The following is a 144,179-nucleotide window of genomic DNA, read 5'->3' as shown; positions in this document are numbered from 1 at the left end:
CCTGCATTTCACATATTCATCTGTCCTCCAAGTGTCCTGGGTGGAAAGAGGCTTATCTTGGAATTAAGTTATATCAGTCAATAAATTTCTCCACCTGCAATGTGTGATTCATATTCAGTCAGCACACAAGTGATCTCTCTGCTTAGAGGACTTGAGTGAATTGCTGAGGATTACAGACATCACAGAGGATGTAGACCACTGCACATAAATATTTTTAAGATGAAAAGATGATTAAAGTGACAAAACATCCTGGAGAGGAAGTGGAGAAAGAGGAGCACTTCTCCATTGTTGGTGGGATTGCAAGCTGGTACAACCACTCTGGAAATCAACCTGGTGGTTCCTTAGAAAATTGGAAATAGTACAACCTGTGGACCCAGCTATACCACTCCTGGGTATATACCCAAAAGATGATCCAACATATAACAAGGACACATCCTCCACTATGTTCATAGTGGCCTTCTTTGTAATGGTCAGAAGCTGAAAACAATCCAGATGTCCCTTGACTGAAGAATGAATACAGAAAATGGGCTAATTTACACAACAGAATACAATACTATACAGCTATTAAAATGATGACATCATGGATTTTGCAGGCAAATGCTTGGAACTGGAAAATATTATCTTGAGCGAGACAACCCAGTTCCAAAAGGACATGTATGGTATGCACTTATTGATAATTGAATATTATCTACACAGAACAGAATACCCAGGATACAGCTCACAGACTGTATAGAGTTTAACAAGAAGGAAGACCCAAGTGTGGATACTTCAATTCCACTTATAAGGGGAACAAAATAATTATGAGAAGAAGAGGGAGGAAGGGCACATGGGTGGGAGAAGGGAGGGGAAGGAAAGAGGGGGAGCAGGATTAGGTATGTGTATGGTGGGAGGCAAGAGAGAAGCCCAGTGGACCAGGAGAATGAATAGAAATATGCAGCTGTGAGAGATGGGGGCAGGGAAACACTTTAGAAAGTCTCAGAGACCCGGGATTTAAGAGATTCACTGGGCTCAATGGGGGATACCTTAGCTGAAATGCCAACAGTGGGGAGATGGAACCTGAGGAGACCAACTGCAGTAGACAGGACCCCCAATGGAGGGATGGGGGACATTAACCTACCTTCAATTTGCAGGGACAAAAATGGAAGAGAAATTGAAGAAAATGCCATCCATTGACAAGCTCAACTCGGAATCCATCCCATAGGCAGGCACCAAACCCTGACACTATTACTGACGCCGTGTTGTGCTTGCAGACAGTAGCCTGACATGACTGTCCTCTGAAAGGCTCTACCAGCAGTTGACAGAGACAGATGGAGATACAGCCAACCATTGGACTGAGGTTTGGGACCGCTACAGAACAGTTTGGAGAAGGATTAAAGGAACTGAAGGGGATAGCAACCTCATAGGAGGAAGAACAGTATCCACTAATCTGGACCCTTCAGAGATACCAGAGACTAAGCCATCAATGAAAAGGTATACATGGGCTAGTCTGTGACCCCTAGCACATAGCACATATATAGCAGAGGAATGCCTTGCCTGGCTTCAGTGGGAGAGGATGCACCTAATCCCGTAGAGACTTGATACTCCATGGAAAGAGGATGCTAGAGAAGGTGAGGAGGGGGTGGGTGGGACCACCCTTTTACAGGTAAAGGGGAGGAGGGATGGGATGAAGAACTCTGGGAGGATCTGGAAGAAGGGCAACATCTGGAGTATAAATAAATAAAATAAATTTGATGATAATAATAAAAAGATCAAAGATTAGCAAGGCTACTGTTTTCGTGTGTTCAACAGTTGCCATGGAGAAGAGAGGCTACGTATGAGCTACTTCAAACCACTGTACATGATAGGCCACGACCTAGCTCTGGTGCTGAGAGTGGGAGAGCCTGAAGATGTTTATCTTCCACATAGTGACAGAGGGCTTAAAAAAATCATTCGATCACTACAATAAAGTGACACAGAACAATCTGCAGGATAATGAAGGGGTGAGTGACCCACTTTGTCTGGGTCTCGGGTAATGGATTTGAAGACCTCACAGAACTTTTCCAGGTTAAAGGAGACTAGAGGAGTTCCAGCAAAACCAGAATCACACAGGAGTCAAGGTCATGCAAAACAGGTAAATATAAAGGGTGGAGAGGAGGGAGAAAAGGCCTCCGAAGTGTTAAGTTCCACGGTAACACACTTAAAGAATCTGTGCTCAAGTTTCATTGGCCTCAGTCCTTCCCGTGTCTCAATATGGAGCTGTGACTGATAATGCATGGAGGTCAGAACTGCCTAAGGAGAATATGTCCATCACAGAGAGACTTGCTTGCCCTTTGTGTGAGACAGACCCAAAGGAGACAACTTCTCTGCAAGCATGTATTAGCATGTTTTGATTATTCACACACTTAAGTCATGATCTCAGACTCCATCCTACCTGAAGGAGTTGAAAGTATTTTTTCCAATGAAATAAACAGCGGAGTTTCTATGGAGTGCTGATGTCCAGGTTTTATCCCTTTTTTTCATTAATAAAATTTGTCCATAGACCATTTTGCACATGGACTCAGTACATGCTAACCCATGTGCACACACCCCACTTCCCTCGAATTTCTCTCAAGTTCATTCCTATTATTTGGTGACCCACTGATATTATTAGCTAGGGCCATCTGTGTGCGATCGTGGGCTTGGTTACCTGTGTACCTACTGGAACTTGATGGCTACTTAACTACAGATAGTATTTTATCTATTGATAGCCAATAGTTCGGAGGGGAAGGGTTGGTGGGGGGGGGGGCTCCACCTTTCTCTACTGATTGTTAAGCAGGCCACTCCCGAGTGCTACAAATGCAAGTATCTACAGTTGTTGTGAGTTAGTGATTGCAGTGGTTGTACCCAGTAAGACAATGGTGCATTCATTACCTCCCTGTCTTCCTGATCTTGTATTTCCTACCCCTCTTCTAAAACGTTTCCTGAGTTGTCATACATTGTAGAAGGAGCAATGGAGTTCTTTGGGATCTGCTTTATAAGGCACTAATTCCACTCAGAATATTTGTGCTCTTATGACCTAATCATTCCTGAGGGGCAGCCCCTCCAAATGCCAACTCACATAGGAATGTGGTCTGTACATACACACTTTTGAGGGAGAAGTAGCCAACCCCAAACTGAGTCTAGAGCACAAAGGATCCTATTGACTTGGAACTGTATATCAAGCTTGTAGAGTAGGTGAGGCTCCAAGGGAATATGACAGGGACTCCAGCCAGAGACAAACTGTGTCGGAGCAGTTTAGTTTGAGAGCCTAAGGGGGCTTTCTAGTAGTAAAAATGGGAGAGAACAAGGGTCCTCACAGGGAGGACCAGGAAGATGGCTGAGACTCCCTTAGTGGGAAAGTTCAAGCCATTGTGTTGTCTCTGGTGAAGCAGAATTGTGAGGGGATTGGTTAAGACCAAAATAACGTAGTCCCTGGATCTTCCAGCACCTGGAGATGCGCTGCTGTGATTAGTAATGAATCGGGTAACTGCTATAAATTGTCTGCTCCCCACCCCACCCGCACCTCCCCCACAGCGTATGTATGGAAATGTCAATTCCCATGTGATGGCATCTGGTCAAGAGTGTTCAGAAGGTCACTGAAGGTGACCTTCAGAAGGAAAAACCAGGTATTTTTCTTTCCATTGTGCGAAGACGTAAGACTAAGCCTTGTCTGGACGCTGAGAAGAGCTGCCTTCCTCAGACACCCCATCTTCTGGGGTTTTACTTTCAGATTCCTAGCTTCCAGACCTGGGAAGAAATGAATAGTGCTTCAGAACCTCAGGCTTAATAGCGTAGGACTGCCTACATAGTGACAGCCAGAAAGGTTCACACAGGGTACACACTCTCAGTCTGGAGTCGTGGTAATTATTCTTTTTCTAGATCCTCATAAGTACTACACTGGACCGCTTAGTCACCCATGTGGGATGTCCATATGTGAGTGCAGACTTTGAGGAAGGGCTGGGTTTCCTGTCCCAGTGGTACCAGGCTGGGATCAGTTTGTGAAATCATTAGGTTTCTATCTCTTAGGGAGACTTTGGACCTCTAGAGTGTGATCTTTGAAGGGGCATACAGTGAATGGTTTGGGCCTTTCAAGCTGGACTTGAAAGTTCAGGGAGTGACCCCAGAACGACACTCGATTGCTTGTGCACCTCCAACAAGATGCCGCTGACAAGCTTACTCTCTTGGTGAAGAAGTTGACTTTCGAATCAGGGAACATTTACACAGGAGCACTTGAAGACGGCTATTACACAAGCAAACTGAGATTCTTATCTCTGGAATCCAGAAGGGAATAGTTTATTTATGCCCTTATCATCTGGAATGTATTTTTATACACTGTAAATTAGATAAGCTGGCTAGAGTGTCATGTATGGTATGGAAGGAGAAATATGTGCCCTGGGTTTAAGACCCATCTCTCATGCTGAGTTTCTGTTTGAATTTGGTTGCATCCTGACTCTTTTAGATGCTGTTGCTTAATGTAAGCCTGTTAAACAGGACAGAGGGACAGCTCAATTGCAGAATATTTTCCTAGTAAGTATGAGTTTGATTCCTAGAGCCACATACAAGGGTGGGTGTATTAAACAGAGATGACTTCCAGCATCTAAAGTGATTAAGGCTAACTTAGGTCCATGAAACAGTGACTTACATAGTGTAGGAATGTCTTTGCTTGGGTAGAACTCCAGGAAGACAGCAAGTGTCTCTAAGAAACTTAGGAGCCTTCCATGATTTTTCAAAAGGCAAGAAGACATGAAGAGCCAAGGAAAACATACCATCCCTAGTGGTTAAATATGCAGCCTACACAGCCCTCCATTCACAACCCACCAAAAGTTGTCACTTGGCCTCGTCTAAGCAACAGTTGGGAAATAGGGCCATTGTTCTTAGTGGCACTCAAGTCCCATCACCCTTATGGGGTAGGGGTATTTTGGTGATTATAAAGAAGCCTGCAACCGGGATCTTTCTATGGACTGGTAATCCTGGATCTAGGCAGGGTCGGTAGTTTGGAGAAGCAGATGGAAAATCATTTTCACTCTGTAAGATCCTGCTCACTGAGAGATGGCCAGGTAGCCAAGCCCTAGATGAGATGCTGATAAAAACATGCTTGGACCCACAGAGCAATGTAAAATTGTCCAGTTGCCATAATAAAGGCAGCAAAGAACAAGCCTGAGAAATTATGTGTTCCCTACTAATTAATTCCCTTTACTGGACTCAGTCATATCCTTAGTGTAAACATTATTAATTGAGATATTTTATAAAGTCAGTGCTTGAAGCCGACACTCATGGTACATCTCAGTTTGAATTAGCGGTGGCGGCAGCGTTTAACAGTCATGAGTGGCCTTGTGGCTATCCTGTGGGACATCAGTGCTTTGGGCTGGGTCTGCTGGAGTACCAGCACTTTTTTGTGCATATCATTAACTATTTTAAAGGGCCTATGACCAAGTTAAATTGAGCTAATATAAAAGATAATGTTGTTTTTCTCTTTGGGGCTTTCTATGAATAAGAAGTCTAAGACTACTAATTTTCTGGCTTGTTGAATATTAACTAGATGCTCCTAATGGCCAGCCAAGTCACACAGACCTGTGGGCACCAGTTCTGCAACTTTGCTCCCTGCGTCCAATTTCCTTGTCTGTTGACAGGTCACATGCTCAATTTGTTCTCTAATCTTCGTTTTGTCTGATAACATAGTGCAGGGTAAAGGATTTGGATCCTAGCTTCAACGTTCCCCAGACTCCTTATGGTTTCCCCCCTGACCGTCACTTTTCCCATTTTAACCAGTGGGGGCATGGGAGCCCATGCACTAATTCATCCTGAGTGCAAAGACATTTGAAATGACATTTTAAAAAAGACGTGTTTATGTCATGTGTATGAGTCCACTGGGGCTCTCTTCAGACACGCCAGAAGAGGGAACTGGATCCCATTACAAATGATTGTGAGCCACCATGTGGTTGCTGGGTCTTGAACACAGGACCTCTGGAAGAGTAGTTAGTGCTCTTAACCACTGAGCCATCTATCCAGTCCAAGCAGCCATATTTTAAAGGAATCACTGGAGACACAATTATTTTCTCCTTTTTCAGCTCCATCCATCTTCACTAGGAGGCTGTCTGGAATCTGGAAGGATGGGGTTCCCAGAGTGGAAGAATGATTTTGAGCAGACATTACCTTTGTAAAAAGGGTCATAGGGATGATGAAGAAGACAATTTCTTGGGTTTTTGGACCGATTCTATTAAGTTTGATGTCTTCATCTCTGCTGGTGGAAGTGTGTATCGAGGAATCTTTCTGAAAGCCAATTTTGCAACATATTCTGAACACTTGCAATATGCACTTCCTGTCTGTTACTGTGCTCTTTTGTGCCTGAAAATTTAAATGAACAATCTGGTGTTCATGTAGTTCTAATTTTACAGCTTTTTTTATTGCTGATGATATGAGAAAATTAAAAATGGTCTGCCTGTGGGAAAAAAAAACGGGGAATTAGTTAAAACTATGGGGATATCAAACAGCAATGCAAATCTATGTCCATATAACATACTTAATGCTGCAGGCAAATGCTTTGCCTCATTGCCAAACCATTGAGATTATTACTAGCACACACAATATGGCTGGTTCCCAGACCTCTTTATCAAATAGGTTGGATATTCTCTGTCTTCCTGTCTTTCCTTTTCTTCTCCGGGTATGAATTTTCATTTTCTTATACATCAGAAGTTTTTAGTTTGGTACTATTTGTACTTACGGCTGAACATTCTTTGCTGCCAGGAGAGTGGGGACTGCCTTGAACTTTGTCACATTTTGAACATCATCTTAACTCAACCTACTAGATGCTAGTAGCACCAACTTCCAGTTGAGACCACCAAAATGCCAGCAAGTATTGACAAACGTCTCCTTAGGGGTTGTCAAGGTCTACTCCTCCAGTCTGGTGATTAGCAAGTTTGGTGTGTGTGTGTGTGTGTGTGTGTGTGTGTGTGTGTGTGTCCATGTCCCCTGTAAAAGTAGGGTATGTATGAGAGTGTCTTCCTGCTTCCACCTCTCCCTTCCTTCTCTCTATCACACACAAATACATCTACACAAAGACCCTCACACTGCCATATTAGCAAAAATGGTACATCTCTTCCTTCTTGATATACACATACGGTGGTCATTTCCCTCCAAGGAGGATTCATAGATCTCATGTTCTCTTTAGTATGTCGAGAAATCATCTGCATTTGGGTTCTTGTTTTGGGCTCAGCATGAATGGTAACAACACTTTTCATGTTTAGTGGTCAGGATTAGAAACCTAGGCCCACTGTGGTGATGTGTATGTGTGTGTGTGTGTGTGTGTGTGTGTGTGTGTGTGTGTGTGTGTGCAAAAATAACTAACATAAAACACTTCATAGAATCCTATGTATTTTGCTTAGAAAGACTGGATGCTCAGCTCAGTGTGTATAATCCTTGAGTAGATTGCTCAGCAGGGAACTCTTCTTTCTTATCAAATATAAATATTAACTGAACAAATCCTTAGACTCCAGTCTCCTGGTCTCTAGCAGTCTTAAAATATTAGAACATAGACACTTAAATCTAGACCAGCAACCCTATAAACATCATGGTGACCTCGCCTTTCCTACACACACTGAGTATCAAGGAGTTGTTTTATCTGTCTGTTAAAACTGGATTTCCCCTGTAGGAAGAGGGGTTTTTTGGTCCTGCTGGTAGCCCACAGGCCCTGTCTACTTTTGAAAAAGAGGTCACCACCATCATCAAGTCATGTACCCACTGAGGCTCACATAAAGGACAGGAAGAAAAATTGAAATCAAATTTTCTTAGTGCAAATAAAATTCCCAGGCACAATACCCTCATACTTCATTGTCTAAGGAGAAGGAGTTTATCATCATCAACCTGGGCAGGGAATGTGAGTATGAACAGACAGTAGGCTTTTTACCAGTCTCACAATCACAGAAAAGAAGAAACCCCAGAATTACACACAACTACATGAATATAAATGAATAAAGGTGTACATACACACACACACACACACACACATGCACACACACACACCTGTACCTATACTTACATGTGTAAACATATGGAGAGTGGAATTATGAGTAATTCTATTTTATACTTGGGCACATTTAAATTATTTTCTCTCAGTGAGCATCTATTTCTGTTTATTAACATCATTAGGTGAAATCATATGTTTGTAAACGTTGACACTAAGACACACCAGATCTAGAGGGTTAGCTTCAAAGACTTTCCAGAGAAGTGAAAGACAGCCCCAGGAAGCATCTGCTTCCTGCACAGTTCAAGCAAGCTCTAGAAAAAGTCCTGAAGAGTTGGGTGCATATTCTCTGTACCGAGTGTTGATTGGAAATGTGAGCGATTCAAATGACCCTTAACCTTTTTATAAAGTCAAATTGTCTTCAATAATCTCATCATTACTAACATATAACCCAGGAATAAGATAAGATGGGTGAACTGTCATACCATGGCTCAGTATACATGACAGGAAGCACTATTTAGGCATTAAAATAAGTTGTGCTGTTGGGTACTCTGGGACATGGAAGACTATCTGAACTGACTGTCCTTGATTCCGTAGGCTAACTGCATGATAAATCCTCTGGACTTGGCTCCTACTCTATGCACTATTTTTGTGATCATGAACAAAATGTTTCCCTTCTTAATTGATGTTTCTTCACCTGTGAAGGTGAGGCACTTGCCGTTGAAGAGTAAACCTCCTGTATTTGTTCTAAGAACAAAAGGGACAATAGCTATATGCATGCTTGGAAAACAGCTGGAACGCATGGCATCATGGGAGCAGAAGAAAATTAACATAGATTAGGAGAACTAACCCACATCCAAGGCAGGCTGTTACACTCTTTGAGATGGGATTGCTTCAGGTGGAGACATCGGTATTTGGGGATCTCCGTCTTGTGTTGGCCTGGCCCAGCACCAGGCACCTAGCTGGAGGCTCTCAACTTGCGTTATGGTGTCCCCAGGCTTGTGTGGGTGAGAAGATATGTTTCCTGAGCACATACTTAGGAGAAATGTTTAGGAGAGATTGCCACAGCTGCCCACTAGCTGTAGCACGTGATCCCTAAGTTGTGTCTTTAGGGTGGTGTGGGGAAAATGAAAGGAATGAGAGGAGTAAACAGACAAACACATCCTTGACCTTTGCATCAGGCATTTGTTTATGCTACGAATGCCATTTCTAGTGAGTTCCCATCCCACTCAGAGAGGCACTGGTGTAAATGAGCTAGTGTCCATTCACAAGTCCCATGAGCTGAGATCATTTGACCTAGGGACTGGGGCTCAGTAACAGAGCAAGAATCCACAATCTCTGCCCAAGTTCCCTTTTGCCTCACTGTGTGGATTTACAGATTCATCACAGAGCTGCAGAACAACACTGGTGTTTGGTTTTCCTACTGCCCTTTTTCATTTATGCACTGCAGATAGCAGAAGGCTGGGGAGCAAGAAGGAAAGAAGGCAAGTACAGAAAAGACAAGAATGATATGATATTTGCTTGAAAATGAGTGTAGCTATTTACTATCTTGTTAAGGCAAACAAGGTATGAAAATTGTATATATATGGTTGTGTATATATTTCATATATATCATAAATATATCACATATATAAAATATGACATGAAAGTAGAAGGGAGACTTTGGAGGAGGAGAAGGGGTCCATCAGGACAATGCAAGAACAAGTGACAGTATGTATTTATATGATGAAATACATCAAAGTTCAAGCTAGCTTTGCTTGGATGAAAGTGTAATTAAGCTCATAATTTTATACACAAATATACATCAAGAAGGACTAAGCAAGCAAACAAAATAATATACCTTCTGTGAGAAAGGGGGAGAAGGTATGGGTGCTTTACCATATTGTATTAAGTGTTCCCCATAAAAAGAGCCCATTCATTTTCAACTGCACAGGATGCTTAATTATACAGAAGTGCACGGAAGTGAGTGGCTTCTGGGTCAGGAAGTTTCCATATAAATATTTTGTTTTCTCTGTACCGCTTATATGTTGATGTTCCAGAGTGTCATCATCCAGTGCTAACTTAATGACTTAATGCTCGGTGCATGAAAACTTACCAAAACAAACAAGCATACCTTTTATTCCTTATTTAAAGTAGGCTGTCTCTTGGGGAACTGCTTCGTAGGTCATCGGTCTCTGGATTGTTGGTCTGAAGGCAATAAAGTAAGATGCTGCTTCTGGTTCCTTTAGTCCTGCTGAAGCGTCATTTGTGTTTATGTAATGCAAGGAGCTCACTGGAATGCATGATACAGGTAATATATTGTTTTTAAGTCGAAATAGAATTCTGGCTGGCATGTCTACCTCCTCAACAAAGACTTCACAAGGGTCATATTGGCAATGTGCTATATGACATTATTGCTGAAAGCTGGGTGCTTGCAATCAGGACAACTTGGGCCTTAGGACCCAGCTTCCAGCCACTATTCATGTGTCCAGACTAGTTTTATCTCCACCCATACTTTCTCTCTGCCTTCTTTCTTCTCCACATATCCAACCTGTGCACTGCAGCCCAAGTGACTGTTCTGCGCCATAACTAGCCTTTGAAAACCAATTCCTGTTTTTGTCAGCCACCAGTTTTCTGTGTTTCATCATGCATTGCTTTTTTTACTCTAGAAAAACATTAAAGCACAGGGGTGAATGAGTAAAACATGATAGCATTCTTTACAGCAGTGAATCAGAATGAACTGCACCTATTGGCATAGGTGGCAATGAAGATAAATCTGTAGCTCGTCCCCACGAGAAAGATGAGCAAGGTGCACATACATGCTAATGCCTCTACTCATGCTCACTCTGGGGACTAGAGAGAGGAAAATGAGTTGACATTTATCTGTTAAAATGGGGCTTTACTATGAGCCCAGGATAGCCTTCATCTCCGGATCCTCTTGCCTCAGGATTCCAAGTCCTGGATTTACAGTGCATGCCCCCATGCCCAGCAGCAGGCTGCAACTGGGGTCCAGTAGACATTGGCATCGTCTTATTTGTTCAAGTCATAAATCATCACACACTAGAGACATAGATAAAGTTCTGTGTGTCACTTCCTGAGGGCCTTTCATATAGATAGAATTGAGGAAATGTCATATCCTCTCACTACCCAGTAAGAGCAAGAAGGAGGTAAACCAAACCAAACCAAACCAAACCAAACCAAACCAAACCAAACCAAACCAAACTAAACCAAACCAAACCAAATCAAACCAACCACCCACCCACCCAACCAGTCAGCCAGCCAGCCAGCCAGCCAGCCAGCAAGCCAACCCACCAACCAACCAACCAACCAAATAAACAATCAAACAACAACAATAACAACAAAACCCCCAAACAAAAACAATAACAACAACAACAACAACAACAAAATACCAGGTGCAAATTCTGTCTCAGGGGAGTCCCTGTGTCCTTTACCTTTTCATCCTCTGGAGGAATGACATGGAAGATGGTTAAACTGGTGGATGGTTACTAGGGCTATGCTGGTCCACTGTTCCCTAGACTTGTCTAGGGTCCTACGTTTTAGAATATATAGATGGGATGAGTTTTGCTTTGCTCCTGGTTTTGGTTCTCCGCAAACTCACAAATAGGAAGCAAAACAGTAAAGTTTTCACATATCTGGACCCAAGGGTTTCAACCAGTTAGGGCCTCTTCTTACCCTTTATGTTGTACTTCTGGGCCTAGTGCTTGCAAGGCCAGTCTCCTAGATTTTAGAGTTTCATTCCAAGTTGTCATTGTCTTCTAAGTAATTTTTTCCACAAATGTCTCTGACAAGCCAAGTTTGTCACAGGACCGGCTTTCCTGAATCATGTTCTTTGCCTGTCAACACTGAGACCTTGATCACCTTTGTGTATGATGATATTTCTTTCTCTAGTGAACACACACTCACCTGAAGACCAGAATGCCATAGCTGGTTGCCAATCTACCTTGTTTATCCCAATCACTGGCTTCTTTCTTAAGCACTTCTGACCCATTTTCTACTCTAACAGGAAATGGATGGAGTTAAGCAAGTGTCTCTTCCCACTGGTTGGGAAGATAGGAAGGAAAATGTCTGTTCTTTTCATTCTGTTTTGATACGTGGATAACAGTATGCTACTGTTCTGTAAACATCCATGGGCCTCATGACCTATAATCCTTCTCCCTTCTTTCTGAGTCTTTCCTACTCTAAGGCTTTGTATTCTTCAAGGATTTGAGAAAAGTGTCTACACCGGTGTTCAGATGAACACTGATGGCTGGTGTTTTTATCTTTGCCTTCTTGGATTCCTGGACCACAGATGGAAACGCAACTTTCTTTAGTTAACCCTTCATTTTTGCCTCTCAACCACAGATCTACCACTCATATCTATGAATGTATAAGTATCTATGGCTACTTACTTACTGTGCCTTTTGCTTGATTCAAACCATCTCCTTTCCTCCCTTCCTGCTCTGCCTCTCTATTCTGTCTTTCCTCCAAGGTGTATGACAAACCAAGAGTTTACAGTAAAAGCGCAGGAAGAACCAAGTGATGCATTCTCTTTAGGAAAGTACCTGGTCCCCTTGGGGAGCAGGAGGCAGTGCTGGGAGCCTCTTCCTCCCCTCCTGAGCTGTGGCTCCTGAGGACTTTCAGTATAGACCTAGCAACTTACCCTCAGTCTTTGATGTGGCTTAGTGAACACTTTATGCACAGTGGCCCAAATTTTGAGCCATGAAAACCCTTTCTCCTTCCTGAAGGGGACTCTTGGACTCAGAGGGCTTTGCATAAAACTCAGCATTGTCCAGAACTGGCTCTCCGGACTGTTCCTAGTTGCAGGACCTCAACTTGTGGTAAGATTGCAAGCATTTAATTAGAGCAATCTGGGTGGTTAACTGCTGTCTTCTCAGACTGTAGCTGAAGGCCCATTTTCTTTATAGTCCTTTTCTTCTCCGTTTCATCCTATTTTCCCCTTCTCTTTTGGCTATTTGCCTAAATTTTCCTTTTGAAAGGAAGCTTGCTTCTAGTGGAACTTCCCGATGCCTGACATTTCCAAGATTAAAAGATGAACTTTCAGGACTATTCTTAGCAGAAGAAAGAATAGGCAGGACAGTAAGGAGACAGTCATTCCATGGCTTGGTCTAAATGATGCTATTTCCTGCTACAGATACCTTGATTTAGGGCTTTATTTTGGCTTGTGTTTTGAGCTTGCTTTCAGTTTCCTAGATCCAAAGCATCTGTCCCTTTCTTCTAGGTGTCACTGGCAGAAGTGCTCCTTTTCTCTGAGGACCAAGGTAAAAGCTCATTTAGAATAGAGGTCAGTTGTTTGATCTAGAATAGAGGTCAGTTGTCTTTTTTCTTTTAGATAGTCTAAAAGTGTTCCTCTTCCCACTCTCCTGTAACCCATTCCGAGGAAATACATGGTTCTAATTCATGTCCAGATCTTTGAGAGCACTTGGTATGGTGGTAGCAATGGGTTTCTCAATATCTTACTAGTACTGATTTAGATAGGCTCAACGTAGGACAGACAAGGAAGAAGAACAAGGGCCTTGTCTTGGAAGGGCTTTCTGACCATGTCTTTGGAGCTTCTGTTTGAGCGCTCTGGGTGGATGTGGTGACCTCTTAGTCTTCAGTAAACCCCAATTCCCAGAGTCATCCTCTTCTTTATAACACAGCCGATGGTCTTCCTTTTGGAAGCTTTCCTCTCCTTTGCCAGTACCATCTCTTCTTTCTTCCCCCATCTATCTCCTTCTTCATGTTCCTCCTTTTCCTATCACCCTTCCTCTCTCCCTCCTTTGTTGTCATTATAACCGTTGTGTCATTGTCATGTTTATCTCTTTCCTCATTTCTGCCATAATTCAGTTTCACAGAACAGAGCATGAACCACTTTCTGGGCTATTCTAAGCACCATCTAAGAGGATCAACCTCGATATCGTAGTTAACTCCTGTCAAGATTAGGACTCAACCTTAAACCAGTTTGACCTCTGAACGATGTTGGTGACTCATCCCTTTCACAACTCTGTGGAGCTTGAAGACCTGCTAGTGTTACTTGCACAGCAGCTGGAGCTTCCCTGTATTGCAGTGCCTGCTGAGTCTTTTATCAGCTCTATAAAAGCAAAAATGGCATGTGCTTTGGGAGTTGGGGTAATTCTTATAGGGATGGTGTTTGTTCCGGCCTATACCTGGTACCACCTTTGTTACTCAGCCTCCTCCTGTCCCCTACCCTATGAGGACCCTATGAGGACCCTAAGATTCTAGGCAGCCCCTGGCTTGACCTTTTGCCTCTGAGCTTTCAAGTAAGAACACATCTTTAGCAATAGGCATGCCTGGAATAACATAATGGGATGTTTTTGTTTTTACTCTGTCAGTAGAGAAACACCTTGCCTTCATAGCAATTTCCAGGCCTTCAATAACCCCATCCCCTTGTGCCTGCCAGATAGTGCTATAGATGCAAATATCCGTCCCATCAAAGGCAGAAACTCTCAGTGCTACTTGGTGTTGATTCAGTTGTCAAGTCAAATGAGGCGCCTTATTGTCTGTGGTGGGTAGGGGGGAGAATGTAGACACACACAGAGAAGGAAAACAGCCTGGTTCTAGTTATGGAGTTGCATGTCTCCACTGGGTCTCAGTGCCTTGGACCCCATGGCTGTACAGCCCATCTGTATAATGGGTCTGCATGACAGTTCCGCCCTAGGGTCCGTGAATTAGTTTCAGGAAGGTCTTTTAGGTTTCCAGTGATTTAGGGTGTGGGTGACATGAGATACTTGTGGAGGGGAGAAGGGAAAAGAGAGTGGTATTATTCCAAGGGAGGCCACTGGGAATTCAGTGCTTGGGACTTTGAAAGACACCTGAGTCAGCTTTTCATACTTTCTGAGAAGCAAACATTTGTCATTACTGAGTACCTATTATCTGACCCTTGAAAGTATTCTGAGAAGTTTATGCTTGTATTTCTATTTTCTGTGACTAAATAGTTGTGTTATTCATATACCCCATAACAGAACAGTGTTATTATTGGTCCAAATAGCCAGATTTTCATTTTCGTTTTTAAAGTACTATTTCTTCTCTAAACCTTTGGTCTTGTCTCTCAATCATAACAATATATATATATATATATATATATATATATATATATATATATATATATATATATATATTAATCAATGTGCATGGTCCATGGATAAGCTTTCTATTGGCCTAGATTACTAGATGATGAATTGATGTATACTACGTTTATTTTCTTATTCCCTAGCCAGTTTTTTATTTTTATTTTTAAAGTACTATTTTTTCCCTAAACCTTTGGCCTTTGGTCTTGTCTCTCAATCATAACAATATATATATATATATATATATATATATATATATATATATATATATATATATATATATATATAAATGTGCATGGTCCATGGATAAGCTTTCTATTGGCCTAGATTACTAGAGGATGAATTGATATATACTATGTTTATTTTCTTATTCCCTCACTCAGCTTCCTAAGACTCTGCTCACATTCTAACTGCTGCCTAACCTGTCTCTGGGTGAAGTCACCTTACCCTACTTTTATCTTCTCCTAGGGGTGGTCTGTGTTTTGTCTTCCATGCTCTACGCTGGAAACAGAGATCAGCAAATTCCCTGTGATTGTTCCCCGTTGACCTTTCCCCATGGTTTAAAATAAGTCACTTTCCAGGGACACAGAAGGTTCAAGGCGCTTCACAGGCACCATGGCTAGTATCCTACAGTTCTTTAGTGCTTGTATCCACATGCAACTCTTGGCTTGCTACTCATAAACTACCACAACCTGTTTTGCTAGCTGAATTTTTTTTTTTTTTTGCATTAGCTAAAAATGCCCCCCCCCCCCCCGCGAGCTAAACTCTTTGCAGGCAGCACACTCTTGGTAAAATTTAATTATGCTGAAAATTCAATTAAAATATAATTTAACAAAAGGTACTTGCTCAAATGGTGCCTTCTATTATTAATAAGCAAAGATGTTTTTTTTCCCCTATTTTAAAGACACGGCATTCCATGTTTAATAGAATCTAAAATGTCACTGATTACAAAAACATCATGATTACATATTCCATTAAGAAAGATAAATAATTATACCTAATTAAGCCATCATGCACCGTTGATTGTAAGAAGCATGCTGCTTTTAAAAATGTGAAGATCGAAGACATGTTTATCTTCGCCTGTTTCCTTCAACAAATACGAAGAAAGGAACTGATTTAATTGGGATGGTTAAGAAGTGACATTTCTTCTTGAAGTGAAATGGGCAGAATAGAAGGAACTGGTATCAGCATGACAGGATAAGGAAACAGCGCCGTGGTCTGTGTGGTCCCTACATCCGTATATCCTTGTGCGGAAGTCCTACTCATCACGTAAACGTAGCTTTAGACAAGGAGTAGCCAGGGCAGATTTTCCCACATCTAGTCTTCAGAAGCCCACGGAGCTTTTGGCTTGCTTCCAGGATGGGCTATCCTCAGCCTCTCCTCCTGAGCCCTTCACAGGGGCCATTTGCTTTCTCAGCAGCAGGTCTGCTGCTTTGCACACAGCAGCCCTGTGAAGTTAAATGTACCCTCGTTCCCCCTCCCCCATTGGGGAAATTTGCTAAGGGACTGGGGAAGACACTAGAACATTAGTTATAGGAATAGTTGGATTTCCTTGTTAACATTGCGTCATTTTCATTTTTCTTGGCTCCTATTATAACTGTGGGAATCGGGGTATTCCTGATTTACAGAACTGACTGCGTTGACACACCCCCAGGACGACAGAGCTGAATCAGTCATGCAAGGCTCATAGGGGATCACAAAGACTGAAGCAGCCATTACCACGGATCCTGTGTGGGTCTGCTCTAGAACCTCTGCACACATGGTGTAGTTACTTAGGTTGGTGTTCTTGTGGGACTCCTAAGAGTGGGAGCAGGGATGTCTCTAACTCTTTTGCCTACTCCTGGGATCCTTTTCTTCTTACTTGGTTGCCTAGTCCCGTCCTGATATAAGGGTTTGTGCCCGACCTTATTGCATCTTATTATGTGTTGTTTTGTTGAAGTACCTGGGAGACCTGTTCTCTTTGGAGGGAGGCACAGTGAATCTGGAGAAGAAGGGGAGGCAGGGTAGGGGACTGGAAGGAGTGGAGGGAAAGGAGGATGTAGTTGAGATGTACTGTATGAGGAAAAATAAGGAAGAAAGATGGAGCCATTCATAGTCAAAAATATACTATTGTTCTCTCTGCCAAAACTAACATTTATTTGTTTGTTTCTTTGTTTCTGTAAAGCTGGGAAGTGTAGGTGGACCATGGAGGTCAGATAAGTGTAATGAGGAAAACAAGTCACACATTGGTTCCTGGGAATAAGGCTTCTCTGAACAAGGACAAAAAGGTTTCTGTACAGCCAGAAGTATGGAATTCTCAGGGCCCAGAACAATTGCTACATCGGATAGCTGTTGTACATTTTGATTTTTTAAAAAATGTTCAGATAAACTATTCTGTATGGTAGCTGTGCTATTTTTCACCTTTGCCAGCAATGTGCAAATGACCCTGCTTTTCTGTGCCCTACCACCATTTGCCTTTCTTTTTCATTAACTTTTACTTTAGCTGTTTTGATTGATGTGTAATTATACTTAACTGCTGATAAGCTTGAATTTCCTATGGCTAACGATGTTGAACGTATTTTCATGTGCTTAGGGTCATTGGTCTATCTTCTCCCGTGAAAAATGATTTAGTTTTCTTTTCCCTGGATGCCCTTCTACTTCAAGTGTTTCAAAATAATGTTATAATTCAAATTAAAGTATTCACTGAGATCAATTTGGGCTCACATATAATTATAAAAAATAATAGATATTAACCAAAAGGACAGATAATACAAGCAAAAAGTGGAAGAGGATTATTTGGATATTTCTCCCACAAATAAAAAAATGAGCCACAAGCATAGGAAAAGATGCCCAACTTTATTAGCTATCTGGGAACTGCACATTAAAATCACTTGGCATTCACTCAAATAGTTATAATAAAAAGGCAGATAAAATTAACTGCTCATGATGATGTGAACAAATAAAAATATACTACTGTTGAGATATAAAATGGTAAAGATGTCTAGAAAACATTATGGCACTTTTCAAGGGTTAAACAGTTATTATCAAGAACTCAGAATTTCTATTCCCAAGAGCATTGGAACTTCTCTCTCTCTTTCTCTCTCTCTCTCTCTCTCTCTCTCTCTCTCTCTCTCTCTCTCTCATCTCTGTCTTTCTGTCTCTGTCTTTATCTGTATCTATTTTTCTTTGTCTCTCTCTAACACACACTCACACATGCACACACACACATACACATACTGTCCATGACTGTTCACAGTGGCATAATTTAGCATATACCCCAAAGAGAAAAAAAATATGAATGCCCACCAACGGTGAACAGATGAACAAAATATGGTTTACTCTTACAATAAACAACTGCATAGTGATGTTCAGAAATGAAGAGTTTGGTGTATTCTGTCATGGCTATCAGGTAAAAGGAGGCAGTCATAAAGGATTGTGCATTTGATGATCTAGCTTTTGTGATTGTATGAAATCTTCAACATGGGTACATATGTAGAGACAGAAAATTTAATGACCAGTTGTCCAAGGCCCAAGGGCTGAGAAGACTGGGCTGTAATGGCTGAGGGACATGGGCATTCCTATGGGGCTGATATTTGTATATGGATGGTAATAAGTGCATAGCTCCCTGAATATGCTAGTAGCCATCAGATGGGTGATAGACAGCAAATGAATAAACTACTTTCACCAAATGGAAAAACAGAGAGAATAAATTACCTTTGCCTAGTTCCTCATGCAGTGCTGTTTCACCATGTGTACATTTTCATGACCATAACACTGAAGAGCTCACGGTGTGCTTTAATGATCAGTAGCCACTTGATTTTCTGCAGAACACAACCCCAGACAGCTTTCCTCTTTCTCCTGTCTCCTGATAAGAGACAAGCTCCATGACTGCCCACTCTCTTGTTGCTCAAGGGCACAAGTCATAGAGAAACAAGACTACCCGACCCACCAAGTACGAGACGTAGTGATAGAATCGTAGGCACAGCTCAGCCAAGCTTTAGAACTACCCACACTGCTGAAGAGTGACCCATTTCTCACCAAAGGCAACAATCCCGACTTTCCACACTCCAATTTCTCCTTTCCCCAATTTCAGAAGCAATTTCTAGAACAGTTGTCAGCATTTTTTTTTTTTTTTTTGAGCTGGTATTTATTGTGTTACCACTAGCGAAGGCTCTCTCAGGAGAGGACTGGCAATGATTCATTTGTGCGAATCCCTGTTTTCACCGACTTGTGTCTGTGTGAGGGGACAGCCCCACGCAGCCTTCCACATCATCATCACTTTGGTTTCTCTCAAAATATTTGCTCAGAAAAAAGCCCAGTGTTTGGCTTCTGTTCACTTTGGGCTTCCAGGGGAATTTCCCCATCCTCCCCGGAGTCCAAGGGTGAGGTTGCTTTACATTTCGTTCACTCCTTACACAGCAGAGCAGACAGTGAGGCAGACTCCAGACAGACCCTTCTTGGATCAAAGACACACTTAGGTGGAATCACTGCATTTAGGGTACCAGACAGACAAAGGAGCAGTGGTTATTGTTTTGTATCTTATTATGATCTCTATGAACTGTTCTGTCCCAGGGAACTGCATGTTACTTCCAAACTCACCCTGACTTAGCTCTTAAAACTCATCTGAGATTAGTTCATTTGTAATTTATCTTGTACATATAGATTCCCTATGATCCTAACTATGGCTACTGAACTTGTGCTACACCACTCCTGTTGAACACACTGGGATTGCAAATGAATTTGGCATTGTGATTGTTGCATGGCAAAATCTCCAAATGCTAGTAATTCTTCCTGTGATTAACTCAGTATTCAGTATGCATCAGGCTGCCCTTTGCATTCAGAGTTCACTAAATTCTGATTCATATAGCTCAGAGATTTGAGAAGACTGTCCGAGATCATGAACATAACCATGGTACCAGCTCATGGTAGATTCACACATCTCCCCTTCATTCATGGTTTCCCAGGGGTCTCCTGTCTCCTTCGAGTTCACCATCTTGAGTCTAGGTCCTTGACCTCTGTCATAGTTTCTGTGACCAAAGGTGGAGAAAGGGATTTTGTTTGTCTGTTTGTCTGTTGTTTTGGCTCACAGTTCAGGGTTTGTCATGATGAAGACATCCATCAAGGCAACAGGAGCTTGAAGCAGCTGGTCCCCAACATCCACAATCGGAAAATAGAGAGTGATGAGGCAGATTAATACTTTGCTTTTATTTCATTTTATATTGCTCAGGATCTGCTGCCCACAATTACAATGGCTTTGCCTGTTTCACTTAATATAACCAAGGTAATCATCCATAGGTATGCTCAGGGTCCTGTGTTTAAGGCAATTCAAGATTTATCAAATTAGTAAATTACCTTAACCATGAAAATCTCCTTAGGGAGATTTGAACCCTGGATCATATACAGCAGGGCTGCTCAGGGGAGAGAATATTTTCACCTTCCATTTATCACATTGAAAGCTTGGGTACATACCTCTGTACAAGACCATCAAATTGGCTTAAATTGTATTAAGTGTTCTCCAGAGACACAGAACCATCAGTTACTAGGTAGAACAAACTGAAATATGGGTTGGGGGAGATGTCTAAGTTGGTAAAGTGCCCATCTCACAACATGAGGATCCAAATTCTGGTCCCCCCTCACTCATATAAAAGTGAAAATGGTGGTATTTGTTTTTAACCCTCTGCTGATGAGCAGAGGCAAGAGAATGCCCAAAGTTTGTTGGGCAGTCAGTGTAAACAGTTAGTGATCTAGTGAGCCCAGGGTTGAGTAAGATAGCCTGTTTCAAACAAATGATGTGACAAGTGAGAAAGAAAGATTCCTAATGTTGATATCTGGCCTCCTCATGTGTACACACACACACACACACACACACACACACACATGCCCACATACATACTAAACAAAAACAGAAAAATAAACCAGTAAGATACTGTGTGTGAGAGGGGGAGGGAGATAGATAGACAGACAGACCAACCTTAGAGAGAGAGAGAGAGGAGGCTGTCATGCTCTAAGTTGTAGAATAAGCTGGAAGACTAGAGGGCCTAGAAGAGTTAATGGAACACTTTGGGCTTGAAATCCATCTGCTGGTAGAATTCCTTCTGCTGTGGAGAGGGTCCACCTTCTCCTTAGTGCCCTGAACTTTCATTAGACCACCTACTCTATGATAGTTAATGTGCTTTACCCAGTTAACTGGCTTACGTGTTAACCCATACTGAAGGTTTATACCTTCAAAGCAACATCCAGACAGGTTTAACTAAGGACCTTTTGGTACTATGATCTAGCCAAGTTGATCCACAAGGATGAATCTACCAGCGTAATGTTTTTGGGGAAGGTGAAGAAACGCTGAACAGGGAAGGTTGAAAATTGAACTATCGCCCCTTTAAGTTCTTCACTGCTTGGGCATTTGAGCAAGAAAGGGAGCTTTAGATAAACAAAGGTGGCATTCAGAATAATAGGTGGTGGGTCTTGTTTGCCATGGTACAAGATGTTCTACAAACATTAGCAGCACTTCCAAGCCAACATCACAGTGAATGGCCTGGAGGTTCGTCAGTCTCAAAGTGTCTTCTCAAACCTGTGCACTGTGGGTAGGGCTAGCAGCTGGGTGCTGAGGCAGGAGCATGGCTTGAATGGCTCTGTGGAGAAATCTGCAAAGACTCCAAGTCCTCAGTCGCACCTGCAATGGGTCTACAACAGTGGGGTAGAGTTAGGCAGGGAGTTAGCTTTGTCAGATGACAGAAGGAACACAAGGCAGACGGTGCCAGGCTTCACCTGTCACTAACTTCCATCGCAAACACCGCAGGAAAGTCTGCAATGAAGTAGATCATGGTGGTAAGGATCCAGCAGGCTTTGTGCCCCAGTGTCCTGATGTGTCCAGGATGCCAGGTGGCACTGTGGGACAGGAGAATCAGAGTTTTAGTTTGCTTTCTATCATCTTCTTGTTCCTCCTCCTCCTTCTCCTCTTTAACAATTATAAAGAATTCTAGGGCTTTTTTTTAAGTCAATTAACTCAGATAAGTGCTGGGTTGCTGAACCAAACAGTAGAGCCATCAGAGGTGAAGAAAGATTGTATTTGCGAATTGTCTCCCCATAAGTATGTGGTGAAGCCACAAGTTTGAAACTCTTAGTCTCCACGGCTTCATAACAAACGTTGGTGTTGCCTCCCAGACCTTGTCAGCCCACTTACCCATGGACCCATTATTCCCCGACATTCTGGTCCCATTACCACCCTTCATCTTTGCCCTGCCCTACAACATGGCTTAGAACGTCTTCCCTGGTCAACCGAGGCTAATAACTAAAGAGCACCTGCCATCCCTTTAAGTGTGGGGATGCTAAAAAACACATAAAAATGCAGACAATAGGTGCAACATGTCACACCACCACTCAGACCAACAGAGGTTGGTCTGGTTCTCTATTACCCTTTGCCAGCCTCACTTGAACACTGTAGATAACATTCCCCCTTTTCTTTGTCCAGACCCTCTGGAGCCATTTTTCTTCCCCTCTCAGATGCTACAGGTTCATGAACCTGACATGGAGTTTTCTAGTCCATGAGAGAGGGGGGGGAAGGGAGGGAGGGAGGGAAGGAAGGAGGGAGGGAGAGAGAGAGAGAAGAAGAAGGAGGAGGAGGAGGAGGAGGAAGGGAAGGAGGGAGGGAGGGAGGGAGGGAGGGAGGGAGAGAGAGAGAGAGAGGATCTCTTTATGTGTTCAAATGCATATATCCATGTAAATCACAAGTAAAGTTGTGATACCTCATTGTACATATATCTGATTGCTGAATATCCCCCATAGTGTAGTCTTAGCTCTGAGACGACCCATGAATAACATTAGATAGTCAAATGCTATGTTTAATTTATTCTCTTCTAGAGCTTTCTCTATTTTTTAATTTATTCAGAAGTGCAGGAGGCATCCTGGTGTTTGTGTTCATAGATGGCTGTGTGTGCAGACATGAAGATGCTTCTCGGATGGCAGAGCTGAGCTGCCTGGTTCTCACACAAGGGGATCAGTAAGTTGTACACATGCTGGTCGCTAAGCCTAGATACCTAGTTCCTGGAGGTTAAAGGCTGCATTCTATTCATCTCTGGATAGTCAGTGTCTGGCACATGATGCTGAGATAAAATGATCAAATGAGGCACCACTGTCTCTCACCTTGATTTTCCCGACTCACTTCATCCCTCGGTCTAACGTGATAAGAACCAGGGGATCCCCTGCATGGCTGGATGACTCTGCCATGCATGCATGTCACCTATGGCTTCTCTGTCACTTACTTGTCTTACAAGTGCTGTCACTGAATCCTCCCATTACACAGCCAGAGGCGACTTGAAAATAGACGTGCCCAAATCCTCATTCTTCTGCTTTTCTGACACTCTGATCCACGGGACTGGGCCGATTGTTGCCTAAATGAACATGACATCAGCTCCAGCACCACCCCACACCCCCGTTAGCAAGCCATTTTCCCCATCTGAATCTGGGGAAATCACCCCAGCTGATGATCCCACAGCTTCAGGGACTTGACGCACATCCTCTGTCTCGTACTCTGGGCCTACCTGTCAGAGTTCTAAAATGCTAACAGGGATCCTTTGATGCTAGTGAGGGCCAAAGTCTTAATTTCAGAGGAGCAGGGGAAATGCTCTCAGAATGATGTCACCTAAGAGAAAGCCATGCTGAAGGTCAGTACCAGGTTTCCCGTTGGACACTGGGTTTTCTGATAGGGTCAAGTTCTTTAGTAAGATAGAACACTGGGTTGTGTGTGCCTTGTCCTTTCATCTTGGGAGGAAGGAGGGAACACTTGGGCAAAGGCTGGAAACTGAAAGCATACAGAAAGCAAATTACTTGCTGATAATTAAACTCTAGCTTAGAAAGCGCCAGACGGAAGGTCTAAATGATGTTGGACTCGGTTGACCAGCAGACCGAAAAGAGGACTGTACCAGACAGAGCAGGTGAGCTGCTGAAAGCAACAGCTCTACACACACAGTGATGAGTGCCAGGACACCGCAGACGTTGCTCCTTCATCCCATGGCCCAGCACTGCTGCTGGGTTCCGTCTCTGCTCTGGGCAGTCCGTCAGAGAGACAAGCCTCCTCCCTTCCCTTCCTGTTCAAATTAAGTACTTCAGGAAGAACAGGGGCCCAAGGCAATCAAGATGGTAACAGAACACCACTGGCATGGTTATTTCTGGCTGTATTTCCAGTGGCCATTGTTTCTACCACTTGGCCCAGGATCTCAACATCCCTGGTCCTCAGTTTTGCAACACTGGAAAATGGGAATCGCCCAGACTGTCCTCCCGCCACTCAGGATCATGACTGAGGGCACTAGGACGTGTTTTGTAAATGGGTGTGTGCCTGCGAACAGAAGGATAGCGGGGGTTTCTAGTCTATATTACCGGGAGCTGAGCATCTGGGCTTCCTCTTGTGAAAGTGGGTGACAGATGAGACAAACCTGAGCAATATTCCTTGTGAGCAGGACAACTATAAAATGGCTGATCAGCCGTCACCTGCTGTGAAAATCTCCACTACGGTGAAGACACTCAGTTCTGTGTTGTGTCCTGCCTCTGCCAAGTCCGTCCTTTCTTTTACGGTAATGCTTACAAATTCAGTCACTCCTTGACCTTAAATGGGGACCACAACCTTCAGATCCTGCCAGGTTGTTGATATTCAGAGGCTGGCCCTTGGAATCCAGTAACTTTCTAAGACTTCCCGGCCTCAGCCTTTCCATCCATAAAATGGGGAGAATAACCACATAGGGCTGTTTTGAGGTCTACATGAGCTCATTGTGAAAACTGCTTAGTGTGCTGACTGTAAGCAGGCAGAACTCAGGAAAGTTGTGGTTATTCTCACAGCAATCCAGCGAGCTAGAGTTCTGGGCACTTGCATAACAATTGAGTCAGACCCTCATTCTGTGGCTTCCCTGCTGGCCCTGTTTGTTTGAGTAGTCTGAAGCTCAGGGTCTAGTCCCTATTGTTCCTGATTCTTTGACCTGACCCTTGATCAGCTTATCTGAGGTCTAAACTCCATCTATCCCCAGTGGTGCTGACAAATTCTCTTTCCTTTCTTGCCACCATCCCATCTAAGGTCCTGTCTGCTGAGTCCATGGAAGACCCTTCCATGGCCACCCAAATGCTGAGGTCTGAAGTGTCAAGCTTTTTCAGGGGCCGCTTACTGCTTAGCTCTTAATGGCCTCTCTGATTTGATCTTGAGTCTCATATGTTCCGACCACAAGGTGCTTCCTTCTGAGCTCATTAGGCCTTAAGACAGAGCCTGAGACCTGGGCATGGGAGACAGTCCCAAGATCAGGGCGAATGAGTAGGTAGAGTGAGACAGGGAAGGAAAACGGGGTTACACAACTAATGGCTTCCTGTTCTGGGTAGCCTTGACCCCTTTCTCCCAAGAGCAGATGGACAGTGCCTCCCAACTGTCCTGCTACGCTTTGACACTCCTCCACTGTTTGTCCCCCAAACTGGACTAGAGTCTCCATTAATTTTACACTTTGAAAATGACTCTGGCTTAGGTCTCAGGCAGAGAAGTGGAGAGACACTTGCTCAGAGGGAGAGCATGCTCACACCGGATGCGGGGGAAAATATGAAAACGTGCCTGCAGACTCTAGCCTGTTACCACGCTGTTCCCCACTCCAGGTCTCTTGGAAGAACTGTGCCTTGAGTCACACATGTTTAGATCCAATGTCGCAGCTTTAGAGAGAGCCCTCTTGGCATTCTGTCTGAAGGAGGCTACCATGGTTCCTCTATCCAATGCCACTTTCTCCCCATGACCCTTTTCCAGTATCTGGGTCAGAGTGGTTTAAAACCTATGAGCTCACAGTATGTCCAGGTCAAGGCAGAGGTTCAAGACTGATGCCTGACTTGGCTTGGGTAATTATGTAAAGAGAGAGATCAGATTCCAGGGTAAAAAGCGGGTTTAATAAGGCCTGCTGAGGCTCAGATGGTTATTCTGTGTGGGGAGGAGGACAGCAGGAGTTGGGGATAAGGAATTATACAAAGCTGAACATAAAAAGCACAGAGATTCAGTGGGAGGTGGGAATAGAGGGGTCACCTAGAGACTGGACGGGCCCAGGTTTAATGCACAGGCGGAGGTGGGCAGGCATGAAGGTTCTTAGAGCAGACTGATCGTGTCTTTCTGTATCTGGCTCTCCTTCCTTAGCATAGCCATGTTCATGATGTCATTGGAGACTGGGGAAGGTAATTACTTCCTTATAGCCTTAATGCAGATTCCTATGTGTGCGGTTAACAGTCTTTCCTCCAAACCTAAACGTAATGGCAATCCAGGACCTGGCACAAGACTCTTTGAATGTCATCTCTACAGTCTCTGCAGGCACATTTATGCAGCCTGAAATCGTTCCTGGTGTTCGGGAGAGTCTGGAGTGGAGCGCCATGTGAAAGCAACTTCTACCAGCATGGACGGTCTAGGCTGTAGGTAGACAGCCACGCCTCTACAGCACGGCCAGCTTCTTTGAATACAGTGCCTCTTGTTCCCAGAGCTGAGGATGCAGGTGCCACTTCCTAGTGATCTCATGGTCTTGTCTCAATTCTCTGCCCCATGGAAGACCATCTTCACTCCACAGAGTACCGTGTCTACCCTGCAGGCAGAGAGCTCACTAAAGCATCTGTCTTTTTGCCTTAAGGATTGTTTTTTTTTCCTTCCAAATAGACTTAAAAGAAGAAGTAAAGTCCTGGTTTCCATCACTGTTGCATTGAGAGTCTGTACTCCCTCGTGTTCGAGGGAAGGGGGTCAGGGTATCTTGTCACCATCTCAGATGCACAGACTAAAACTATTCTCACCCTTGGAGGTGTGTTAATCATGTTCACAGCCATTGCCACTACTTGGGTAGTAGCGTGCTAAGGCAGCGAGCGTGTTTAATTCCCGTTATATGAACGCAGACCACCACCTCAGTGACACTGGCCTAGCCTGCCTCAGTTTCCAGCTCCGAAGGGTGGTGCTGAAGGCAAAATGAACTTTGATGTGGAAAGCAGCTGTAACAGAAACTGCTGTCAACCAGGCCTTGTTTGATTTCTAGCTCCATCTTCCTTGTCAGGATGGAGAAACCAAACAAGAAACAAGAAGGAGATTCCATATAATGTCACACCTTAAAAATTCTCCTTCGGATCAAACAGAGGGGACACTGTATTGTTGGCATGAAAAGGAGGGGACCGGTGGAAGGAACTAGTATAAAGAGGCCACGGCACAGACTTCAGCCATAGTGGCTAAAAGGCATGGCTAGTGACTCTGTCCCTGCTTCCTTGTAGCAAAGGAACCTGGGAAATACCAGCTAATAGACAGTTGACATCTTGGGCAGCACGGAATGCATATTTATCTGCAGGAATATAGCTGTGGAGGGTCAGATGTAGGAACTGGATGCTGTAGGAATATTTCTTGTGACTCCCTTAAGGACATATGACTTGGAGTATAGTTTTTCATAATCGGATTTATTATGACCAGCCCTTAGAGGTGGGCATCTCATGTGGTCCCCTGGAGGATCTGGGACTTTGCTTTATGAGACTAGAATACCAAATCAGAAGTCATGACGGAAGTGACATATAATTTTGCCTGCTTCTCACACTTAGCTGGGTATATTTAGAGTAAATATTTGTTTTTCTTTGCCTGCTTCATGCTCCTCTGTAGAGCAGCCTAAAGGCCGGAGGCACTTGACTTGGCCTGTCCAGGCTTCTGCTTAAATTAACCTAAAGCATTCACATTAGCTCCACCTACTGACCAGCCAGTCAAATGGGTAGTGATTATGTAGTCTGTGTGGAGGATGGCTGTGAGGAGTATAGCCAAATTACTGTTAGTCATTTACTACAGCCCAACTGTATGGACAAGTGCACAGGGGATATTGTAGGTATAGTGGGGCATTTATTGTAGTCATAGGAGACAGTTATTATTTCTGTTTTAAAAAAGAAAACATTTGACACCCCCAAAAGTTATGGACTTTGATCAAATGTATATGGCTAGTTCTGTTGTAGAACCAGGATTTGAAATGAACAGAGGGGCCACCTCATTTAAGAGAACTGCTACTTTTTTCACCATTGATGGGTGCCACGAAGACTGTAAAGAAGAATTTCTCCTGCCAACACACTCACTGTCTGGCAGGACAGGCAGTTTCATGACTCCATGGTCAGGGGTCCTACTTTACCCAAACTCTCGTCTTCCCATTGAAAGCTTCTCTTACAAGATGCACATCAAGCGACTTAAGTCTCACTTGAGTATGCTGTGGATTAGTTGGGGGAAGGAGAAAAGGGTTATGTGGTGAGTGAGGCAAAGAGACAGGGATAGGATCTCTTTGTGGTAAAGACCTCCTTTAGAGGCACAAGCCTCTGACTGCCTTCTAAGTTGCTTGCAGCTTCCTAGGTGAGGTTTGGAAAAGCTCATGTAACAGAAATTTGCCCAAGAATAATTTCTTGGAGAAGTGATTCCAACCCAGGTGGTGGAGACCTATCTGGGGATGACATTTATTTGTTTGTCTGTCTATCTATCTATCTATCTATCTATCTATCTATCTATCTATCTATCTATCTATCTATCTTTCAGTAAGAAGCATATTTGTGGCTCCCAGGGATGTGGTCCCTGATGGAAGTGCTCTTTTGGACTTCTTTGTTGTCCAAAGAAGAACACTTGCATTTCCCAGTGTCTTAAATCTTTATGTTTGCCTCTCAGTCCATTGCACTTGGGACGCAAGCTAGAGACTGAAAACCTGGAGAGGAAACATCTTCAACACCTTGTAAGCAAGGAGCCAAGTCAGAGGCCCAGAAGGGGTATACTATAGGGCTGGGATTGAGGGGGGATTGTGGTTCACCTGTTCTGCTCTCTCTGAGTCACTTACGTACCTAAGTACCTAAGTCCTACCTTAGTGAGAAGGAAATCCACAACCAAGGGGACAACCTTTGGTCCTTTTGAGCAACTCTTGAGCACACAAGAGAGGGAAGCCACGTTGGCGCTGTCCCACCATGCCTGGGAAATCCTCCTCTCCATTTCCTCATGCTCAGATGGACCTTGAGTGTCAGTTTTGCTTTGAGGGGTCAGTGAATGTGCTTTCTCTCCCTCCGATTCTTGGGAAATGTTTCTTCCCTGATCTGAAACTGGGAGGGAGCTCCCGGGGAACCCCGTGGATGCAGAGTCCTGGGAGAAGTGCCCTTACTTTGGTTAGGTGTGTAATGTACTCTGTCCTTAAAAACACTGAAATCCATAGTATTTCCCCCCCCCCATGTCACCACCAGATTTTTGCTAAATCTGTCCATTGGAGGACAATCTAGTTCTCTGCTGGACAGGCTATTTCTACAGAGAGCAATTCTGTGACTGTTTCTCCAAACCACACTCTTCCATTCCATTTTGTTAAACTCATGGCAAGGGCAAGCATGGTCTGAATTCAGATCTATGCTGATTATAGTTGGCATCAAGATCACTTTCTGTTTGTTTCATCTGTACAGGAATGAACGGGAGATACGGGTATACAGTCGGCACTCTGTAGGAACCCAGGGAGCTCCTAAGAGAGATGATTGGTGTTTTTGGGGTTTATGCAAGTGAAGCACAAATCCCATTAGCAAGTAGAGCTAATGGGACTGCTGAGCCCTCCTCCCCGGTCTGCTCATGTGTTGAGTGAACAACCAAGTAATGCGGAGGAAATGCTAGGACAGCTCTGTTCTTGAGACAAGGTAAAAAGGTAAAGGAAACTTGGTCAGAAACTGATTTCCAGAGACAATATGAATAATCAAAAGGGTGGAAGTACATGCCACTGGGGAAAACGGGAAAAAGGAGTGTTGGGGATGGTGTGTGTGTGTGTGTGTGTGTGTGTGTGTGTGTGTGTTTGTGAGAGAGAGAGAGACAGACAGACAGAGACAGAGAGACAAAGAGACAGAGAGAGAGAGAGAGAGAGAGAGAGAGAGAGAGAGAGAGAGAGAGAGAGAGAGAGAGAGAGAAAGATAGAGAAGCTTGCTCTGTAGACCAGGCTAGTCTCAAAATCTCAGATATTCACTTGCTTCTGCCTCCCAAGTGCTGGGTTAAAGGCCACCCCTCTCTGTCTGGGAAAAGCATTCTTGATAAAGTGCTTCTGGTGTCTGTGCCTGCTGAGGAGCTTAGTGGGAGGCCAGTATCCCAGATCACCACAGGATAGAAAAGTGTGTGTCTTCTGGGCCACGGTTACGCTGTTTTCCTTTTCTTTTTTTCCTTTTTAAAAATTGGCTATTCTCTGTATTTACATTTCAGATGTCATCCCCTTTCCTCCAATATCATTCTCCTCCCCTCCCATTGCCTCCATGAAGGTGCTACCTCTCCCAACCTCCCTCTCCACTTCAGTGCCTTGGCATTCCCCTACACTGGGAAAACGAGTCTTCACTGGACCAAAGGCCTCTCCTCCCACTGATGCCAGCGAATTCTATCCTCTGCTGCATATGCAACTGGAGCCATGGGTCTCTCCATGTGTGCTCATTGGTTGGTGTTTTATCTCTGGGAACTATGCAGGGTTTGTTCAGTTGATAATTTTGTTCTTCCCATGGGGTTGTAGACCCTTTCAGCTCATTCAGTCTCTTCTCTAGCTCCTTCACTGGGGTCGCCATGTTCAGTCCGATGGTTAGCTGCAAGCATCCTCCTCTATAGCTGTTCTTCTTTGAAACAGAAGACAAGTGTCAGAAGATGTGAGCCACACATTAGCACACGACAGAAGAAAACACTTTTCGGTGCTTTCGGATGGAGACTGGCATCAGGAAGTAGGTTCTAAGGACCCAGGGCTCTTGACATTATGCTGATCGCTGCTCATGTTTTTCAAGATGAGGCGCAGGAACTAACATCTAAACAGGGTTTTATAGACGGAGAGAAAGCCAACAGCAGTAGGCATAGGAAGAGCCTCGGGGAGAAGTCAGACCCACGTTTCCCCATCTGTCTCCATGCGGGAAATCAAAGCTAGTTAAGGGGGCTAGAAGTATCGCTGGTAAGACATTAGAGACAGACCAGGACAAGGGGGGATAGATGGTACAGGCTGTCTTTGTAACCAACAAGAGGGGACTAGAAACAGAAGGAAACCAGAAATGGGTTTGGGGTACGGCGGCATCAGTTGCTCAGCATGTTGTAGAGGGTAGTGATTCTTGCCAGGGTCTATGTTGAATCCGAATGGGAACTGGTCACTAGGACAGAAATACCCCTTTGCTTGCAATACTCCTGTCCCTACCCTAGGGTGCATCTGCTTCTAAGAAACCCGGAAGACATTAGCCAAGAATTGGTGATTGGTCAGGCTTCTTATAAGTTGCTGGGACTCCTGTGGAGAAGGTTAATGGGAAGGGGAAGAAATTGTTTTCCCAGAGGTGTTGGCAAATCGCCAGCCTAGTTCCCTTTCCATAAACCCCAGTAACATCAATCACCTCTATCAGGGATGCACAGGGTCATTGCCCTCCTAAGACGGGACGAGGCTGCCACCTGCTGGTTATGTAAAGTACTTACTCACGGTGCTTGCCCCCGTCTTTCGATTTGAGGGCAAGAAGCCTGTGTGGAGAGTTTCCTCTCTGTCTTTCACTTATTCACCACCCCACCCCGGCCACTAAGATAGACGTTCTTAATTCTCATTATATGAGATATTCAGAAATACTAGGTGGGCATTCAAAAACGACTTGGTAGTAGGAGAGCCTGAGATGCAAACCAGGATGTCTGTACAAATTAGAGATGATGATCAGCACTTTGCAGAGGGCGCCATAGCAACAGCACCCTGTGAAATGAGATGAGGGGATAGGTACATGGCAGGTGTTCTGAGCATCCAGAAGAGCACAGTGGATAAAGGAAGAAATGGCTACAGGCATTCTTCAAGGTACCTAAGGCAAAGGGGTCTGTAAGCATTCATGGACTCTGACACTTAGGGGCTACGTGAACTTGGAAGAAGTCATTTTGCTGTTGGGAAACTCCTCTTTCCAATCTGTAGTTGCAAATGTGGCATGTGCATATGGGGGTCACTTAGTTTGGGCCTCCCCCCAACCCTGTTATTGTTTACTGTAAATTATTAAGCTTTGCCTCCTGGTCCTGGTGGGATTGGGGCAAATCCCAAATGAGCCTCACTCTTCCTTTGTAGAGACTGAATTCATCTGTGGGCTTCTTGGGGCCATAGGAGGACCAGAAAAGTGAGTCCTCTGCTGGATGCTGGTTCCAGACACTGACACAAACCCTGGCATCCCCGATGCTCCTGAGCTGGAAGGTTATAAATGGGTAGGACACGCACTGTCCTAGTGAAGAACTGCCCTTCTTAGGGAAGGAACAAGATTAACTATGTCAGGCCTGGGCTCAACATCCTCAGTAAGTCTCAACCATCATCTGTGGACATTATGTCTTTGAATCAAGGTCCTACCAACACCTTCACCACTATTCCGTGTCACCTTTACTCCTGTTGTTCAGCACAGGCCTCACCTTGACTTCATTAGTAGGCCTCTCGTAAGCACACTCACCAAGAGGGGGTTTTTTACCTACCCTAGAAGCAAAGACTCTGGTACTTGAGGATCCTGTTGACACTCTGTTCCCGAGTGGATAAAGCCTCTGCTCAGCTTCTCACATCCCTAATTGGGCTGCCCCAATAGAAACTAACAGCCTGGTTCAGAAAAATGAGTCCCAGATCGTTATTATGAGCACCTTGGAATAAGGGTAAGGAATAGAGAAGCTCTCTGTGGCTCCAAACCTATGAGTGTTGACTGTGAACCGCACAGAACCCCACGTGGAATCTGCAAACTCAGCCAGAGCTAATTTTCCTTGGACTCCTGGAAGCAACCTGTATGCTGTCCTCTGTCCTACCTTCAACCCACTTCCACGCGGCATCAAACATGGTTTTAAGGGAAAAGCTTTGAGTTTAATACTTCGAGCCATTCTATGCTGAAGTCAGGAAACCAGACCAGTGGGGGCTGGGTGGTGGGTCCTTGCTGCTCCGTGTACCCTCATCTGCTCCGCGTCTATGGTTGCTCATTTCCATTGTCTGCTTGGCTGGGTTAAGAAATCTATCAGGGATTAATGAGGCACACCCTTAGATGTGTCTGTGCGGGTGTTTCCAGAGAGGATCAGTGGAAGGAGTGGAAGGTATCCAGACAGCATGCAGCTCCTCCTCACGGGCTGGGATCCTGGATCGGATCAAGTGAAAACAAGGAGAAAACAAACCGAGTACCAACCTCTCTGTCTCCCTGCTCTCACGTGGGTGCTCTAGGATCTGCCGATTTCTAGCTGTGGTTGCTAGGGTACCGTAGGTTCTCCAGCCACCGTGGAGGACCATAATCTCGATCTGTGAGCCAAAATAACCCTCCCTTTCCTTAAGCCTTTTCAAAAGCCTATGGCATTTCCTCAAAGCCATGCAAAGGTAGCTAAGGTTTGCCTCATCTTGCCCTGGTGCCTCTGACATCTATCTCTCTGTGCAGCTGGGCAGCCCTGGGTCTGCAAACTCTGCTCTTCCTGTGCTCCCTTCAGTTGGTGAATACCTACTATCTTTGATCTCAGATCACATTTCTTCCTTAGGTGTGATCAGCACCGTAATGCAACCCGAAGGAAACACTTCCCAGGTGGAAAGATGTATTTGGTCTCACTGCCTCAAGGGTCTCCATTGGTAATCGTTTCCTTTCTCTCTTTCGTAGATGAAACAACATGCCTGGCAAGAAGCTGCTTCAGAAAAGAAAGGTTTATTTATATGCTTGCTTACAGTTTCAGGGGACACATTCCATCATGAAGTGGAAAGGCTTGGTGACAAAAGGAGGAGGCCACCTGGCCACACGGTTATCTGTAGTCACTAATCACTAATCAAAGAGTCACCAATCACAAGAGGGATATGGTATAAAAGTACAAGGCCTTCCCTCCAGGGTACTGCTGCCTCCAGTGAGCTTTTACTTCCTAGGGTACAGATAACTGGGGACCAAGTGCCCCAACTCACAAGCCTATGGTGACCATTTCATATTCAAGCACTATCCGTGGGCTGCTGGACCCATTGTTTCAGGGTCTGTGTGTAGGGACAATGTTTTGGTGCACTGTGTAGAGTTTATCCTTGCGTTATGCAAATGTTGATTTCTCTGCCCTCACATACCGTTTCAACCCAGGCATGGCACTGTAATGCTGTCTCGAGAATCTCCTGTCTCAGGTTCGTGTAAACAATTTTTATCGTTGAGTCTCTGCCTTGTTAACAAATCTTCATCACCCAATGGCTGTGCAGGAGAGAGAATAGGGCAGAAGCTTCCACCAGCCTGGACGAGGGGAGGGAGAGGACCAGGAAAGCTTCAGAAAGATCACCATGAGGAGAGGGTCTTAGAACACACCATGAGGGGAAAAAAAATCTGAAGCCCAAAGAGCAAGATCAACAGTAATACACGGGTATCATGGGTTCGTGGGAGGGAAATCAGATTCGTTTAGAACTTAAGAAAGATCATTTTACTGCCCAGCTGTGGGGGTGTAGCCTGAAATAAATTTTGTTTTCTCTAAGTGGTTATTGGGGGTAACCCACTCCAAAGGCAAAGAAATACAGCCGCTGGACTAATACATCATTTGCATTTATATTAAAAGGAATTCATTTTACATCTGTGATAAGGAAGAACATCATGATGGACGTGAAGAAGAAGGGGTCAGAGCTATGATCGATCCTTCAAAGGCCTACCTGGTGGCTGAACTTTCCCAGACACACCTTACCTTCCTCCGTTGGACTACCTCCTGGTAGTCTGTTCAAGGTCTGAATACATCAGTGGGTCGAATTATTGATGACCCCCTAGTATCTAGTCTTGCATAAAATGTCTTCAGAAACAATTGTCTTATGTCTTACTTATTTTCTAGGTTTCGTCAAACCAGTCATGCTTGTCAGGGCTGAGTATAGAGAGGTTCATGGGAGTTTTCTCCTTCAGATCTTCCAAAGCACTGCTTCAGAAAATACAAAGGCAGACAGTACCTTGTCTGCCTCAAACAGTGATGGCTTCTACCCTCCAAATGTAAGAAGCTATTGGGCCTCAGCTTGGTCTCAGTAAACTGGACTGGGCATTTGTGTCCCTAGCAATGGAATAGCCAGTCATGGATGGTGGTCACAGACACCCCTCAGCTAAACACTATGGGGAATCCAATTTCAGAAACCCTTTCATTTATTAATATAGTTCTTGGTCAATAATAAAGCTCACTTTATGAGTATCCAGTTGACAATCAGGAGGAAAAAGAAGTATTTTCCTCCTGGCCTTCATGATGGACTATAGGGTGCTTATCGACTGAAAAGTCTTCTAGATATAGACAGGAATGTGGATGCTGGGAATTTTTTTTTAAATGACCAATGGTAGCTAGAGTAAAGGAAAAGAGACAAGAATGAGGACCTATAGGAGAGACATAGGTTTAACTATGGCGTCAAGCATCCAGGCAGTTCTAAGAGTGAGCCACCTGTTAGGGGCTAGGAGAAGTCCGAGCAAGGGACTGTCTTCAGAGGTTCCTGCCAATGAAGCAGGACCACAGGGTCGGTACAGCTCCCCAAGTCTGTGTCTGTGGGGCAGCCACTCTGTAGGTCTGAAGGGGTAAGTGTGAAGGTTAGCTATCTGAACCTCAAGGAGGTCAACTGGCTGTTGCTGAAACTTAGGAGACAATATGCCACCTTAATCCTACACTGATGACACAGAAATAAGAGTTGAAAGATGGTCCCTTGATTCACCACCCACTCTCCACCTCCTTCAGTGCTGGTACCTCTGTTTATCATACTCTACCTGATACTGGGAGGCTTTGGTGTAATTTACACCAATAACCTTGGAGTGGACCCAGAACTGGGAGAAAGAAGACTGGATGACCAAAGGATCTTAGGGGCCACCGAAAACCTTGGATATTAATCTCAGGGGTGACTTGGCTTGCCTCGTGTTAGCGGACAAACTTGTGTGTGTCGAAGAGCTTGAAGAGACTTTCCCAGTTGGAAGCAACTGCTTGAAAAAGCCACAGGGTTGGAGACTGAAGGGTATGTTGAGCTTTGAACATTGTAGTCTCAGACGCTTTGTTACCCAGCCTCCATTAAGGCAATGGTTCTCAACCTTCCTAATGCTGCAATCCTTCGGTACAGTTCCTTGTGTTGTGGTGACCCCCAACATAAGAGTATTTCATAGCTGTAATTTTGCTCCTGTTGTCAATCATAATGTAAGTAACTGATATGTGACCCCAAAAGGGTCATGACACATAGGTTAAGAACCACTGCTTTAAGGGCATCTAAAGTCTTCGAAAAGCTCTAAGTAAGGACACTTGTCTGAGACAGCCCTTTTTCTAATGAGGATTTCATTCTTGTGTGGGTTCTAGGAGGTGTCTTAGCAGCTAGGCCTATCTACAGCCCTAAAGAGAGGAGAAATTTGGGCTTTGGCACTTCCAAGTCAGTGGTCAGTGGAGTGGAGAATTAAGCCTGACTCTTAAGGCCTAGTTGTTACAGAGAGCCATTTGTTTGGATCCGCACAGCCAGGAAAACGTTGCTATGGCTGAGTCGCAGGTTACGGATCTTATGATCTGGGACAGCAAATTGTGTATATAATGTGACAGTATTTAATACAGCAAGATAAACTCAGCAGCAGAGGATCTGGCTCGAGCCATGAGTTCCTCTCATCCTGGCTTCTTAACCACTACATTCCATTTGAATGAAGTCCCAGAGGTCCAAGCACTTTCATTAAATAAGTCAATTTGCTGAGAGTCTTTAAGATTATGAGCTAAGGATTGCCTCGTGCTTGTTTTGTAGGCAAAGGCCAAAGCCTATGATTCTGACTCACTGCGTTGCTGAACAGGCTCAGACCTGCTGGGCTGGGTGGGGAGCCTAAGTGTACATGGTACCACTAAGTATCTGGGCTAAGTTTGGAGTTCTGCTTAGGTCCTTTGATGGAGGGGGAGAAGGAGACAATTCTGGCATACTTTCTAGATTTAATCATTTAAGAGTGCCCCCTCCTCGTCCCCAAAACCAGACAGGTGAATTTCCCCAACTTTAGTTTGAAACTAGAACCCTGTCACTGTGTTGCATCAGAAACCAAGAGGGAGAGATTTTCATGGGGGGGGGGGGGCTGGCTAGAGAGGGAACAGAGACATTTGGGGCCAAAGGTGCACGATTGAACAGTTGTGTTTACTAACTGGGGAAGCAGCCATAGCCCAGCCTGAGAGTCACTCCATAGCCACTGATAGTAGAGATAGCTAAACCCACTGCCTTCATGATGCCAAGCATAGTGCTGGAGTGCTCTTCTGGCTGCATAGCTTACTCTTCGTGGAAATGCTACAAGTAAGAAGTGGGCGTTTCCTTTACAGAACGGGAAACTGAGGCCCATAGCAGTTAGGTGATTTGGTGGATGGTAGAGTTTGGGAAGTCTGCCTATGTCACCAATTGTTTTCTCACGGTAGAACCTTCCAGGCTGCACCAGCAAACAGACGCTGAAGCATCTTTACAACATGAAATCATAAAGAAAGAAAAATAGCAATCATCACAATGACAGGCACGGAAGCTCGACCTTAGGGCGTAGGTTCTTTCAACCTTGTAAAACTTTTCGTTTATTTCTGCCTCTGCCTCCTGTCTTCTCTCTTCTTCCCTGGAACTGAGCCCCGTGACCCCTTCCCTGTCCTTTCTGGCACCCCTCCCTTTGTTCTGATATACTGTTTTTGGTGAAATTCGGGCTTGACAATGAAAATCAAAATGACAGACAGACTGAAAAGTACTGTGCTTTTATTAAAAAACAACAACAACAACAACAACAACAAAAATACAATCAGGTACTGTCTGGAAGAATTTGGGAAGGGAATGTCTCTTTAAAAGTCCTCAGTGTTCATCCTCACCATCACCATTATTATATTAATAATATTAATGTCCTTGAAATTTAAACAATATTATCTTTCAGGCTTCAGTTGTAGGAAATGTACAAAACATCGGTGGAGTTAGGGGGGGGGCAGGACAAGGGGTAACTTCCAATGACACGTTTTATCTTTGCGACCCCAACCAATAACAATTGTCCAGCTCTGTGTAAAGTACAGCTGGTTCTGGAAATGACTATGTCCACCGGATAGCCAGCTTGCCCCTCTCCCATTCCCCAAACCACCCAAGAGAAGTAAAAATCACGGTGTTGCTGTCGCTAGGAGATTTTGCTCAATCAAACAAGAAAACAGAAACTGGTTGGAGACAGTTGTCTTTGGTGCAAAGGAAGTAATCGCAGAGGGGCCTAGGTCAGTGCCTCAGTGATCCAAGGTCTGCTTGGATGCCCACCAAATGCCCAAGGATAGCTTCACCGTTGGACTGGTTGTGTTGATGCTTTGGTAAAAATCCTTTCTTTGCTCTGGGCCCCATTCCTCTCTCACCAAATTGTCCCTGAATTTATGCCCGCTTACGCCTGCCTTCCAGATTTCGGAAGTTGCTGGGTCTCAGTTTCATCTCAGCAAACTGGATTGAGTACTCGTGGCCCTTCCAGTGGAACCAGTTAACACCCTGTGAAAAGAACCAGAGCCCTCTGGGTTAGTTTCCATCTGGTCACATGTTCATGGGTCATCACCATTTGGTCAACAAAACACAAAGGGGGCCTGTTCAATTATAACCACTTGGCATTTCGCTGTCGACTGTCTCTTGACTTTGTCTTTGCTGGCCCGTGTGTGAAAACTTTCAAAAGGGCCAGCTGAATCTAAACTAACTCTTTACCCATCATTAGGAGTCATCATGGGTTGTGCAGAACCTTGGACAGCCATCTTGAAATAAAATGGTGGCTGACATTAACTTCCGTTTCTAAGAAAAAAAGGTGTAAACATTCAGGTCATGATGAGGTGATAGAATTGAGCAACTGGACGTAGTGTGTGTGTGTGTGTGTGTGTGTATGTGTGTGTGTGTGTGTGTGTGTGTGTGTGTGTGTGTGCTCATGCACACGTGCTCTCTCTCTTGAATTCACAGGATTCTCATGGGGCTGTTTTACTAAGGGTTTGGCCAATAAGAATGCAGCTAGAACACAAGCTTTGCAACCTGACATTCGGGGTTAGGATTGGGCATCAGCATTTCTATGTGAGGGCTGAGGGGACACTCAATGAGGAAAGAAGTTTGCTTCTCAAGCCTGGAGACCTGAGTTACATTCTGAGAACCCACAAAAAGGAGAGAGGCAGGATCAGACTTCATAGCTGTCTATGTGTGTCTCCATTACATATACCACACACACACACACACACACACAGAGCAAAAAAAAAAAAAAAAAAAACAAAAAAAAAAAAACTCCTATGGTCTCAGTTTTGCTCCATGTAATTTATATTTTCTTGAGCTCAGAAATCTGCTATGGTGGGAGTTTACTAGACTTGTATGGGGTTCATGGGAAAAGCAGATGGGGCGCTAGGCATATGAAGGTCTGAGCAGGCTTTCAAAATCATTCTGGGACCTCAGAACAGTCAGCTCTCACAGGGTGTGAGTACCTTTGTGAAACAAAGGGGATTTGAAGTTCATGCCTTCTGCCCAGGTCCTTCTTGGGACTATGAGGATGTGTATGCACCTCTGCTCTGCCAGGGTCTATATCACCCCTGTATCTCTTGGAGAGCATCCACTTACATTATCCTTACAAAGTTCTAACAATAATTTTATCTGTGGGGAAAATTCTAAGTTTATGACCTATTTGGACAGTGGTTCCCCTTTGGCTCTTTAAGAGTTACTATGTGCTGTTTTTTATCTTCGCTCATCTGCCAAGGCATTGAAATTTCTCACTGTGCTGGAAGAGAACACATTTTCTAGTTGAAGTGTCATCTTTCCCCATGCACGCCTTGCTTCCCCAGCCCCGTCAGACTACTCACCTGACTGTGGTTATTGTCCCCATATCTGCCCATCAGGTTGACACGATGACAGTTCTTATACCAGAAAGCTCCTTTGTAGGACAAGGCACAGTTGGTGATGGCTGAGTCTGTGTCCTTGTCATAGGTGGAGAAGGATCTACCGTTGTGATAGTTCATGGAGTCACCTGATTGAGGGAAATAAGAGAGAAAGAGAAGAGAGAATAAAGACTCCCCCCAAATTAAAGTCTCCCAAGGTTGGAAAGGGCGGAATCAAAGGCTAGAACTGAAAGATCCTTGAGAATAGTGGCCTTGAACTTCAGACTGGACTGAGGATCAAAGCGTGGAACATGAATGCCACCCCTTAGGCTTGCGTCTGACAGAAGCGCTGTTCCATGTTAAGAAAGAAGGCTGCAGGAGGTTCTGGAAGGTTCCATCCAAATCCATCCCTTTGCTTTTCTAATCATGACCTGGCACAGGCTGGGCTTTCTCTAAACCTTCACGTCCTTATCTAAGAAATGCAGATATGCAGTGGATTCTGTCTACCTCACAGCGCTGCTCTAATACCAGATGTAAATTTTATTTTTCTGGACAGGGAGAAGTGGCCAGGGTTGTTGTTTATGATTTGTCTATATTTGCTTTGCCTAAAGGGCCTATGAGGATAAGGTGAGAAGTTTGCATTTAATAGTGATGTGTGAGTCAGGCATGATGGTGAACATCTGTAATCCCAGCTTGGAACAGGATGGGCTAAGGCAGGGAGTACACACGTTGGAGTCCAACATAGGTTTCATAATGAGACCCTGTAAGCTTCCAAACAAAACAAAAATAACAGTGGGCATGTCTTTCACAAACAAAGGTATCTATAGTCATTATCACCTTCATTCACTTAATATTGTCAGATAGCTTGGGTATCTTGTAATAATTTTAAAAGAGTGTTTACCAGGCTGGTGTTGTCTGATTCTTATTTAAGAACCTGGTTTTCATCTTTTTTTTCCCTTGAGAATCTTGTCTGGGTCCTTCTTACTCCCAAGCCATCTAAGACATCCAGGTATTTGATGCTGAGATCTTGGAGAAAGCCATCCAAGGTCCTCCAGAGTGTTTTAAACTAACCTTGATACTCATGACTTACAGGAGAGCAGGCACATATTGATGAAGCTTTCCTGTGAAGCACTACCACCAAGGCATGCAGGAAACTATAACCTAAAGAGGTCACTCTGAGTGAAGGGAAAGACCACAGGCTCTCTTTCACAAGAGATATAAAGTGAATGTTAAACAACATCCCAGTTGGTTGGTGGAGTTTCTTGCCATGTAGTAAGATCCTTCCTTCTTGACATGACCTCAGCCAAAGAGGTATTCATTATCAGGTGATAAGGTGTCAGATTTTTTTTTTGAGGCATATAAATGCTAAAATAATTTCCACCCCTGGCTCTCCCTCTCCTCCATCACACCAAATGCCTCTCAAAGGAGCTCTGTGTCTTTTTCACTGCACCCGGGCTTTGGCACCTATTAGTCCAAAGTGAAGGCTTTTTCCTTTCTGGAGGGGCTCCCATAGGGGTCACAAATCTGTCTCCTGTATAAATAGTCATAAAATAAGGCCACCCAAAGAGGCTGTAGCTTACACGAGGTGGTCTGCATTCTCGACCCAGTCCCTCCTTGTTTCCATTGCTCTCCAGACACATGCATGCACGCACACATACTCATGCTCCTTCTGTGAGCCGAAACTTTCTGAATTTTCCCAAGTCCCTTTTCTCATCCTTATATCACTTTCTAAAAGACATTCGTGAAGGTTCAGTAGTTGAAAATACTTACAGAGAAGGATACCCCTCATAGACTTGATAAAAATGGCTTTGTTATTAGTTTATTTTTTAATGTGGAGCCAGAAAGCTGCACAAAGGCCACTTTAAATCCTCTCCCAAATAACACAAGTGGGCATGTCCCTCATATACAAAGGTATCTGGCTACAGTCATAAGTAAGACCTCTAGTCACTAAATATTGTCAGGTTGCCTGGGTATCACATAATTCTAACCTAGCACATTAGGGATATAATTTAGGTGAAGAATAAAAGGTCACTTGACAGTCAAGAGACTAACCATGCCAGGAGCATCACCAGAGAACTTAGAAGAGACACATCACAGCCTTTTTCTGTAATATCCCTATATATCAGAATTCACACATTAGCAGATTCTCAGAGACATCATATACCCATACAAGGAAGCATCTGGTGAAGGTGGATGCCTTTGGAAGACCATTTTCCTACCACCACTCTACAACTATTAACAACCAAAGAACAAGAAACACATTTCTGAATGAGAGTCATTATAATTCAACCATAGTTGGCCTAATTGTTGACCTACTCTACATCTCAGAGACCAGATGTTACAGATATTGGTCCAGACCCTTTCAATGATAGTCCTTCTGGATTAGCATCCAGAAGACATTCAAATATCTGTTGACTCAGTAACAGGAGTGGTGAGTGAGGGAATCCATAAGGAGTTCATGACTCCAAACTCTAAGTGTAGCTACCCCATACCTGCTGTTCCACTGTATCCTTCCACCTTCAGCTTGTAGCGACTCTTGGCATCTCCAACACTGAACCTGTCATACACAGCATAGGCCGACTCCCCATGGTCTTGTAGGTCCACTCGGAGCTCATACTGCCCTTGGGTTGTGATTTTGTTCAGGTTATCCAGTCCTGTGAATGACAGGCAATGTCTGGTAAGCAGACACAGGAAATGGGGGTAGCAGGGGAACACTGGACAGTGGGACATGTCATGAAAACTTGGGCTTGAAACATTTTCTGTTTGCTGGTATAATGGCAGACAAAACAAATATCATATTTCTGAGCCTCAGAAGACAACATTAAATACCTTTGCATATAAGCTTCCTGCTATACTGTGAAGATCAAGCTGATAAGCCCAGGCACATGACTTGTCTATTCTAAAATTCCTAGTTAACGTGATGCAATGAATAACTTTGGGATGGGATGACTCAGGCTCAGACAGTGGTACAGAGAACAATGCTCTGTCCATGTGGATTGTTTTAAAGTGTCTCTGATGGATGATGGCCCTGTAATACTAACTTTGGAAATTTTGGATGACAGTGTATTTATCCATTGGCTAGATTACCATAGATTAAACCATACATCATCCTTGAGGGTCTGTTTTTTTCCTCTTTGCAGAGATGTTCTGGATGAAAGATTATGACCATGAGACTATATCAGTGTTGGAGCTCAAAAGGAAAGCAGTCTACAACAGGACTAAGATTGGTTCCATAATTGGCCTAGTGTCTAATTGAAAGGTTGGTCCACAGGCCTGGCTTGATAATGCTTAATTTTTTTGACCTGGAACATTTAATTATTCCAACATTCCATGGCTCCTACCAAACTTCTTTTCTTCCAGTCCTTTCCTCTTCCCATTGTTCACTACAGGAAGACAAATGACCAGGGAGACAGCAGTAGGCATATCTGCCACAAACTTTCAGAGCTACATTACCAAGCCAGAATTCTTCTCTGCGGTCTCCAAACCCAGCAGCATAGGCCCTCCAGTTTCTATAGAAGTCCTCACGTCCATTTTTGCGTCTCAGGAAAACCTACAACGACATGGCTACTTAAGTAATAGAAGGAAAGAGAAGATTTTGGAATGAGGAACTCCAAACTGAGGGATGAATACCCATCCATCTCCAGCTTTCTCCATTGCTTATATATTTGCCTTGCGACGTTGGGCACATCATGTCCCTCCCCTCCTTGAGTCTAGGTGTTCTGAAAACTAGAAAAATGTTTCTTAATTCTGGTGACATGGATGAATCTCTGGATTTTGGTCTCATTGGTCTTCATGATGCATCGACACTGAAGCTGACAGTGGGAGGGAAGTTGGTGGGGCGGGGGGGGGACCAGGGAAGACCTACAAACAAATTTTATTGATAAAACAAAATCCTATACAGTCTATACAGCCATGGTATTGAAATAAGTCCCAAGATTCTTAACACATGTCTGGTAAAGAGTAGCTACTCAGCCAGTGCTAGTTACTATAACCAGTAGGTTTGATTGTCACTGCCATTCATATCAGAGTTTCCCCCTTACTACTTTTCTGTTATCCCAGAATGGCTTAAAACTGCTATTTTAGGGTAACCTTGAACTCCCAACCCTTTTGCCTCCACCTTTTGAGTGCAAGTAGACGTTTACCAACTTTATTCTTGGTTTTTTTCAGTGCTAGGGATTGAACTTAAAACCTTGTATATTCCAAGCAAGTGCTCTACTAACTGAACTACATCTTCAGTCTTAGCTTTCTACCTTCTATTTAAATAGACAATTGTGAAGGGCTTCCACATGACAAGGATTACCTTATGCACATGTATTTAAGAGTGAACATTTCCCATCATCCAAGCCCCTGTCCCAGAGCTCTAAAATCCATGGTGGTACTCACAATCCATCCACCTCCATCAGAGGTCATATCACAGTAGACTTCCAGTGCTTGGGTCTTGTCACCATTTATATAGATTGTGTAGAGGCCAGAGGTGGTGTCACCATTCAACATTGCTTGAGAGCAGTCTCTGGGGAATGGGTACAGGAGTCCAACTGCAGGGGGAAGAGAAAGAGTGTCTCTTAGAGTGGAGGGAGAAGGTGGGTACTTTCAGAACAGACTTTAGCTCATCAGTGCAGTGGCTAGGTCATTATAGGCAAACAGCCCTTCCTTCTCCAAGTCTGTGTTCATCAGCTTATATTATTAAACTTAACAGTATAAAAGCCACAGACTGAGCCAGGAATTCAAATATAATATCTTAGCTTCTCACATGAGATACCTGTGAAGGAGATGTGTCTTTTTTTTTTAATCACATTGTAAAAATGAAGAAGCTATAGCCCATGGAGTGTAGATGACTCCCAAGCTGTATCCAATAGGATACGGAGGTGGGGACTGGGTCTACATGATCTCTCATTAGCCCTGTGTTCCTTTCACTAGGATGCCTATAGCTACATCCCCAAGGCTTCCAAGCACTAATAGGGAATTGATTGGCTTTTTGAGATTTTTGTTTGAAAAATGTAAACTGGAAGTTGAAGGGGGAAGTAGAGGGTTGATTTGCTTTCATAGGGCCAGATCTTCCCTGAACCCCTTACTTGTAGTGAAGATGGTTTGGATCAGCTTGCTCCTCAGGGACCCACTCAGTGCCTGGATCTTTGCTGTGTAGTGGGTGGAGGGGCTCAGGTCTGCCAGGCTGTAGGAGGTGGTGTCAGGCCCCACGATGACCTCCTGTGGGCAGGAAAAAGAATCAGTTTAATGCCAGATGGTCTCATGGTAGAGATGCTCCCTTTTACTGGCTCAAGCGATCATTTATTCACTTAACAAAAACCCTCCCAGTACCTCCTGCCTGTCAGACTCCAGGGTACATCTGGGATGTCTGAGATAGCAAGAGTGCTGCATGAACAGAAGTTCTGGGATCAGGAAGGCAGGGGAGGTTAAAACAACACAGAAGCACTGCTTTGCCTCAATGGTATCTAACTTTAGGTGGGGGTGGGTAATGGAAACGGGCAAAGGGAGATTACAAAAACACCTTTAATGAGATGTTATGCAGTTGGGGTTTATCAACAACAAGAAGTTGGGAGGTCTGAGGGATTTTGAACAGGTTTCAGCTGTTGAGGCTTAAGAAGCTTAAGCCGATGGAAAGGGGAATTGCACAAGAGGCATTGAGACCATTCATGTCAGACATTCTGAAACAGGGCTTAGCCTTTATCACGACGTTTAAAACAGTCTGATAACCTGGGCCTTGGCGTAGACTAACTGAATTACCACATGATGGGGGAGACAGGCTTCTATCTAAAGAAACTAGAACTCAGGCTGAGGAACTCTTGAGTCAAAAGATGATAATAGCCCAGTTGATGGGGTAGGAGAATGGCTTGAGTTGACCCAGGAGAGACAGATGTGTGATCCACAGTAACTGTGCTTATGGCTGGTCCTTGGGTTCTAGACTGGTGTTTGGGCTCAGTTTCTAGAAGATCCACATTGTCTCCGATCCTCACTAGGTTCCAATTCTTATTAGTAGATGACTTTGGTATTTGAGACTGGAGTTCCTTCTTCGTCACGGCAACCCAAACACAACAAACTACACTCATCGGGCAAAGTTGATTTGGTTTAGTCAATATTAAGTCAGTGTGGAGGCCACTAGAAGGTTCTTTCACTTCCTAGGAACATTTTGGAGTGGGGGTATGGTATGCATATTTTTATATCGTGGGAATTGAATTTCCCAGAAACTGAGATACTTGCTCCCAATTTATAATTTGTTGATGGCAGAGGATGGTGTCACATCCTCCTAGTCTCCCACCACCTTTTCCATAATTTATATGTGTTCACTTAACGCCAGTGACATAGTAATTTTTGTGTGGCCATCAGCTCTGGTTGCTGGGGAAGGATCAACTCAAAGCAAGGTTTATCTAATTGTCTGAGCATAGCCTTGCCTTCAGCTCTATGTTTCTGTGTTCAGTTGTCTAAGCATGAATAGTCTAAAATGAGGCTCATGATCCAGGGAAGCACAATTCTAGAACCCAAACCTGCAGAAGACTTTGGGGGTCTAGATGTGCAATGTACTTCTCTTAGAGGGCACTGACACCATAAAGATAAATAATCAAGTTCAGTTCATACAGTGAATTTATTCACTGTATCTCCACCCCAGAAAGGCTAGAAATGTGTCTCTACTTGTGGTTAAACACGGAAATACCAATATTCCTCTATGTGGTTTTTCATACCTTATAAAATAAGGAGTCAAGTGTAAGTAATGATACTACAAGAGTAAATGGAAGAAAGGAAGAGAAAGAAACAGGTAGATCCTATGCGCCTTGCTGGGTAGGAAGTGGATCATAGAGGAAGCAGTTCCTGAAGTACCACAGCAGAGAGTGCTAGGAACCAACTGGAGCAGGCAGACCCACCCCAGGCTAGACTTACAGGGAAGCATTCATCCAGAGCAGGCAGATCCACCCCAGGCTAGACTTACAGGGAAGCATCCATCCAGAGTGGGCAGACCCACCCCAGGCTACACTTACAGGGAAGCATCCATCCAGAGCGGGCAGACCCACCCCAGGCTGGCTGACTTACAGGGATGCATCCAGCAAGTTCCTGGTGCATGTGTATAACAGCAAAGCTGCCTTTGCGGGCAACATAGTACGTGATGCAAGAGAGGTCCAGTTACTTTAGAAGCTTTGTATGAGGAATAGATGGATCCCCCATTTTCCTTGTCTCCTCCAAGAACAGATGCTGGGGTGAGGTTTGCTCTCTAGAGCATCTGAGTTAGAGAGGAGGCTCTGGATTCACATCCACCAGGATCAGCTGGGGAGGAGGTCAAGGTACCACACTGGAAGTGTAAGAGAAAGCAAGCCTTGCACACAGTAAGGGCACACTATGGGGTTCCCCCACAAATTGCCAGTACACAGCAGTTGATCTCTACACTGAACCCTAGCATCAACAAACCCTTATTTGCAGCTGAACTCCTAATCAGATTCCTTGTTCTTGGTTTAAGTATGAAAGGATGAGCTAGGACCAGGAGATGCTGGGAAGAAGTTTCTATCATGAACAGGGGAGACCAGACCAAATCACATCAACAAAACGAATGAATTCCAGAAGAAACCTAATCTGAGCTATAGACTACAATCGCGGTGACACGCGTTTCTCAGCTAAAGTGAAGCAGGCTATAAGGGAGATGCTACAACTAGCTAAGGGTGAGGAAAATAAGTAACCTAGCTTAGAAATACAGAAAAGCTCATGGAGGAGAGAACATGGGTAGTATTAATGTTACCAACAGATGCAGCTGGTCTTATCAAGTGACATTGCAAGGATGTGGTGAGATACGTCACAGTAGGTCAGGTGGTGACGCTGTATGTGGCAAAGATGGAGCAGAGGCTGTTGGTACTTTCACCGTGAAACATTAGATGACCGTAAGCCCGACTCCTAAAATGTCAAGTCTTATAAAACACTGCTGTTGATCTTGGCTGTCTCTCAGATAGCTTGAGACTGGTTAATGGGTGAAAGGCAGGCATGAGGTATGTGACTCACAAGGTCTGGTACCACTAATTTTTTATGTATGTATGTATGTATGTATGTATGTATGTATGTATGTATGTATTCATTTTAGGTCTTTAGTTGTATGGGAGTGAAGAAACAGTATCAGCTAACCCTTTCCCGCTTTGATGCTTATGTAGATGTTTTGCACAGCAAAGTGTGATTTACAGGTACCTTGACTGTACCGTCCACAGATTCATAGACCAGGAGGTATCCAGTGATCGATGCCCGGGGTGGTCTCCAGGTGAGAAGGGCGGTTTCCGACTGAACCTCAGTAGCAGTCAATTCTCTTGGGGAATCCAGGTCTGGAGAAGACAGTATGTAGCAAGTGAGCTAGTAGGTGTAGAGAAGAGAGCAAGAAAAGAACTGGCCTCAAGTCTGTTCCCTAACATTGACCATGGCCTTGAACAAGAAGCCTTTCTGATTATAAATGAGGCAGTTGAACCCTCAACATCCAAAGTCAAAGATTATATAAGTCCTACTGCCTCAAGGGTCCAAAAGACCCACACATTTCTGGATGGTTTCAGTTTGATTTGAGAAGAAATACAGGGCTGTGAAGGTCATCACTGACTCATTGTTTCTCACCATGAGGGCTGAGGAGTGCTAATATCGGTCCTCAACCCAACAGCAGGGACAATCCTTTACATCCCCAAGTGTCGAACTTTGTAAAAAGATCTCAATACATAAAACCCCAATGAAGTCTAAAAAAACTACCCTAAAAAAGTCTGAAAAACCATTTCCCGGCCTGGAGCACGGATCATTAAATGCTGGGTTTAGAGCCAGTAAGGAGTGTTTTTCCACTTATGAAACCTTCCTTCAGATATCTGATTCTCATCCATTGGGTCATTCCAGTTCAAGGGGAAATGGTATGCTTCTTTGGGTCTTGATTGAGTGGGCACTGGTGAATTTAACTCATGCTAATGTCATTATACTGCAAGGGCCATTTGGGGAGGAAGAGCAAGGGAGGGGATGTGCTTTAAGATGCAAGCTGTGGGTGGGCCATTCAGAAAGGACTTCCACTCTGGGTATTGTGGTACCTGTGGTAAACTTGGTAGCGATGGTAGAGCTCTTCTGGTCTCCTTTCTCTGCAAAGACACTCAGTGTGTACTCTGTGGCAGGCTCTAGGTCATGTAGCTTGTACTCCACTGTATTCCCAGACACTGTGCGTGTAACTGCTGGCACTAAGTATGAAACACACATGTGTGGCAGTTACCCCTTGACAAACAGCACATACCCCCCCTTCTAAGACACAACCTTTTCAGTGACCCCCCCCCCCACAACCAAGAAGGCTGGAGGTCTGAGGTGACTTATACACCTTCCTCTCTCTTGAGCACTCACATGGTTAAAGGTGGACTGTACAGAGAATGGCAACAGATTAAAAAGATGGGAAGATGCTTTCCCACGTAGGACGGTAAACTGGCTGGAAAAGTGTGCTTGAGGCACTAGGATGAGCTCCAGGAGAGTTGTAGGAAGCATCTCTAAGTCTTGGGTATTCAGGCTCAAATCAGTAAAAGCCACTTCTAGCCCCGCCCCTTTTCTTATCATTCCTCTTACAAAGTACCAAATGCTGTCCAATCAAGGATTACCAAATCATCGAGGCTAAGGGGTGTCAGTAATGGGGAACAGAGCCCATCAATGGCTTTAAGGCCTAATAGATCCATTGCCTTGGAAAAAGACAAATATCCATCTTATAATCATAGGAGGCTCCTGTTCTGCTTTGTTAAGACTGGTGTTTTGCAGACAGAGAATTTTACATGTAAAAGCAGGAGGAATCCCTGGCAAACTACAAGTTGGGCCACTTTGCCTTCTTCTCAACAAGCCCCGCCCTCTTTAGCCGGGTCTCCATTAGCCCTGATCTAAAAGTTCCACCATTCCCTACCACCATAAGCTGTTGTTCAGAGGGAGATAGCACCATTCTCTGGGTCTCTGAAGAATTTCCTTACAGGGAATAACAAAGAGGAGAGTGAATGAGCTAAACTTTCGCCTCCTGCCCCACCAATTCTCTTTTCTCATGAAACTCAAGAGTATTGTCGGGCTAAACTAAGACCACCCCCTGACACTCACACACAACCCCACCATAGGTATGGTGTCCTGTAATATTGTCAGTGAAAGCCAGTCTTGAGCCATAAAATGTGAAACTTGGAAAATGAAATAACAGAATCCTTTCTAGACTAGCTCATCATAAATATATGGTCAAAATTAGAGACAGGGGGTCTTTTGCCTCCTTTGATTTGCATTTGATTGCACTTGATTTACTTCACGGTGCTTGTGTTTGGTTGATGGTCTCAGCAAGAGTTTAATTTGCCCGCTGGGTAAGTTGGTACAGATGGTTGCAGATTCTTTCAATCGAATTTGTTTCCGTTAGGCCCTCCCGTGGCCTCTGCAAAGGCTAGGCAACCCAGGACCTCCTGATGCCATTTGGTTAAGCCCTGAGATTCTGGAAACCTTCTTTGTAAAGATTAAGGGCTGCATTTGCTAGAGCCTGTTTCTTTTTGATGTGCTTTGAATATGAAATGCCCCCAAAGGCTCATGTGTTTGAAAACTTTGTTTCTAGTTGGTGGCCTCATTTGTCAAGGTTTCGGTAGAGTGAGGAGGTGGAGCCTACTCAAGGAAGTGAGCTACCTGAGGTAGGCTTTAAGGTTTTATCTCGGGCCCCATTTCCTGTTTCCTGACTGTGGATACCTTGTGACCAGCAGCTTCCTGTTACTGCTGCCAGTACTTTCTAGACTGCTGGAGTTATCTTCTTGAATTAGAATCCAGAGTAAACCCTTTCTCTCTTATATTGGTTGTCAGGTTTGGTTTCAGCAACGAGAAAAGTAACTCAAGAGTCTAGCAAGGTGGGATGGGTCAGCAAAGCATGCAAAACTCCAAATGAGCTTGGTTTTCATTTTTCTATTCACTTGAATGGCTTACCCAGGCCTCTTGAGGATACAGTGAAGATTACAGTTTACCACTGGGTTTTGCCATCTCGTGGCTCATTGAAGGGGAAATGGGAGAAGGCTGCAGCAAGACAAACCCTCGTCCGAGTGTAGAGAATATGGGATAGAATCTTACCTCTGTCCCCTGTGTAGGAGATGACGTAACTGTCCACGGTGGCTATGGATGGCTGCCATATGGCCAAGGCTTCTGAGTCTGTGATGTTGGCTGTCAAAAGACCAGATGGACCATCCAGAGCTGGAAAGAAATATGGGAGAAGAATCCATCATGTTAGAGGATGACATTAGAGGACACTTGCTTGTATGGGCTCAGAGTCGGGCTCATGGAACAGGCTAACGTGGCTTATATCATGACCCCTTTCCTTGTTGTTGTGTTATTTTCGGTCTCTATTTCCCTCACCTGTAAAATGGGCATGATAATACTGGCTGGCTCTTTCTTTTTGACTTGTTTGTGATGTTATGGGTAGGCAGTTCCTAAGCAGTGTTTAATGTGGGACAAGGGTTATCATCATGATTTGTGTTCCCTTTTCCAGGAAAGGAACATAAATAAACATACACAGAGGAGACTTGTATGGTCACAACTGCCTGGGGCTTTTCTAGACTTTGGGTGATATCTTTTTTTTTTTTTTTTTTTTTTTTTTTTTTTTTTTTTTTTTTTTTTTTTTAGGGGATCTCATAGCTAATCTGGAAGTCACTCAGTTCAAATTCTATTATGGCTAAATTTCCTGTCCTCCATGTCTTCAGAAAGGCCACTTCACTGAAGAATGAAACATGGCTCAGCATTTGCTATCAGTGATATACTTGTTCAAAGTTTTAGCCTGTTATTTCAGTCCTTGGGAAGACGAGGCCAGAGGATGGCGAGCTGATGGCCATCCAAAGTGACACAGTGACAGTGTCTCAGACAACAATGACAAATGTGTGCTAAAACAACAGATATTATATATCTGTATGGGATGTGTCCATGTAAGTGCAGCTGTTCTAGATGTTGGTTATGGAGTCTTGGAATTAAATTCAAGGACTCAAAAGAAGGGCAGTATATGCTCTTAAAAGCTAAGCCACTGCTCTGGCTCTTGGGGGTTACTTTCAAATGACCCGTATTGTCAAAGGATATTCCAGGGGTTTTAGTCTCTGGCTCCTTTTAAAGGAACATGTTGCCTGCTCAGTTTCTTCCTAAAATGTTGAGCTGAATGTGGAATCTTTCTGTTATTTGTTAAAACAATAACTTGAGTACTCCCTCAAGAGTCTAAGAGACAGGATGGCCAACACCAGCAGCTCAGCTCACAAACTGGTACCTGAGCCTCAGGGAACTGGCCAAAGAGCCAGGAAGTGACAAACCAGTGTCAGGGAGTCAATACTATTCCCTCCAAAGTGTCTTCCTGATTCTCTCATGTGCATACAGACCCTTCTTTAACTGGACCTGACAATGAGGCCTTGGGAGGAGACACACCCAGCTTTTGTGTCCTTTGCTGTGGAGAATTATCAATGCAAGATTTCTTAGGGAAAACAGAAGCCCAAGTGGAGAGCAGACAGGACTTTGAGTCCAGATAGGATGTTTTAATTGTACATTACCATCTCTTGCATGGAAGTAATATATTTTTGAAATTTCCTGGGAGGCCTATTCTTTGGGTCCCTGAATAAACTGGGTTGGACCATTTGTCATATCTCAAAGAATAAATTGTTCAGTGACAGAGACCTCTGAAGCAAAGATTTCCACTTCATTCTCCCACAATAACATCCATTATTCTTAAATTAGATGTTAACAGGAAAACAACCTTTATTTTGAATGGTTGATAGGGTTGGTCCGAGTGACCCTTGTTTGTTTCCCCATGTCTAGTCATCTTGCTTTGTAATGCCCTCATGTGTCAGGTGCCTCTCCTACAAGCTGGGGATGAATACAGCAGCGAGGAGACACTGCATCAGGCTTGTCAACAGTGTCTTCATTGCAGCAGCTGCCCAACAGAGGACAGCGTGGCCACAGTTCTCACCATCCCATATCTTCAGAAGCACATGCTCTGAGGGGTGTTCACAATGCTTCCAGGCAACAGGGGGAAGGAGTGAGGTGACAGGTAAAGTTGTCCTTATACTTACTGACCCCTTGCAACACTGAAGTGGGAAGCAGAATTGTGCCCATTTTGCAGAGAAGTTCATCGGGCCTCAGAGAAATTAACGGAGAGCTCGTGTGGTTAACACATGGAAGTTTCAGGGTCTCAGTATGGTTCCTATACTTCACTCCTTTCCACAGTAGCACAGGGAATGGAGTCCAGAGGACATTCAGGACATCTCTGGGGCAACTCAGTTTATTAAAGGCTAAGGATGAACCACAGGGAGCTGCTGGATGCTCTGATTCCAGCTCATTTTCCACTGGGATTCCAGGAGCAAGGTTTTGGAATTCTGTCATAGTCATCATGCTGAGGACAAGGAGGAAACACTGGTCAGGGGGTACACACCTGTGATTAGAATTCCTGAGACTGGATCGCTTTCTTCGAATCCTTTCATGGCAATCACGCTGACGTGATATTCCACCCCAGGGCTAAGCTTCACCAGTCGGGTCTCAGTGTCTGTTCCATCCACAGTCACCATAGATGGGGCACCTAGAGATGATCGAAAGCAAGATCAGGGGAGCCTCTTCCACACTTCCTTAGGGAAGTTATGGCCTCCAAACTGGGTGGATCCAACTTGGGAATGAAATTATATCTTTATTCAATTTCATTTTCTTGAGTTCATCTCCTTTCATCCCACCCTCTGGCATGAAGGAAAAGACCTTCCTTTTTGTATAACGCTTTTTTCCACTGGTACAGATGCCAAAACCCCAGTCAGGAAAGGAAAAAATCATGAAGTCACAGCATACTAAAAATGGCAAGTTTTCTTTTGGGAAGGAGCTGGCATGTTGCTCAAGTTTTATTTAATTTTTTTCTTTTCCCTCCATAAACTATATGGGGAGCTCACAATATAACATAGATCCAAGCTACTAAACTCAGTGGATTCACTGAAGATGCTACAGATCCATTACTTAGAGAGATTTTAGTCATGATAAAAAAAGGATGGTCCCAGTTAAATTTGTACTCTTAAATTTATTAGGAAGTCTGGAATTTATATTTCCCAGAATTTTAGGATGGGTGAAAAGTTTGCAGTCCAGTTGGCCAAATGCCCAGTGGAGATACTACAACATCACTGTTACCAACCAGTCTGTCTTTACAAACCTCCACCAAGAGGTAGCTCACTACCTGCTAGGTTGTGTTCGGACTATACTTCCCTGAGGTCTTCATTACAGTCTGTGTGTTCCAAGTTCTGACGTTGCTAAGACTCAGTTCTCCACCCTGTATCGAGACAGGAGGATATGGCCTCTAAGGGTAAAACCTCACACATATCTCAGACTAGCTTTCCAGATGACTGTGATCAAAAAGAAGAAAAGATTGTTTATATAAATCCCCTTGGGTTCAAAAATACTAGGGGATCATTTTCTCAGAGTTTTTTTTCTTTTTACAATTTTAAGTCCACATAGAGTGTTAATAAGGTGACATTTCCCAAGATAGTTTCTTCCAAAATATCTTTACAAAGTGTATTTTTCTAGATGACCTCAGAAAGAGGGAAGTCGCTTTCATTAGCCATGATGTTTGGAGGGGGTGTGATAAGAGCAACCAGGGTCTCATTTGCCATTTAACCCCTATTTTGCAAGTTCTCCCCATTCTCTTTCATTTCTAGGTCCCCTACCTCCTGTCATAGGCACATAGGTGATCCGGAAGCTCTCCACTTGAGCGGTAGGTGCCCTCCAGCTGACGGTGGCAGCATTTTCAGTGATGTCTGAGAACATGATTTCCTTCGGAGAACCCATAGCTGTCAAGGAGAAAACAAAACAAAAACCCTGAAACATTGCCTATGCTGTTCATTAGTAGTTTTTTTCTGGATTCCTTGCCCAGGAGCCTTTGGTATCTAGAGTTGATGACTGAACCAAGCCTCAGGAATAGAGAGTACATGGTCATCCATGGGTGCCACTGTGACATGAAAGAAACTCACAGCAGATAAAGTGACCATGTAGACCAGGTGACTGTGGGCTTCATTGTCATTTGGCTTCACCCAACATGGATGTTAGCTCTTGGCCAGTTTTCACAGAGGAGAGAATGGCTTCCCAGATCTCAACAACTTACTCTGATCTTATTTTTAGCATTTTTCTGATCTTTTGTTTTTTGTTTCTTTTTCTAGGTAAGACATAAAAGCTTATGGTTCTTTCCAGATCGTAAGGATTATTCCTGATATAGACACCCATGAAATAAAAATTCAGTTGTAGCCTTTATATAAAGGACTAAAGTCAGTCTCTCTTCTCTAACATTCTGCTGATGGTCTTTCTGGATCACTGCACTGGGCAGCCTAGCATACGGAAATTAAGCTTACTTGGTAACTGATTTTGACAGCCCACTCATGTATCTTTAAGGAGATCCAAAGCCAATAAGCAAGGTCAGGTCATTACTAAACTTGTACCAATGGATACTGAGTCTACCAGTGAGAAGCCCATGACCAGAGGGAAGTTCTTCTGCCTTCATTTCTCCTCCCCAAATCTGATTTCCTTTGCCTTCTCTCTGTGTATTTTGCCTGCATGCTTCTAACTCAGGAAACAATCTGGAGTCTCTAGGGAGCCTGTGTCTTTGTCACTGCCCTGTTTCAGCCCATGTTAGGTCATTAATCTTGGAAATAGGTAGAGTTTTTCTGAACCTTGCTCCCTATCCATATTTGTCTTTTTATTTCTTATCTAAGACATTTGCTCCTATAGCTTTTTATTCTGTGACCAAGAAACTAACCGGATCTCTGTGGCTACCTCTCCTTTTTAAAATTCTCCCTGTCCAGGCAAATCTTTTCTTTTTTTAAGCCACAGAGTCTGAGGAACATACAAGATCTTAATTGTTCAAATACCCCTGAGAGGCTGGGCAGCCTGGAACAAGTCTCTTCCCTTCTATGAGCTTCAGTTGCTACATTCCTCCAATGATGAAAGTGGTACCCACAGGAATGTTTTGAGGATTAGTAGAGATAATGGGTGAAAACCCTTAGTAAAGACTCAGCATGTAGAGAATTCACTAGATGCAATTGTTCTCTTGGTTTTCTTCATGTGAACTTTCCCTACAAGGCTACCCAGACGTCACCTCCCAGGAAAGATCTAGATGAGTCTAGCTGAGAGCAGGACCCTACGGATGTACATAAACCCTGCCTTGGAGGATTTCCCATGGCTTACTCAATTCACTGACTCGTTCTAACTGGAGACCGTGCTGACTGATGTAGGTTATGCTCTATTTTACAATCCGTGTCTTATAAGCAAAGCTTTCTTCTTTGGATCTCAGTTTTCTCATCTAGTCAATGGCAACAATACCTACACTGTCTTAGATTCTGGAAGGACGCAAGGCATTATCCATTACTCACTCAGGGGCATGTGTTTGGTAAGAGGTAGAAGGAAAGCCACAGTACATTATCTATAGCAATATACAATAGTGGTGGAATTCCAGGAGCAGTGGGCATGCTATTTTTATACTAAAGAGCTTCCTAGGTGTTTGTTACTTCAGTGTGTTTTTCTGCTATGGGGTCCTGAAGTTCTGAGCCCTACCACAGATAGCTAAGCGCAGTCACAGCTGGTACAAGTTGGAGAGGAGCTGGGGCTGTAGCATAACAGGCAAAAGTCTAATTGCACAAATACGAAGGTCTGAGTTTCAATGTCTAGCATCCACATACAAGCTGGGTAGATACAATGGCTTGTCTGTAACCCCAGTTCTCAGGAAACAGAGGAAAGAGATCTCCTCCCCTTCTGTGAGCTTCAGGTAGCTAGACCCACTGAATTGGCAAACTGTGGGTTTTAGTGAGAGATCTTGCCTCAGTATATAATGTGGAAGGTGACGGAAGAAGACCTACAACCTCTACCTCTGTAATCATGACCACACGTGCATTTGCAATCTCTCAGACAGGTGTGAACACACATGCATGTCATACATACATGCAAGAGACCTATGTAATAATGGTTTCTTTATAATTAGACTCAATTAAAAAAAACTTCCAGTAGCTAAATACATGGACTTAAAAAAATAACCCTTAAAGTGATTTTTGCTTGCTCTTCATATAAAACCTTGCCTCTCAAAAATCTCTAATGAATGTCTTTTGTTATTGGCGATTGCCAACCATCTAAAACTTAGTTTTCTTCTTATAAATTTGCATTGGTCATATAATATGTATTTGGCTTATGCTCAGTAAGGAGATAGCTGGTGGATTTATGGGCAAGAACTAATCTTGGTATGAATTCCACCTTGGGTTTATCTCCTACAAATACCTTAGCACACTAGGACTTAATACTTACATCTGTAAAATGGAGCTGAACATGGTACTCCTTTGGTCTACCAGTGTACTGAACATTTAGTAAAGTGCCTGGCTGTGTGTGGCATGCATTGTGTGTTTCTCATTTGATGGCTTCCCCCTTTGTGTTTCCTAGAAAAGGTGTGATTCTGAATCAGGGGTGTTGAACATGAAGAGCCTGTGTCATATGGAAGGGGGATGTGCTGAGTACATCCTGTGAGTGTACGGGCCAGCTTCCAGAAACGTTGGAATTGTAGCTGTGTGGTGTGGCTTCAAGTCTATCTTGATTGAAATGGGGTTGGAGAGTTTAGAGGAAAAGTGGGCAGGTTAGAGTAGAGACTATTCTGGAGTTTGAGAAAAGTGGTGTCAACTTCACATTGGCCTCATGCTTGGAAGAGGGCCCTAGGAACAATGAGCGTATTGACAGAGACTGGGACAAGCCATGGAAATACTTTCAGGTCCTTACTCTGAACTCCTTTGGTGGGCTGCAAGGTTCTCCAGAAGAGAACAGATGTTAACAGGACTGCTTGCCTGTTTAGCAGGAACCCTCAGGATCATGTACGGGACCCTGGCAATGTTTCTCTCTCTAGAGGAAGAAGCTTCTGCTCAAAGAACTCAATTCATGTTGAAATATGTCTATTTGTATATTTCTGGAGAGACAAGAGAGTGGTATTATTTATTACCTCTGCATAGAGCCACTGTGCAGCTGTATAGGCAGAATCTAATGTTCTATACTTCTAAGTGTTTGTTTTCTGTTGTCCATTAAAAACAAAATTGACCGGTCACCAAGCATATAATAGCTTATGTTGTTGCAACAGGCAAAGGAAGAGTTAAACACTCGTTATTCATGGCCTGTTTAAATCTTATGTCTACCTTTGGGTTAAATTTTGGTTTCCAGATGAGGGTCTTGAGATTTGCCGAAGGTCAAGGTCACACAGCTGCTAACCGGGAGAAACATGGCTAGGCTCCAAGAGTTTGCCCAGGGACTACTGGATAACTACTAGATTGCACTGCCTTCCTTGATGTTCTGGTTACTCAAGAGTAGACAGCTGATAGCCAGAGAGAAATATCTTATGAGGGGGAATCACAGGAAACCATTATCAGGAGGTAAGAGGGACAGGTTGCTGCTGAGGGGGGCTCACAGTGGTTTGAGGGAAGAGAGAGAAGAGAAGGAGGGGGCTGACGCCATGTCTTCTGGCCTCTCCTGGTCCTGGAGCATGGGTGTGCAAGCATACACAAACCCATTGCTTACGCACAGTGCAATATACACATGTGCTTTTCTCTTTGGCTGTGAATTTAAGACCCCCCCCAAAGGGGGTCTTCCTAACAAAGCAGGCTTTGGTGTTTCTTTTGTTCTTAACAATGCAAATCAACTCATGATTATTCTATTTGTTTTTCTTTAGAACTACAAGGCTTATAAAAAAATTAGCAAAACAAAAGCAGTGATCAGGGCTTTGAAGAGCAGTGTTTATAAACCAAGATCAGTCCCTGCTTCTGATCTGGAGCCATTCTGTGTCAGTCACAGGGAGATGGCGATGAACATTGGGGTGGGTTACTCTAACCACATACGCTAACCACTGTGCCACCAGTGTATGATCTGGGGCTACTGTCCACAGAAAGAGCAATGTTTTCCTCTTGCTACATTAATGCACTGTCTCCTGTCTACAGGCACTGGCTGTAGTTTCTTTGGGCAGATGCTTGCATACTGTCTCTTGTTACAACACTGTACTGTGCCGTGGTGCAGAGATGATGGTTCAGTCTGTAGCATGCTTACCACATAAGCAGGCTGATCTGACCACAACCCCAGCAGTCACACAAAATACTAGACATAGTGTCATACTTGCGATCCAATCATTGGGGGAGACAGTGACAGGATCCCCGGAACTTGCTGGCCTGTCACTCTAGCTGGATGGGTAAGCCGTGGGTCTCAGTCAGAAGTACAGTATTAAAAAACGTAAGGTGGGCTGGGGAGATAGCTCGGTGGGAAGTGTGAGGTGCTGGGTGGGAGTCTCTTGCACCTGCATAAGAAGCCAGGCATGGTGGCCATGTGTGTTAACTCGAGTGCTATGTGCTCATATGGGTAGAGAAATCTCTCGAGCTTGGTGGCCAAAAGCCCAGCTCCGTGGTCAGTGACATACCTTGTCTCAATAGAGCAACGTAGACAGTGATACAGAAGGACACCCTGCTTTCTTCCCTGGCCTCTGTGCACACACAGGCATGAGCAGCTGCATATTCCGACTTTTGCACACACATAGATACTATATATATATATATATATATATATATATATATATATATGACACACATAATATATCTCAGTCTGTATCTTTGTCTCTGTAACATGTACACTCACACACACAGAGACACATACAGACACACACAAACACAGACACAGACACACACACACACACACACACACACACACACACCACAAACCATCTTCTGCATATTCATACAACAAAACATTTCTTAACATAGGGAGCTGGGTCTAATATACCCTGTCTATCAGATGTAGACAGTGTATGTATTCACTGCTTACCTGTCATTTTGGTTGCTCACTGAAACAATCACAGTCATACCGCCTCAATAAACTCACTATAGTAGCATGACCTTGGGCAGAGCACTTGGGCTTTCTGGGTCTCAGGTCAATAGACAAGGTGGAGATCCTTTGTGTATAGTCCATACTTCCCGGTGATTATCCTTTTCTTGGCATTTTCTGATTCCTTCCTCAGGCTCCTGTGCTGGAGCTGTCTCTATGCAACGCCATCCCGACTGCTCCTCGGTTTTCTAAAAGTACCATATTCCAGGTCTTTGTTCTTCCCTCTAAAGAGTCACATGCTTTTATGTCCATAGTAAGGATGTATCTGGGAACCTTTTCCTTTCTCCTTAGCTGATAGGAAAAGGGGTCTTATTTCCCCCATAGAGAGCTCTTACACGCAGAGTCTGTTCATACTCTGGGAAGACTGTCCTGCCAGCCTTACCAGTTCCAACCTTCCATTTGTTAACCACAGTATTGATGGCTTAGGTGGCACATTTTATAAAATGTTATAATCCTTGCAGGCCTTGCTTCCGTATCTCCACCACCCCTCCCTTATCCAGTGTGACTGGAACATCTGACCAGAGAACAAGGGACTGCATTCTTGGATACTATGAGACATAAGAAAGTTTTGGGGATTTAAAACGTTCAATGATTGTCAAGATGCAGATATAGGAGGAACACTATGACGTCCTTTACACATCACAAGTCCCATGTTGTGGATTGTACATGAATTAACTCACTAAATCCTCTCCACCCTGATAAGTAACAAATCATACACTTTTTTTTTTTTTTTGGCACAGCAAATTTGTCCATACAGTCTAGGAGAACACAGTTAAAGGAATTAGGATCTAACAGGTTCAGCCCTACAGGAAGAAGAGTCCTAGTCTTGAATTTCCTCTTTCCTCTCCTGTTTGTTTATAGACCCCACTGTTGCCATGGCACCTGCTTGTTTACAGTACCTGTTGTTGCTATGGCACTGACTGGCTGGGATCGCCTTCCACGGCTTATTCCATAGAGTTCAATTTCGTACTCAGTGGCCTCTCTGAGACCTGTTATGTCCCTGGTACGTTCGGGGGAAGGGAGGGTTATTTCTTGTGGTTCGGATTGCTTTTTGGTATCTCTGATCCTGATAACAAAACTGTCAAATATCCCTTCATCAGCAGTCCAAGACAGACGGAAACCGTCCGGAGTGGCATCTGAAACTAGAAGGTGGTCAACTTCCGGTTCAGCTTCTAGGGGGAGAGAAGGTGGTGGAAGAAAAGGAGGAGACAGAGCATTAATTAGCTATCCATGCAGTCTTCCCTCTGGTGGAGTATGAGAATGCAGTGCTGCCTCCGTTTTCAGAGACAGAGTGTCCTGAGATACCGGGAAAGAAAATCATTCCACATTAGGAAGTCTAGTAAGGGGAGGAAAAGGAAAACACCGAGTTGACACATTCAATACAAGCCAAGCATACGCTTGCATCTGTGAGTTTTGTCTAAGAGTAACTGTATCAGTCTACATCTGGACCCATATTGGTCCCTCCCATGCATTATTAAACAAGTTCAAAGCCATAACTTGTTTACATCTGCTTTTTGTCTTCCAGTGGCTGAGTGCCCATCCGCTGTGAGCTCCCTGTTTCTTTTCCTTTTGAAAAGACAAATAAACCAACTTTAATGATCTGTGGAGCTGTCCATGATGATTCTGATGATTATATTTCCCTCAAGCCCTAGTTAAATGCCTTAAAATGTTATGGTCTTTTGGCTTTGTTCTACAGAGCTGCTCTCCAGAAAAAGGCCCCTCTTATTTCCTGTTTGATTTTATTTCCTTGCTAGTTTACCATTCAGATGGTAGGATGAGGCTTAGAACCTCTTGAGATGTAATTATATAGACGTTGTACCCAGAGTTTCATTTTGCTAACTAGACAAAACTCGATGTCAAAATAAATGTGAAGCTGAGTTTCCCAAAGCATGCTCAAAGCAAACTATGCCTGTTCTAACCCCATCCTTTACAAAGCATTCCTTGTCAGACAAGTTTGGGAAATACTGCCCTCTGCAAGACACACAATAGGAGATTCTGAAAAGCCTGTGTGGTCAAAGATCCTATTTCCAAACTTAACTGAACACGAAATGTCATCAAATGAGATCTTTAAAGCTTGTTTTCTCTAGAGATACTTTGGGAAACACAGTTTTTTGACTGTTAGAATTATTAATGTGGTATTTCTGTAGGAGGTATTAGCCTTGAGAACATTATGGATTTAGTCTGTGTTGAAGAAGCTCTGGTATTAGTTTTGTTTTTTTAAGAGTCCAGTATAATTAATTTCATTTAGTTACCAATGATAAGACCACTGTGTAAGTTGGTTAAGATCACAGGTTGAGACTTTGGAATAGTAAAGATTTTTAAAAATATACTCACTGGCATTTTTTTTTTTTTTTTTTTTTTTGTGAAGGCTGAAATGCAGCTGGGAACCAGCCAGGATGAACACAAATAAAAGTCATTGTAAGAAGCATGTGAGAGCTACAGGCAAGACATGGACTAAAGACTTTGGAACATTGAAGGGAAACATTTCGACCTTCTCCTTTCTAGGATGTGGGGGAGGGGTGTCAGTACGCAATAGATTTTTTTTTTAAAGGGGAAAGCATGTGGATAACACGAGAGAACAAGCTACATCTGTGGATTAAGTAGAGAACACAGACAATGTTAAAATCACAGGGATCTGTAGACAGACTACACAGAAAGGAACCAGGAAGAGGAGCGGTTGGCTCTCTTGAATTGAAATACCTGTAATGGTCTCAGCCCTCAAGGGCTTTGTTTGGTGCCCTTGGGTGAAGCCAGAGACCAGGACCTCATAGCCAATGCCAGTTATGAGGCCTCTAAGCTCCAGCTTCCTCTGGGCTCCCGAAAGTGTGAATTCCTGGGGGTCCAGCAGCTTCCCAGAATCGACCACGGTTACTAGAAAGCTGTCAAAGGCATTCTCCGATGCCGTCCAAGAAACTGTGAACCCGTAGGGGTTAGTGTCGGAAATGGTTAAGTTTTCCAGAAGGGGCAAGGCCTCTGAAAGAAGGGAGGAGTGAAAATGACTCAGGTTAGCAGCACTGATCTGGCTGGGGCAGTGTGCAGCCCCAAGAACACAGATAGATTCCCAGTCAACCATCCAGCGAGATAAATACCCATGACTCCAAGAACACAGATAGAGTCCCTGTGAATTACCTCGTGAGTTAAATGTTCATGACTCCAAGAACACAGATAGATTTCCTGTCAATCATCTAATGAGTTAAAGGTTCATGACTTTAAGAACACAGATAGATTTCCCATCAATCACCCCATGAGTTAAATGCTCATGATTCCAAGAACACAGATAGATTCTCTGTCAGTCACCTCATGAGTTAAAGGTTCATGACTCCAAGAACACAGATAGATTTCCCATCAATCACCCCATGAGTTAAATGCTCATGATTCCAAGAACACAGATAGATTCTCTGTCAGTCACCTCATGAGTTAAAGGTTCATGACTCCAAGAACACAGATAGATTCCTCATCAATCACCCCATGAGTTAAATGCCCATGACTCCAAGAACACAGATAGATTCCCCATCAATCACCCCATGAGTTAAATGTCCATGACTCCAAGATTACTTTCACATTCTAGTCAAGTATCCCTTCAGTTAAATGCACAGGAAAGAAACATTTAGTAATAATGTCTTGGGTGCCTTGGTTTCTAAATGGCTGACTGAGTTGGCCCACATCTCACCTCAGCAAGATATGATAGAGCAAGGCCTTCAGCTGAGCCTAACTTGGGCCATCCATATCTCACTATACAAATAGGACACCTGTGTCACTTTGAAACCTTTATCTTCTTGTTTCTTGTTTTAAAGCATTTCAGACTTTTAAAAAATTGGTTATACTTTGTAAAGTATATTCCATATCTTAATCTGGTTCATATTTTGAATATAATCATTTGGGCCAACTACAGAGTGATACTGTTTTCATAAACTGGGATCACAGAAGCAATAAAATTTGTCGTGTTTTATTTGTCCAAATTAATGGCTTATGTTCACAAACCAGGAGGGGATTCTAAAGTTCAGCAATTCTTACATTGTTCATTTTTTTTCTGGATTAAGTTAGAAAGCAAGAGCATATTTTGCTCTCTTGGTTTCAGGCTTTAACTATTCACCTAACATTTGTGTCCTAAACACACTTACTTCCTAGTGGCTGAGGGGCCTTTTCACATACTTGGGGTTTCTAAAGAGTGACCTTATGGCAGTCAAGTTTCTGAAAACAAGTCTCAGTTGAGGAGGCTACAGATCATTGATCCAGTCTAACAATACAGCAATGCTGTAAGGTACGTGTTGCTAACTGTCTGCTGGCCTTCAGGACATCAGTGGGAACAGACACTCTCTGAGTTTTCTAAGGCCTTCTTGCTCCAAGCTTTGTGTTCTGCACATCGAAACCAATGCTTAAATCAGTAAATGCCGTCCAGTGTTCTGGTATATCAGTGTGTCACAGCTCTGATAGGAAAGATGAGAAAAGACCAGTGTACCCTCATCCAGTGCATAGCAATGCTGAATGTACTTAATTTATATCAAAGGGGAGAGGGGCGGAAATTCCATGCCCAAGTCTACTTTAGTAGCATGTAATTTAGAATCTGTCTTTTCTTTTATTTTCTTCCTTCCTTCCTTCCTTCCTTCCTTCCTTCCTTCCTTTCTTTTCTTTCTTTTTCTTTCTTTCCTCCTTTCTTCCTTTCTTCCTTCCTTTCCTTTCCCCTTCCTTCCTTCCTTCCTTCCCCCTTCCTTCCTTCCTTCCTTCCTTCCTTCCTTCCTTCCTTCCTTCCTTCCTTCCTTCCTTCCTCTCTCTCTCATGTTGTTGCAGCTAACTGAGAAGTTTCAAAGTTATAAATGCCCTCACACTAATGCCTATGGTCAAATCCCTTTAGGATATGAAGACACTGTTTAAATAGAAGTGGTTGACATCTCAATGAATACGTGAGTGAATGCCTTCATCCATGAGCAGAGACTTAAACTTTGCTGTGGCTTGGACTTCCTGTGCTGATTTTGAAACAGTTGATGTTTATTTTGAGAGAGTTTTTTTTTTTTTTTTTTTTTCTCATAAGATTTCCCAAGAGCTGTAACTCTATCAAAGCAAATATGAAATTGTTTTTACCGTGCAAACAGTCTTGGTTTGTTAAACAAGGATCTCAAATATTGCTTTTGTTTAGATAAGTGGTACCTTTCTTTGATAGCTGGCCCCCGTAACTCCATGCCATCAAAGTAGTGAATTCCAGTGAAAACAGGTACTTTCAGGTCAACTAGTCAATCAAGGATTTGTTTACCCGCCTTTCCTGTTCATTTTCATTTCTTTTTGGTAAGCCTCTTTCAAAATGTAGTGCCTTTTCAGATTCTGGATTAACAGAAACAATGCTGTAACTGGATCTATGTTTCCTTCCTGAGGGCTGTTCTTTCAGCCTCCCTGGCTTCTCTCTGTTCTGTGGGAGGTCCTTTAGAAGGTGACATGTAAGGGCCTGATAGGGTCTGCGTGCTTAGGGTAGAAAGAGTCCTCTCACTCTATTATTTCTGCTGTAAAAAACAAATAAAACCAGCTTAAATTCACATTTGATCATTGAAAAGAAAAAAAATTATTTAAAATCCTATGCTACACAATACCCAGCATTCTACTAAGAGGAAGTTGTAAGGCATGTTTCTACTGTTTCATCTGGGATTGTTGGTTAGGTACAGGGATGAGGAACAAATCTAAGGCCTTATTCATGCTAGACAAGCACATTTAACTTTGATCCACACCCCAGCCTTGTTACTTACTTTTAACAAGCCCACTCTCCTATTACTGTTGGGAATCAACAGGGGGACATAACATTGAAAGAGGACCGAGTGGAGGCTTCTAGATCCCTAATGTAGATGGCCAGCACCATCAGTGGGTAGCCTCTTTCTTAACATAAGGAACTCAGGTTCCAAATAAACTTGCAACTTGACAGGGCTATATGTAAGTAAGATGATGTGGCAGAGGTTTAGAAACCAACCAGACTTGACCTCAGCTACCATGGCTAGTTACCTGTATTTATCAACACCAGCTCATTTATAGTCATTTAGACTCTGGGAGGGACTAGCTTAGTTTAAGAGTCGAATGCCGATGACATCTGTCTCCTGAAAGTTTAGCAGAAGAGAATTTCTAAGCATTTTTTTTTTTAAGTTTGGCAAGCTAGAGATTTAATTTTCTGAAACCAGGTCTTTATCATCTACATAAGATCAGGACAGAAGCATCACTTTATGATACATAGAAGCATCATAGTTCAAATTTAATAAGTGTGTAAAATTTAGCATTTATCTATCTTCCTAGGTTGAATTTGTCAGTTTCTATTCTTGACTGTTTTACAAGTAAGTTTATTTGTTTTGGGGGGTGGTGGCTTGGAGTTTGTTTTTCATTTCATTTTATTTTTTAATTTTTAATTATCTTATGTGCGTGTGTACACTATAGTTCTTTACAAACACACCAGAAGAGGGCACCAGATCCCATAACAGATGGTTGTGAGCTGCCATGTGGTTACTGGGAATTGAACTCAGGACCTCTGGAAAAGCAGTCAAGTGCTCTTATCCACTGAGCCATCTCTTCAGTTCCGGGGCTCGTCTTTTAAATGGCAAGTTAGAGGATTTGAGGAACTTCTGGGACACTAGGTACTTTACATTGTATATAGCACAATTTATGAATATCATTTCTTCTCTAGGTCTGTGCTAACTTGGAGTTAATGCTTTCTCCAGACTCTCTGAACCATGAATGAAGCATTCTATAAAATGGGCAAAACGACTCCCAAAGCCCTATACAAGTGTGAAGAGCTTCCAAAAGGGGCTGTAACAGTCCACTTCTTAAGAGTGACATTGCTTTCAGTGGTTATCAATTTACATTTGGTGTCTCTTGCTACTGTGAATAACATTGCATAGCTTCTGTCAGTGGTTACATTAGTAAGAATATTTTGTAAGTACACACAGGAGAATAGTATATAGCCATGAAAGGAGGGAATTCTGTCATTTTTGACTTCACAGGTCACAGCCTGGAGAACAGTAAGTGAAATAAGCCAAGCACGGGGAGAGAAATCACTTTTATGGAGAATCTTGGAAAATTGAACTGATAGAAGTAGACAGGAGAATACCGGTTACTAGAGGTGAGGTTGGTCAAAAGGCACAAAGTTCAACTGGCCAATAGGAATGAACTTCAGTGAGCTATTGTACAGAATTATTGCTTCAGTTAATAATAACAGATGATCCAAACCACTGAAAGATTATATCTAATATCATCAAAAAAAGATAGATGACATGATGGATACAATAATTAATTTGATTTGGTAATTCTTCAATGAATGCATGTGTTAAAATATAACTTTGTACCATATATATTCTAATGACTATGTATGTCGTATATACAACATAAATACATCTGTATTAATTTCCTGTAGGTTAAAAATAAAGACCTTTACATAAGTCAAGACTATGTTTGGGCTTGGATTTTTTTTCTTTCAAATGCCTCTCTCTCTCTCTCTCTCTCTCTCTCTCTCTCTCTCTCTCTCTCTCTCTCAGAATCCTGAACTGACAAGGAGAACCTTTGAATACCTGTGATGACAAAGGCAGTGAGGGACCTGGTGGCATAACCAGCCCAGGTGGTCCCCGTCACACTGACATCATAGGCAGTGTTCTCTACCGAGCCAGTGACGTGATCCTGCTGCACGTCTCCCTGGACTGTGAGTTGCAGATACTCGTGCAGTAAATGAGCATCGCTCACATGGATAACAATCTCTGCAGAAAGCTCAGCTTGTGTGGTCCATGACACAGTGAGGCTGTCAAGAGTAATATTGCTAAAGATCACCATGCCCAACTGTGGTTCTGGCTCTGAAGTGAAGGAACATGGGGAGAAACAGAGAGAGAGAGAGGCAGGGGATTGGAGGAAATAGTAGATTTTGTCAGCACTTTCCATAGAGTTTGAATGTCTGTATTTAACCAAATACTTGCAGGAAAAAAAAAAAAAATAGAATGTCAGTGTCAGGCAGTATTTATACCTGCATTTACTATATGACAAAGAAGTTAGATTTTTTTCTGCACTCATTGATTTGTATTCTTTTAAAGTATAAAAGCTTTTAGAGCCATTTGTAAAAGGAAAGTTAACTAGCCATCTGAAGTATGGATAGGACTCATATAAAAGATATTGTGGTTACATTTTCCAAAATATCTGCGGTCAAGATGTCCTAAGGAATGGCAGCTTCATATTGAAACATCCATCATAAACAGCAACCATTTTCTTTTACCAATAAGATTCACAGAGCACACTTCCCTTCAATGGCTTTGAAAGACTTGCTCTGTAAATAAATCTATGCAGTCTTGCCCTCCCGCACATTGCTAAGATATGGGTTCATATCTTATCAATGTCTCTAAATGCCTCAGTGAGATGGTATTCTACCCAACATTCTTTAGAAAGTACTTCTTAGGGCTTTTCTTAGTGTTCATTTGACCTATATGGATGTGTAGTTAAAAGCTAACATGCACATCTATGTGGAGTTTCTTCAAGGACATCGGAAACTTAAATACATGCGTAATAGAAAATCTATGACTCACCCATGAAGGTGGATTACATTAATAAACATCTAGTAGATGCAAACGCTGTAGAAAAACTTGAAGTTAAACACCAAATCCTTTGATTAGGGAGTTTGCTTAATGGAGCCTTTGTAAAGAGAAAATCCTGTTGAAGTAGAACTTTTCTTGTTTCTTAAATAGTCAGTAATTTGAGAGACTAATTTAACACAATAGGCCTCCCTGGCTATTATCAACTGAGAAGTATGTGGGGCCAGGATGCTAGTCACTTATTAAATAATATGAATGTGAAGCAAATCAACCCATGTTGATTTTAAAGAGAACAAGTAGCCCTAAAGACTGAGCTAGTCATAGGATTTAGGGTTGGGAAGAGGCAAAGCATTTTTCCACCCTGAGGGTTGTTTTGTTTCAGCTCCAATATGTAGAGATAAAAATAGGACCATTTGAGTAAAACCGAACTGCAAAACTCCATGGCATAGATGCTCGAAAGTCTCTAAGGATTCAACCAGTTTGGCTCAAGAGCCGCTTACAGTTATAGAAATGGCATGCTTCCCCCACCTGTCATTCCGGGGTGCTGATAAGGCTGTAGTTTGTGCTACCACTTTGGCAGTGTTTTTGCAACCACAAAGAAGATAAAGTTCTCCAGATAGAGCTCAGCTCTTCAGTCTTCTGCTGTAGAAGGCATCTCTTGAATTAAAGATGCTGTCTATAATAATGCTCATGCTACAGTAAGAAGGCTGGCAGTGCCAACACATTCATCATGCAGATGGAGTGAGGGAGGTAGGAAGGCCTTGGTTTCTGAGGTTAGCATTACCTTCAGTCACTCTCAGAGGATGCAACCACAGTGATTTGTGAGATCTAAGACACATCTCAGAAAGAACATGCTAGTTAGGGTTTGGTCAGTGTTCCATGCAGGGACATTTTTTTCTCCCACCACGTCTCTTACTCACACTTCCTTGACATGCTGTCTTCTTCCAAGAAAGATAGACATGTTTACAGATTTAATGCTCTGAGTATTCACCACATGCGTTGCAATTTTGACAAGATGAGGGATGGGAAGAAAGTTTTGATGCTTTGAAACAGACAGCAGCAGGTGACCGTGGCAGCTTGACAGAGTAGATGTCAAAAGAGAGCAGCCTATCTGTCAGGAACCCAGACAAATGAAAATCTCAAGAGCAAGATGGGCACTTCTGGGTTTTCTCATGAAAAATTTTTGGTTGCAATGTAAGGTCCCATCTTAGCATTCTAAGTGCAGCATCTAATATGCAACATCCAGGCAAATGAAAAGAGACCATAGATCATTTTGACCTGAAACAGCATGCAGACATTCCTTTGAATGGGACACAGGTAGGCTTTGATTAGAGGTACCACAGGCAGATGAGAATGGGTGGTATGAGAAAAGACTGTTGACGAGTGGAGGAAAAGATGGTTTAGGAATCCACACAAAAGCAAGTCTTGTTAACTCAACACAGAGCAACTTCAGATCGAAATGGGCAGATGGGGAAGAGCATTTAGACTGTGAAGGTCTTTTCTTTGGGATGGAGTGTACTTTAAAGCTTCAAAGCTGTGATTAGATAGCTATATCAAATTGAGAAGGATCTGGTAGACGCAGGAGGATGAAAAATGGGCACTAGCTGATTTTTAAAATATTGCTCAAAGGGAGCTAAATTGGAGAAAAAGAACATAATGAAAAGTATTTGTGGCTGCCTGGACCATCTATCTGCCTATCAGCCTGAGTGGGTAAGTGCTGTAATTAGAAGAGGCCTTGTTTGAGGCTGGAGCTGGCAGAGTTTCAGGATGACTGGGGATAGAGTATGCCACGGTTGTTTGGTGATGATCAAACAATTAACTTCTATAAGAAAGCTATTAAAGACAAGTTCCTGAGATCATATTTGAGGCAGAGATGTGTCTACGAAGAGAGTTGTCTATATAAGAAGATTACATATGAAATCAAATTCACCATTGTAAGTCAAAATTAAAACATAGGAGACTAAGTCCATAAGGTTTTAGAGTCTGCCTTTCAGGCCAGAAAATATACTTTGTTGAAAACCAATTCAAACTATACACATGGTCAACCTATTTTTGTCCCCTCTGTGTTATTAAACTTAATGTGAATGGATTAGGAACCAAGTATCCCTGGCTCCCATTTTTGAGAGACTACCCCGATAACAGCATATAAATGGGGTCTCCATCTACCACTGGTGATCTAAGCTGACATAAAATTTGATGCTATCATATCAATTTTTTTTTTTTTTTTTGGTTTCCCCAGAACATGGACCTTCTAATGTGAACTATAAGGAAAAACTACACCCCTTACACATTTTTCTAGTGTGAAGCATGCCAATTTATCTGTAAAGAGAAGACATTGTCTCGGATGTGCATGAGTGGACAAAGCTCCCCTCCCTAAAGCCCTTCTCAGGGTACAACAGAAACCACATGGCACAGAACACATGCCACAGGAATACATATGTATAGTGAGACAAGTTTGCTCCCTTAGGAATTATGTTTCTTATCTGAAGAGACATATTGCCTCCTTTGTGCGATGTGTCTCTTGGTATTCTATACTCGGGGCATCTTTTCCTCTATAGCCAGTGTTGGTGTTGGGGTAATGTGAATGGTGTAGGTACCTCTTGCTTATCTGATGCGTTAACTAGCTTGGCTCTTTCTTTTGATTTTCCTAGCTGGAGCAAAGTGACAAAGCAAAACAGGGTGCTGTTGACAATTTTCTTAAACTGCTAGGATATTTGGGTATGAGGACGTTCGGGATTCTACTGAGAGACGGATATTAGGAGAACTGAAAACGTAAATTTGGTTGGAAGAGACATCTTTGCAAGCCCAGGATAATTATCATGATGATTTTGAAGTTACCAAAGGAGGGAGTTTCTTTCTCCAAACTATTTATTACAACCTAGGTAAAATTTCATGTGATATTTAGAATGGTCTGTTTATGGATACAAATAAATGTACCGTTTAGGTGGCTATTGGAAAAAAAATTGTTAGATAATACCGCAGCCCAGCAACCTAGGAAAGATGGCATTTGATGGCTTATACCACTGAAATCAAGTGGCTTTATCCTGTTAAGAGAGACTGTGGAGAGATTGTGAGAAAGTAGATAATGTTCATGTACCTGTGGTGGCTGTGGTACTGATGGTTTTGGTACGGATGCTGGGAGCAATTCCAGAGAGGTAGACAATGAAATCAGTACTGGGTGGAAGCCCTGAGATGTGGGCAGTTCGTTCAGCACCAGATATATTATGTTCTGCTGCCTGCAGCAACCTATTAGAATCAATAATTTCGATAGTAAACATGTCGAAGATCCCATCGGTAGCTGTCCAGGAGAGATTGAAGCTCTCAGGAGTTACGGCAGAAACATTTAAGTTTCCAATTTCAGGTTCTTTGGCTGAAAGATGAAAGGGAGGGAGAGAACAAAAATCAAATGATTTAGTTATTTGGCCATGTTTCAAGGTGGAGGCGGTTAATAGAACCATGCTTAGGGAGCAAGATCTGATAGTTACAGTGAGTCAAAGCAACTACCCTAACTATTAGTTGCTACTACCAACTGATGCCAAGGGAAGAGACAAAGGTTTTTGTTAAGAGAGAAATGAACAAAGGGAAGGTATGGCTGTTAGATTTTTCTGCACTGCATTTGCCACTCCTGATCAGGCCTGGCAAGATACCTCAGGACAGCACACTGGCTGGCTGGTCTCAGTGGAACTGGCTTCATCTTAGCTGGATCTGCCTCTGAGAGCCCTTCCTCGGGGTCATTGGCAATCAGTCAAAAGATAGGAGGGCTGACAGCTTTCAGGCTCTTGAGCTGCACTCAGGGACCAAGATTCTGTGGATTCCTGCATTTGCTTTGAGAGAGTGCCCATCTATCCAAATGAGTGCTAAATAATTCTGACAGAATGGGCCTCCCTGGGTGGGACCTCAAGGCTTCTGATTTTGTCACTTGAAAGGATCCACCCACCTCTGAGTGTAACTCTTGATTATTTTTTTCCCTATACTTTAGATAAGGAGGAGACAGCTGTGGTCATCATCTGTTAAAATAGCATGCCCTCATTTACTTATGTGTACGTGGGCCAAGAAGGCTAGTTCTGCATTGGCAGCCGAGACAGCCAAGCCACACAGTTCAGACAACCCGATTTAGGGAAGAAAGAATATTTTGCCTGAGAGATGTCCTGTCAGTGCTTTTGCGTTTCTGAGATGTAGTGATATAGCACGCAGTGTGTGCATGTGGGAGGGGTTTGTGAAGCTGGTACAATCTATGTATCAAGGAGAAAGACCCCCCTGATTCAAAGATGAATTATAGCCTTTCCCCTCAAATGGGCCAACTCATCAGAGACAAGAATGTTGCTCCCATAAAAAAGAATACATATGACATCTAAGCCATGAGATCTGCAGGAAAGATCAGAAGTGCTGGGTGACTGATTGCTCTACCTTCTGGGATGGAATAGTTTGTGGATGTCAGACAAGAACCCTGAGGAAATGGGAGCAGGAGAGATGGCTCAGTGGTAAAGGGCACTGACTGCTCTTCCAGAGGTGCTGAGTTCAAGTCCCAGCAACCACTTGGTGGCTCACACGCATCTGTAATGAAATCTGGTGTCCTCTTCTGGTGTGTCTGAAGACAGCTACAGTGTATTTAAATATAAATAAATAAATCTTTAAAAAAAAGAACCCTGAGGAATATTTAGGAGAGCCTCAACTGTAATCTCTGGGCAGCCTGAAGTCACTGTCCACACTGTGGTTGCCTATGTTTTATATGTGAATCAGTGACCATTCCTGTAACAGTGAGGTAACACTGAAGAGTTGTCCTTTTGAATCAACAAAGATGTAATGGTTTGCTATCAGAGTTTAGTCATAGTGACTATATAAAAAGGGGAGGCAGTTTCATGAGAAAGAACTCATCGGGGTTCACTGTAAAGGTGAGCCACAGGAATAAAAGAACTAAGGAAGGCTGGTTACACAGGCAAACTCCCACTGAATGCCTTATAGCTGTAATAGTATAATGAATAAATCAGAATGCATCCCTGGTGTTGGGAATCAGAGCTTGCTTCAGGGAATAACTCAAAACACAGAGAAAAGGGGGGTATCAACTCTGTTACATTTATAGCCTGGGATACTTCTTGCTCTGAGGGCTCCTGAGTGTCCTTTTAAAGAACAACACTATCTTTGGTGTATTATCCAATCAGAATTGTATGATGTTTCCTCTCTTTGAGAGACAGTTTGATAGTTTGATGTTCTAACAATGGCTCTGCATCCCAGAGAACTACCTACAGGAGGGTAATTCATTCTCTGTTTGTGCTCACTTCATTTAAAAACAAATCACCGGTTAAGCCTAAGCACTGTAGGATACATCTCCACAAGAAATTTTGAAATAGTGCAGCATCATTCTCAAACAGCAAAAGAGTCTCAAAAAAAAAAAAAAAAAAAAAAAAAAAAAAAAAAAAAAAAAAAGGCCTGTGCTCCATCAAAACTTGCAATGTGAGGAGGATGGGCTTTTGATTCTCTGCCAGGCTTAGGGATGGAAGTCAAAACCAACAGGCTGGTTCTCCAAAGAGAGGCCATCAGGCAAAGATGTCATTGTGAGACAGAATCAGGAGAGTGGGTGTTGGAGGTAAGAACTGTCAGTATCTTCCATAGCTCATCACTGCTGTGGCCAAGGCATTGGAGTGATGGAACCTCTCACAGAGAGGGCTCTGCGCATGCGTCATGCATAGAAAGGAATCAGCCATGAAGAAAGGCTAATTTTCTTGCTACGTCGGGAGCGGGGGAGGAGAAAGTGAGGGAGGGAGAGAGTGTGTTTATATGGGTGCCGGAGATGATACCTGTGGAGACTTCAGCAGAGAGCATCTGTGTTCTATAGCCCTGGATCACCCCATAGATGGAGATTCTATAAGGGGTACCAGCCTTGAGGCCTGGGATGTCCACAGCTCTGAGGCTGCCGGGCACCGTGAGGTTCTGAGCGGCCTCCACATTGTTGGCCTCCTGCACCTGAATGACAAAGTGCTCATAGGCCAGATCATCTGTAGTCCAGTTGAGTGTAAGGCCGTCCCAGCTGAGGCCCGTCACAGACAAGCCTCCCAGCTGAGGAATCTCCTCTGAGGAAGGCAGAGAATTTTCCGTTAGTGCTGCAAACCAAGGAAGACAGTCAAACGCCCCACAACCCTCTGCCAGAGAAGCAAAAGGGGAGAGAAAGAATGTTTGGTTTTGGTTTTGGTAGCTCCACTCCAGATCTTAGGGATATATATATATATATTTGTATTCAGATTTTTGCTACTCTTTAAAAGTGTAGAAGAGTTAAAACAGTAAGGAAAGGAAAATTTGCATCATGCCTACTTGAAAGGCAGAAGCACAGAGATCTTTGGGAATGCACAGCCAGTGGCTAAAGGCAACCAGGAAAATGTGGGGTTGTAGAAGAGCGTAAGGAAGTAGGAGTCGTTAGAAAGCACAGGATTTGGAGGTCCACAGACCTGGGTTAGAATTCTGCCACAGATACTGGCAAGCTGTATCATTTTGGGCATCTTGCTTTCTCTCTGAGCCTCAGTTTTCAACAGAACTGACAGTACCATCTTGTTAGGTTCTGTGATTACTAGATATTTATCAACATCTACATATCATAAGCAAGGCACAGTCGCTGCCCAATAAATGATAACAAGAAAGACAAGAGCCTGTTGTGTTTTGGAACATCCTTGTCATGTGGGGAGCCATGCCTCATTTCATCACTTGAGGTTAAGGATCATCTTGTGGCAGGCTACTTGCTCTGTATTTGGGCTTCTGAAGAATTCACATTCCCAAGTTCTGACAGGTGGTCTGGTTAATCTCTGAGCTTTTGTCAACTTTCAAGGACACGGTGTTACACAATAGATTCCTGGCTTGGCTCTTAGTCTTCTACTGCCTTAACCCTTAGCATGAAGCATGGCTGCACCACAAAACAAGGCTATGTGAAATCAACACGCTTTCTTTGAGTTAAGAGTGACTCTGTGTTGCTTGGTAAATAATGCAAAGCAGGTCCCACTATCAGTCTTGTGTTAATGTGTAAGAAGGGTCTTGGGTGTGCTTTGTGGCACTGAACAATTCATTGTTTGGGATTCAATACAGTCTTGGCTCTAAGTGTGTGTGTGTGTGTGTGTGTGTGTGTGTGTGTGTGTGTGTGTGTGTGTGAGAGAGAGAGAGAGAGAGAGAGAGAGAGAGAGAGAGAGAGAGAGAGAGAATATATATGCAGTTGTGTGCAGGAGGTCAGAGGTTGGCATCAAATATCTTTCTCAATCACTCCCAACCTTAATTTCAGACAGGGTCTCTCACTGCATCTGGATCACACCAAATCAGCTAGATTGACTCTCCAATAATCCTCTTGTTTCAATTTCCTCAGCTGAGATTATAAATATACCTCTGTACCCTTATGAGGATCTAAGGCTCGAACTCTGGGCCTCAAGCATGAGAGGCAAGCCTTTTACAAACTGAAGTATACCCTTATCCATCTTCCTAAAGCAGAAGTGGTCATGAGTTAGAAGCTGTAGAAATCCTAGCTTCTTTAAGTGTATAATTCTTGTTCCTCAGTGTCCTGGGATCCTTTGAGGAAGATGTCCCAACACTGACCTGGGTTTTCTGGAAGGGAAGGTCTGGGGACACAGGTGCACTTGCTGAGAACTGTTTATCTGCTGCATAAGACTTCACTAGAAAATTCCATTTACTAAAGGAGCTGGGCAGCTGCGGCAAGGCTTACAGACTATAAATGTTCAATCAGCATCCCTAACCTAGACCACACACCCCAGACAACCTTTGTTTTATCTAGCCCAGTCCAGGAATAAGGCAAAATGATAACTTGGCCAACTTAGGTAAATGATCATAATCATCTTCTTTATATTTGGCACGTGTGTACCTCACAGTAATGGGCAAGTTCACTTGGTCTATGAAATCAGAAAAAAACTGATCATTTGAATTATGTAATTTTATGGCATTATCAAAATACAAGGCACCTGGAGAGAGGCTCTGCATCAAAACTTTATCATTTCATTCTCCTTGGAAACTGTTCTTGACCCCTTAAGAATAGCATAAAGCTTTCTGTGATAGATGGAACAGCATATTTCAAGTGTGTTTCAGAGACTGAGATGAATTTTTTCCTATTTATCTTAAATGAAAAACATGGAATTTAAATGTACTGTCCTTTCTTGGAAAGGTTCTTACTCAGAAATGGGCCTAGATGAGTTTGGCATAAGATGTCTAGATCCGTTTCCAGATCTGAATAGACCTGACTAGGAATTGGAAATGACTTCATGTGTCTGAGGGCAGTCATGAAAAGATTTCTCCAGAAAGCTCTGTTCTTCTGCACCACAAACCTGCTGCCTGTGCTTTGTCTTACTGAGGTTGGGTTTACAACTCTGAAGCCTATTCTTGGTCATCAGCTTGACTACACTTGGGATTAACTAAAACCCAAGAAGCTGGTCATGCCTATGGGATTTTTTTTCTTAATTAAATTATTTGAAGTGGGAAGAGCCACTTGTAATCCACATCTTTTGCAACAGGAAGATCCATTTTTAATCCAGCTTTTTTGAGGTAGGAAGAACTGCTTTTCAGCTGGGCCACACACCTTCTGCTGGTAGCCTTTGTGAAATTGGCAGCCTTTCCAAAACACGAAGAAGAATGAGGCTCCCTCTCTGCCTGCGTGCTCTCACTCTTGCTAGTAACTCCATTCTTTTTGTCACATGAGGGCCTGCTTATTCAGGACAGCTGTGCATACTAAAGACCACGTGAGACATCTAGCCTCATGAACTAACATGGATTCTTGGACTTTCTGCTGGTAGAAAGCCATTTTTGGATTAGCCTGTAAGCCATTTTAATAAACCACACATATATATTATCATAATAAGTCCCATATGTATTTCATAATACATCTCATAGTTATTTATTCTATAATTTCTGTCTCTCTATAGGATCCTGAATAATACAGCTACTCACTTAGCTAGATGATGGAGCTATTGTCAAGGGCTATCATTTCTTAGTCCAGCCATTGCTCATGGAAGCGTTTTAAAGCAGGGGTATTATTTTTAATTCAATGGCAAGTAAAAAAGGCTCAGAGCTGCAAAGCAATTTATCCAGCCAGTCATACAGAATTCTAGCCCAGGCCTGCTAAGCCACAGATTGATGTTGCCTGCAAACCATCAGGTAAGACCTACCTATGAGAGATTTTTGCTATTCTAGAACAACCAGACTAACATCTATCACATCTCTGGTCCAGAATGGTCATGTACCTGAGATGACCTCTACAGCAAGTGATTTAGTGTGGAGGCCTCTGACTTTGCCATGCAGGGTGACTGTGTAGGGAGTACCGGCCCTGAGGCCTAGGATTTCCATGGAGCACAGGCAATCTAGAATAGGCCCATTCCACCTGGCTAGTCTACTGGATTCAAGTGGATAAACTGGTCCTAAGTCCTGTCTGGTGTGGTCCAATCCAGTTTGAGAACATCCCGTCTAAGCCCAATTACTGTAAAGCTTCCCAGATTTAGAACCATCTCTGCATGAGAATACTCAGGGATGAAGTTACTATGAAGGGAACTGAGCTCTGGGGTTCAGGTAGGATGGGGTTTGGCTGAAGTCAGAATGAGCTCTTCAGTTTGTGTTGACTATGGATGCATGACTTACTTCAGCACTGAGCACATTCCAATTGTTAGAATGGAAGCCAAGTTTTTCTTTCAGCCTTTTGGAATGGAAGGTAGTTTTTGGAATTGCTCAAAGCTCCTATTCTTAATATACCACCAGGTTTCTGGGAAGCTCTTGAGCATTCTTAAAATGAGCTCAGGGTGGTTTTATTTTTCACTTACACCTGGCCAAATAAGGGATAAGATATTTGGAAAGAAGCAGAAGCGATTCACTAGTATGTCCCCAACATGGAAGAGTCTATGTCCCATTTAGAGATGGGATTCCTCTTAAGCAGAGACTTGAGAAAAGGAGTGAATGGGTCTAAAATACCTGTCAAGACCTCAACAGAGAGAGGGGCCGTGCTGGAGTCCTGGGTGACCCCCCGAAGGGTGATGTAATAGCGGGTGGCTGCTTTGAGCCCAGGCAGGTCCACTGACCTCAGTCCCCCTGGGACTGTGAGGTTCTGGACTATCTGGGTCGTGTCAGCCTCTAGCACCTGAATGAAAAAGTTCTTATAGGCTCCTTCTGGAGCTGTCCAGTTGAGCTTGAGGGCTTCCCAGCCCACCTCGGCCACAGTGACCTCTCCCAAATCGGGCGTTTTCCCTAGAGAAGGACAAAGAATGCATTTAAAAGTCATTGTGAGATAAACAAAGTCCTGAACACAAGGGCAGGTTTTACATCCCCTGAAAACATGACATTTGTTAGATAAACATGCTTCGTGCAACATTTTTTAAACCTTGGAAACAGCAGAAGAGGGGGGGGTGTAGGGAAATATTTGCTTTCTTAGTTTATCAAATTCAAAGAATTCAGGAATTTATTCTGTGGCTGATTTCCTTTTGACTCTAGCACATAATCAGGCCTTAGTGTGGGGGGGTCACCATCCTTGGTTTATTTGGACTGTTCCAGATGATGGGTTCCACACAGCAGCAATGTGTTGTTTATGTGAACTGTTAACACAGCCTGGGAACTATTTCACTCGATGGCCTGGCTATCCACCATCAGACGCCATGACACTATAGCTGGTAGCTGAACAAAGCCATTCTAAAATCAATGAAGACTGATTATCCTTGATCAGTTTCCTGTTGGGAAAACCAGAAGCTTTAATATGAAGGAAGCAAGTACCTGTGGAGGTCTCTGCAGAGAGCACTGGTGTTTTATAGCCCTGGGCTACCCCATAGATGGAAACTCTATAAGGAGTGGCTGCCTTGAGGCCTGGGATGTCTGCAGTCCGGAGGTTACCACGTACTGTGAAGTTGTGAACAGTCTCCACCTTGTTGGCTTCCTGTACCTGAATGACAAAGTACTCATAGGCCAGGTCATCTGCAGTCCAGTTGAGTCTGAGGCCATCCCAGCCGGCCACGGTCACAGTGAGATTTTCCAGGGAAGGGACTTCTGAACAATGATAGAGACAAGGTCAGTTTTACTATTCATCAAACACTTGCCTTTTAAGAACCCAACACATCTATTGGCCAAAGTCTATAGGATCTGTACCAAGATGCTGTCACTGTACATCCAGCGGAGTGTCCCCACAAAATGTAATAAGTAAGTTAGTATAGCACTGATCTTGCCTTTGTCCAGTGAGATTTTCTTTTGGTAATATGTTTTTTTTTTTTTTTGTTTACATGTGTTAGAGAAAACTGGACTCATCTGGTAAAACTGGACTCGTGTTCCGGTTTGCAAGGTGGTTTTCGCTACAAGGAATTAGCCTAAGCTGTTCTGGGTCTTTTTCCAGCACTCTGTACTTTGCAGCCCCATAGATCTGCTGAGATTTCTTTTCTCTTTGTGCTGCCTTGGCCTCTCCTAGAAGGACATGGTAGTTCAATGTGGACTTTTCAGTTCCTGAGTTTCCGGATAAGTAAGGGATAATAGGATTGCCTATTACTGGTAAGGCTGAGTTGAGACAGGTGGCAAGCTTTCGAAATGCCATTCCTTGAGAACTGGAAAGCAGCTAATTGGAACCTGAGAGAAGCAGTTTATTAGGCTTTATTATAATAGGATGGATCATCTTTGTCTCCAGGACACAGGAACACGGGACAGTCTCCCTTGTCTGAACCTGCTTCAAGGGGGTCATTTGCCTGGGCTTAGTTTAGATGGTCTCTACATGACCTACAAAGGATCTTTCTGGAAACTGTTCCTGAAAACGGGAAGGCACAGACTGCCTTTTCTCTTTTGAAAAAAAAAAAAAAAAAAAAAAAAAAAAAAACTGAAAACATCATTTTTCTGTTTACTTGGCTGTCGATTTCAAATGATCCCTATATGACTGTGAAAACATTATTATAACTTGAAAAGGTTGGCTTGCACGTTGTCTGAGCATTGCTTTTATAAATCTGTTTCATCCAGGTTTTCCACATTACCTCACATGCACAAAGTTATAATGCGTCAACATTTTAAAATGTATTTTGACCAAGAATATGGGTACATAAGCTGGGGCAAATTAGTGGGGCCACATCTAAGAGTAAGAAGGCTGATACAGTTTCTACACTTGGAAGTCAGTTAAAAGAAATCCAAAAAATGACATTTTATGACTTACAGAAACCAAATGAAATTCATATTTGTTTGCTTTAGAAATGAAATTTTAGTGGAACAGAGTCACACCTTCCCATTTCTACATGGTTGATGACTGCTTTTAAATTGAGATAACATGGCTGGCTAATTAACTGTCAGAAAGGTTGGGCCTGGTCTCCAAAGTCTAGAGGCTTTATCATCTGTCTTTGTATAGAAAACATTAATTCATAACACCTGATCCTGAACTACAGCCATTGATTCTTCTTTTAACCCAAATTGATGTTATTGGAGCACATCTCTAAGTTCTTAAGTATCCATGCATGAAGAAGATTTTAAACTCAAGTGTACAGATTTGGGAGACACTGAGAGGTAAGTTACCCTTAACACTGTGGGCCCCTGTGAGGCCAGAAGCAGGGCTTCCAAACATGACCAAATCATTAATGTTGGGATTTAAGTAAGCTCAGCCCTCAGTCTGTCTCCCTTTCTCAAGTATTCTAAAAGTCCTTATGTGTAAAGAAATGTAAGAGAAATTGATATCTAAGCAAGCAAATAGACAAACAAAAACATAAACAAAACTAAAAAATCAAACAAAAAAAGTTATTTCCTTCTCCTGTCTAAAACCACTAATCAGAAACTTCAATGGACTTGAGAATTTGTACCGTTGGTGAGGAGGAAGTAACTATTTTTCCTCTCCGGGAATTGAATTAAGCCTTATCTCTAATTGTGACTGTAATCATGTTGTTTCCCTTGAAAAGGATCTCAGATGAGAGGCTGCATAGAGTGTAGGGACAATGTAGGGACAATGGCCTGATGTGGAGGAGGAGGAGATCATCACAGGCGAAGCTGTTAAGGTGCTCACAGATGCACAGACAGTAGGGAGAACACACCACACTCTTCATTAGGCTCATTTCATCTCTGCACTTCAACGTTTGTCTGTGTCCCTGAGGCTCCTATTTCATGACGCCCACACCTCTTCCCACAGTATGGAGAACTATCCCACAATGCTGTTTCCATTGATGCTCAGCTTCCATCCTCTTTGGGTATCGATTCCTCCACCCTTCCCTCTTCTTTTACACAGGCAGATCAAGAAAGATAGAGCTAGGGCTTTGCTCCGTGTGAGTGGTGTGTGTTCATATCGACAATGAATGCTATTGGCACACCATGCCAAGCTGACCCCAGACGCATGCTTAGGAATGTGGAAGGTGATGCTTTCATCAATAAACTTAGAAGAGTGGAGAGGTGCTCTGAATAAAGACAGGAGCAGGGGACTTTTGAAGCGGGGACCAGGAAGCTGTGCGTTAAGTGCTGACTTCATTTTGGGGGTGAATGACATTCTTGTGGACTCACTCCATCAGCAGCCAAGGGTTCCCATTGTCTGATTGCACCCTTGTTTTCCTACAGGCTGAGATGAAAGGGTCATTGTCATTCTCTCCCAGCTGTGCTTTGGATTCTACCCTCTGAGTAATGTCAGTGGGCCCAGGAAATCAGAATGTCTAAAACCTCCAGTCATCTGTGCTCCTGGTGGGCTGAGCAGCTGCAGGAAGGAATTTCTGGCCAGGCACTCAGCCCTTCGGATTCCCACCATTGTGTAGAGATGGTGGTTACAACTGGCTGGCAGAATGCAGAGCTCAAACTTCCTTGTAAGCTTTGTATGTGAGAGTGAATCTCTCATAGCAAGGGGAAGATGCAATCAAGTCTGAATACTGTAACAATGCTTCAAATGGCACCAAACTCATTTTCTAGGAATAAAATACTCGAAATATTAAGTCTTGGCTGCCTTGAAGCTTTCTGGTGGTTCTTAGTAGCTACCAAGAATAAAGCTAAAGCCCATGAACATCTGTGCTTTGCAGCTGTTTCATAAGTCCCAAAGCCTTAGAAAAGCTGTTCTTCCACTTGGACACAGAGCAGGGCTAAGCTTGTTTGATGTCTACAGAACATCCCTTGACTGTTAGTCTCTCAGATGCTGTTCCCCCCTGCTGGAAAGGACACTGTACTGTCCCCAGCTTCGAACTTCTCCTTTTTTGCTCTTCAAGGACACATGTAAGTAGCTCCTCTTCTGAGACTCCTCTGAACTCTTCGTCCCCTTTATCAGATATATGATGGAGATCAGCCTCTGTCCTGCTGTGGCTCCTCATGCCTCTGTAACAGCAGAACTACATTCTTTGCATGTTAGTTCCTTCTTTCCCACGGCAGCACACTGTTTCTAGTTTCTCTTTGTCCTGACTATCCCCCTATTCTGTCTGACTCATAGCATATAATTATGCTATATCAAATAAATGTACATTGAAAGGAGAAATATTTGAATAAACTTTAGTTTGCTCCATGGAAAATCAAAATGGTAAATTGGGGCAAAATGTTCTCAATTCCTGAAGCTGTGGTAAGAAACAAAACCTGATTTTTTTTCCTGCCTCCCAAATTCATATGAGACACTTAATAGAGTTCTTGGGTTGCTGTGAAAATATGCCTCATGGTCCTTGGCTCCTTCCTATTGTCCTCCTCTTCTTGCTCACAATGTATTCATAATCTTGGCTTTAGGCAGAGGTTAGTTAAAGGGGATGTAAAAACAGAAAGAGAAGAACATAGAGAGGACAGTATGGAAGAGTTGGGAGTAGGAGGCAGGAGAAGAGAATAAGGCTGAACCACACTGCTTTCCTTTCGTTCTGGAAGGGAACATACCCCTTTATTTATCCTCCATCCCTTTTATGTGTCTCCCTCTCTTTTTCTCCTCTTTCCTACTCTCTTTTTCTCATCCCCATTACACTACCTTAAAGATTTCCCAGGGAATAACTACTCTGTCCCTTACTCCTGAAGAATGCTAACCAGCTGCTAAAAGCAGAGAATGACAAAAAGGATAAGACACAATGTGGTAATAGTGGCCCCGGAGAAGCTGGCTCTCTGCAGATGTTCATAATGCTTGCCCTGACTTTGGCTGTGTTCCAAGTACTGCAGGCAGCAGGAAACAGAGGGAATTGTCTCTATAATCTACTCATTGGTGGGAGGAGGTCAGGGACAATAAGGTGGTTACTGCCCATCCTCAAGTCAGTAAGTGGTCATAGAACCTTAGAGTGGCATCAGGGGTGGACCAGGGGGTACATTTCACAGTTTGCTCAGAGAATGCCCTTGGTCTGAATAACACTTAAAATGGATGAGACTAGAAAGAAGGATGAGTGGAAAACGGGGTAGAATAGGAACATAACAAAAGCAACACTGGCCTGGTGGTGGAGGCAGTTTTTCGGAAAACATACAAAGGGACAGCCACGTGATGGCCAAAGAGTGGAAGCAAGGCAAGAGAAGCCAGACTGATGGGCCACCCAGTCCATGCAAAGGTGCTGTTTTGTACAAGTTTGATTTTTTTGTAGAGCACAGGTTAAGGTATGAAGGGTAGGAAGATCAACTATACTTTCAATATGGTGCCACTTCATAGAGGACATCTAGACTTGGACCACTACTGTGGAATGGGGATTCCTTGAAGAAATTGCACGAGGACCACCAGTTCTCTACTTTCCTGTAACATCCTCAGATAAGATGCTAATCTTGTAACATCTGCCTTTGACTCTAGAGATGTAAGGGTGGGGGAGTTCCCTCCTCCTGAGGGTTTAACTAATGACTTTGTGAAAGAGGAAAGGGTAGAAGAGGGAGAGAAGGAGCAAGGAGAGAATTTGGTCTTTTCTTACATGTCTGGTTCCTCATGAAAGGGTGGATGATTGAAGTTGGGCTATAAGAGCTGACTCCCTTTGATTCTATTTCCCTATCTTTGTTGAACTTTTCCTTACAAACATCCCGACAACCTCAGCATCCCACAGCTCATTGGGAAACAACCTACACTGTTCCCAGAATTAACCATAGTTCTCATTTTCTACTTGATTAAAGACTGTCCTTTTGTCTCACAAATTTTTCTATGTTCCTTAAAAATGCCTGTGACTTCACAGTGGCATGTTCTGGTAGGAGACTAGCTTTCTCATGTTATTTAAAAACAGCCAATGACATGTAGAGAGAAACGACTGATAAAATCTTTAGAAAGAGCCATGGTTTGGAGCTGTGACTCTACCTCCATTCTATTGTCTAGAATAGAGATCTCATGGTAGGATTGTAGCAGCCATGTTGTGATTGACCTCATTTTGAGAATAGGAGCTAAACCCTAAAAAAAAAAAAAAAAAAAAAAAAAAAAAAAAAAATAGAGTAAGCAGCCTGGATCCTCAACAATTTGAAACAATTATGCTTTCTCTTGTACTACTTGGCGGCAGATCAATTTCATGGAGGAGACTGACATTTGAAAATTATCTTGTATTTAGTTGAAGATATTAATAGATATCTCGGGCCCTGCAAGACTTTTCTAAATTGCCTCATTGTCATTCTCTTTCAGATTACCGAGGGCCAGCTGGGTGACATGTGTTATGTGAGCAGCGCTAGTGATCCCTGAACATCCTGATATCTGATATTCCCAGCTTCTAGTTTTCTCCAGAGACTCTGAGAAGGAATCAGCCAGGCTATGATGATCATGTTGATGCACTTTTCTTCAAACACCAGCACAGTGTAGTGCATGCGGTAGTTGCATACATGCATGCTAATGAAATTGGAAGCCAAGACCATCAGTTGCGAAAACCCAAACGATCTGAAAACTTGGTGGCTAAAATTGAATGTGTCATTTTTCATATAGGAAGAACCGTTTCTATCCCCAGATCCTCTCTTCAGTTCAGTCCCTGAATTAAAGTGACAGGAAAGAAGATTGGTGGATGAGCAGGCTAAGAGGGCTGGAAGGGACCTGGGATCAACCAGGGGGAACCAGGAGACTCTTCATGACTAGAAATAAAGGAAAGTGAGAAGGCGCTGAGGTAGGTAGGCTCTGGACCAAATGCAGTTCTCCTGGGTGATGCTGAGGAGGGCAAGAGAGCTGGAATAAAAACATTTCAAGGCAGATGCTTAAGCAATAACATCCAACATCCTGGGCATCTTTAAAACAATGAAAAGTAAGCTGTCATTAGATTAAAAATGAGAAATAAGAAATGTAAAGAATACATGGAGCACAAATTAAACAGCAACAAGAGACGGGACAAACACAGCTCCCAATTTACATTCTCCTAGTTAGAATCGCTTAGAAAGCAGCATTTCTCCACGAGGAAACTTGCTTCAATCAGTTGACTGACAGGAGCAAACATCAATCTTCATGATTGACAAGGAAGCTGCCATTTCAGTGTAGCAGAGAAAACTACATGAGGAGAGAAAGGAGCCTGTTTCTCGTCTGGGCATCACACTCCTGACAAGCTTAGCTGACTCAGAGCTACCACCCAGAGTTAGCAGAGGGCCTGGGGAGCTCAGGGTGACTCACCTGTGGATGCCTTCACACGTGCAGGCTTGCTCTTGTGTCTGCCCTTCTCAGCAGTGAGAAGGACAGTGTATTCTTGCCCTGGCTCCAGGTCTGTCAGGACATGGGAGGTGGCATCCTTTGGCAGCTGAACCTCCACTGGCTGGCCGGTGGGCAGGCTGTAGTTGAGGTGGTAACGATCAAACTTGGCCAGGGGTGTCTTCCAGAATAAAGTCAGGCTGTCTTGTGTGGTTTCAGACACCTGTAAGTCCCTGGGTGCATCGATTTCTGGAGAGAGAAGGATGAGACATCTTTAGGCTGCTAGCACTAGGACTCCTGGAGGAATCCTGTACCTGCAGGACAGTCACCTTGCTGACCTCACTTATTATAGACAGGTGATGTTATACACGACCTTTTGGGATTTGGGAAAAATTAAAAATAATATGCAGTGGTTCATCCAAACTATGAAATGCTACTTAACAAAGCACTTCCAAGAGACAGACTGTTGGTCTCCATATTGCTAAAGAACAAAAGCCACTTTCAAAACATGATATGTTATTTAGCTATAGACTGTACACTGTATCCACTTAAAACCAATAATATGTTGAATCCTAATGCCCCAAAGTATGCCTTTTAGATGTGGGGCTTATCAGCAGGCCCTGTAGTTAGGTTCAGTGCCTAACAACAGAGATCCCAGAAAGACCCCAGTCCCGCATGTCACCTGAAGACCTGGCAAAGACAGAAGAAGTCTCAATGGACAAAATAGAATGTACTCAATAGTCACTGTATTTTCTGACCCTTTAAACCTTGTTCTCTGCCCTAAGACTGTGAGTAAGAGATTCTTTTTCTTCGTAAAGTTACCCAACCTAATGCATTTTGTTGTAGAAGCTGATACATTTTACTTAGTTAATATCTGTAAAATGGGAAAATTACAGCGTGATGAAGGATGCTAAGTAAATGTCCAGGGCTCTATATAAAGGGCAAGGTTATTGTGGGATATTCCAATGTGGTTCTCAGGATGCAGTGAAATGATTCTGAGTCTCTGTTATTCATGCTCTTACAAACCTACGTGTGATGAAATGTCCAGAACACACACACACACACACACACACACACACACACACACAGACATATACATATACACAGACACATACACACAGACATATACACAGACATATTCATACACACCCAGACACATACGTACACACAGAGAGACATATACACATACACAGGCATTCATACATATACACATACATGCACATGGAGAGAAATATACAGGACACACACATACACACAGACACACAGACACACACACACAGAGAGAGAGAGAGAGAGACAGATATATATATATACAGATACACATACATATGCAGATATATTTACAGACACATACACACAGAGACACATATGCACACACACACACAGACTTATCCATACACACAGAGACATATACACAACACATACACATTCACACAGTCCCCCCCACACACACACACATGTAACACTCCTGAAATCTAAAGCTGAGAGACTGTATCCAGTAGTGAATTTTCTGTATTCATGCAATCGTTACTTGGAAGGAAACGAAGTGAAGGGGGCAGCACTGCCTCTGACTGCTCTCCCGTGAACTGCATGTGAATCTACACTTATCTCAAAGTCACAGTGTGTCCTTTTGCATCCCAAGGAACCCCCATTAAGTCTGACCTCCGTCTCACACACAGCCTGCCTCTCCTCTCCTCACAGTGCGGAGAGATCCAGGGGAAGCTTCAGGGAGCCATAGGGGACGTTTTCTTTGTGAAATATGTGTCTTTCAGAAAAAGGCATTAGGAAGGAAGCAACAGCCCCCAGTCCTTCAGCCCTAGGTAGTCTTCACCCAAGACTGGCACTACAGGATGCCATGATAGCCATGGGGCTGTGGTATCTATACGTTTATTTAACTACCTGCCCTATGGACGTGTTTTCTCAAGTGCTAAGGGGAAAACTGTCATATATGTACCAACTAAATGGGCTCACTTTAAAGGACTAGGTTGACAAAATAAAACAACAGGCATACTCTAAAGTCCGTTTCTGATTTTTCCTTCAAATTCCTCCATTGTCTTTCCTCTGCAGAGAGTTGTGCTAGGGTAGTCCCCTTAGAAGTCAGTGTATGCTTTCTGCTTTTGTTCTTTTAAATGTAGACATCTGGGCCCCACCAGAGGCCCATTTCTCCTCTGATGTAAGCAAACCTTTCTCATCATCCTGTCTGCCCCGTTCAGTGTACGTCAGCCATCCTAGAATTACCGTGCCCCTCACCTGTGGCCGCATTGATGGTCGCTGGATCGCTCTCCTTGTGTCCCTTCACAGCAGAAACACCGACCCCGTATTCAGTCCCCGGCCTTAGACCTGAAAGGGAGAATGCGGGTTGGGATCAGCCTAGTGGAAGGCAGGCTCTCAGAAGACTTTAAAAATGACCACAGACTGGCCCCTGGTCACTGTAAATCTTGTGTGACCATCACCTTCTACTGACTAACTTGATGCAGTCACAGTGAAAAGAATGGACAGAGGGAAGCTTGGGTTATTTTATTCTCTCTTTAGGTTGCCATATAGAGACACAAGGCTGCAGACTCCTGTCCTTCAGAGTGGCGCCACCTCACTGCTGGGTTAGGGCTCACCTGTGAGAGTGGTTTTGGTTGTGGCTTGCTGGCTCTTTGGGACATCTATCTCAGCATGGTCACCTCCAGAGATAGGTGCGTACTTAATTCTGTAACTGTCAATGTCTGCCTTGACATTTCTCCACTCCAAGGTGATGCTGTTGTCTGTCTGCGAGACACGGCGGAGGTTCTTGGGAGCATCCAGGCCTATTGAGGAGGAAAAGGGAAGACTGGCATTATAGATCTCTAAAATGTGACATTTCAATGAGATTCAAAGGACACCTGCCTATGGACAGAAATTTCAGGACTCCCCTGAAGCCCCTGTCTCATGTAACTGTTATACACAGTTAAAGAGCACAGGTCCAGCTCCTTTCTTGACAACTGATAGGTGGCATTTATTTCACTTTCTGGGTCTGAAGACGGAGAAGCCCCTTCCCCACCAAATAAGACTGGGTAGGGAAACTGTTCTGTTGAATCAATGTATTTTTAATAACTTAGTGCTGATCACCTGGGGCTTACCAAACTCCTGTAAAGCGTGTATGGGATAGATAATTGACATTTGCACACCTTTGAGGTAATGTCACCTGCTAAGGTATCAATTTCTTTACCCATGGGGTCATTACATTTTTAGTATATAATATGAATATATTTAATATCTTAATATCTGGGAGCTTATATACAGTTTGTGTATAATGTACATAATCTGTTTATATATTACTGTTTTATGTATATGTATTTTTATTTTTTTTTAAATTAAACAACTTTGTTTAAAAAAACAGAGATAAAGAGTCATTACATTTTAACCAGAAATTTTGTGTGAGACTATCAGACTAGCCCCTCCCTTTTCTCTTTTCTCTACTCTTCCTCTTTTTCCCGTTTCTCAATCTCTCATACATGCACACATACAAGCACATGCGGGCATGTTCTAGAAGGTTACTTAGACCCCCTTTCTTTGAAAAAGTCACAAATTACTATCTAAAATGAATGCACAGAGATGGAAAGGCCCTTGGCCATCTTGGGCCTGGAGGACATCATAGATGGAGCAGGGCAGAATTGGTACCCTGTCTTTTCCTCACCTGACAGCAGGGCATGCCTCACCTGTGATGAAGGTCTCCTTGGCAGGATTGCTTGCCATGTCCACTCTTCGGGAGACGAGGGACACCTCATACTCCGTGTCAGGTCTCAGGTTCCCGATGGAGTACTGATTGTCTTCGTGTGTGAGGTCGATGGTAGTACGGTCTCCAGGCACATCCTTGATGCCATAGGAGAGCTCAATGCTATCAATTTCAGCCAAGGGCTTGAACCAGGTGATCAGTGCTGTTGTGTCTGTGACATCTCTCACCTCAATATGGCTGGGGGCATCCAGGCCTGTGACCAACAAAGGGGAAGGCACAGGGTCAAGGCCAGCAGAAGGGCTGAGCATAGTGGGGGGGGGCTCTGCAGCAGACCACAGTAGACATTTGATTCATAATGACCTCTTACTTTCTCTTGCCCTTGGGAGCCTCAGTTTTGACGTGGCAAGCTAAAAGGAGGGACTGTGATATCTGCCTGGAGGGCTTTCACTCTTACTTTTCAAAGAGTAAAGCAGAGAAAGCTTATAAATCATTTAAAACGGAGCCTGGCACACAACAGAACCATGATGGAAGCCTTTCCTTCACTGCTGTGTGTGTGTCTGTGTGTCTATGTGTGTCCGTCAGTGTGTCTATGTACATGTCTCTCTTTATGTATCTCTCTCTCTCTCTCTCTCTGTGTGTGTGTGTGTGTGTGTGTGTGTGTGTTGCATGTCCATGCATAACCTACATGCGATGTTTAGAGGAAAACTTCTTCTGGAGTTGGTTCTCTTCTACTACGAGAGACCTGGTGATGAATCAGATTATCAGGCTTGACAATGAGCTAGCTCCCTTACCCTAGCTGAGCCACCTCGCCAGCCTCCAAGTAGTTTTTGACAAAAAGAACTAGGGCTCGAGTCATTGCTGTTTCAAGCGCTGCCTGTTTTGTTCTCATTCTGGAGTTCCTGTATCGTCTCATTAAATTCACTTCCTATCCCATCTACCTGGATTTCATGCTTCCTTATCTCCTGGTCTCTATAAGCCTATTCCTTTGTTTGTCTTCTGAGATTTCCCTTTTCCTCTAAGCCTTTCCCATCAACCAGGTATGCACACCTTCCTCCCTATAGCTCCTGCTGCCCTGAGGAAGTTTTGTGACAGAGTACTTGTCTCACTATCTTGTCTCAGATGTTTTTACAGTTTGATTGAGAAGGCTAGGCTGATTCCATGACAGAATTCAAATTGGCAGTTAAGCTGACTAGGCCTAAGAACGAGACAGACCCAGGCAAGTCAATTACTAAGAGGAAACAAACAAACAAACAAAACAACCAACCAAAACACCCCACAGGCTCCAGCCTTCATGCCCCATAATGGTTCTGGAATGCCTAGAGAAAGAGTGAGATAAAGCTCATCTACCCAAGAATTCCAATGTGTTTTAAATCAAGCCCAAAAGCTCAATTGGTTGTCTCTCTATTTTGGTAATGGGAGACCCCAGCATCTGAACTTCTGCCCAATAAAACATTCTTTGCTTTAAATACTATTTGAGTTTTGGGTGTCATTAGTTCTTTGGTGAATTGTGGACCCTTACAGATTACATTCAGACTGGGCCATTCATTCATTCATTCATTCATTCATTCATTCATTTATTCATTTATTTATTCACTCAGAAAATGGATGTTTGGTCTTCAAGTTCCTCAGGTCACCCTGGGCATTTAATGTGTGTTTTATCTTTAAAAGCAGTTTAGTCTATTTTTCAGCATCCATCCAGTAAGTGCTTTTAAATGGAAGTATCTGGGATTCATGCAGCGTATGGGAAAAGGACCAATGTTTTGATAGATCGTGAGGATGCCGTGTGGTCCATTTTTGATGTCCAAGTGGTTACATATCAGCTAGTGGTCAATGAATCCACAAAACACACCATGAAAATGATGCTATGTCCTGAACGGCGACACTGCTTTACATTCTCACAGCTGGCAGCCACAAAGCCACTTAAACTGCCAAGGAGATTGGGGTGTGGTTAGGGATACTGAAAACCCCAATGTAGTGAAGATTGATCTTACTCTCTACTGATCACATCCCATGGTGTTGTGCCATCTGTGCCTCATGCTTAAGACAACTTGACGAGAAAGATGCTATGAGCACAGTTTTCTGAGTGTTGGAACCAAGGCTTAACGAAGTAGGATATTCCAAAGTGACAGAGAAGGGTAAGGTGGAACTTAAACTCAGGACCACCGCACCCTTTCACCACTACAGGATGATCGATCTTGCCAGCATTTATGTGTCTAGAATGATCACAATAAACCTTGATGAGGTGCCAGAGAGAAGGAATCAAACATGTCTGGGACCAAAAAGTTAAGGTCTTTTCATTCTGCAAAAATCCCCAGAGATATTCACAAAAGGAGCAGCAAAGTAAGTGTCCATTAGTGCTGGTATTTACACATTCTGGAACTTCAAAGGCTGGGTGTTTGTCCCTTTATAAGCGGAATACAAAGCAGCCAGGCCTCAAATAATTAGGATTAAAGAGCAAAGGGCAGGTAAAAGAAATGCCATTTGTCTCTTCATCGTGCTTTCCCTCCAGTGGATAAGCATTTCCTTGATCTTCTCTCTGCCTTACTGGTGATCTAATGATTTTTTTCCTGTCAGTACCTGCCTCCTACCTACCACAGAGATCCGTTGTCAGGATGATGGAAAACATTTGCTTATGAAGGAGACAGTCCTGTGTACTGGCCTGAGCTATGCAAAATGTATAAGCACCTAAGTGCAAGATGTTCCTTCTTGTCACTCATCAACAGATTTAAATTTCCCAGTAACCTCCTGCCAACAAGAGTTGATTCCTTAGAGTTGGCACATGTTTTTCCCACCAAATGCCAATGCAGGATCACTTTCTCCATTCCTCCTATATCTTGTTTCTGTAAAATTGTTTTCTCTTAGAACAATTATACATTCAGTTCTATCCCACAGAAGTCTCTAGTTTATTAAATCCTACTCCACCCTGAGAATTTCTAAGGACATTAGTATCAAGTGAAAGGTGTATGAGTGTGTATGTGTGTGTGTGTTTTGAAAGTGTCTGTGAGACTGTGTGTGAACGTGCGTGGATTTTTGAAAGTTGTGTGTGTTTGTGAGTGTGTGTTTATATGTGAGTATACATTTGTGTGTGTATGTATGTGTGTGTGTGTTTGGATGTGTATATGTGTGTGAAAGGTTGTATGTGAGTATATGTGTGAATGTATCTGTAGGTCAGAGGTCAACCTTAGGCCTCATTTCTTGGAGTGTCCACCTTACTCCTTGAGCTGGGGTCTTTGGCTAGAGTTGACCTGGCCAGCAAGCTTTGGGTATCCTTCTTTCTCCTTTCCTCAGCTGTGCTTAGAGTCATGACCATGACTGTCTCTCCTACATTATGTTAAAGTGACTCAACTTCTCCAAGGCGTACTCACTAGTCTTCATGCAGTGCCATTCACTCACACCTCACCTCTGCCATGGGAGGGGCGTTAGTATTATATGAGCTGATATGGTAGAGGACTTGTGATAGTCTCCATGGTTACCTTTTCTGCATCTACCATCCTGAGAATGTGTCTTTTAGAATCTTCAGAGAGGGGATGCATGGGGCCTGGCTTGAGAATTTGCTCTAACAGGAGCAATGGAAACATCAGTTATGAGTCTACTCAACAGCCATGCCAACAGCCCCACGCTAACCAGATGACGAGGCCCCACAGATAGAAAATCACTGTCTCAATTTGCTTTACTTCCATTTTATTGAGACAGTGTCTCCTTCCATACCTTCTGTTATCCTAGATCACATCCCAGAGTCTAGAATAGCCTTGATGACAACAGCAAGGATGACAGGTGACCTTCTTGACTGGGGCCATTCTAGGCCAAGCAGTCTGGTCACAAAAGATGCACAGGTGATCTCGTCAAGGACAAGCATCACACAGCTGAGCCCGAGTCCAAATCATAAACCTGCTGAGTTACCACTTAGGGTGCTGCATATGGACTTTGTATCAGTAAGCAGAATCTCACTGGTGTAGGTGCGGTGTCAGAGGGCATGCTATTATCTAGAAGGTGCAAAGAGACAGCATCAGTTCTATCATAGGTCTTGGCTGGTACTCACGAGTTGTGGTCACTTTCTTTAAGCCAGGGCCTCGAGTGTTGTTTTTCACAATGTGCAGAGATATCTCATATTCTTGGCCAGGGGCAAGGCCAGTTTGGCGGTAGGAGGTCTCTGGCCTCCTCAAGCTTTTTGTGATCTCTTCCTCATCTTCTTTGTTCTGTAAGATAGAAACACAGGGCTAAAACTCAGAGGGGAGGACAGCCATGCATCTTCATGCTTCTTCATTTGTTTCTGCTTCTTGTTTAGTTTACTCATTAGGTGCCTCATGTGTAGCGCAGCAGATTGGGTAGCTGGATGCTGAGAGTACAGAGATAAGAAAGCTGCCTCTTGAGTTCATTTATTCCTCCTCTAGATACCTACACTTACCCTGTCCCTGTTAAGTGGCATAATGTGAGAGCCACAGCTCAACCCTTTCTTCAGCAAGGCATCAGTCGACATCAGAGACCTTGGTGGATTGTCCCAAAATAACTGGGAACAGAGCCTGGGTTACAACCAGAAAACTGATGTACCTAATCTTTGCGTCCTGGGAAGATGTACTCATATTTGGGAAATACTGTATAGGAGAGACTCGTTCTGTTTCTGTTTCCCCAAATAGAGATTTGCAAGTTGGTACCTATAGATGACCTTACTTGCATTTGTCTGGACTCTTGTCCCTTAAAGCTAGACTTCTCCACTTATTAATAGCAAGGAAGACATCAACAACACTCAAATACATAAGTGACCACACAAAGCGATAGTTCCCAGTCTACCACTCAAATCTGAGGAAACCAAGCAACATTAGAAGCTGCAGGAACTTTTGACTACCTTGTAGATCTCCTATCTCAAAGACTTCTTCTCTAGGGAGCTTCTTACCATATTTCGGAAAATGATCTCCCATGTTTCAAAAGCAATGTCTAGAGGGTCCCACTCTACTTCCACAGATGTCTCCTTGATGGATTTAAATTTTAGGCCTTCAGGTGCAGGCAAATCTGTAAGGAACAGCACAAATAGGGTATAAGGAAGAGCAAGATCCTGGGTAATCACACAGCTAGTGATACACTAAACCTATAGTAGACAGCTGTTTTTGAGGCTAGTAACCAAATCTGGGGTCTACTTAAAGGTTCTTCTGGCATGTGGTCTACTGTGAGAAAATATGAAAGCCCTTATCATGACCAATCATATGACTGCTTATTTACAATTTCATATGGTTGCACTAACAAAGCATGCATAAAATTTGGAATCAGAAGAACCTAGATCAGCATTTAACCCACCACCACTAACACTGTGGCTTTGGACAAGGGTTACACAAAGCCCGGAGATCAGTTCTTTTCCCAGGAGAAGATGGTAACTGTGTCTGCCCTTGGGAATGCACCAAGGACTGAGTGATACATTCCGTGAAGTCTGCTGGCCTAGCTCTTGGCATGCAGTGCACACTCAGTAAGAAGAGACCAAGGTTGTTATTAAGCAAATAAGGGCCAGTTTCTAGCCACAGCTTGCTTCTCAGGCATGAAGGTAATTATACTGACTCTTAAAGGAACAACCTGAAACAGACAGTGAATTCAACAGACTGGAACTCCATACAATAGTGGTAAGGAAGTTAAGATCTAATCTCCTAAGGCTTCCCAGGTAAAAGCCCAACTTCACCTTTGTTAGCTGTGGGAATTGAGAAGAGATAATGAACTATCTGGTCTCAGTTTTCCCATTCTATACATGGGGTTAGCAATTGCTTTTGTCTTATTGGGTGAAGTGTGTTAGTCTATATTGGGCCCTTAAGGTGTACAGAGTGCTACACAGCTGGGCCAGGGTTAGGCGAGTCTACACAGAGTCCTCTGCCTACTCACAGGTGGCAACTCTGGCACTGACAGGGATGCTCCTCTTGTTCTCCAGGATGGCGAACACACGAATGAAGTACTCCACTCCTGGCTCTAGCTCCCGAATGGTGGTGGATGTCTGGTCCCCGGGCACACGGAACTGCATCTCCAGGCCATCAGCATGGGTGGGTGTGTACATAATGAGGTACTCAGTGACCCGCATCTCATTGTCCCACGCCAGATTGACAGTCTCCTCTGTTACTTCCGTCACAATAAGGTCTTTGGGAGGGGACACTGAGAGGAATAAGAGAGGATATTGGATGTCAAGAGTATACCTGTAGAACCTTATAGGCTTAACTCCCTGGACAATTCTCTTCTACTCTTTGGAATAGAGGTCGGAAGTTGTCTATTCTTAAAACACATTGTTCCCAACCTTCTGAACTCAGCCAGAGCCCTACTGAGACCCATCTTTTCTGTCCTTGTGATGTTTGAACCCAGGGAGCTATGCATACTAGGTACAAGTTCTGTGAATCAAAAGGCTGGAAAGATTAGGCTGTGGTTAAGAGCATTTTTGCTCTTGCAGAGGACCAGGGATACATCCCCAGTATCCAAGTGATGATTCACAAGCACCCATAACTCCAGTTCCAGGGACTCTGATATCCTCTTTTAACAAGAGTGTGTAAACAGGTTCACAGGTGGCTCATATATATACATTCAAGGTGAACTCTAATACACATAAAATAAGTAAGTCTAAAAAAATATTTAAAAGAGGTTTGTCACTTTCCCTGCAACAAAATTTTTCTCCTCTATTTCTTTTTACTTTAAAAATATTTTTGTTAATTCTCTGAGAATACCGTACAACCTTTTCTGATCATCTAGCTTAGGCTGATCTCAAATGTTCCCTACGGCTCAGGCAGGCATTGAATTTGAGATCTTGCCTCAGCCTCTGTCGGAGCTGGGTTTGCAAACTTGCTCCACCAGTAGCTTTGTATAATCCGTTAGTCCATTGCCTTCCTGTTGATGTCCCTGGCCAACAGTGTTGTTTTCGACACTGTGTGTGTGACACTTTTCCACTTTTTGGGCCCTTAGCTCAGAGTTACACCAGGGCACAGAAAAGTGTCACATCATCTTGGTTCCCTGTGAGTTAGTCTTATAGGGTTTGTCTAACCAGACTCTTTTGTTCCTTAGATGTGATTGAGGGCAAGAGGTTTTCCTGGAGTTGCCTACGTCAAGTTTAGAACCCATATCTCTTGGCTAAGCTTGCCCAATTCAGACATACTAAACACTGGACCCATTTATTTGTTAATTCCTATCTTTGGAAGATGTTCTTTATCATAGTATGAGGGTGAGAAAGACAGTCACGAAACATGAGTATTTTTGCTCTTTCTGTGTTTTCATTTAGTCAATGTTTCCTGAGCACATACTACATGCCTCTGCTTATGGCAACTACTGGAAAGAGTGTTCTTCTGGGAGATGCTCACAGCCCTTGGCTAAAGCTAGCACCAAAAGAGAACTTAAGGTAGCCGGAAACGATTCTTTAGTTGACTGCGTTAATAAGTTCATCTTGTTAAATAGAAATGTCTGTTCAGTCTAGCTGGACTATCACTTCCATTCAAAGGGAAGAACTTTGTTTGCTGTTGTTTCAAGGCCAGAGTAGAGAAGGAAAGAAAGCTGACACTTAATGAAGGGCAATGGATGGCCAATTCAATAGCATTGAGGTAGATAAAATTTCTGTATCAGCTCTGAGTCTTTTGGACTTTCACTTCTCTGAGCTTTTGAATCTAAATTGCCCAGAGCCAGGAGATGGCACATAACCCCCTTAATAGTGTCAGAAAAAGAGTGTGGGTTTAACAGAAATACACTAGCAGAACAGATGAAAAGAATAGGTATGTTGATAAATCTAACTATCAGTCTCTGATAGGCATTGGGTATGTAACACCGTTGGGACCACATGCATGCCAGCTTGCCTGTACTTACCCTCAGAGCAGTCTACTCCTGTGTAGCCTTCATTGCAGATGCAGCGACCTGACACACACTGTCCCTGGTTGCTGCAGTCATTGGGACAGGAGAGCTGCCCGCAGTCTATGCCTGTGAAACCTTCACGGCAGATACACTGGCTGTCCTCACAGCGGCCTTGCCCGTGGCAGTCACCGGGGCACCTTTGTTCTTTGCAGTCTTTGCCAGTGAAGCCCTCGTGGCAGATGCATTGGCCATTCACACAGCGGCCGTGGCCGTGGCAGTCCCCGGGGCAGGAGAGCTCAGCACAGTCAGGGCCAGTGAAGCCATCCTCACAAATGCACCGCCCGTCCACGCAGCGCCCTCGCTGGCTGCAGTCCCGGGGACAGCGCCGGTCTCTGCAATCTTCTCCAGTGTAGTCATCTTCGCAGATGCACATGCCATTCACACAGCGACCATGCTGGTGGCAGTCATTGGGACAGCTCATCTCACTACAGTCAAAGCCCTTGAAGCCCTGCTCACATATGCACTTGCCCTGGACACAGAGACCCCGGTTGTGGCAGTCACTGGGGCATCGCCGCTGGCTGCAGTCTTCTCCGGTGTAACCCTCGTCACACACGCACTGCCCATTGACACAGCGGCCGTGCCCACTGCAGCCATTGGGGCACTGGAGGTCCCCACAGTCAGCCCCAGTGAATCCATCATCACACTCACACTGCCCGTTGAGGCAGCGGCCACGGTGGTGACAGTCAGCGGGACACCGCTTTTCACTGCAGTCTGCCCCTGCGAAGCCCTCGTAGCAAACGCACTGTCCCTCTTCGCACTGGCCTTGGCCCTGACAGTTGTTGGGGCAGGTGAGCTGGCCACAGTCCTCGCCCGTGAAACCTTCTTCACAGTAGCAGGTGCCGTTGAGGCAGCGACCGCGGTCGTAGCAGTCGTTGGGGCAAATGAGCTCGCTGCAATCTTCGCCGGTGAAGCCCTCGTCGCAGACACACTCGTTCTCCACGCACCGCCCCCGGTTGAAGCAGTTGTTGAAGCAAAGGGGCTCGTTGCAGTCCTCACCGGCAAAACCATCTTTGCACACACACCTGCCGTCCACGCACACCCCGTGCTCCTCGCTGCAGGGCACTGGACAGACCTCCAGGCCACAGTCAAGGCCGGCATAGCCTTCGAAGCACACACAGACCCCGTTCACACACCTGCCCTGGTCGTTGCAGTCATTGGGACAGGCCAGTTGGCTGCAGTCTTCCCCAGTGAAACCCTCGTCACAGATACACTGTCCGTCAAGGCACTGGCCTCTGAGATTACAGTTCCCCGGGCATTCGGGCTCTGAACAGTTGGGACCTTTCCAGCCTACTTCGCAGACACAGCCACAGCCTTCGGCGCTGAAGTTGCCCCGGCCACTGCAGAAGGGCCTGCTGTCCAGACGGCCTGCAGTGAAGATAACAGATATTTAGATAAGTTCATCAAATTCAGCCACATCCTTAGTCATCAACTGGCTGGGCAGAACGGGGGAAGGGGGAGGGGGGTTATTGGAGAAAATCAGATGGAATTCAGTCACATTCAAGTCACATGCACATTAAACCCACCATGGCTTCTCACCTACATGTTTCCCCAAGGGAGCTGACAGAGAGAGAAAAGAATTGATTTATTACTAAAGATAAACGTTTAAATTTTGCCTTAGAAGCCCAGAGTCTCACAGAACCCCTGCACACAGTAGGTCTACCTTTGACACCATTATCAATGCCCTTTCTGGTAGTATTTTCCAAGTGGTGGAAACAGATATTTACTTCTGATTTGAAGTAAATGCTTCTGTAGTCCTATGGAAACCCTGGGGTAGAGATAATGAACTCCTAAGCAGCAGGATTCTGGGAGTAGATGTGCAAGGGTTCAGGATGTCCTCAAGAGAGAGCGTGAATTACCGGGGCACACCCAAAGTCTGTGTATGTCCTTCTTTATCACCGAGTCATCCCTTGATATTTGGTCCACTTTTAAAATCTCAGTTATTAGATTTACAGAGAGATGTCCATCCTTACTTGAAAGGGTTGTTGAAAGGATCCTATAAGCCAGTTCCTGTGTCTGGTATATACAGGTGGCTGCTGTATGCACAGCCCTGAGCCAACCACCTTCCCATTATCACACCGTGTTCCATCACATTACAATACTCTTCTCCCTGATCCACAGACTCAGTACCACCCGGGTAGAAATGTTCCTTCGTAAGAACACAGGACTGTGGAAGACTCAGCAGGACTCCCTCCTCCCGCAGAACCCCACTCCTCTCTGGGCCTTTGTTTCCCTATTTGTACAGTGAAATTGATAGGGCTAAGCAGCAATCTCTTTGGGAGAAGGAGCACTGCATTATTCTCACATTTTATCGTAACTAAGAACTATGTTTCAGAGCCAAACATGTCTGGCTAAGATAGAATTAAGGTAGGGACTGGAGAGAAGAGGGCTCAGTAGCTAAGGGTGCTTGCAGTGCAACCGTGAAGAGCAGAGTTCAAATCCCAGCTCCTGCCACTGTGTTGTTTGCCTGTGTCTTCATCTCTCAGGTGAGTGGAGACAGGGGGCTCACTGGGACTTGCTGGCTTCTAGCTTAGCTGGGAAAATGTGAGCCTCAGATTCAAGGAGAGATTCTGCCTCAAAGAAATTAACAGGTGGAGATAGAGAATGCCCAGGCCTTCTGCCCTTGGTGCACAGTTATAAGAGGGCATGACCATGTACCCACACACGTGTGTACACACTCACACGCAAACATACACACAAAAATAATGAAGTAAAGCTTAAAGCATTCGGACCTGTGTGTCTTACTGTTTTGTAGGTATGAGTTAGTTACGTGAATGTACCACTTGTGTGGCTGGTGTGTGCTGGGATTCAAAGAGCGTGTTGATCCCCTGGGAGTGCCATTGCAGATGTTCTGAGTGCCCATGTAGGTGAAGGAAATAGAGTCAGTAGCCTCTGGGAAAGCAACTGCTCTCAACTGCTGAGCTAACTCTTAAGACCAATACACCTAACAGATATAATTAAGCGAAAATGAGCTTTATGAAGTGGAGTTTTCAAATGCTAGAGTATTAGCATGAGAACCATTATGGCTGCGCTCTCCACCTTTACTTGACCTTCAAATCTCCCCGGACTGTCTGTTTTTTGAATGAATTCCTTGTCTGTCTAGTTTCCCAGGAAACCAGCTTTAAGGAATCACCCCTGGATCCCTTTAAGAGCATCATTTTCTCATTTGTGCAGAGACAGGGGGGCAAAGAACCCTTCTGAGAAGCCTACCTTCTGCGGGTTGAAGGCAACAGCCTGTACCCATGGTGCACTGCTCCCTTAGAGAAGATACCACCATCTCCAGCTCCTCCAGCCTGCTCAGGAGTTCCTTCACATCTGGAGCCGCAGCACAGCCGCAGGCCCGGCGCGGGATGTTAATGCGGTGTGTGAACACAATCTGGTTTTCCCCATCCACTGTATGTTCCTGGAAGCTTCCGCTGGGCTCTGGTGTGGGGGTCAGGTCTTTCTCCGCACTCTCTGACTCCAGATCCACTGAGCACTGAGAGCCCACGGGCAACTTGATGTTGTAGACGTGGTTGAACACCACTGGCTGACTCTCTTCTGGCACGGTCATGTTCAGGCCACTCTCTCGCTTGTGCCTGATGATTTTCTTGAGGACCCCACCTTCGGGAGTGAGGGCAAACAAAGCTAGAAAGATGCCTGGCAAGAGCCAGGTTGTGGCCCCCATGGTGGAGGTTAGATTGGCTAGGTGTCTTTAGATCTGTAGGGTGCCTGAACTCCCAGTAGAATTTGCTATTTAGACGCACTGGAAAGAATACAGTTGGATGTCCCCAATCTTCTTGGAAGAAGGATCTATAAATAAATAAAAAAGCAATAGTTATTAGGCTCTGTCACCAATGTACACTGTGGAGTGGCTACGATTTGGAGTGATATTTTTTCCTTTTCTTTCTTTCTTTTCTTTCTTTCTTTCTTTTTTTTTTTTTTTTTTTTTTTTGCCTTCTTACCCCCTATGCCTGAAGCTTTCTTGCTATTCCTTTGTTATATATGGTTGGTAGTGGGGACATAAAATGGTCTCTAGAAGGATCTTGCAATTCTGAAGAAATGACACTACTCACAATTTAACTTTTGGAAATATAAGGAGATGGTAGAGAAAAGAAAGATACGGCAAAACATCAGGAAAAGGTGGGGGGGGGGGGTTGTATCACAGCTTCTGATCTGGGCACTTGGGTAGGTTACTTAATTTCCCTTTTTACAGATCCTGACTGAAAGGTTGAGATGATGAGATCATTTGTTGTCCCTCTGTATTTCTTAGCCATGTCTTCTGAAGGAATGTTTATGGCAATGTAAAGTGCAGCCCCAAGAGGTGTTCAAAGCCTCCTGACTATAATTACTGATTCTTCAAGCTGAAAAATGCCCTGCTGTTTCCCTGCAGAAGACTGGGGGGGGGGGGGCTGAAGGAAAGAACTGAGGGGTAACTCCAAGGCTCCTTTGTAGTCACAAGGCTCTTGTATGGCGTCCATTCTTTGCAGGTTAGACTCCCTTCTCCTTGATCTATCTAGAACATTCCACAGTCTAAGCTTTAGAAGAACTTGGCAGAGCACTTCTGAATCAGGTACCTAAATTAAGCGTTGTCCATGAGTTTCTAGTGTCTTCTCAGATTGACCAGCACTGACAGAATTTACACTGGATGTTCTTGAGCAAACAGAGTTCTGTGGGTGGTAAAAACAAATCGAAAACCAAGCATGGGTCCTGGTGGGTCTTAAGAACAGAACTAAGGAGAAAATGGAACAATCCTTTCAGTGCTCAAGGAACAAATAAAAACAAGAAAGTGGATTTGTTCTTTTTAGGATTGAGTCAACTGCCTATGGCTTTGACAAAACAAAGGGATTGTCCAAAGAATAGCAGAGCATGGCTTATTGAGAAAAAAAAGCAATTTAGGATGTGATTTAAATAGTGAGGATGGTTAGATGAGACAGAATGGGGAAGAAGATGTTCCTTGAAATTCTTTGGACTGCTAAGCTGACCTATTCATCAGCTACATTGCCATTCATATTCACAGACATTCAGGTAGGAGAGAGGAGCTGTCAAAGGTAGGTAAACTCTGGCTCATCTTAAGACTCCCAAAATAATTGCTTACAGACATATGAGAGTAATGAATGCTTGACAGAAAGTTACCTATGGTCTTCTCTCATTAAGACATACACCGAGCTGTTGGTTGAGACCCTAAAGGAATATTTAAGGATGATGTGGGAAGAAAGAAGTTATTTTATAATGTAGTGAAGAAGTCCATAAAGAGAAGCTATTTTATAGTGTAGGTAAGAGGTCCATAGAGGAGGAATGGTATCTTTGAGGGTTATCTTTTGCATCAGCTCGTGGTTTCTGAGGTTTGGGGCTGGTGCTTTGGGAAGGATCATCCACATCTTGTGTTGTGGAACATCTAAGTTCTTTCTGGCTCTGTAACTTGGGCGAGGTATTTGTCATTTAATCCCCAACCCCGGGCTTGTTTATAAAATAAAGGTCAGATAATTTCAAAGATGGCTCAGTCAGTGCTTGTCCTGAAAGTACAGGGATGTGACTTTGGTCCCTTGAATCCATGTAAAAAGGTGGGAAAAGGAGTACATGCTTGTGGGTCTCTGAGCCTTCTGTGTAATCTTCAAGTTCCAGACCAAGTGAGAGGCCCAGTTTCAACACCCCTGCCCCCAAAAAACACCCTCAAAACCCCTTAAGGAAAGGCACTTAAGGCTGACTTCTGACTTCTGCACTACTACCACCCCCACCACACATAGAAACACCCCCCCCCACACACGCACACACACATGCTATGTGGGGGAAATTAAATATTAGATATTTCTAATGGAGCTTCAGAACATTGGTGCATTATAGGCACTCAATCGACAGGAAATGACATTGCGTAGCACACTCAGGAACATAACCCAGCAAGAGTCTATGCCAATAGCACTTTTTGCTTAAGCAAGAACTTGACCTTAGTTTAATCCAGTCACAAGTTTAGTGGCAACTTGGACCTGGATCAGAGAAGCTGTAGAAAGTACTGGTGTATGAGAAATTAAGCTTTGTGAAGATCAATTTGTTAGAAATATAAATCTGTGCTCTAGAGAGAGTAGAACTGGGGAGAAATAATGACATTAGCAAAGCAAAATCTGATGAATGCAGATAACTGGCTGGCTTATGTCTCTTCTGAGGGCAGACTCTGGGGGAATTAGTTGAGATTGCAGTTTGAGAGACTGAGGTTCAACATGGGGAGTCAAGCTCAGATAGCTTGTGCTATTATAATTTTAGGATGACCAATTTAATCTACAAAGACTATAAAAGTACCAAAAAATGATTATTGTTAAAAAACATATTTTATGTTGAATGTTCTTGTCTACATGTTTATCTGTATGTATATCACTTATATGCCTGCTGCCTGTGGAGGCCAAAAGAGTGAATCATACCTACTAGAACTCAAGGTATAGATGGTTGTGATCTGCCAAGTAGGTGCTATGAATTATACCTGAGTCCTTCGGAAGTAGACAACATGCTTTTAACTGCAGATTCGCCTCTCCAGTATCCTGGACTCTTTCTATTTATGGGAAGTGACTAGAAATAAAGGGTCTAGAGAATGTGTTGTAGGAAGCTGCTGACTTGTATTTCTTCACTCTTAGCTGAGAATGCCACAAGAAGTGCATAGTATCAGCCTATATCAATCCCAGGGAAAGAGATATGGGGTTGTCTTCCTGTACCTAAGAAAACAAATGCTGTTGTCTATGGTCTTTATGGATGATTGGACTGGTGATCAAGACTGCACACTTTAGCACCTCTAAGAAGCAAGTAATATATTAAAGGTTTTCTGTAGTCATCTCTCCACGGGCTGCAGACTATTATGAGATAAGGAGTTAGTCTTTGAATATTTTTCCAGGTCATATTTCGAGAATAAGAAATGCATTACTTCAGTTTTAAACATGTATCAACTTTATCTGGATAGCCTTATGTGGTTGGAGACACCCTTCTGAGTTAGTTCCTTGTGACATTGTAATTAGTAGCTCGTGGAATGTGTTTATCTTTTTGACTTAGGTACATACGTGGAATATCCTGGGCTTGGGTAGACAACAATGATTCCATTTTTTTTTAAATGCAGATGAACTTGTTTCTACGTCATTTTGGCAGCTCTAAGGTATTACAGCGCAATTTTCATCTGCTTCCAGCCAAGAGAATTTTATTGTGCTATGTCAGTCAAGCATGGGGCTGCTAACACAGGCTTCTAAAATGGTCTACAAATTCCTTACTCCTTGTCCCTCCCAACATCCATAAATTCCTCTTTGGAATGTGTCAGGAAGAGCCAGGAGCCAGGAAACAGCCTTAAGTGTAGATTTGTTTTCCAAGGACATCTGATCCCTTCAGTTCAGTGAGTCCAGGATACTCTAGGTGAAAAAAAATAAAAGAGAAAAAACTTAAACTAATAAGCCAGAGAGACCCTTCTGAGCCACGAGGGTCTGAATTTTAGCACTGGCAAGTCATTTTCTGAGATAGGATTATGGACCCTTAATTGGTGTCCAGTAACATGTCAATGGGACTGCTGATTGTCCCCGAGACTTGTCACTTAGAAATGATTTTTTTTTCTTTTTCCATTAGAGATGAGTTGAATGATGTGATTAGACGGGATAGACTTAGGCTAGTAGAGAGTTTCAGAGACCAGTAATGACATCTCTGTGTTTGTACTAATGAGGTCATAGGTACTAATGAGGTCACAGGTCAGCCAAGGGAGTAGCTATAGAAACAGATTTTTACTGGGAGGAATCATAAATGCTAAGATGGATAAATGCCCTAGAAGAGACTAGGTGATGTTTGGGACCATCTGCTCTAGAGGCAGTCAAATATTGTTACAGCTTGACTCTGCTCTTCCTATTAGTATGAACCACAGTGAGTTGCAAATTGTCTTTAGATTAAAAAATGGTGTGTGGCAACAATTCCACATAATTTCACCTGTCCCCATGGCAGTGGATGTAAAATAATGTTTTGTCTGGGCCTCCGTGTTAACATCTGTATAATGACAACATCAATACCAGCTGCATGTGAGAAGAAATGAAATGATTTATGCAAAACACTTTCTTAGCTAGCACTTAAATTTGATCTTACATCTAGAAGGCATGATTGCTGTGTCTTGTTTGGAGAAGGTGGTTAGCAGAAAGCTTCTTTGTGACCCCCAAATACATTCTTAAGGTATTGTTGAGAAGTTCTTCCTTTTCATTGTCCCTCAAGCTCTTTGTCTCTTTCCCTTTTCTCCTCTTTCTCTTCCCACTCCTTCCCTTTTTTTTCTCTTAAGTTTTATTTAATTGTGCATGTGGGCTGAGGTCAACTTCTGGAAGCCAGTTTTCATCTTCCACCTTGTTGGAGGCAAGCTCTCTTCTGCTTCTCCATTGCAGAGTATAGTTTGCTACAGGGTCTATAAATTTCTAGGTGATTTTGTCCCTCCTTCTCTTCCTACACTGTTGTGGTTCCATCTAGCTATTTACATGGATTCCAGGGATCTGAACTCAGACCATTGGACTTACTTTGTAAGCACCTCTATTTACTATCTCTCTAATTCCCACTGTGATTTTCTCTATGGAAGCCTACAGTCCTCAGTGTTTCAGTTAGTCTGATATCAGGGACATTCTGAAATCAGTAGGAGAATGAAAAGGCTGTGGCTCCAGACCCAGGATTCCCTTAGCCTTGGTCTAATTCAGTAGCAGGAACAAGGGAGTGAATGAGCCGGGTGGAGCTCTTTTCTGGGAGGTCAGAACTTTGGCCAAGGCTTCTCTGAGGCCGAGAGCCGCTGCTGGGATGGTTGTCCATGATACTGGGCCAGCGACTTCTGCAGAACAGACTGTCTGTGGTTTAGCCTTTCAAAACGGTTCTCTTAATGGAAAACACTTGGCCCAGCTTCACAGTGCTTTCCATATGCAGACAGAAATCAGATTATAAAATCAAAATCCCACTTGAGCAGGGATTACAACCAATAGTACAGGATCACTGAGTCCAGAGGTAGTAAGTCAGTAGTACCCACATGCTGTACACATGCAGGCAAATAAGGATACACGTATGAGGAAGTCCAACTATAGGATTCTGCTGCACTGATTACCCCAGCCATATACACCCATCACAGCACATGCTTATGGATGGGAACCATCATGGAGAAATGGATTGATAATGTTACATTGTGTATTGGGAATTTACCAAGATAGTAGATATTTGTTATTATCACCCTGTGCAAACAAAGTAACTATGTGTGATGGTAGGTGTGTTGGTTATGATCTTGAAACTGGTAACTAATTCTATCTATTTATCTACTGAGCTATCTATGTAATAATCACATAATACAGCAATGCTTTTTGATTCTACCTTGTGAACCTGGAAAAAATAATCTTTGCCACAGATGGAGGCCACTACAGAAAACTGCAACCAATCACAATGCAGATTTATGGAGCTCGGGCCTAATGGATATATCTACAAAAACTCCCAAACATAAGGCTCAGGGGACTCTGCAGAAAAGGGGTAAAAAGAGGATAAGAACCAGAGGATTGGGGAGTCTGGCATGATTCTGTGTCTCCTAGTAACATCAGAAGCTATACTCGTAAAGTCTCACCGACATGACCAACCAAATCTGAACTGAGTATGGATGACACCGTTGGACATGAGACAGTGGATGAGAAAAGCCCACGAGGCCTAATCTCTACACAAAGAACTCTAGGTAGCTGAGGAATACCCTGGCAATGGAAGAGGTGGTACTCCACAGAGAAATGGTTGTCCAGTGCTAGAAGGTCATTCGTGAAACATACATATAAGTATGTTATAATAAGGGTTGAACAGGTTATATTTAGAAATACACACACACACACACACACACACACACACACACACATGTCCATATACATGTGTGCCTGCAGTGACAATTAGTGAGAAAAGAGGCCATGGGTTTGAAGGCAGGGTATGTGAGAAGGCTTGGAGGAAAGAAGGGAGAGGAAGAAATATAATTATAGTTTCAAAATAAAATAAAAATAATAAAAGGAAGTACATATGAAAAGTTTCCATTAATGTTTAGCTTGAGCCTGTTGTAATGGCCTTCAGAGAAAAGTATAAGGGAAAGGATTTAAGAAGACTCCTGGCTAAGAGCTATCTAGTATTCTTGATTCTGTATGTCTTTATTCTGTCCATTTATCCACCCATCTATCCATCTATCATCCATCCATCCATCCATCCATCCATCCATCCATCCATCCATCCATCTATCCATCCATCCACCAATCCTCCATCCATTCTTCATCTATGTATCTATGTATCTATGTATGTATCTATGTATGTATGTATGTATGTATGTATGTATGTATGTATGTATCTATCTATCTATCTATCTATCTATCTATCTATCTATCTATCATTTCTCTATCCACCCATCCTTAATAAATATATACTATGTACCAAGCCTCTAGTTAAATATGAATGATACAACAGTTGCCAAAACAAATGTGATCCCTAAAATAAGAAGGCTTAAGACTACCTCTCAAACAGTCTCAAGTCCAACTGTTTTTCAAACCACACATCACTCACTGGTTTACATGGTCAAGATGCTCTCTAGCACCACTACAAACTGAACAACATGTTGCATGGTCCTAGCCCAACATAAAGGACAGGCACACCGAGATTCTTTTCAGAGATAATTGCTTCTTACTCACTGTGGGCTTCCCAATGTGCAGGGAGGAGGGACTAAGTAAAGAGTGGCCTCTTTTTCCCAGAGGTCCCTGTGGAAATGCATGAGGAGACTGCATGCATGAGAGCAGTAGTAGTGCCAGCTTTGGTGAAAGGATTAAGAAGGGAGTGGTACTCTTGGCTAAGGAGCTCATGGAGGGATTACTGAAGGAAGAAAGGCTCCGGTGAACCAAATACTGGTTGAAGAGTTCTTGGAAGTTCAAGGAGAAGTATACCAAGAATGATAATAGAAGTATCAAAGACACGAAGTTTTATTCATTGACTGCATTTTTTTTTTTTTTTTTTGGAGCCTGCACTAAGCATCTTGAACACATGATGATTTCATATGTGCAAATTGGGATGTCACTATGGAGTAAGGATATGAACCCAAGTCCCTCTGAGTCCATCACGGTTCGCTGCCTTTTGCACTGGAAGCCAATGAAAGGAGTGAGTTTTGAGAGCAGCCGCTGCTCCGTCTATGCAACCTTCAAACGGCAGGCGAGGGGAGTCTATCAGCTACATGTGATTGGAACCTGATGGGGTTGCTGTGGAATGAGTCAAGCTGTTGGGCACCTCTGAGATGCTACAGAATCTGAACTGTTTTGAGAGGGAGTTCTTGGTGTCTTGAAAGCCCACTTGCCCAACTTGCCCCACTTGAATGGACAGACTTAATCTGTCCTTCAAGCAAAACTAAAATAGCATCCATTAATAGAAGTTAGTTTTCTTCCTGTCTGTCTTCTGAACTGAGTACCGCTTAAGGAAGATTTTGATGTCTGGAAATGTTTTCAATTCTATTTTATACTTACACTAGGCTGATTTAGTTATGCATTGCACATATAGCTAGACTATATATGGATTTGGTTTTTATGAAGGCAAGTTATATGAGGCACCCAGCTTTGCATACCCAACACCAAAGACTGTACCTAGGACACAAGAAACCCCAGTTTTAGAATGTTCTTGGGTTGTAATGATCTGTTGCTGATTTGGTAATAGTTCTGCCAAGCCAAATTTAGCCTTCCACTTAAACTCAAGCAAAATGGCCAATATTAAATACAAAGGGATCCAGATATTATATTGATATTTTTCCTTTCAGGTATTTGGATGAATCACCGATGGTATTTTGTGGCTCCCTTCCTCCCCCTTCGTTAACAGAATTTTCATTACTAACCAAATTAAATCCTCCAATTTTAATCCACAAAATATTTCAATTTAGACACAATAATGGGATTCATATTTGTGGTTTAGTATCCCTAAATGTGGCTCTGATGAAAAATGACTAGGTCCATTGATACATTCAGACCACAAGCTACCTCGCAATGTCTGGTTTCAATTTCTGAAATAAAATTTCTGCAGAGCAGTAGCTTTCTCTCTTCTGCTCCTTGCCTAGACATAAAAGAAAATAAAAAGTGGGCTTGACCCAATGGCAACAGTATAGATTTCTATAAACTTCTGGAAAATCATTTCAAAAACAAATTTGAATTCATTTCTCCTGGAACAACAGCCACCTTTGTTTTGTATTTCCACCAGAATTTTAAGAAATGCAGTGTTGGCTCTTTCGTAGGTCTCAGAGGATGGAGCCAAGGTTAAGGAATTAGAGATATTTATTCAGGATGGATGGGTTATGGTTAGAGAGCAACACGGGAGCAAGACAGTGTGAATGCATGTGCTAAATATTTGGCATTTGGGGACCAGAGTGTTCGGAAACCCTTTGTGAAATAACAGTCTTGGTATTTGAATTGAGTGGAATTCTTCTGGCCTGGGGTTTGCTCCTAGATGCTGCCAGATAGAGACACTGACAATTACCCAACCCAGGAGGCATCAGGATCGGCTGGCCTTGATACACTTTGATAGGGGCTAACCCCTGAAACAAAAATGGATCTCTACGTTTGGTAGCAAGAAACCAGACACTGTGGAAAGTTAAGTCCACTCCAGCTAATAATTAGTGTGCCTAGAAAAAGGCCTGCAGACACGTAGTGTCTACTTTTCCTTTTTCCAAACGGGATCACCTAAGAGCTACAATAATAAGCAGATCTGATTGAAAACATCTGTGTTTTCTACGCCTTATATGGATTATTTCATTGGTTCTTCCCTAAGATTTGTGACATCTCTTCCTTTATTTCCCCCCCCCCGGAGGATGGGGAAACTGAGGTCACATAGCGAGAAAAGGAGTGAAGAGTTCAGTTTAGGTGGTCTGACTCACCAGTTAGACACAGCATTCTTAACCCTCGGTTTTCCTCTAACAATTTAGTGATACCAAAGGCTGTTTTGCATGACTAAGTTCAAAGGCCTAACTTCAAAAGAACCTGGAGTCTGGGTCCCCCCAAAACTATTAACAGTGTAAAAAGTCTTTATGAAGTTACATGAGAGCCAGAAAAATAGAGATAAGCCTAAACTCAGAATTAGGTTTAATTTATCCAAAGCTATTTCCTAGCGTGTAATCTGCGGCATGTTGAAAGGTATTAACGCTGAGCAAAAAGTATTTCCTAGTTAATCATGTTTAGAAAAGGCTATTTTTTAAAAGCCAATGTTATTTTAAGCCAAACAAATTACACATCTTTCTTTACTTCATGATTTTCCAGGGTCTTTTATGTGTTTGTGGAAACCTCCAAGAAGAAGATCGTTTATAGTGTGTTTTCCAAACTTACTTGATTGTCTTGTGTTTGAAGTACATCACAGGTTGGGTTTGATGGCCCACAAGGGAAGCAAGTCCTGGGACATGACAAACCCTTGACCCTCTGTCTCTTCTCAGTCCTTACACATTAGAAATGATGCTATACCTGGCCAGGACCTGTCTGTCATAAAAAGGTGAAAGTCCCAGAATGGAAGAGTCACGCAACAAGAACCTAAAGTGGGACGAGTTAGTATTATTTGGTTCTTGGCCCATTACAAATGCCTTTTCATCATGATCCAAGCTTAGGCAATTCGAGAACATTGTTCATATTTTCCTGCTATCAAAAGCACAGGATTGAGACATTTCATCAAGTCATCTCATCAGCACTACTTGAATCTGAATTAAAGGTCCTGCCTTTGTCTCAGTCTTTGGAAGTTTAGGTTTCTCTTGTTCTACTGAGTGATTGTTTTTGAAACAGGATTTATTGTTTGGCTTCAGAAATTAACGTTTATATAAATAGTTAAATGCCAGGGAGGATTCAGTTTCATTAATGTGAATGCAGTTGGAGTCATAGAGAGAGAACGAAGTTGGAAAACTGGGGTATGCATGGCAGTTTTATCTACTATTTTGGACTTGAGGAAAGGGCATGAATCCAAGTGAACTACAATGCCTAAATCTCCTGTAGATTGCTAGGCCTGCTCTCCTTCAGCTGGGCCCAGAGAGAATGTTAATAAATGAGAGGATGATAAAGCAAGAGGTAGAAGACAGGGGAGTTTAAAAATCAATAAGTCTTTGAAAATTGGGCCTCACACTGTATATAGGCAAGAAATCAGTCAGGATATGAGAAAATTTCAGAGACCCTGAAACTTAAAACTTTCTTTTGGGATTTTATGTTGGGTTTGTTAACTTGACACAACCGAGTCACCTGGAAAGGAAATCTCAAAGACAAATCATCTAGATGTAGGTTTGATTGTTTTGGTTACATTAATTGAGGCAGAAAGACCTGTTCATCATGGGTGGTACCATTCCCTAGGCAGGGTATCCTGGATTATATCAGAGCAGAGAAATTGATCTGAACATAAGACATGCACTTAATCCAACACTCAGTTCTTTTGACATTCAATATAATATAGCAACTAGATGCTTGAAGTTCTTGGGCCATTAATTGTCCCCAAATAATGGATTCTAAATTGTGAAAAAAAAAATACATTTTTCTCTTGTTCTTTTCAGAGCATTTTATCACAGTGGTAGCAAACAGAAGGAGGCAAAATTTTGTGTCTGAAGAAGCAAATGTTCAAGGAAGGAAAGGGAATTAAGTTCATTTTCAGCAGAGTTATTTATTTAATTTTATTTGGTGGGGAAATCAGAATATTTAACCTGAGAGAATGAGGTTAGGAAAAACCACAAAAGGAAATGGAGAAGAAGAATGACGGAAGAGGGAAAGGGAGCTGAAAAGGAAGGGAGAGGGAAGGGAAGGAGAAAAGAGAGTAAGAGAGTGAGAGTGCAAAATGTAGGAAGGGCGAATGGGCCATAGTAGTGTCTGCCAGTCCTTCTAGTGTAGAGCTCAGCATTGTGCTCCTACCTGTGCTGGGAAGACATATTAGATGAACTTTTATTTCTGTCTCAGTCCTATTATGTACATGATAATCTATGGCTTTCCAAGATCACAGGGATGAAGACCGCATGAAACTCTGCTCGGAAGGGTCAGTCACCATATCCTTAAAGGACCTGAGAGTAAATGTGCTGTGAGATCACTTCTTTCTCCTTGAGTTCCGAGTGTGAACACTTGGTCCTCAGCTGTGGGATTAACTTGTGGGCTGTGGAGCCTTTGGGAATGCAGGCCTGGTGGCTAGGAGGAGGCCAGAAAGGTGGGTGGTAGAAATTGTGGGTTTATAGCCAATCTCCTTCCAGTCTAATTTCCTATGTTCCCCGTCATTTAGGTAAGCAAGTCAGGGTTGCATGCTCGATGCCTCAGGCTGAGTCCTGAGCTGCCGTGCCATCCTGGAGTAAGACTCTGAAACTCTGAAACTCTGAGCCCAAATAAACCCTTCTTCCTCTATGTGGCTTCTGTCAGGCATTCTGGTTGCCTAGACACAATAAACTTCATAAGGATCTAACTTTACTATCATACTGGATGCTGCTATAGAAAAGATACAAATGGACATGTCAATGTTCTAATAGGAAAGAATTTACAAAAAAAAAAAAAAAAAAAAAAAAAAAAGGAGGGGGGCTGCTCTATCGGTTTGCTAACCCCTGGCAGAGTATCGGGATTATTACCTCTGCTGTTATAGACCCAAGTAGATCTGGGTTGGCAAGAAAACCAACATTTTGTTATTTACTATAAATCTGTTTTGTAAGCCTGTGGAATAGTTCAGTTGATAAAGGCAATCCTTATAATCTGAGTTCAATCCTTGAGACCAACATGAAAGAAAGAACTGACTTCCCTGAGTTGTCCTCTGACTTCCACAAATAAGTTTGCCTACTATGTGTGTATGTGCACATTTGCATGCTCACACATACACACACACACACACACACACACACACACACACACACATACACACTTTAAAACAAACTTATCTTGTGGTGCTTTAGGGTTTTTATTGATTTTATTAATGATACAAGAAGCTAGTGAGCTATTACTATGCCTGCTTGGAAGTTAAACTAAGATTCAGGGAAGCTTAAGAAATAGGTCATGAGACAGAAACAGCTTTTGAAGCCTGCCCTGTGTCCCTCATGTGTGACATTTTAATCACCTGTGCCACATTGGGATGGCTCCTTAAATAACTTTCTCCAGTTCTGATAAGAGAGCAAACTTGAAATGTGAGCTGCTCAGTAAGGGGAATGATAAGGAAATGGTGAAGAAACAGTTCCTTCATCTCCTGCTTCCCAGACCCCCTGGCAGATGTCTAAGCTGTCTCCACATGTGAGTCCAGAAGTACTGGACCTCTGCCTTCCTCTTTGGGCAATGGATGGCTCTTCAGCTTTGTGCGCTTTTCCTCTGGAGAGCACTGAAGCCAAGGTGCACTGTTTGCAAGTGGTTATTAGCTTCTGGGTACATGTTGGCAAGTTCCCTTTGGCTTAGACAAGGTTCCAGAATCTGCCTGGATCTGTCTGTGCTCACCGAGTTCCCTAGCCAGAGAGAGTTGCTAATTGGGATGACACGCTGCATGTCTCTGCCTCTCCAGCTAGGTTTCCTGACCTGGGCATGCCTGTATTGGCTCAAGTAGGATGTTTGCCATTTTCACTGTCAACTTAAATGTGTGAGGGCAAATTTACAGTTCCCTTAAGTATCTGCGGAGCCTGGTGCTCTGGTATAGTTTCCAAGATTGTGGTCCGACACATTTTTAAAGGCAGATTTCATATGGAGAAGGGTATCAGTGGCCCCATCAGATTAGGGGTATAGATTCACCAGAGCTGGACAGAATTTCTCAAATTCTGATTTTGATTGCATCAAACATTCCATTAGTTTCTAGTCAAATGGGGATATTCAGATTCTTAACCAGTGCCTAAATTCTCGGTTCCATATTCCATTCTGATGCCTCCTTGGAGGTTTTAAGCATTTGTCTGGTTCCTTTTTATTGCCTCTCTTCCCTCAGGGCATGATCTGGATATTGTGAACACTCCCAACACTCATATATTGAGATTTATCAGTGTCATACCATTACTTGCTGGGAAGTAATTGGTCAAGTGATTAGAGCTCTCTATAGTGGGATCAATGTTCTTCAAAATGATGACCCATGGAACCTCCTTGACTCTTTCAAACTGTGTAGCCACAGCTGTAGTCTCAATCTATTAACCAGGATGTGGGCACTCCCAAGACATGGAATCTACTGCTTTATTCTTAAGATCAAAGTCTCCAGACAAATGGATTTCTGTACTTTACATACTACTCAGGACACAAAATTTTGCCATGGAGGCTCACATAGAATAGAATAGCTCTATAATGAATTATAAGATTTGCCCTTATGGTTTCTACTACTGTGTTGTCAGCCTTTGGAACTGTAGATGACAACAGCACAGGAACCCCGAATTTCCAAGATGTTGTCAAGTGTTTCCAGATGTACCAGCCACAGAACAGAGTCTTTAATTGACTCTCAAAACGAGTCTGTATCGTAGGACACAATTTGAGAAGTGCTTACCAAGTCGGGTCTTATCACCAAGAACTTCCTCAAAAGCAGTGTCAGTATGAATGACCATAACTGTTTGTGTCACATGCTAGAATTTTTTGGAGCAATTAATACTTGATATTATTTAGTAACCACCATGATCTTCTAAAATAGGTATTGCTATATTGTGTCTTTTATATATATTTAGAAAGTTAAATTGAAAGCAGATACTTTGTCAAGCTTGCATAGCAATATATAAATATATATATATATACGTGTGTGTATTGTATATATATGTATATATATGTATATACATACATACATACATATATATATATAGATAGATAGATACATAGATAGATAGATACATAGATAGATAGATAGATACATAGATAGATAGATAGATAGATAGATAGATAGATAGATAGATAGATAGATAGAACCCAGACCCCTCAGATACCAAAGATACACTCTTAATCATGCATCATTTCTTTCTATGGATTGTGATTTTTCCTATATCTAAAGACATCTTCATTTCTTCCCCAACACTATTCATTTCTCTTACTAATGGGTGCTTGATCAATCTTGTTACAACAACCATCTCTGACTCATTCTCAAATCCCCTGACAAATGTCCTCTGTCCTTGGTACTAGTCTTTCCCAAGCAATGATGGCAGTTATTTTTAGAACTGGCTTTGAAAGCAAAGATAATCCTTGAAGTCTGTGTCCTGACATGGTTTCCTGGCCCAGTGCTCAAATGGTTTCCTGTTGTCATAAGGAGTGTTATCACCCTGCATAGTTGTGAGACCAGAGGATGAAACATGTAAATAAATCCTTACCCTTGTTTTCCCAAGCAAGACTCATGGGAAATGGCTTTTTGAGTCTTGGAAATAAGGACTTTTATCAGGTATTTAAGATTAATTTTGAGTCATGCTGATTTTCAGGTAAACAGGGTACACATATCCTCTTGAGAACAGCTTGGTTGGAAGGGTTGGTCTATTGTAGAATAATTACAGTTTGATGTAAGGGATGGTGCGAAAGGACACTGTAGGGGAGCATCTATTGTACTTGGAAGAGGTGGCATCAGAACTGACAACTGAAGAAAAGAGATCATTTCGATGTAAAACATAGAGAATGTCATTTTCTGTAAGAGGGAATGGCATAAGTATAAAGCTATGTATGGGAAGCATGGTGCTAGCTGAGGTTCAGAGTCTACTTGGAGGCCAGGGATCTGGGTTACAGGAAACCTAAGGCATATCATTTCTGTCACCCAGACCCTCCTCTTGAAAATTCTTTATTAGACTATAGAATCTATAGTCTCCCAGACAACACCTCCTCTAGATTTTAAGCACTGAGAGAACAAACTTTGGGCAGCATTTTGTATTCAAACCAAATATGGTGGTTTTAATCTCTTTGGCCTAGGGAGTGGCACAACTAGGAGGTGTGGCCTTGTTGGAGTAGGTGTGGCTTTGTTGAAGGAAGTGTGTCACTGTAAGGGGTGGGATTGACCAGTCTTCCCTGGTTGCCTTCGGAACAAGATATAGAACTCTCAGCTCCTTCTCCAGTGCCATGCCTGGACTCTGCCATGCTCTTGCCTTAATGATAATGGACTGAACCTCTGAACCTGTGAGCCAGCTCCAATTAAATGTGGTCCTTTATAAAAGTTGCCTTGGTCATGGTGTCTCTTCATAGCAGTGGAAATCTTAACTAAGAAACCCCAGCAGGAGAGGACACATGATATTGTATATGGTACAGAAGAAAGAAAGAAAGAAAGAAAGAAAGAAAGAAAGAAAGAAAGAAAGAAAGAAAAAGAAGATGATATTTTAAGGTTTAGTCTTAATTTATATGCTGGGAGGACTAAATTAGTGACAAGAAAAGTAGCTACTTTCAGTTTCCACCTTGACTACTTTAACTTTCAGATATTTCAAATATAATATAATATTACAATAATATTTCAAAATATATTTGGTGTGATGACTAGTCTTGTTTGACACTTTGACTGAATCTGGAATCTAAGCTACCCGGCGCTTCTGTGAGGGCTTTTCTTCATCAGATTATGTGAAGTAGGATGACACACCTTAAATCTGGATAGAAACTTCTGATGGCAGCTCACATGAAAGATCATGAAACAAGAAAATGTGTTTTTTTGTCTGCTTGTCTGTGGGGAAACCTTGATAATTAAGGCTAACATCTACTCTGACTGGTTAAATGATCAGAACTCAGCAGCAAATGGAGGACTCTCATTTACCAGTAGGGCTTCCCCTTCTCTGACTTTGTCTGGGGAAGCCCAACCTCTCACATCCTCTACCTTGGGAAAGGTGAGTAGTCCTTGGCAGACCTACAAGTTCAACTTCCTCTCCCCACCCCCAATAAGAACCCTCCTCATAAGCACCTGGGATTTCTGGAATGCCTCCCCACACAAATGAGGCATTCATAGAACTTTTAAACTCCAGCCACTGAGGTCCATATATAGCACAGGTTCACCCTGAATAAAGTGTATGGATACAAACCCAGCCTAAATAAAGGTATGTGTGCAAGCCAAGGTCCTCTCAGAGAGCTGTTTCATTGAAGACCATTGGAAAAGGCCTTTGTCTAAAACATCTATAACAATAAAACCACCCCTTACACACACACACACACACACACACACACACACACACACACACACACACTCATTCTGTCAGACTGGGGTCCTGCAGAAACCCAGCCATTCTGGGCTCTGCTTCATCCGTCTAGCCCGGTGTTCAGCATCAGAGGACAGGGAACCAGAGCTGGACCCCAGACACATACCACACGTATCTCTGCTCTTCCAGGCATGTTCATCTTCCCTGCTGCTGAGGCATTCCTTTACCAATAATAGAAGCAACTTCTTAGGGATTCCAACACAGTCTGGAGACTAGCAGTTCTCAAGAACTCCTCCAGGCTGCCAGTGCCCGGCGGAGACTGCTGAGATATTCAGTCTTGTGGACTCAACATTTACTGGATTCTCAGCCTCCCTAGTGTGAGGCAGCCATTGTTAGACTACTGGGACCACATCCTGTGAGCCAGTACAGTAAATCTCATTCTGATATTTAATTAGTCCTTTTTTTTTTTTTTTTTTTAAACCTTGGCTAATAGTTTGGAATTGCTATCTTGAAAAAAATGTTGCCTTGGGGTGATATTTGAAAGAAATCAGGGCCACTCAAATGATCCATGATAACTACTCTACACATGGATGGAAGAACAAAAACATAGATCACCTTGGTAGTCACCACAATTACTTGTTACCCATTGATAGGAGTACCGATGATAGGAAAAGTGAATTTGTCATCTATAATATGATGCCAGGGAATGGTGACATTGGATTGTTAGAGACTGTAGCAGGGTGACTTAGAAATTGGTACTAGGTCTCAATAGCCTCAAAACTTTATCATGACAAAATTGGGCCAGTGGATTACTTGTGACACCAGGTATGGTGGCATTTGTATGTCATCCCAGCACTAGGAAGCAGGAGGATAGAGAAAACTCAAGGGTGTTCTTGACTACAGAGAGAGAGAGTTTAAGACCAACATAGTTACCTAGGACCTGATCTTAGAATACAGAAGGTGTAGCTAAGCTGGCAGACTGCTTGCTGGCCATGCATAAAGGCCAGTGTCATAAAAAATGAAAAATAAAGTAGAAAATTAGAAGAGTTTAAAAAAACATAATTTGGGTAATTATTGTCAAGCAAACTCCATTTATAGAGGAGTGTTCTCTCTCCCCACTTTGTCTCTCTCTGTCTTTCTGTCTCTGTCTCTGTCTGTCTTACTCTGTGTGTGTGTGTGTGTGTGTGTGTGTGTGTGTGTGTGTGTGTGTGTGTGCACATATGCATGTGTGGCTGGCTTGAATGAGGTAAATGGTTTTGTTGAAATGCCCATGTGGGAAGTTATTAAGAGAGCATGGAACTGAAAGCCTCCTGAGAAATGCAGGAGTCTCTTCAGTCTAAAGGCTCCTGAGAAACACAGTTCAGTCAACAGATACAGTCTGCAACAGGGCTGATCCTCCATCAAGCCTTCATCTGTGATCCAAACCTAGACCAATGACAACTGATCATAAAAAGTTCAGCTCAACTCAGCTCAGTTCTGCTTTGATTCTAGACCTACAGAAGCCAGAAGATACTATGTGTGATGTTTTAAATGACTACGCTTTGTGGTGGGTAAGTAAATAATAGAATTGTTAGCTAAGTCCACATGTGCTCTACTCTTCAGAGAATAAGGATTATTTAGTAAGAGTATATATTAACTGCAGGCTTTTATGTTATCCCTGGATTCTGAGAGCAGTCAGGAGACCCAAGATTCTGCCCCGACCCACTGCCAGATGGCAGAACATCTTAGACAAACAAATTTCTCTTCCCCATGTCTCAATTTCACCATTTTTAAAATGAAGATGCTAAAGTCGGCCAGTGATTCCTACAAACATTTCCATCCTCATCCTCCTCTTCTTCCTCCTTTCTTCTTTTTGTGCCAGAGAAGCCTTTCAGCAAAGTCTGACTCATGTGGAAGTTTCATGCACACAACATAAATGTAGAGGGGCTTTAGTTGAAATGAGGCTGAGTGTGACTTTTGGCTCACCCTTCTCTCCACGTCCCCTCTCCTGAATTACCTCTGGATCTCGTTGAACCCGATCTGTAAGCTCCTGGCTTCCAGGGTGCCCGTCAATCAGCCTTTTCAGCGTTGACATTCTAAGATCTAGTGAAAGCAACATGCCTGCAAGAATGCTCTCCTGTAACATTCCTGCTTCTGTATATTGGTCAGTGACACAGGCTCTTCATGATGCTGCTGCCCACTGTGGGAGTTCTCTGGCTTCCTGTTTTCCCCAGCAAGCTGACTCCCTCTGCTGTGCCAAAGCTCCTTCTGCAGCTACTTCCTCCACCAGACTTCCACCTCCACAGATAAACTTATTATTAGCTGATACATTCTCATTTTTTAAGGTATTATCATTTCATATACTGGGGATTATACTCAGTGTTTGCAAGGAGCTCTGGCTGGCAGATGGTCTAATGGAGCCTTGGGCTGTCTTCTTCTGGTTATAGTCTGTCACTTCTTCAGGTGACATGAAATGGTGTCACGTTGCATGACCGCTCGGGTTTCCTTAACATCGTACTTTTATCCACTATTCCCAGACCTTCGATCTATAGCCTTAACATTTTGAATAAAACGAATGCTTTTCCTAATGGTCTTGAGTCTCTTTCATTTTTTAACTCAACAAGTGTTCCCTTAACTGTCTAATACACCTGCTGGGTGATACATCCATCGATTTGAATAGATTTGAAAATGGGTCTAGAAACAAACCTCTGGGCATGTCTATGAGTCATTTTCTAGGTTGCATTAATTGACGTGAGAAGCCTCACCCTAAGTGTGGGTGGCATCATTGCATGCACTGGGGGTTCTGGACTCCATACAAAGGAGAAAGCCGACTAAGTACTGGCTCTTATCATTTTGCTTCGTGAGCACAGATGCGGTATGACCAGCCACCCCCAAGCTCCTGCCACCATGCCTTCTCTGCCAGGACAGACTGTGTCCCCACAAATTGTCACCCAAATGAAAGCCTTCCCTCCTAAGGCGCTTCCTGACAGGTATTTCGATGAACAAAGTAACCAATGCAATCACTTTTACAGCTATCCTTCATCCACCTGCATCCAAAATAGTTTGGACACATCCTTAGAGATGTTAGCAGAAGCCGCCTTCCCTCCTTTATGGTAAGAAATGACCTTTGGCTGATTCTGAAGCAAGCTATCTGCTTTCAGGGCTTATGAAACACCTTTTCACTCTTGGCAGTCTGTCTGAGGAAGGTTAAAGGACCAGCCAAAGCTATTGGAGTTTAAAAGTGCCCACATTGCAGGACCTGCGAACTTCAGGAAATTTCAAACATCCATCTGAGACGACTTGGAATAAAATAATCTTTGAAAAATTTCCACTCACAAAGAGAGTGAAAGTTCACAGGGAAAGGATTTTCCATTCACAACCTACTTTGAGTTGTGGGCCTTGTGCTTTTGTTTCGTGGTGGAGAATCAAGAATGGCCAAGAGAGCACGGAACTCCAGGTGGCTCTTAATGTCTAGGAGAGTGTTTTATTTTATTTTTTTTAACATGGGAAGTGTGACCTCTTTGGAGGTTTAAGGACTCTTTCACAGGAGTTGCCCAAGACAGTCAGAAAACAGGTATTTACTGTTTTACAATTCATAACTGTAGAGAATTACAATTGTGCAGTCAGAACAAAATATAATTTTATTTGTGGGGGGGGAGGGGGGAGAGTCACCACAACGTGAGGAATTGTGTTAGAGGATCCCAGCATTAGGGCTGAGAAGCGCTGTGCTAGGGAGTATATATGGCAGAAAAGGAAAAAGAACAAAGGCGATTAGACTTAAGGGTAAAGTTGAACAAAAGCCTGAGCACCAGGGTTGGAATCAGGTAACTAGGCAGCAGTCTCTCCTCCACGAGAGGTCATAGGGTATATGTAGATTTCACAGAAGGCAAAGCCACCGGTGTGACTTGTGTTGGAAAGAATTGGAGTTTGCAGGAGGCTAGTCTCACTATACATTAACGGGGTTTTCCTTCTTGGAAAGGGGCCTTCACCTAATGTTTTCCACATGTTGTAGGTGTTTAGATTGGTCTGGGATGGGATTTAAGGGGATTCCCAGCTAACTTCGAATTCCGTTCTGAGGCTTGGGCATTATCTGTAGCTTGGAGCCTCTAACTGTTCACTGACTATCTTTAGAGACTGGGGATAGCCCCATTTTTATCTCCCCAGCAGCCCCTCTTAAAAATCACACATCCGGCTCTCCTATACCTTAGAAGAGGCAGGTATGGCTCTGTTTTCCTTTTTGTAGCTCTCACTTGCACAGTCAAGGGACTTGTGTGTTGATGGCATGAAAGGACATGGCTGCAACTTTTCTACCCTGTATGTGTGTGTGTGTGTGTTGTGTGTGTGTGTGTGTGTTCCCCTCTCTCTCCCATTTCTATCCCCTGACCCTGCCTCTCAGCTGAAATTGGAATGTTTCCATTTCTAAGCAGTGGGTTGCTCTAGCATCAGCTAACCTTTCCTGTGCACCATGAAAATGACAGCTGCAGGGCTCCTCTGTGAAATCAAGAGGCACCGGTGCCAGCTGGAGTCTTCTGAACTCGTCTGGCCATTCCCCAAAGGACACCATGGAGGGTTAGCCAAGCCTGACGTCAGGAGGCAGCGTGGCACAGGAGACAAAACGGTGGGGTTTGACTTCGAGAGTGTGGGTTTGCAGCCAATTCTGACTCTTTTGTGGGAAGATCTGGGCCGAGATACTCAGCTTCCTTGAGCCTCAGTTTCTTCATCTAGTAAATGGAGCTATTAATTCATAATTTGCAGTAGTAGAAAATTAAGTAAGATGGTGTAGACAGTCTGTCCCATGACTGTGTCCCATTGTCAGCACTGACTGCTGACTATTTGATGTCAGTGTTTGAATACCATAGAGGAACTGTATATTGAGAGCCAACTAAATGCTTGTAGCTCAAGCGCTACTTTTCAAACCCAAGTAGCCTTGGTATGGGTTTTTGTGCTTTGTGCAAGCTAGTTTGTAAGTTCATGGAAATTCGGGAAGAGAGATGAGAGCTGTTCATTGCGAACATGAGAACAGATAGAATTCAGGGGGTATGTTTTCTGTTCTGTCAGCCTGAGCTTCCTTTCCAAATTCTATTCGGGTTATATGATCAGGGGATTGCTGTATTTATGGGTGGCCGCAGTCTGCGGGGGTGGGGGTGGTGGTATTTTGTCAGAAAAATAGTGCTTTCCTTCTGAGGGCTCTACAAGAAGCTGACACATGGGGGTGGGGGGAACAGCCTCCAAACAAAGACATGGGCTTAGAGTCTGGCCCCATCACTTGGGTTCTAAGACTCAATCTCTCTGCTCTGTGCATCTCTTTGTCTCACAAGTACATCCATGCTCCAGAGACACTCTGTGGTCATTTGGTACCATGATGCCCAAGGAAGCATCAAGAGCCTATAGCTTATACACTGGTTAACTCTAAGCTGGCTGTAATGGTCACTGACATTGATTGAAACAACCAACTTATTTTAAACCTCTAAATTTTTTTTTCTCCTGTTTCATTTGGGGAACCGTCCTTAGTCCCATAGCTGCTAGAGCTCAGAACTCTGACCCAACTAGGCGTTGCTTAGCTGTGAGACCAGGAGCTGTGTGTCCTGTTGTTTGTACTCTGGTGAAAAGGTTTCAGGGGATGAATATTGGGCTTGGACCCTTTAACCCCACGTTAGCCCATGCAGCCTCATACTTATCTGTCAGAAACTCATTTTCCATAATTTATTAATAAATACTTCTATTGGCGAAACTTGAAAAATATTTGTTTAGAATATTGATCTTGAAAGTATCTATGATCTAGTAACAAGGTAAACAGAAACGCCTTGGTCTCCTGAACTCTTACAGTGTAAAAACCCATACCAGGCGAGGGCCACAGAGCCCCAGGAAGGATAACTCCTAGCCCTCTTTGTATGAGTGACAAAGCTGGTGGATGGAAATCTTGTCACCTCTTGAGACAAGGTAAAGAGAGGCCAAGAGCATGAAGCTAGGTGTTATGAACAAAGGGGGGGGAGGGGGTGATTACACTCCTTTCAGCTCTCTTTCTCGTTCACACACCACTGGACTAACCCAGAGAATATTCAGACACTGCACACCCTTCTTTCCCCAGATGGGGTCACATTCTTGGAATGTACAAGCCCAAGGCACACTGCACCCATGCCCTTTGAAAGGCTTGGTTCATAGGACAGGGGTATTTCCCATCAGTTTATTTAGACAGAACACACTTCCCACCAGCCTGGGTGATCTTTGTTACATCTCGGGACAAGGCAATGGGGTGGGGGCAGTTTTCATTTTGAAGGTACATATGGGAAAGTTCTACAAAAACTAAGAAAAAAGGTCTCCAAACACACACACACACACACACACACACACACACACACACACACACACACACACACACACAGGAAAAGCGGCATTCACTCTTAAAGAGATCTCCCAGTCCAGCTCACCCTCTGATGCAAAGAATCTGATTCCAAAGACCCACCAGCCACACAGCATTCCATAGACAAACCCTTGAGCCTGTAAATGCCTGAGGACACTCTGGAGTCAGAGCTCCACATTCACATTGAGCCCCAGGCTGCTCCCTTTTCTCCCAACGGTGCCAACACAACCCCTTGCTTGTAAAATACATGCCAGGCTAGTAGTCCCTCTGATAAGAGCCATGGGGGGTGGGGGGGTGAAGCAGACAAAAACAGGTAAGTGGTGCTTTTCACTTCCAGGTGACTGCAGCTTTAGGTCATGACAGGGATCGCCCAGTTGCTAATTTGATCTTTTCGTTCCACATTTGCTCCTCACTATAAGGGGAGCTGTCGTCCCCACTTTTGGAAACTAAGGTCCACAGAGGTTACATATTTTCCTGGCACATTTATGTTGTGGTGGCAATAGTGGGGATGCCTAAGTCACCTCTAGGGTCAAACCTCAACCTCTTAGCCCCCATGTAACACAGATGTCATAGACGCATCTCTCTGCTCTTCCTGAAATTCGCCAGGGAAGGTGGATTCTCATATCTAGGGAGGATTCGGCCAGTGTTTCTGGGATAGAGTGTGAGCCTGATCTGGGGGATTTATGGGATTCAGATGCCTCCAAACCTTCTAACCACGCTCCTCCACCTGAGGTCTGTGAATCAAGAGGTTGGCACCCTGCTTCAAGAACCCACCGACGTGCCCACCAGTCTCATCTTACAGCCTGTGGGCTGTTTATCCGTGCCAAGAACTCACCCCCTTGCTCGGGTATCCCAGCTCTTATCGGTCCCCAGAGTGGACACTGAGGATCAAATGGGGTGAGAGGGGAACGAAAATTGTCACGTGCTGGGACTATGTGGATGCGCAGTTGTGGTCTCCTTACTTCAGTACTGGTTCCACCCCACCGCTGTGAGCAAACTCTGCTTTAAAGGGCGACTTCTCTAACGCTCGCAAAGGGGAAAAATCCACAGGTGAGAATCAACTAGGTCAAAGGTTAAGAGGAAAAGCAAGACTTTTTGCTCAAAGGTAGAGACTAAAACTTTACCCCAAAAAAAGTTCCTCTGAGTGGTTACTAGTGACAGATCCATACCAAATACAAACAAGACTGCAGGAGGGCAAAGCCTGGCATAATCAGGGCAGGCGCGCGTCTGATCACACCCAAGCGAAACACTTTTACCGGGCTTGGAAATAAAACAGAAGTTTTATAGTTACAAACCCACACCTCACTGGGCACCGGGAATGCCAGGAGCACACCAGAAAGACCCTGGGAGATGGAATCAACAGACTCACCTTTTCCAGGTCGGGGAAATCAAGGTCGCTGGGTGCACTGGCTCAGTGAAGAAGTACCTGGGCTAAGCCACAGAGTTCTCAAGCGCGCAGCCCCTAGCGCCTACCCAGTCACTTTGTGTCCACCAGCGGCTAGGGTGTGTGTCTGTGCGCGGGAGAGACGCGTGACAGTAGGCAGGCTGTGGCCGGAGCAGCTAGCTTTGGCAGGCTTATATAGGGAGCTCCTTCCTCTGTAATGGGACGCCTCGCCTCCAGACATCCTTTCCCACTATTTTTTTTTTTTTTTTTCAGTTGGTGAGTTAAAGGCACAGCCCTCCCAGCGGAACAGGGTTAGCTCATGAAAGACGCACTCACTCTAGGCGCACAGCCAGCTAACGGGCCATTTGCATACAATTTATAGAGAAGGGGGGAAAAAAAGTAGGAATTCCAGCTCCCTCCGCCCCCGCAGCGTACTTGTTAGCAAAGTGTGATTCTTGCATTGCTCCACAAACGAGTATTCTAATTGTGAAACAGAAGCCTTGGGAGCGGGGATAAGAGGGAACTGGATCCTGGCTCTGCTCCTGGACTAGAGCAAGCTGGAAACACGACCTGGGTTCCCTTGGGCTCTGAGCAGCAGCTGCGGAGTGGCACCTCAGAGAAAGCCCCAGGGCTGAACCCAGTTCCTGGAAAGAGGAGGTAGCGGGAGGGCTGAGCAACCCTGGGGCAGTTCAGGTTTCTCTTGGCCAGCTTGGAGATAACCCAAAATTAGTTCTCAGCAGGTGGGAACCATTCTGGGAGCTTAGGAGAGTAAGCTCTTCTGAAGCAGGACCCAGCCTTACCCAGCTGCCTGGAGGAATCATTGCGGACTCCAGGACCCCTCAGGAGTCACTTTTTGACATTGTTTATTGCTTATGCTAAGTGCCTTTTACTTAGTAGCATCTACTAAGCAGGGTGGCTCCTGAGCCTCCTGTGCTGAGTGTAGACTTTCTCTTTTTAAAAGAAGCACTGATACATTTCAAAAGGTAACAAGTTCATCTTTGAGGTTGAAGACCTCAGTTAACATGTTAAAGTCTCTCCCACCGCACCGGGGACCACACTCATGGTACCTCTGGGCTTGTTTGGGACAGTGCTTGAACCCTGCAATTTAGAGAAACAGTTTAATACCACCAGGGGGTCTGTGTCTGGGAATCATTTAGAACTCATGGCTCCATGACACATTAGTGACCAGAAACAGTGAGGGATGCTTACGTAGGAGAAGGGCGCACATTAGTAACAGAAAAGGCTGCTCTGTTGGACTGAGGGAAAAGACTTCTGCTTTGTAATTTAGAAGAGACTTCTGATGTTTTAATTAACAACTGGTATCGGAAATTTCAACTATCCACTCACTGGTTGATACCATTCTTCAACCTTTATCGTAACATTTAGCCTCAGTTTCTCTGGTAGAGTAAAGCAAGACAAAATTAGGCGACCCCTGTGGTAGCGGTGATTCCAGGACACTAAGCCTTAAGTGACTCTCCCCCACGCCCCCTCAGACATCAAGAACACCCAAAAATAGTCATGTCATAAAACGACTCATTTGAACTTTTAAACCATCCGGGCTGATTCAGATGTTGGGTGCTTTGGGAATTTTTTTTTATCCTGCATGTTAGCCAAAACTCATTTCAGTGGCACGAGCCTGTCTTTCCGCCATCTGTGAATGCTTCCACACCTCTAGGCTTTCCTAAGTGGACCCAGGTTACCTTTTCTCAGTTAGCAAACAAAGCATTAGACGCGTATAGACTTCATGTGTCCCATGAGCTACGTTTATAAACGATATAAATCAATTTACTTGTAACTAATTACGTATATCTGAACAGGTATTTAAATCAGTTTTGAGAGAGCCTTATTAAAACCTGTGTGATTAATAGGGCTTCTTCTAAGAATGATCCAGACCTGCGATCCCTGGTCCCCAACAATTCTTAGTATTCTGTAGTCAATTGTGAATTCACAGCTACCACAAACTGCTTAATCTATTACCAGAAAGCAAAGCCAAGTGGGAGGCCCTGAGGACAGAAACAACAGGTGATCCTGACACATAAGAATGTCACCATCAGCTGTCACAGAAATGTGGTACATTGTTAAAAAACAATGACATCGTGAAATTTGCAGGCAAATAGAACTAGAAAGTATCATTCTGTGTGGAGGAACCCAAACCCAGGAAGAAAACCATGGTATGTACTCACTTATAAGTAGACATTAGCTTTAAGTAAAGAATAATCATGCCACAATCCCCAGACCTCTTTTATATGGAGGGAAAAGAAAACAGGCCAAATATCAAAAATATCTCAAAGGGAGATAGATGAGTCCCTCTGGGGGGAAAATAGAATAGATTATTTAGGTGGACTGGGAATGGGTCATTATGGGAACAGGAGGGATCAGGCTGGGGGTAGAGTACATAGAAGGGATGGAGGGAGAGAGTACTGGGAGAGATGATTGGAATTTGGGGTCATTTGGATGGTGATATTGAAATCTAGTGTAGTGGAAACTCCCTGGAATCTGTGAGAGTGACCCTAGGGAAGTCTCCTAGCATTGGAGGATACAGAGTGTGAACTGCCCATCTTCTCTAACCAGGCAAGGCTCCTAGTCTTGATCAGTACCTAGTTGCCTGCTTCCTTTTTTCTTAACCTTTAATTTCTTTATTTCTTCGCTTTATGTTCCTGAAGTCCCCCTCTCCTCCCAGCTATACTATAGCCCTTCCCTTTCTCTTCCTCCCCTTTTTCCTCTGAGGAGGGGGACTTCCCCCCTTCTCCATTGCATCACTGCCCCTGCCCCCAGCACATCTAATCACTGTAGGACTAGGTGCATCCTGTCCCACTGAGGACAGACAAAGCAGCCCAGTTAGGGGACCAGGATCCACAGGCAGTGGCCTGCTTTATTCTAGCACCCAGTGCACAGGAGTTGTATGGGACCCCCCCCCCATTAACAATCATGAAGAGAATATCTCAAAAATTTGTGTATAAATCAATCTCATGGAGGCATTTTCTCAATTAAGTTTTCTTCCTCTTAGATATGTGTAGGTTTATGTCAAGATGACAAAAAAATCTACTAACCACTCTGCAAACAAGCAGATGAAATATGAATAGCAGCAAAAATGCTTCCACAAACGTAGCTCGCTCTGTCAGCATAGTCATCACTCTTATAACATTTCCCCATTGACCCTAGGCTTCCTGTGGGTCTGTGATTATGGCTGTTTCTCCCTGTGCCTAGTAAGGAGACTTGGACATTGCAGCAGCTCAGAAAGTAGTTGTTGAGTTTATGATGTGATGAGGATCACATGAGTATTTGACATACTGTGTTTTATAATTAGCCCTTTTCTCTTTCTATCTACAGAACGTAAGTGGGTACTGGATTATAACGTCTAATACATTCATTGCACACATGAGTTAAGAGGATTCAGCAAGGAGAAATGACCAGCCGTAGGGAACTATGGCTGATGCCCATGGTCATTTTAGTCAGAACTGAGCCTCCGAAATCTACCAGGCATTAAGGCAGCGGATGTTTATGGAAATTAATGGCCACTAATCTTCTCATTTGGCAAGGACATCATACCTTTTGGCATCTGATCTTGCCTGGGTATATCCTTTTCAGTACTATGAAAATTTTTTTCCAAGTGAGAGGGTAGAAAGAAGCTTGTAAACACCACCTCTGCACATCAGTTCCTGCCAAGGCCTGACTTCTTTGTTGCTTGCTCTTCTCGTTCATGAACTGCCGGTGGAGGCTCTGGTTAGAAGCCAAAGGGAGTATGAAGAATTGTCCCAGGTAAGATCACTCTCATTTTCTTAATGGTCTATTACACCCCCCGCCCCACCAGATCGACTAGACAGTGAGTAGAGTATTGGCTAGGACTAGGTAACTTGAAGTCAATCAATCACTTTCTGTAAGAATCTCTGGCTTCCAACTCTGGTAATGTTCTCCTTTGCTGCCTGAGCCTTGTCCACATTCTAGACTCAAGTGGATTATGCTGAATGATCATGGAGTCAGGGTATGGTAATTTAGCATGCCAAAACTCATCTCAATGCCTCATGTGACTCTACAGTGGTCTGAAGTCTTCTCAAACAATTGGAAAGAGCTTAGATCCAAGGCTAACTGTCAGTCATTCAATTTAAAATTGTTGCTTAGCATCAAGTTGCCCCATCTCATTTTCACATCACCTTCATTGATTTCTCTATTTTACCTCCTCTCCCTGTCCCACAGACAAAGGAAGCCACCAACCAATCATCAAAAAAAAAAAAAAAAAAAAAAAAAAAAAAAAAAAAAAAAAAAATCAAAACTCCCAACCTCTCAAAGACGTTCCTGAAAGAGAAGCAAGACAGATGGGAGGTTGCCTGACAAAACAGGGTAGGTCAGGTACACAGATAACCAAGAAGTCAATTGTGTTGTTGAGAACTTGCTTTGGTACTGAGCTCTAGTTCCAGGGATGCTTTATTGACTGTGTGACTTTGGGAATGTCCTTTGCACCATCTAGCTCTCTATGCCTTGGTATCAAATGGGCACACCAGAAGCCCAAATATTTTAAATTAGAATCTAAAGAAATAATTTGGAAGCCTGAGAACCTTTGTTCATCCAGTTTTCTAGAAGGAACCAGGTTTTACCTCTATGTGCATTTTAAGTTTTATTTTGTAGTGTTTCTTCTCTTTTTAAAATTTAATTTTTTTAAAGATTTATTTATTTTTATTTCTATGTGTAAAATGAGGCTGTCTTCAGACACACCAGAAGAGGGCATTGGATCCCATTACAGACAGCTGTGAGCCACCATGTGCTTGCTGGAGAATTATATTCAGGACTTCGGAAGAGCAGTTAGTGCTTTTAGCCACTGAGGCATCTCTCCAGCCCTATAGTGTTCCTTATGAGAATATTTCCAGAGCTCTTGCACACACACAGGAGGACTCCTCCTCTACACTCATTTACACTAGCATTTTTCTATGCTGCCACACTACACACATACTATCTTCTTTGCTTTCTTGCTCTACTAGACAACAAACACTTATGGCAGGCACTGGATCTTGATGTTTGTTTATGGGCAGAGCTGTTTATAACTAGCATTTGTTTATTGCCAGTGTCCTGATATTTATTAATAATCTGTTAATACTTTGCGTATTCTTCATGCTTAGAATAACACATGTCATATATTTTGGAGGTGAACAACAGAACCGTTGTGTAAATCATTTTCTCGACACTTACAGTGATGAATTTCATCACTGATTTTCCTGTCCATTTTCTCAGCTATTCTGTGACAGCCCCCCAGAAGCAGACAGCATTTTCCTACTGTGCGTGCCCAAACCACAGGAAGTCCATTCATGTTTCCACAAAAATGACTGGCACACCAATTGGCTGGTTTCGCGATAACAAATATGGTAAAGACATAAGTTTGGCACAGTCGGTCTTGGGTTCCACTCAGTTTCAATATTTAGAAGGTAAATCATTTCAGGCAAAAATATGCTTCCTCTCTCAAGATCGCTCTTCCTTCCTTCCTTGCTTCCTTGCTTTCTTCCTTTTTTCTCTCTTCTTTCTTTCTTCCTTCCTTCCTTCCTTTCTTCCTTCCTTTCTTTCTTTCTTTCTTTCTTTCTTTCTTTCTTCCTTCCTTTCTTTCTTTCTTTTTCTTTCTTTCTTTCTTTCTTTCTTTCTTTCTTTCTTTCTTTCTTTCTTTCTTTCTTCCTTTCTTCCTTTTTTTGAGAATCAAATAAAAAACCCACACCATTAGCACCTTCCAGAGTTGGTATGAAGATCACATAAAGGTTTGAGAGAGAAAATACTCTGCAAATTGGTGCCCTATAATGGGTTTTTTTTCCCCTAGTTCATTCAATATTTTTCTTTTTTACTTTCTTAATTAAATACTCTGTATTCATATTTGAGATGTTATCCCTTTCCCTCACCCTGCTCCCATCTCTCCTACCCTCCCATTTGCCTTCACAAAGGTGCACTCACTCCTAATCACCCTCTCCACGCCATTGCCTTGGCCTTGCCCTCCCTAGACCAAAGGATTCTCACATTGATGCCAGATGCTGCTGTCTTCAGCTACACATGCAACTGGATCAATAGGTCTCTCAATGTGTGCTCAAAGGTTGGCATTTTAGTCCATGGGAGTTTTGGAGGGTTTGGTTGGTTGATAATGTTCTTCCCATGAAGAACAACCCCTTTCAGCTCCTTCAGTTCTTTCTTTAGCACCTTCTTTGGGGTCTCCATGTTCAGTCAGATGGTTAGCTGCAAGCATACTCAGCTATATCTATATGACTCTGACAGAGTCCCTGAGGAGGAATCTTTACCTGGTTCCTGCCAGTAAGTACTTCTTGGCATCAGCGATAGTGTTTGAATTTTGTGGCTGCATATGTAGTGGATCCCCAGGTTCTTGATGTTAATGTTGAATGATGTATTTGACCCCTTACCTTCCTGTTAAAATTCAGTTGAAGCATCTTTGGAAATAGCTGTGTTGTTATGAAAGTGCAGCTCCTTTGGATTAACAGTAAGGAGAAGGAAGTGGAAATCTATTGTGCTATCTTGTTCACACTTTAAGACATTTTTCAGAGTCAGGAGAAACAGGGAATAAGACTTAAATAGACTAGAGTTGACCAGGGTCAAGCCAGAAATTGTGGAGTTCTGTATTCCCTACAGAGACAGATGGGAGATGATTTTGGTCATGTCCATTGGTCTAAACTCAGGCTGTGGTGATGAGTAAAAGTGAGTCAAACCATCTTGGGCTTAGAATAGGTCAAAGGTCATAGGAATGCACAGCTTTGAAGTCAATACAGATCAGAGTTCTTTGCTTGATTTCTCACAGCTGGATGGAATACAAGTGAAGAAATGTCATTTGTCATTATATTTTTCTCTCATATTTTCTTCTTAGATTTCTTTCATTGACAGCAAAAGATAATGGTGGTTAACATTTATAGAGTTGTAACATTTGAACTGTTTGTACGTACTAAATCTCTCATTCATTGCTACGAACCCATTGGATTGATTCTATAATTACTCTATTCATTTCAGATTAGAAGTGTGAGGAAAATACTGTGGTACACAGGTAAGACATAGCAATGGAAGAATTCAAGTCCACTAAGATTCCACTTCACAAATTGTTAACAATATTGTGGGTGTGCAGTATATATTTAATTGACAATCACCCAAAGGCAATGCTAACTTTCTTAGACTCGGGGTTTATGGTCAATGATTATGGAGTCTGAGCATGGTAATCTAATGAGGGGAATTTGGCTATGTTGCTTTGGCCTCTTGAGTAACACGAGACAGCAAAATGACTGCCTCTGCTAAATCTGAAATTGTGTGGCTGTCTAGCATGATCTTAGTTCCAATCCTAATCCAATCACTATGCTTGAATAGGAAGGGGACTCAAGGCGAATTATTCATTTTCCTAGATTCCTCGGTTGTAAAATGTGCAAAAATCACTGATGTTTCCTGACATCATTCTTACCGTTAAGAAACAACAGTGTCAAATGACTATGCTGTTTCTTGTATTCTGGGGCTATTGGCTATTAGAAACCAGGGGCTTAGTCTATTCTGAGGATTTCCTTTTTTCCTTATTTGTCCGTGGAAAAGATAATCTTGGACATACATTCCATAAATGTGCTCATTCAAGTATGAAAGGTTTATAAATGAATAAGAAAACAAGATGTACATATTTTCTTTTTCAGACAGACTATGAAGATCATTACTTGGTCAACTTGTAGTGATCACTTTTCTTACACGACTTTCATGAATTACCCCTCTTTATTTACTACACATATACAACACACACACACACACACACACACACACACACACACACACGTGTGTGTGTGTGCTCATGCAATTTACCAGAGGCAAGATATTTCCCTGCATGGATGTTCAATGTGCTCTGAGAGATTAATATCTAAGAGAAATGTTATGAATTGCCTTTGAAAAATAAAATTCCCTTGGCCTGCCCTCCAACAGCAACAAAAATAGCAGCGATTCGAGATCCAGATCACTGATCTTTCATTGTTTTCTAAGTAGGATGATTCCTCCATTCATAGTCAGATGATTTCAGCAAACTCAGAAACAGAATTGCCCTCATCAGGACCTGGGGTTGGTGGACTAGCCTCCTGTAGCTATACAAATCATCCCTCTTCCATGTGTAGAGCACCCTAGGCTGTCCCCTCTGTTCTCACTAAGCATCCTTACCCTTACCTCTTTCCCATCTGCTATGGCCTGAATATTCTTTCTTCATTCCTGTCCTCCAGCTCATGTTGGAACCTGATTGTACTGTGTCAGTGTTATCAGGTGTTTGGGACATGAGGGTAAAGACTTCAAAAATTGATTCATGTTTTTTTTTTTTTTTTTTTTTTTTTAAATGTGGATAGGTAAGCCATTCGGGAGGGCTGTCAGCCAGTTTCCCCTTTCCCTGGACTGCATGTCCTCCTGCATTTCGTCATGTTTGGAGTATCACAGTCACAAAGCTCCCACAAGAAGCAAAACAAGCATGGCATTTCCTGGTTCCTAAACTTCTCAGCCTGTAAAATCACAAGTCAAAGTAAGCATCCTTTCTAAGTTACCCAGTGTCATATTTGTTATAGCAATGAAAGCAGGTTAAGAGATCACCTTCCAGCCTACTGCTGGAGTATTTGTATTACGTTGCCATGATTTCAGCTTTCACATGGGGAATCCTCTGGGTTATAAGTGACTTCTTCCCTAAAGTGGGAATGGATAAACCCATTTGGTTAAAGTTGCCCAGCCTGTGGCTTGACTGGGGGGAATCTCCACGTGGGAACTACTGAGCTCTTTGATGTCCATTGAAAAATCTGTCTATAAGGAATGTCATTCTATGACCTTTGTGGGTTTGATATATATTAAAAGTATACTTTAATGGTTTGCCTGGGTTATCATTTTGAGAGGACTGGTGAAGGGTTTTGTATGCATCTGTGGGGAGCTTCCTTAGAAAGGATTAACAGTGGAGACCGTGACTGGTGGATAAAGACCATTTCTGAATGAGTGAGGTTCATGGGTCTGAATGCGATAAAAGTAGAAAGAAAAAAGCTGTGTGTGTGTGTGTGTGTGTGTGTGTGTGTACACCATTTTTTCAGAGCAAGTGTATGTATGGCTGTCATTGTCTTTTGATGTTAGACTACTAGACTCCCAATTTCTTTGTTCTGTCAACATGAAGCACATCAACTCTCCATGGAGCTTTCAGACCTTCAGCATCAGAATAAGACTGTTGGACTGTGCCCCTAGATTCTCTGCTTCTTCAGTGGCCATTGGGGGAAAAAAACTTATTTTTTTGTGTAATCCAATCAAAAAATTTCTGGTTTTATAATATGTGCATCTACTCCCTTGGGTCTTCTAATTCATAGTGTACTCACAGTTCGAAATGAGTCAGACTTAGATTGCTCTCATCTCTGCCTCTTAGTATTGGGTAACCCCTTTAAAACCCCCTTATTTCGTTCCCATCTCTGTAAGAATAAAGTGAAAATACTTACTTCATTGGTTTAATAGCATGCTCTCAGGAGAAGAGCTCATAGTTTTGTCCCAGTGCACTTCTGTATGGCTGTGGAGGATGCTTCCAGATATGGTAGACATATAGGGCACTGACTACGAGAAAAAGTCTTGTCCCGTGTATGTTGTGTCATTAAATGGACTAATATCCTGAATGTAAGATGGTGGATATCCATGTACTAACTCCTGGGACCTGTGACTATAACCTTGTATGACAAAGGGAGTATTGTGGTTGTAGAAGGGTGAAGGATCTTGAGAATTGAGAATTGCCCTGGGTGTAATTGCATATGTCTCATTGGAGGAAGTCATGGTGGGTATTGACTACCCAGGAGAAGAATGTGATATGTTAAGGGTACATAAATATATAGCCTTGTGGCAACAGACTATGTCATGCCAGTGATCACCAGAAGAGGTAGGAGAGATTCTCCATGGAGTCTCTAGAAAGACTTTAGTCCTGTTGACTTTTTAAAGTTCATTACATAAACTCACTTCATGCTTGGCAACTCATAGCTGCAAGAGAATAAATTTCATTAGAACTAAGTCACTAATCATGGGTTATAATTTGATAAAACGTGAATAGAAATGAACCCAAGATAATAGCCAGAAGCTGGAAGGAACCCAGATGTCCTTCAGAAGACGAATGGATACAAAAATTGTGGTACATATACACAATGGAATACTACTCAGCCACCAGAAACAATGACTTAACCAAATTCTTAAGAAAATGGCTGCATCTAGAGAAGATCATCCTGAGTGAGATAACCCAGTCACAAAAGAACAGACATAATATGCAGTCACTGATAGTGGGATGCTAACCCCAGAGGCTTGCACTCCCCCAGAAACAACTCTCAGACTGTATGAAGTCCAAGAAATAAAGAAAACAAAAACTATACATATATTCACAAAACAAGAAGACTTTGACTATTTCCATGTTGCATTTTGTTTTGCATGTACTTTACGCTTATTGCAACTAGTACGTTTTCAATGCATACTGTCAAGCCCTTGAAAAAAATCAAGTACTGACTAAAAAACATATTCACATGGTTTTATGTAAAATTTATTTTAATGTCTGAAAAAACAGTACTGACAAAAATGTATAATTTTAAGCAAAAAATGTTTAAAATCTTTAAAAAAAATAATAAGCTGTTAGTCTTTTGTGTAGATGGAAATATCTCAAGAAACACTTCTTGTTATGATTAATAATTTGAGTCTTATTTGTAACAGATAAGAGACCAATGTATTTTCCATGTATTTTCATGTTAAAAAAAAATAAATCTTGTTTTGAAGACAAAAAAAAAAAAAAAGAATATTTGTTACAATATAGATTTAAATCAAAAAAGATTGTTTTTCTTTTGTGTAAGTATAAAATTAATTTTAAGTCGTGAAAGTAAAATTGGTTTTAGAACATAACTAAAATATACTGTCTTTAAAAAAAAAAAAAAAAAGAAAGAAATGAACCCAAGAACAGTATTTCTAAGTTATTGTTTCTGTTTTTTTTCAGGGCAGGGCTTTAAGATTTTTCAGGGTTTTTATCGGATTATCTGTGAGAGATGGTATTAGTTTCCTCTGAAATTTGGAATGACATCTTTACATTCTTTTGTTGCAGCTCCTTTAAGCTAATTTCATGGGGTGGGTCAGAGGACAGGGAAGAACAGAAGCGTTGCCTGGGAATTGTAGCCTTCACCCTCGGCCTGACAGTTTTTCCTGTGGTCTGTTGATATGGGAGCTTTGCAGTGTTGAGTGATTTAGGCCAGAAAGATGAAATCTGGACTGACACATTTCTTCCTTATCATCCCCGGGGCAGCCTGATTTCAGAAACTGTCAGGCTTTATCTGGATGGCTGTTCATCAATAACTCTAAGGACTCATCCACAGTACACTTGGTCAAACTGAAAAGTTAAGTGATGATTATGTCAAGCCACAGATAAGAAAGTGAGGCACCGAGCTTTTTCTGCCCATCCCACTCACTATGGGACAGCCTAGGCCTGCATCCATGTCTGCTTATCCTGACTCAGCATCCCATGTGGAGAAAGGCCCTCGTCTAGATTTTCATGAGAACTACACAAACTCTTCTCATATACTGCTCCTAAACTCCTCTCACACATCTGGTTCCTTCTACATAGACAGAGGAAACATCAAAGGGGATCTCAGAGGAGTAAATAAAACCATGCCAGACTCCTTGTTTCCTTAGTACTTCTGAAAACAGCCCACAGGTCTGATCTTTCTCTTCAGTTTTTCTCTCTGCTTTCCACTGAGTTCAGCAACCTTGGCTGATGTGGCTGTGGTATCTGGGGACTGGAGATCTGCTGTTGGAGACACCCACCCAGTAAGCTTTCCAGAAACTATCTCATAGAGCGCCCTCCATACAAGGAATTTAAAGACTTTCCAGATCCCCAGGAACACCTGTCTAGACCAGTGCTGGACTGGGCTTATGGATGAACGGTACATGAGAGTGCTCTCAAGTGGGGATAGAAAGATGACTCACTATTTGAGGCAGATGATAGAAGCTCCCCTTTGTGGAAATGCTTTATAAGGAAATGACAGCAAAGCTTCCATAATCTCTGTGGAAAGGCAGGGCTGGGAGCCAGGATGAATCTGGGAGACAGCTGCATGGTAAGAGCAATCGAAGGGGGCTTCCTTTGAAGTGGACTCAATCAGGGGCTCAGCTATGTAGAAAAGCATCGCCAGGCAAGACTTGCAGAGAGCCTGGTGTAAAATGCTGAAGTCAGTAGTCAATGACCTCGCTTTTGATGCAACAGGAAGTACTTTGGTTCTTTTGCAAGCTGTGATCTTATTGACATCAGTCTAATAAGTGACCTGTAATAAATTGCCCTTGAACAGTATAATTGGCCCATAAGAATGTCGTTAAACGTGGGACATTCTTATCTATGTTTGAAAATCTGTGACAGAGATAAATTTCACACTCGGGATTTGACTAAGTTTTAAGACTTTTCCCACTGTCTGTCTTGTCACGGAAGTCATGAAGGGCACTGTGTTGAGAGCCATGGCTAATTGACTGTATTCTCTGATGCCTACACTGCCTGCAGGAAGGTGGCTGCTCTGGTTCAGGCGAGGGATTCCATGTCTGTAAGTAAAGGCTTGGCTCTCCGTGTGGTGGAGTGGATCGATGGATCGATCGTTAAGGCACAAAGCCTTGTGTGATTTCCCTGGGTTACTGGGAAATGCGCTCTCAAAAGAAAGTGGGACATTCTGGCTTCTGTCTATGCTTCCTGCCTAAGATGTGAGCTCTCTCTCTGTCACACATTTCTGCCATCTTATACATCTTCAGTATATGTCCAAACCAATGACATTGTCTGGTCTTGGACTCAAACTTCTAGAAATGTAAAGCAAGTTAAACCTTTGTCTCATCAATAGTCTGTGTCAGGCATGTCTCATTATAATGCTACTAATATTACACGAACCAATGATTTTCTAAGAGGTGATACTGAGTATAACAGGATAGATATAGACCATAGCAGATGCGTTTGGAGCAAGAGGAAGGTGGTGTGGCGTCCTTGGACCAAGTACCAGGAGACGTATAAGGAAAATTAGTTTTACTTTCTCATTTCAAATACTCAGTATCATTGAGAAATGATACTCAGTTATCATTTGTTATGGTTTTATCTTTAGAACTTTACTTATACAAAACTAATTTAATCCTCATAGCAAATTTATGGATAAACAGTGTCATTATTTTAAGTGGACACTTGAGGAAGAGAAGTTATATGACCAAAAACGATAGCCACAGCTGGTGTCGGAGGTGCAATTGAGACTTAACTCTGTTAGTTTTGTGTTGGATTCTATTTTTATGGCTTCCTAAATGTTATATATGTTTTCATTTTATTAATTACAACACACACACACAGACACACACACAGGCACACACACAGACACACAGTCACACAGATACACACACAGATACATACACAGACACACACACATACACACAGACACACACACAGACAGACACACATAGACACACACAGACACACACACACACACACACACACACACACACACACACACACACACACACAATAGGAGGACACCAGGGTAGAAGACATGTTTTCTCATTCATTCTTTCATTTACTTGCTTGTTCAGTCTACACATATGAACAGAACACACAGGTCCTAGTAAATGTTGAAAATATAGTTGCAGGCAAGACAGACACAATATCTTTTTTGTGATTGTTCTTTTCCAGGATATACCTCATCAAGGGGTGAGTTTGATCCCCAATGATGTTTTGTGATACCTACAGATATTTTAGCTGCCACAATTTCAAGTTGCTATTAGCATCAAGTAGACAAAAGCCAGGAACTCTGCTAAAAGTTTGTGATGTACAGGATGATATACCAAGAAAAAGAACTATTTGGCACAAAATGTCACTAGCTCCAAATTTGAATAATGCTGATCTAGCAAACAGAGATAAAGATTGTGACAATTATCAGATAGCTCATATTCGAATGACCAGAAGTTAATATCATTGTAGCATACAGGACCATGGACAAAAGTTAGCTACAGACTTTCCATGGGACATTGTGCATGAGAATTTGTATGTGTGGTGAAATGTGGAACAGGCGACCTTCTTGCAATATAGTACTCTGATATGCAAGGAGATTTTCTTATTCCTTTTTTCAGTGTAAATGCATCCTGTGGTTCCCAGGCCTTGCATCAGAGCTGAGTTTAGAGGGAGCAGAACTGCTTGATTCTAGATTTAAATGCCCAGGCAATGAGGGTATTTGACGTGGCAGGGAAGAAGAAGACAGCAAACGGTTCCCAAATGTCCTGGACAAGCTAAGATTCTTGGGTTCCTGAATAAACCCTGTGGCAAGAGGAACAACTCACAACACAAGTGAAAGTGAATTCACTATGAATCACTTAGGAGGAAACTCAGAAAAATTGCTTGGTAAGAGAAAGCAAAGAAACTAGATCCATCTTGTCCTCAGTGTTGGAATGAACCATGACGAGGATACATGTGGGACATAGCTAGACAATAGCTAAACTGGAGGTGACAATAGCTAGCTTCCCATGGAGAACAATGACAGAAGAAGTTGTGGCTCTTCCTGTTTTTGGAGATGTCCCTGTTGGTTGTGGAGATGATGTCCACAGGTGAACCAAATTTTCCAGCCCCTAAGCATTCTATTCTGGAATTCATTGACTGACCATTTCCTTTCTGTAACAGAGTTTCCCTTCAATGGTGTTGAGAACAGTGGAAAAGGAATTTGTTCCAGGGATTCTCAAGGGCTTTACTACTATCTGCCCCTGAGTAATCCAATACAGACAGCTGGTATTTGCTTTTGGTAAGCAAGAATAGTGCTCTTACATCCCCCCTTTAAGAATAATCTTTTAAAAATTATTTAAAGTGTATAATGTATATATGTGTATCATATGCATGTCTAGGGTCCTTGGAGACCACAAGGGGGTATCAGTCAGCAAAGGGCTTTGGATACTCTAGGGCTAGAACTACAGATGGTTTTGAGCAAGGCATGGGTGCTGGGAATTGAACCTGGGTCTTCTGGAAGATTAGCCACAGCTCCTAACCACTGAACCATTTTCCCAGCTTCATTCTTTAAGTCTTCAAAGACCCAGAAAGCTTTAAGTAGAACCTTGAGCAGCTCGGGACTCTCACCAACCTGCCTGCAGATATTTGTTATATGAATGAGTGATCGAGAATGATAAGTCTTGAGGTGCTAGTTGGATATGGAAATATGACTCATAGTATCCAGTTTAATTTGATGGAGAATTATTGATTACTTGTAAGCTTTTTTCAGGGTTAACAAAAATAATTCTGTTTCCTCCCATTGGTTTTTATTTGTGAGAAGTCATACAAGTAGAGTTGGAGCAGTTAGAATTTATGAATTATTAGATGTGAGAAGGCTAATTTTGTCTGAGTTCTAACTTAGTGGACAGGTACCCCCTAAGGCATCAATGTTTTGAATTTTACAAACACTTATTAGAGTCAGACAGATATCATACTTGGAGTACATGTAATGAAATCAAATTATGGAGATTGACAAATGAGCAATTTAGCTAGGAAGGAGTTTATTACCATAGAAATAGTGACTGCAAAACCAATGTGATAGGTGTTATATAAAAAATGATTGTTAGAGGCATAGAGAAGCATAGAGAAATAGGGAATCATACTTTTTTTCTTTGCTTAAATGGTTTAATATCTGGAAGCTCGCTATATTAGGTGAGAATGCAGGAAGAAAGTATGTATAACACTTGCTTCATATTCACTGAGCATACTTTAGCTGACCCAGGATTCACAGAAGACTTGAAACGTTAAAAGAGACAGGGTTTCTTCAATCACAGATCTTTCAGACTCAGAAGTGACAAGGCTGTGACACACACAGATACAGAAGCTCACACACACACACACACACAAACACACACACACACACACACACACACACACACACACACACACACACACACACACACAAGCACATTGTCTTAGTTTGGATTTTACTGCTGTGAACAGACACCATTACCAAGGCAAGTCTTATAAATGACAACATTGAATTGGGGCTGGCTTACAGGTTCGGAGACTCAGTCCATTATCATCAAGGTGGGAGCATGGCAGCATCCAGGCAGGCATGGTGCAGGAGGAGCTGAGAGTTCTACATCTTCATCTGAAGGAAGCCAGGAACAGACTGAGCATCCCCAGGCAGCTAGGAGGAATGTCTCCAAACCCACCCTCTGAGTGACACACTTCCTCCAACAAGGCCACACCTTCTAATAGTGCCACTCCCTGGGCCGAGCATATGCAAACCAAACACACATACACCTAGATACATAAGCTTACATGTGGTTGCAGAATGATGAATGTAATTTGAGGAGTGCCACTTTTGAATGTAGAATATTCCACATTAGAACATGTGTTTGAACACTTTCTTGGTCCCCAGTTGGTGCTGGGTCCTGTCGTCGGACCCAGTTGGAGGGGTGGGTCACTGTTGATGGAGCATGAAGTCTTTTGCCTGGTTGCATTTTCTGTGTGCTTCCTGACTGCACCCACAGTATAGTCAGCAACACCTTTCTCCTGCCGTCATACCTTCCCTGCCATGGTGGACTACATCCATAGAACTGTGAGCCACAATAAATCCTTTTGGAGGTTGCTTTTGGTTAGGCATTAGATCACAGCCATGAGGAAAGTACCTAAGAGAAAAAGCCCAGAGAGCATGGACTACTCCATGTTAATTCTCAGGATCTGGTTTTTGTTATTCCAATCAGCCCTAAGATGTGGGGATTCTAATCTCCAGTTTGCTGAGGAGTTAACTGAGAATCCCCACTATAAGTTGCCTTTTCAGTGTTATATAACAGGGAGAGTGGTAGACTGGGGATTAGAACTCCGGACTGTCCAAAGTGAAGTCTATACTGTCAAGCTCAATAAATCAGTGTTCTGAATTTCATGGGGCACAGCTCTCCCCCAGCCCTGCAGGGAAAGCTTAAATGATTAGGACCATGTGTTTTAAAACATGCTTTCTCATCCATCCAATACATGTCACTCACTTAGGGGTTCAGTTTGTGCCATCTCACGTTGATTCATAAGTGTGGGCCGATCCTGTCTAGATGAGAGCTTAGAAGCCCGATTTGCAAACTCAAGCCCATCTGCTTCCGTTTGAAGAGGATATTAATTGCAAATGCTCTTGATAAGATAAAATACTTAGTTGAATAAGCTCTGCTTTTTTTTTTTTTTTTTAATAGCATTGGTAATAGGCACCAAAGTAAAAGACTAGGAGAACCCAGTGGCTCAGAATTCTGCTACTTAAATCGTGGAGATCAGGTTTCATGTTTATTTGTATTCCATTTATCTTATTTGTTTGTGTTGTGTTGTGTGTGTGTGTGTGTGTGTGTGTGTGCTCGCACGCATGCTCAAACGCTCATATGAACATATGTGTATGTACAGAGGTCGGAGGCGGATACTGGATGGCCTGTTCTATCAACTCTCTACCTTATTCTCTTGAATCGGGTTCTCTTTGAAACTGGAGCTATGCTGGTGGCCAGCAAGACCATCCCCGCCTCTCACCACACTGGGGTTGCAGGTACTTCTGGCCACGTCCAGCATTTCATGTAGGTATCGGGGATTTAAACTCAGGTCCTCAAAGATGCAGAGCAAGTGGTCTTACCTGAGAAACTATCTCCACAGGTTCAAGATCGGGGATCTAAGTCAAAGCTCAAGGACTTACCAGCTGTATGTGCTGGGCAAGAATGTCCACCAGCTGAGCCCCAGTCTTTATGTACGAAGTGGAGCTAAGTGTGCGGTCCTTCCTTCTGTGAGCTTAAAACAGGATGTGCCAAGAAGCTCTGTCCTGATTCCTTCTAGATTTACTCTTTTTTAACAAATGCCATTTGATATTTTGGCATTCTTTTGGCCTCAGTTTGCCCAGGGCTGAGATTCTAGGAACTACCTTCTCCTGCCTTACCACTGCTGAGGTTTTACTTCATGTCTAAGACAGCATGAGGGATTGTAGACTCACTGTATTCTCCTGTGTCCTTAAATTTTCCCTTGATCATGAATAGGAAGGTGTTCTAATTTGTTGCACTCTGGGGATTCTCAACTGGCTATGATTTTTTATCTGCCTCACCAGAAAAATTCAGAGTTAACTGGAAATGTTCGAAGCTGGTCAGAGTTGCTGTTGTCTACCTACAATCGACAGAACAGGGTCACCTTCCCTGCAGAGAAAAAAAAATGTCCGAAGTGTATGATCTTGCAACCCTGGTCTCTGTCTCAACACACATGCGCACTTGCATGTACAACACGCACGTGCGCATGCACTCCCACACGGATGTCCCACATATCCGTACGCACACATGCACACGTTTGGTTCTCTGTTTCCTCTGCTTCCATGAATGAAACAGCAAACAGCGATTAGAGCCTGCCTGAGTGCCAGGATGACGTCATGCTGGGGGAGACCCACGCCTGCTGTGGCGAGACATTCTCTGTCCAAAGATCTCGCCATTTCCGTGCAGACCCTCTCACCTCACCGCCGCCTCCTCACATCCTGCTCTGGTCCCCCCTGGGAACCCAGGGAAACCTCCTGTAGCAGCCAGAGTTTCACTTAGTCACTCTCCCTATGGCCAGATCAGGTTACATGGCCAAGGGCTCTGGTGCTGACTAAAGTCTATGGGCTTGATCTGGGTTGGCTCTTTACCTTCCAAGATGTGCATTGGCAACCCGGCAAGGCTTGTTTGTAGCTTTCTGTCCTGAGGTAAGACGTTGAGAAATGCACAGAGCAAAAAGGATGCGCGGATCCTGTGTTCAGAGCAGAGTCGTGAGTCCGGGCAGTTTTGTTCTTATCCTTCGAGGTGGTAAGTATTCAGCAACCTTTTAAAAGAAATATACACATGATAGAGATTTCCACGGAATCTTATGGCTTGTGTGTCTTAGTTAATGATATTTGCTACAAGAGAATACCGGAGACTTGGTGTAGCTTTGGGAAAAGAGAGATTTACTTTTGAAACTTTCGCGGCGAATGGAGTTCAAGTTCTAAACACTGGCAGAGGTTCTGATGAAGACCCCCACCTGCCCTTCCGGGTTCACAAACAGTCAGCTTTTCACTTGCTTTCACAGTGGCAAAAGGAGCCGAAAAGCTCCACGAGGCTTCACTGGCAAGGGTACTAATCGAATTTACAAGAGACCTGTCCTCATGACCTGATTGCCACTCACATACCCCGCATTCTGATAGACCACTGGAGGTGATGCTTTCAGATATAAACTCAGAAGGAGAAAACACATTTATTTTTCTGCAGTTTTCACAGACTAACACTTGATCTTCAAATTTCGAGCAGCCATATATAATGCATTTGGTGTTGCATTAAGTGTGCAGCGCAATCTCTTCCGCCACCCACAGCCCACAAGCGGCG

General features: G+C 43.1%; 1 protein-coding gene across 2 annotated transcripts; it reads right to left on the bottom strand.

The window, feature by feature from the left end:
* Positions 1-37,691: 37,691 nt before the first annotated feature.
* TNC (tenascin C) lies at positions 37,692-124,947 on the bottom strand. 2 transcript variants are annotated; one of them, XM_080940275.1, is made up of 27 exons: positions 124,842-124,947; positions 100,338-100,919; positions 97,086-98,495; positions 95,139-95,402; positions 94,171-94,286; positions 93,319-93,475; positions 89,263-89,532; positions 88,186-88,371; positions 87,827-87,916; positions 85,562-85,825; positions 78,853-79,122; positions 78,061-78,333; positions 73,920-74,192; positions 71,222-71,494; positions 62,291-62,563; positions 60,490-60,762; positions 54,379-54,501; positions 53,115-53,258; positions 50,786-50,905; positions 48,769-48,912; positions 47,906-48,036; positions 44,803-44,935; positions 44,114-44,265; positions 43,184-43,280; positions 42,223-42,384; positions 39,716-39,879; positions 37,692-38,384 (listed from the first exon to the last, which is right to left on the bottom strand). In XM_080940275.1, the coding sequence occupies exons 2-27, from the start codon at positions 100,792-100,794 to the stop codon at positions 38,274-38,276; spliced, it is 6,330 nt and encodes a 2,109-aa protein (XP_080796401.1). In that variant the 5' UTR covers positions 100,795-100,919; positions 124,842-124,947; the 3' UTR covers positions 37,692-38,273. The 2 variants fall into 2 exon arrangements, with proteins under 2 accessions (XP_080796401.1, XP_080796402.1); XM_080940276.1 differs by lacking the exons at positions 60,490-60,762; positions 62,291-62,563; positions 71,222-71,494; ... (1 more) ...; positions 78,061-78,333; positions 78,853-79,122.
* Between the last annotated feature and the right edge of the window lie 19,232 nt (positions 124,948-144,179).

Source organism: Micromys minutus, assembly GCF_963924665.1.
Source record: "Micromys minutus genome assembly, chromosome: 28".
Classification (NCBI taxonomy): domain Eukaryota; kingdom Metazoa; phylum Chordata; class Mammalia; order Rodentia; family Muridae; genus Micromys; species Micromys minutus.
Note: the sequence above shows the minus strand (reverse complement) of the source record. Positions and strands in the feature narration are given on the sequence as shown.

Coding starts and splice junctions, on each gene's coding strand:
- TNC (XM_080940275.1), bottom strand. CDS start 100,794: ATGGGGGCCACAACCTGGCTCTTGCCAGGCATCTTTCTAGCTTTGTTT. Junction 42,385..43,183: donor CAGAGAAGAATTCTGGCTTG/GTAATGTAGCTC, acceptor TGTCATTCACAG/GACTGGATAACCTGAACAAA. Junction 38,385..39,715: donor GGGACAATAACCACAGTCAG/GTGAGTAGTCTG, acceptor TTCTTTTCACAG/GGTGTTAACTGGTTCCACTG.